Here is a 144179-nt window from a genome sequence, read left to right as displayed (position 1 = left end):
TTGAGACATGTCCTGATCTTAACATGGAAGAAAAGGAGTATCATAATCTCCTACAGGAACATCAGAAATCCATACCAGGTAATGAAAAACTTAAAATAGACTAGGCCTTTCTGACCTTAACCTAAACTATCATAACAGCTTCCTAACCTTTTTTTGTTTTTATCATACTCATATTACAGTCTAATCTTCCTTCTTCCTAACTGATCCTGTCACTATGTTAACATTATCACTGCTGACTAAAACTCAAAATCTGTAGTCTTTCACAAAAATTTTCAAGAATCTACCCCTATCCTATCATTTTAGCATTCTTTCTTAATGCTTCCCTACATAAACTTTCTGGTTCAGAAAATTTCTCTATTCACTCTCTATATAAGGTGACAGTTCTGGTTGCATAGTGGTAGAGCATGGGGCCTGAATTCAAATCCAGGCTATGAGATTTACTAGCTGTGTGACCCTGGGATAAGTCATTTATCCTCTATGGCTAAGTTTTCTCAACTATAATATGGGGATAAAAACAGTACCTACTTTCCAAGGTTTTTTTTTTTTTTGAGGATTCAATGAGGTAAAGATCTTAGCACAGTGCTAATTGATATTTTTAATAAATGCTCATTTAATAAATGTTCCTTGTTAGAGACTAGATGGAGGGATGTAGCCAGGAAGATCCTGGAGCTTTTCCTGAAACAACTTTAAATAAAGGCTCTAAACAGACCTTTAAAGAGACAGAAACCACAAAAAAAAAAAAGTGAAACAGCTTTTCAACTCAAGATATCTTAAAGGAACTTCAAAAAAGATCAATCTCATGGAGATGTAGAGGAAATGCAACTGAGTGTAGGCCATGAGAACTGGAAAGACCAGTGGGAAACTCTTAGCTCCAGCACAGTTGGAGGGCCCCAACTCTAGCTCAGAAGAAAAAATGAGAACTCTGGAAAATTGATACAGCATCAGGCAAGACTGAGTTGGGCTACCCCTAACACCAGGAACAAATCTGAAGCAACTGAGATGTTACAGTGGAAAGCCAGGAACTAGATCCCCAGCCACAGCACAAAAAGTTGAAACCATACCACCTGCGCCCCAGGAGCAGAGCTCAACTTTCAAAATAAGAAAAAAAAAATCACAAAGAACATTAACCATTAAACTGATAGGGAAGGGAAAAAGTCATCTTAGAAGAGGAAAACAATGACAAAATGCTTAATGAGAAGCTTCAAAGGAGTTTATGAATTGGTCTCAAATCTAAGAGCTCAAGAAGGATTTTTTAAAAAGCCAAAGAAGAGAAGAAGAAAAATGCAGAAAAGAAATAAGTCCTCTGTGTAATGATACAGGAACAGGAAAAAGCTATTATAACTGTAAATAGAATAGTGTTGCTGGTAGCTGCTTTACAGCCTGGCTTAGGGACAGTTTTATAAAAGTGGGAATAGCTAAGCTCTCCCCCAATAATTCTTTCTTTATCTTCACAGTGTTCACTTTCCCTCCATCTTTTTTGGCACTGTTTTCAAATCCTCAGGTATATGCTGCTTTGAAGGCTACTAGCTGTGGTCATCAGTGTATCATAGATATGGGTACAAGCCTTGGTCCAAAGTGAATGCTTAGGAGGCAAGACTTCTCTTTTATGCTTTATCATCAAGGAATGTGGGTTCATCAACTAGGATGAGGGCACAGAACTAATATAGACATGGTCACTCCATTTGCTCACACCAGAGATGGTAGTAGCGTAGCAAACTATTATGCCTTGATGTGAATCTGAGAGAATCAGATTATTTCTTTTTCTGAATTTTTTATACATTCAACATCTATTTCCAGAAGAAGCCCCACAAACAAAGGCAGATGTGACTTCCTCACTATCCTTTTCTGATCCTTTAAAAAATGAACAATTAGATCTGGAGAGATGGCACAACATGTTCCTGGGACCAAATGGACCAGTGCAGTCTGTATTAATAGACAAGAGCAGAAACAGATACAGGTGAGAGCCAGTGGTCTCTTCACTTTCCTCTTTCTTAAGGGGAATCATGCATTGGTGTATGTGACCCACAAAAAGCATTTGCAATACCCTTCTCTCAGTCTAGATGGAACTACCTTTTTTTTTCCTTCCCTCTGCTTCCCTCTATTCTCTTCTCCTTCTTCTTCCTTCCACTCCTTTTTCCTTTCATAAATATTTAGTGATGGTATAACTTAGTGATGTTCCTTTTTGTCATAAATATTTAGCAATGTTTCATTATCAGATTAGACTCAGGTTTTTGTACCATTTCACTGTTTTGCAAATAAAAGGATCAATCTCTCCTCAGTTGCTCCTTTTTAATAAGGGATAAAGGAGGCGATTGATATGTATGGAAATTGTACTGCATATGGCCTATTATGCAAATTGAGAATCCTTTAAAGCTTCTTCTCTTCTACTGACATAATCTCTTTGTGCTTCCCAGAGTTCATTTTCCTATGGCTGGTTTCTACCTCTGGACTGATACTGGACTTGGTTTTTCTGTGAGAAGTGAAGTGACTATTGACATTGAATTTGATACCTGGAATCAGCACCTGGATTGGATTCAGAAGCAAAGCTGGATGATTGCTAGCCCTCTATTTAATATCAGAGTTGATCCTGGGGTTGTGACTTCTGTGCACCTCCCTCATTTTGTGTGCCTTCAAGGTAAAGAGATATGAGGTGAAAAAATCTTACTGTGATAGCAAGGCCCACAACATACACAGCTACACTTTTACTAGGAAGCTAAATGAATGATTAGTGATTTAAAACTATATCTAGTTGAAAATATGGGTAGATTTTAAGAGAAACAAAAACTGAGAGAAGAATGTCCAGATTAGGATAAGAAGTCTCACTATATCACTTCATAGTTTGTTTTTCATATTTGATACTAATCATGTTGGAGATAGTGGTGGTAATGATTGGAGTGATGATGATTGATGAGGATGAGGATGATGATGATGATAGCCAATGAGAAAAGTCAATGAAGAAGAAAATAATGGGGATAGTTATGCTGGAAGATGGAGTGATGGTCATGATAATAATAACAATGATAATTGTTTTGGTTTCATATTAGCATATGTATCCAAATGGATGATAAAAGATACATCAGTGATCATAGACAAGACCGTTTTTTATGAGATTTATCTTCTTGAACTGTTTAAATGAGTTATTGCTGTCATCATCATTATCATCATCATCATTATTCTAATAATATTCCACTTGACTGAATCTAAGATAATAATGAAGAGAAGTATAAAGCCCTTGACTCAGATCTAAAAAAAAAAAATAACTGCTCAGTGCAGGAGAAAGAAATGTGGACACATAATTTACTTTGAAAAAGACTGGCTCTTATTAGATTTGAAGTTCAGTATTAGAATTCAAGATAAAATCATTTCTTTGCAACATTTGACACTGTGAACTAAAATATTTTTCTGGATAACATTTCCTTACTTAGCTTGTTACATGGTATTTTCAAGATTGTCCTCATATCTAAGTCCATTCATCAGCAACATGACCAGAGATTATGGTTAAACTAACTCAATAATTTGGCAGGGTATTATACTAACTTGTTAGCATGTGAATGATATTTCATTACTGAAGTATGCAGGGATGCAGGTCTGTGGTATCAAGGCTTCCATCCCATCATTCAAAGGATTTATTTGGAAAGGCATATATAAAAGTTCTATTGTCAAAACAGGGACACTGCTTCTACTAGAGGAACTAGAAATGGTTTCACAGGCTTACCAAACAAGTTTAGTAAATGATAGAAGTAGAGTAATAGCACTAATATGGCAAATTTTTATTATTCACCATATAATTGCCACCTATTCTTTTTTGATATAAATTGGCATTTATGACTTATCCTCATTGGTAAAATAAAGGCTTTTTTATTAAGATTTCAAGAAGTTCAGTTATACAGTTTAACACGAACATTATGCTATGATCAACTATGACAGATAAGACTTGGCTCTTCTCAACAATACAGTGATCAAAGACAATTCTAAATGGAAAATGCCATCCACATCTAGAAAAAGAACATGAATGCAAAATGAAGCTCACTATTTTCACTTTTTTTATTTGTTTTTTTTGTTTTTTTGTCTTTTGTTCTGATTGTCCTTTCATAGTTTAGCATATGAAAACTTGTTTAACATAATTGTGTATGTATAACCTATATCAGACTGCTGTCTTGGATAGGGGAGGGAAAGAAAAAACTTTACTGAAAAGAATGTTGAAAACCACCTCAATATGTAATAATGGGAAAATAAACAATTGTTCAAAGAATAGAAAAGAAAGAAAAAATGAAAATATCTTATAATTTTATTTGATAAGTCACCATGGTTAAAAAATTTATCAGCAATTAATTGGTCAGCTTACTGGTAATCAGTCTCTCCATAATTAACTATACTAATTATCAAAAGGAGGCCACACTTGTTCAGTATGATATAAAGTAACCAAGCTTCCCCTCTTCTAGCATAACCTTTAAAAACCCAGAGTCAACTTTTCTTAAGGAAACATTAACTTCAAACATTTATTTAGGAGTGATTTTACAAAACATGCAAGATTTTTAATTGTACCATGGTTAATCATTAATCAAGTATTTATTAATACATACACTTTTCATTTTTAGCTACCCTGTGACATTGTCTTGATTTCTCTTTCTACTCAGTTTCCTTAATTTGATCTCAAAAACTGAGGAATTTACTTTTAATTTATAGTTTTAGTTAATTTCCTCTTTTTAAAGAGGAAACTGACTCTACATCCATAGTACAGACCCTCAGCTCCACTGAAGTCACACAAAAAAGTGGTTCTTAACTATCAGAAAAAATGAAAGGAAAGAAAAAATAGAAAGTAATTTTTATTGAAATTCTCTGACAGGAGAAAAATTGGATGTATCCTTGTTCAAAATTGCCCACTTTAAAGAGGAAGGCATGGTCCTGGAGAATCCAACAAGAGTGGAGTCATCTCATGCCATCTTGGAAAATCCTAGTTTCTCTCCCTTAGGAATTCTGCTGAAAATTATGCATTCCTTTACATTCATTCGCTTTTATGCCACTATTCTGATATACTACTCTCTCAGGACTGAGGACATCACACTCCACCTATATCTGATCCCCAATGACTCAACAATAAGAAAGGTAAGCTTATATTGTCCTAAGTATGAATCAGTAAAAAAAAAAAATATACTTAGAGCTTAAAGAAGCTGACAATCCCATCCTCAACTTACAACCTCCAGTTTGACAGCAGTTCTATGGTGAAAGTTATTGACATATATATAGCAAGCAATTTTTGCCTTCTTGTTTGGTCTCCTGGGACAAATGGATTTTTTATATGTTGAATTTTTCCCCCATTCATTAGGCTATAGATGAAGATGAAGCTATATGCCACTTTACACGCTTGCAAAAGCCATCTCCAGTAGACCCACTCTTCATTGGTTCTCGTTTCTTATTGTCTGGATCAAATCATTTAGAAATAATGCCTACAGTAAGTGATATTCTTTTTCATTCAAATCATTCCAACAAATTCAACAAATGTTGGTAAAATCCTTTGGCTCAGTATACATTCCTGTCATGATTCCTAAGTCCCCCCCCCCCCAGATGTTTTCTTTACTTTAAAATTAAAGTTTTATTTGATTCTTGACTCTCTTCTCTCTGACCTGCTTTGTTTGGCTCTGGCCATGCAGATTAGAGACTGGTTCTGGTCAGGTTGACATTTAAATTGCCACCAATTCAAGTGACAAAAGAATTTTAAATGTAACCTAGAGTAGAACAGTGTCTAACCTGTGAATAGTCAGACCCAAACAAATCAGTGCACAAAAAGGTGTGTCAGGAATCAGAGTAGTTTAATTAATTTCAGAATGACAAAAGGAGGATTGCAAATCCAAGTCCCAGTGAGGATTTGTGGCTTATGATGGGGTGGGTTTGGTTCATATAACACTTGCTGTTGCTATTCTTATCTAAATCCTATATCTAATTTAAGAATCTTTTTTGAAAAATTTGAGTCACTTTTCAATTTCTTAGCCAGCACCACATATTTTTGATAATTAATGATAAAGATCCAATACTGCTAAATCTCCTTCCTTAATATTTTTATTAGTTCCTTTGATATTCTACTCCCCCCCTACATTTTTATTATGTTGGCCCTATCTATGAATAATTTATATTTCTCCAGTTATTTAGATCTGATATAGTTTCTAGGTTTGTTTTGGTGAATGTGCTTTCAGATATTTTATTTGATCTTATTTTAAATGGATTATCTCTTACTATCTCTTCTTACAGGGTTTTGTCTACAATATATAGGAGTGCTGACACATAAAAAGAGAGTTTTATTATTTTATTTCTCTATTTTGATTCTTTTATTTTTTATCTCCTATTGCTATTGCTAGGACTTCCAATACAATATTGAATAATATTTATGACAGTGGTCATCCCTATTTTTCACCTGATCAACTTAAGAAAAAACAAATTTATATCTATATTTTCAAATATTTTTAATAGAAATGAATGCTCTTTCTCAGTTTTTCTGCATCTATTAAAATAATCAAATGATTTTTTATTGTCATTTATAAAATCAATTATGTTAATAATATTCTTTATATTATACCATCCCTGCATTCCTGGTATAAATCCCATTTGGTTATGATATTTAATTTTGTAATTATCCTGCATTTTTGTAAATATCTTACTTTTGTTAAGTAATTTAACATGAGTATTTGAGTTATTTTAAAATGACTATGAGGTAAATAACTACTTTCAATTTTTTTTTCTTAATACACTCCCTTATTTTAAGGATATGTCTTGCCCTCACATGCTGGGTTTGACTTGGTTCTGTTCTGAGAACCTGTAATATACACATAATATTGGTGTTTGTCCCTCTAGGAACTAGAATTCTGCTACAGGAGTGCTGGGGAGTGTCAGTATTTCTCTGAAATTTACTCTAGCAATCTGAATGAGAATATCAGTTTGAATTTGAAAGACCAAAATGGGACAAAGATCTGGGAGACACTGGTGAGATCAGGTAAAATCCTCAATGGTGAATGGGAAAACAATAAAGCTTTCAGGCATGTTTGTGTGTGTGTGTATGTGTGTGTGTGTGTGTGTGTGTGTGTCTGCACACATAGATATCTGTGAATTATTATTTTACTTGGGAGTATCCCACAGACTTAATTATCATCCCTATATTGATGATTTTAGAATCTATTTTTCCTATTCTGACCTCTCTGTTGACTTCCTCTCTTGTCCCACTGCCTTTCAGAAATCTCAAACTGAATAAATATCTTAAATGCTGCATTCCCAAAACTGAACTGATTATCTTTTCCCCCTAACATTTCCCACTTCCAAATTTCCCTTTTGTTATAAGAGGCTTTCCTCAGGCCCACCATCCAGAGGTCCTCACTTCTTCATTATCTTTCACCCCTCCCCCTCCCACATTAGATCTGTTGCCAAGGCTTCTTGATTTCACCTTTGCAACTGCTCCCAAACAGATCCTCTTCTCTCCTCTGATACTGACCTCTAGTGCAGGTCCTCACCAGCTCACACTTGGGCTACTGAAAAAAGTCAGCTGGTGAGTCTACTTGCCTCACCTCTTACCTCCAATCCATCCTCCATTCAATCACCAGTGATTTTCCTAAATGCTTAATAAACGTTTACCGACTAACTAAAGGAAAGCAGAGGAAGTGTGCAGTCACTGTAGGTAAATGGTCCTATTATTACTGATCATTAACTTGGGAATGAATTTTACTACCTGAATAATGGTTCTTATGTTTTTAATTCAGCATGTTCTAATGATTTTAAAGTAAGCAGAAATAACTAGCAGAAAAATAACTTCATCTTAATTTTAATATGACTAATATATATATGCATTATGTTGCTTCCCTGAGTCTTGATGAAAGCACCGACCATGAGGTAAAGGCTTTCATTCTAGAAATGTTTTCTTCCTTTCTTAAGCCCAAGGAAAAATCAAAGTTCAGGGAACTTGGGGTCCTAGTTACCATGGCCTTTACTTTTTATTTAGTCTTTAGTATTATTTGCTACACGGGGAGAATGACAAAAGGTTTCAATCCCACCCTGTGGTGACAACTGACTATTTTTATTTGGCCTTTGCTCCTTTTCCCATTCCTCCAGACCCACTGACATCAGAACACCTTACCATGCCAAGAGTAGGGGTCCTGAAAGCAGCAGACATAAATCAAAATTTTGATTTATATCTCATTACCTTTTTCTCTCTCCCAGGAGATATTAAACTTCCTTGTGTCCAAGTTTCTTCAGCTCCCTCAGGTTAGTAATATCCTCTTTCTTATAGACGTCCAGATTTGGATCTTCTTAGGCAACAATTTGAATATCAGGGAGATGAGGGAAGATCACTTATGTAAAAGGCATAATGTGTGATCAATGGCAGAGTCAAAGACAGTGTGTCAAAAAAAAAATCTTAGGGCAGATTTAAGCTTCTGTAGTTTAAAATTGCAGTCAGACTTTTGTGATGCCCTATATATCCCAAGTATCCATGAAATGATTTAGTAATGCCTAGTGCCTGGGTCAAAAGTGATGCAGAAGGGAATGTACTGATAGACCAAGTCTCTCTAGCTAGGTTGACTGGGGCTGGAGAAGAATTAAAAATTCAGGAATATCATGTGAAAAGATCTGGTGGTCTTCACAAATTGTATAGATGTTTAAATTCTAAGTTCACTTACTACAAAAACTTCCCTAGGCCTGAATAAGCATAAACTTTAAGGATAGATAGTGGTTGCTCCAGATGGCAAGTAAGATAGTTGAAGAGACAGGAGATGGGGAGCCAAGGTTCTAAAGTTAATGGAAAAAAGAAAAGGTAAATCATGGTAATTCCTGGAAATTTTTCTTACTATTTTAAGATATTTCTACCTCTCTGCCAGTACCATTATTCTCTTTCTCTAGGACTTCACTTTGTTGACCAACACAGAGATCAGATAATTTCTCGGGTGACGTTGATGGACATGATTCTCGACAGACTTTACAACCAGCTCATCAATAATGAGGAGTATGAGCAGATACGGGCAGAGAGAACCAATCCTGATAAAATGAGAAAACTCTTTAGTTTTAGCATGTCTTGGAATGGGAATGACAAGGACTTCTTCTATGAGATCCTAAAAGAGATACATCCTCAACTAATGAATGAAATTCTTAATACCCAACATTATAAGTGATAAAGCCATTGGAGGCTAATGACATTGCCACTTCTTGAAAAACACTTAACAGCATCAGTGATAAAACCATTGGGGGTTGACCTCAGATAATAATGACCTTGTGCAAGTCACTTAACCCCATTGCCTAAAAAAAAAGCAACACCTCAAAATCATTGGAGGCTAATGACATTGCCACTTTTGCAAGATAAATTAGGCTAATGTTCAGTCAAACAAAGTTAAAAAATTGACTAAAACAATGTAAAGTATGAGACTGTGGTTAAGTTCAAATTAAATTAGAAATAGCAATATTTTTACATTTTAAATAATCTTTTAAATTTTTCAGTGTTTGTAGCATTTATACTTCTGAAGTTTTTAAATCTTCAAACTACACTAGAATTTTGGGAACATTCTGTATATAAAGCAGAGATAAGAGAGATGGAAAGGAATGCACTAGTATATGGGAAACCATGAAAATCCTATATAGAAGGAGGTTAATGAATTGAGACAGCAAATTAGGCATGGGGTGGGAAGTAGCCAGTACAAAAGCAAGTAGACCAAAGGTGACATGTAAGGGAACAGCAAATATACCAGTATAAACTGACCTTCAATATGGAGGGGAGCAATACATAAGAAGGTTGAAAAGAGAAGATATAGTAAGGTTGTGAAGACCTTTAAATGCCAAATTGAAGATTTTATATGTTATAGTAGAGGTATAGGGATCTAGTAGAGTTTGAATAGAATGGCTATATGGCCAAACCTACATTTTATGAAAATCATTTTGGCTGATACACAAAAAAATGAATTTCATTGAGGAGAGACATAAAACAGGACTAATAGGAGACTATTTCAAAAATCAAGTGAGAGGTGATAAGGTTTTTAACTAGGATAATAGTGGTGTGAATGGAGTGAAAGTAACATATGTGAGAGATTTTATAGGGACAAAAGTGAGTTTTGTCAAATTTTTGGATATATGCAGTGAGAGAGTAAGGATACAAGAATGAAATGGATTAAGGAACTGGATAAATGGAGGATGGCCATGCCCTCGATAGTAACAATAAGTTTATTAGAAACTTGAATTTGAGATGGGGAGGGGATAGATAATGAATTCTCTTTGGATGTGTTGAGTTTGAAATGTCTACAGGACAGCACACACACACACACACACACACAAAGCCCTTTTGAATGATGAACATTTTATAAAAATTATTTCTTATGTATCTCTTTTCCTTAATCCTAGTTCCTCATACCAAAAATTACTAATCTGTAAACATGTGTATCAAAATATTTCTGTACAATGCTAACTTGACTGTTCGTCACTGAGGGGAGGGGGTGGAAAGGGAGGGTATAAGGAAATTTTGTAACTTAAAAATATACGTGTATATGGATGAAGATATAAATAAATTTAAAAAAAAAGAAATGCCTACAGGACAGCTAATTCAAAATGCAAAATAAAGAGCAGTTGATTCAGGAATTCAGCTCCATTGTAAATGATGATTATGTTTGTCCTTTGTTCTCAAAGAAGACCATGACATCAGGGAAAATGATGCCATGACAAGCACATAAAATGGATTTGAGTGAGGGGGTGCTAAGTCACCAGTCTTAGTTTCTCCTCCACAGTCATTGGGTTCAGTGGCCAGAGATGAGTCAGAAGAAGACTCTGGTTGTGAGGCAAGCAGGGTTAAGTGACTTGCCAAAGGACACACAGCTAGTAAGAGTCAAATGTCTGAGTCTGAGTTCAAATTCCTGTGCTCTGGCTTCAAGGACAATGCTCTATTCACTGTGCCACCTGCCCTTCCATTATAAATGATGTCTAATAGAATGCTTGGTCATGTGAAGAACAAGATAGAGAATTAGATAAGAAGTCAAGAGAAAAAGAAATTAAACTTTTCCAAAAGAGAATGTATGGAATTAAGCTTTTCGAAAAGAGAATGTATGTGCCAAATTTCAGCAGCCTCTGTGGTCTAGGACACCCAAAACCTAAAAGCAGGTTAAAAAAATAACAACAAAAAAAACCATGAACTGATGTCTACTGAGAACTCAAGAAGCAGCCTTTTCTCTATTACCCACAGCACTACTGGCAGTGAAGCTGCACTAGTTAATCCAAAGACCTGACCCAAGTTTGTGAACTTGCAACAAAACTCAATCCTACCCCACTACCATCCTCCATTTTTCACATGCCATGGAAAATTTTTGCTACAGTCTTACTAATCACTGCCTTGATAGGATTCTATGCTGAAAATAATTCCTGCCAAAGAGTGAAGAAACAGGATAAGGAACAAGACCCATCTCTAGACTTGAAAAAATGCTCAACTCCTTCTTCCTAGAATCCCAAGTACCCAAATTCCAAATGTGGCTACAGTGATGCCAATCTGGCAGTGCTCAGTTGCCAAGCTGGAGAAATGAAGAATACTGGATGGAGTGGTGTTGTTTAAGGCACTTTTTTAAATCCTATTCACTCAAAAGTTACTCAGGGTCAAAACCTAGATTGGTGAACTATGACTGTTCAATGTGGGAGTAGGTTGAAATGCTTTGAAATATCCTTAAGGGAAATCACCATCAGAAGAAGGGAGTCAGAAAATAAACATGGGGAGGGAGTGGGGGGAGAGGGGGAAGTAATAATACTAAAGTGCTCAAGAAGGAGGGGGAAAAAAACCTCAAAGCCTTGACTATAAACATAAATCAACAAGAAAAATATTATTAGAAGGAAATAAGGACTACAGATCTAGCAAACAAGTTTAAGTACCTATGAATAAATATTTAAAACAAACGAAACTAATATAAGATGTGATGAAGCAGAGAAGCCTGAGAAATTTTGGGGAATATAGAACTACAACACATTGCTCCAAGATGGCTTAAAAGAAACTTGAGAACTCTGAGAGCAGAAATTTATGACTTGCATAGCAAAAATAATTGGAAGAACAGAAAAATTGAAATCTATAATGGCAAATCATAAAGAAACAAAAGATAGAATAATATATTGCTAATTAAAATACACAAAGGTTAAGCACAATCTCAAAAAAGAGAAGCAAAAAACAATAAACAAAAATACTCAACATAAGAGAGAGAATATGGTCTCTATCCAAGCAAAATTTAATGATTTCAAAGCAAAGAAACAACCTAAGGTTGATAAGACTATTAGAAGAAGCTAAGTCAAAAAAACCTAAACCTCATCATGGGAGAAATAAAAAAAAACTGTCCAGGTCTTCTTAATACAGAAAACAAAATTACAAATGGAAAGAATTCATAAATTGCCTCTAGAAATAAAACAAAACAAACAAAAACCTTATGCCTGAAAAATTCAAGATACAATGGTTAATTTTAACAATTCAATTCAGAAGCTAGGTCTGCAAGTAACCCAGAGAAAGATCTTCAAATTCAAAAGAAAGGAAATTCAAATAAAGAAGATTACATTGCACCCACTAGAAAATAAAGAAGGGAATGGAATAATGTATTCTGAAGAGCAGTTTGCAAATCTAAATTTAACTACAAATGAATTAGAGAAGTGTTTAAAACATTCCTAGAAAGAAAATGAGAATTGCATATGAAACCTAAAATTTGAAAATGCATAACTTATGTGTAAAGTCCAATTAAGATTTAAACTTCCTCCCCTTAATGCATAATTAGAGTATGTCCATAAAAGACCATCAGAATTATGGAAATTTGGGCAGCTAGGTGGTGCAGTGGCCCTGGAGTCAGAAGAACCTGAATTAAAATCTAACCTCAGTCATGTAATAATTAACCTAGCTGTGTGATCTTGGGCAAATCACTTAACCCCATTGCCTTGCAAAAACTAAAATACATATATATATATATATATATATATATATATATATATATATATATATATATATGTATGTATATATACAAATTTGAGAGTGGTAAAGGATTTCAGAGATCACAATCCAAGCTTCTACTCAGTGAGGAATTCGACTTGTAGCACTTGGGGCACCTTCTCAGAAGAAGTTAGAACAAGTTTCACTGTGAGTTAACATCCATTAAAAAAAAACTATACTCACAAACTCTAAATGAGACATTTCTTTTATTTTTTTTTATCAGATGTCACAAGACGTTCAAAACAAAGGCACATATTAAAAAGTAAGATAAAACTCAAAATAGAACATTTCCCCTTAAATAAACAGGAATACATTCTCCCACATGCCATCAGTGGGAAATTGGAAATTCATAAGAATCATATATTAGGTACATACACATAGGGAAGAAAAATTAATAGGACAAAAGAATATGAAAGGATGTCAAATAAGCAATATAGTACCATCTATGTCTTCTGCATTTTTCTCTACATTAACATGGCTACCATGTGTACTAGAAATAGCACACAGGTTGCTTTGGCTAAAACAAAGTATATATAAAGAACTATAACATACAATGTCATGAAAAGAGGGATAGACATTTTCATGGATTTATTTTATATTCTTCTTTACTGAAGTTAATGTTTCAATTATTTTACCATTAAATCTCCAGGTTTATAAATGTTTGTATCATTTGTAGACAGATATTTTTTGTCTATTTATTCTTCTAAATAATTTTTTTATAATATTGCTATTGCTAAAATTTCTAATGTTTCCTTCATTTTTCGAAGAAGACCAAGATATCAGGGAAGTGATGCCATGGCAAGCACATGGATTGGATTTGAGTGAGTGAGTGCTGTGCTAGGTCACCAGCCTCACTTCCTCCTACAGTCATCCAGATCCAATAACTAGATATAAATCAGTGGAACTGGCCCTGGATGTGAGACAGTAAGGGTTAAGTGGCTTGCCCAGGGTCATGCAGCTGGTGAGTCAAGTGTCTGAGATTAGATTTAAACTCCTGTCCTCCTGACTATATGAATTCAGTATTCTATCCAATGTATCACCAACATTTCTAGAACCATATTAATAGCAAGGATAGTGGGTCCTTATTCAAGATGTCTCTATTGTTTCTCATTATAGAAGTTAACTTTTATTTTTTGATTGATGTCAATCGTGTTAAAGAAAAAAAGTTATATCTATGTTTTTAGTGGTTTTATAAGTGTTGTCCTATGTGAAAACAGATTAGTCATACATTCCTATAAAACTGAACATTTGGGAGTTTCCCCACGTACACATACTTAGAGTACAGCAAACCAAAAGCAAAGAGAAAAGTAACAGTGCACACAATCTATGACTGACAGAACCATACAAGTGTGCTGCAAACCATAGCAACTGTGAGATCAAAAGAAGTGAATTCTGTCAGTTCCCCCCTCCTGCTTGTTCTCTCAGAGTACTTACTTTAAAAAACCTGTGGCAAGTTTCAAATTTATTACTTTTTCCTTCCCCACCTTACAGCTAGAGATGTGGGAGGGAAAAAAAGCCAAATATCAAAAAAATCATGTAGTTTGCTATTAAAATATTTTTTTAAAGTTTTTGTTGTCTTGTTATGATAACAATTTTGGTTATCTTATAATGTTTCAATAAATCACATGGATGTTGAGGAGAAAAAAATGTGAATCTTAAGAAATGTATAGGAAAGGAAGAGTTCAGTGGTAAATGGAGGCTCAGTGTAGAGATGAAATGGGTCTTCTATTTTGGTATATTTTGAATTGGATTTGAATGCAGGAGGTGTTGTGCTAAGTCACCAGCTTCACTTTCTCCTCCAGAAATATCTAGGTCCAGTGGTCAGATATGAAACAGATAACTGAAGAAGACCTTGGATGAGAGGTAATCAGGGTTAAGTGACTTGAAACACAAGTGTCAAGTGTCTGACTACAAGCTGTCCCAAGACCAGTGCTCTATCACTTCACCACCTAGCTGCCCCAGAAATTAAGGGTCATATAGCCAAGTAAATGACTAGAGAAGAATTTGAACTCAGCTCCTCCTGACTCCAGGGCCAGTGCTCTGTCCATATATCACCTAATTGCCTTCTCTATTCAACTTATTTTTCCAACCACATGCAAAGATAGTTTTTTTTTTTTGGGGGGGGGGTGTTGTTGAGGGGTAATGAGGCCAAGTGACTTGCCCAGAGTCACACAGTATCAAGTGTGAGACTGGACTTGAATTCAAGACCTCTTGATTTCAGGGCTGGTGCTCTATCTACAGTGCCACTTCACTGCCCCTCTAAGGAATGTATAAAAGAGCAAGAAACAGTCTCTGCCCTCCAGGGGCACAGAATTTAATAGAGGATGATAAGTCAACTATTCTAGACAAAAACATGTTTGTCTTTCATTTTTGAAGACAAAAACATCAAGGAGGTGATATCATGTCAAGAACATGAACGGGATTTGAACAAAGGGTGGACTGTGCTAAGTCACTAGCTTCACTTTCTCCTCCAGAGCCATCTGAGTTTAGTGGTCAGATATGGATCAGGCAACTAGAGATGGCCCTGGATGCAAGACAGTCAAGGTAAGTGACTTGCCCAAGGTTGCACAGCTACTACATATCAGAGGCGGATTTGAACTCTTCATCCTCCTGATTCCAAGGCCAGTGCTCTATCCACTGTGCCACCTAGCTGCCCAGATAAACACATTTTACATAATTTAAGTCATAATTATTATAAAATAGAAGGAATCCAAATTAACAGGAGATGCAAAATTTTCTTTTAAAAAATAGGAATTTAGTTGGGACTTAAATATTAAGGAAGGAGGAGAGTAGAGAGACAGAGTGTCTTATTTTTGGACTGCAAGGAAGCCAGTATCCCTGGATCAAAGATTATGTGGCAGAGAGGAACAATGATGTTCATTTTTAATCAAGTAGGAGAAGGCCAGTCTATCAAGGGCTTTGAATGCCAGAGGCTACTGTATATGAAACAGAGGGAGCCACTGGAGTTTATATGTTGTGTGTATGTGCTGTTGTTGTTTCTGTATATGAAAGAGAAAGAGATCACTTTGGTGATTTGAAGGATGGTTTGTGGTAGAGAGAGGTGGCAATTTAAGAGATATTGCTGGGACTTCTGGCCAAGATGGCGGAGAGAAGACAGGCACTATAATAGGTGCTCTTTCTTTCCCCTCAGAAATAACACGAGAGAAACCTCTTAATAGAAATTTGATCAACAAAACCCAGAAAGAGAAGCTAGGAGAAGAATACCTACCAAGAAGGTCTGTCTCAGGGGTCCGTGGGTGAACCAGGAGCCAAGAGCGGAGGATCAGCGCAGGGACTGGAGCTTGGGGAAGCTAGAGGGTCAGCCTCAGTCATAGAGACTTCAGTGAGTGACAGCAGGAGATCTAACTTTAGCTGTGGGGGGAGCTACAAGAAGGTGAGTTCTAGCACAGAGTCTCAGAACACATCTGTAGAACAACCAGCTGAGTCAGGGACCTGAGCTCCACACTTTCAGCTGAGCTCTTTGCCCAGAACAAACAATAAACAAGCCCACCCCCACCCCCTCAGGGCAACTCAACAGAAAGAGATTGACTCCCTTCCCCCAGGATCCAGCCCAGAGTTCAAGGTCAACTCAGACCCTGCTGCTGAAGACCTCACTCCAGAGAATGCAAAGAGCACCCCCTACTGTTAGGCACTTGGAATTACTAAGACGAGTGAACATCTGAGAGCCAAGTCCCCAAGCCCCAACACAAGATGAAAAGAGGCCAGAGAAAAGGGGGGGGGGGGGGGGGGGTTGTGAAGAAATACTTAGAAGAGACAGATTCTAATCTAGAGAGATCTAGCACTACTGAGGTGAATATGAATTGGTCTCCAGCCCAGAAAGACTTCCTTGAAGAAATCAGGAAGGAATTGAAAAATCAATTAGAAAAATTGGGGAAAGAAACTCAAGAGAAAAATAACACGTTGCAAGAGAAAATTAAGATCATACAACAAGAAAGCAAATCCTTGGGGTGGCTAGATGGTGTAGTGGATAAAGCACCGGCCTTGGAATCAGGAGTTTCTAGGTTCAAATCCGGTCTCAGACACTTAATAATTACCTAGCTGTGTGGCCTTGGGCAAGACATGTAACTCCATTTGCCTTGCAAAAACCTAAGAAAGAAAGAAAGAAAGAAAGAAAGAAAGAAAGAAAGAAAGAAAGACAGAAGGAAGGAAGGAAGGAAGGAAGGAAGGAAGGAAGGAAGGAAGGAAGGAAGGAAGGAAGGAAGGAAGGAAGGAAGAGAAAGAAAGAAAATCCTTGGAAAATACAATTGGACAAATACAAAATGAGAATTACTCTCTCAGATCTTCAATTGGGCAAACAGGAAAAGAAAATTATTCTCTCAAATGCTTAAATGGGCAAATGCAAAAAGTAAATAATTCTCTCAAAACTACATTTGGGCAAATAGAAAAGTCCTTCAAAAGTGGAATTGGACCAATTGGAAAAGGAGTTGCAAAAGATAAATGAAGAAAAATCTTGTTCTCTAAAAAAAAAAGAATGGAATAAGCAGAAACTAATGACCTCATGAGACAACAAGATTGTGTTAAACAATATCAAAAGATTGAAAAAAATAGGAAAAAAATGTAAAATACCTCATCAGCAAAACCACTGACCTTGAGAATAGATCAAGATGGGAGAATCTGAGAATTATTTGGCCTTCCTGAAAGCACTGAAGAGAGGAAAAAAAAGCCTGGACTTAATATTACAGGATTTAGTGATGGAAAATTACCCTGATTTTATGGAACCAGGGGGCAAAATAGCTATTGAAAGAATATATCGATGCCCTCTGGAAAAAGTCTAAAATGAAAACACCAAGGAATGATGTGGCCAAATTCCAGGACTATCAGGTAAAAGAAAAAAGTCCTACAAGCAGCCAGAAAGAAAAAAAAATTAAATGCCAAGGAGCCACAGTAAGGATTATGCAGGACCTGGCCCCAGCAACATTAAGGGATCAAAGGGCCTGGAATGAGATATTCTGAAGAGCAAGGGAGTTTGGGATGCAGCCAAGAATCCACTACCCAGAAAAGCTGAGCCTTCTCTTCCAGGGAAAAAGATGGACATTTAATGAAATGGGAGACTTCCAAGATTTCATGATGAAAAGACCAGAGCTAAACAGAAAATTTGGACATCAAAAAGGAGGCTCAAGACACACATGAAAAGGTAAAAAACAAAACTTCTATACAATAAGATGAAACTTGGAGAAAGAGTCTCATAACTCTTGAGAATTATAACTCTATTAGAGAGAATATACTTAGCCAGAAGTGATGGACACTGATAACTTTACTGTGACTCAGATAGAATGATTTTTTAAAAATACCTTCTTAAAGGGGGGGGCAGTAAGGAGAAGGGAGGTCTAAGGGAGACTGAATGGGGTAAATCTTATTACATCAAAAGGTACAAAAGACCTATTGTAATTGAGGAGAAAAAGGGAGGAGGTGAGAACCACTTGAATCTTCATCTCATCAGACTTGGCTTAAAGTTAACTTAGACATACTTAATCAAGTTAAGAAACTTATCTTACCTTTCCAGCATTAAAAGGGGAAAGGGGGAGGGGGATGGGGAGGAGGTCCATTTCCTTAAAAGAGATCCAGAAGGAAACTACATTGTTCTAAAAGGTACCATAGACAATAAAGTAATTTCAATACTAAATATGTATGCACCCAATGGGACAATATCCAGATTCTTAGATAAGTTGAAAGAGCTACAGAAAGACATAGACAGCAAAAACTCTACTAGTGGGAGCCCTCAAACTCCTACTCTCAGATTTAGATAAATTTAATCATAAAATAAACAAGAAGGAAGTTAAGGAGGTAAATAGATGGTTAGCAAACCTAGATATGATAGACCTATGGAGGAAATTGAATGGGGATAGAAAGTAATAATTTTTTTTTCTGCAGTACATGGCACTTACACAAAAATTGACCTAGGACATAAAAACCTATTGATCAATTGTAAAAAGGCAGAAATAGTGAATACATCTTTCTCAGATCATAATGCAATAAAAATCATACGCAATACTGGGCCAGGGAACTATAGACTCAGAACTAATTGGAAACTAAATAACCTCATTTTAAAGAATGAGTGGATCAAGCAACAAATTAGAGAAAGAATTAATTATTTCATCTTAGATAATGAAACAACATACAAAACCCATGGGATTCACTCAAGGAGACTATCGGGGATATGTTATATCTTTAAATGCTTACATGAATAAATTAGAGAAAGAAGAAATCAATGAACTAAATATGCAAGTAAAAAAAAATTACATTTGAACTCCCTAAGAAAAAAATTTGAGGGTCAAATGGATTCACAAGTGTATTCTATCAAACATTCAAGGAACAATTGGTGCCAATTCTATATAAACTCTCTGGAAAAATAGGTGAAGACGGAACTCTGCCTAACTCTTTCTATGACACCAATATGGTGCTGATACCTAAACCAGGAAGAGTTAAAATAGGGAAAGAAAATTATAGACCTAACTCCTTGATGAAGATAGATGCAAAAATCTTAAATAAAATCTTAGCAAAATGATTACAACACGTTATCACTAGGATAATACATTGTGATCAAGTAGGGTTTATCCCAGGAATGCAGGGTTGGTTCAATATTAGGAAAACTGTTAGTATAATTAATTATATCAATAACATACCTATCAGAAACCATATGATCATATCAATGGATGCTGAAAAAGCTTTTGACAAAATGCAGCTCCCATTCCTAATAAAAACACTAGAGAGTGTAGGAATAAATGTTTTCTTGCTTAATAATAATAAGCAGTATCTATCTGAAACCATCAACAAGCATTATATGTAACAGGGATAGGCTTCAGGCATTCCCAGTAAAATTAGGGGTGAAACAAGGATGCCCATTATCACCACTACTATTCAATATATGGTATGAGAAATGTTAGCCTCAGCAATAAGAGAAGAAAAAGAAACTGAAGGCATTAGAATAGGGAAGGAGACAAAACTCTCTTTCTTTGCAGATGACATGATGGTATACCTAGAGAATTCCCAAAAGTCATCTAGAAGACTACTAGAAATAATTAGCAACTTTAGTAAAGTAGCAGAATATAAAACAAGCCCTCATAAATCCTCAACATTTCTATATATGACTAGCAAGATACAGCAGAAAGAGCTGGAAAGAGAAATCCCATCCAAAGTACCCTCAGACAAAATAAAAAACCTGGGAGTCTACTTGCCAAGGCAGACTCAAAAACTTGTTGAAAACAATTACAAAACTCTTCTCACGCAAATAAAATCAGATTTAAATACCTGGGAAAACATCAACTGTTCATGGATAGGCCAAGCTAATATAATAAAAATTACAATTCTACTAAAACTAAACTACTTTAGTGCCCTACCAAACAAAATTCCAAAAAATTATGTTAATAAGTCAGAGAAAGTTGTAAGTAAATTTATATGGAGAAATAAAAAGTCAAGAATTTCCAGGGATTCAATGAAAAAAAGTGTAAATAAAGTGGCTTAGCCTTAACAGATCTAAAATTATATTATAAAACATCAATCCTCAAAACTGTCTGGTATTGGCTAAAAAATAGTGTCATGAATCAGTGGAATAGACTAGGTGCAATAGTAGGAAATGTTTATAGTAATCTGCTGTTTGATAAATGCAAAGAGTCCAGCTATTGGGATAAAAACTCTCTCTTCAATAAAAACTGTTATTAAAATTGGAAGTTAGTATGGAAGAAACTTAGATTAGACCAACACCTCACACTCTACACCAAGATAAGATCCAAATGGATACAGGATTTAGACATAAAAAACAGCTAAGGACTTGTGAACGTAGAAAGAGTAAGGTAACCATTTTATGTGGGACAAGGGTGAAGGAAGAAGCAATGGCATAAAGTAGATGAAGAGGAAAGAAGAGAAAACACATAGGGAATATGAAAAAAGGAAAGGGTTAGAGACATTATACGATGAAGGTCTGTCTCTTTGGGGATAAAGGGGATGTATAACCAAGCTAGATGGGAGAGTGAAAGACTTCTAGTCACAGCCCAGCCCAGATCCCAACAGCTACACAGTGCCCAGGTCCTGGTTCAGCTACACAATAGGTCAGCAAGGAGAGTCCCAACTCCAGACAAAAATCTGAAGCCTGAGAACACTGGGGCATTAGACAGAACTGAGAAGGGAACAAACTACCACATAGGCAAAACCTGGGGATAAAGGAGGAAGCAAATCTCTACATAGACAACACCTTGGCAAGCAGTCAGGGACCAGATCCTGATCCCAGCACAAAAAGAAAAGGGATGAAAAGGCTGATAAAAGGGAAGGCAAAAGTAAAACTAAAAGTCAAATTTAAATTTAAATTTAAAAAGAAATGTTAAAGGGGGAAGGGAGCAAAACATTGGTGAGGAGGAATAAGAAGAAAGGAAAGAGAAAAGTATAAATGGAGAAAGAGAGCATGAAGGGAAATCCAGATTTAATAATATTAACAAAATGGAAGATTTTGACTATATTAAAATCAATGTAGCCAAGATTAGAAGGAAAATAGAAAGTTGGGAACCAATTTTCATAGCTAATGGTTCTGATTAAGAGTTTTCTTTCTAAAATATATAGAGAATTGTATCAAAATAATAAGGTTACAAGTCATTCCCTTGATAGAAGATCAAAGGTAATTTTCAAATGAAGAAATTAAAGTTTTATTTAGACATGTGAAAAAAGTTCCAAATCATTATTGATTAGAGAAATGTTAATTATCAACTATGAGGTACCATTTTACACCCATCAGACTGGCCAAGATGACAAAAAAGGAGAATAATCAAGAGAGGAGAGGGGCAGATTGAGACATTGTTGTACTGTTGATAGAGTTATGAACTGATCCAATATTTTGGAGAGCAATCTGGAACTATGCCCAATGAGCAATAAAACTGATCACACCCTTTGACCATGAAATACCAATACTAATCTTATAACCAAAAGAAATTTTTAAATGTGGGAAAAGTCCCGTGTGTTCAAAAATATTTATAGCAGTTCTTTTGTAATGCCAAAGAATTGGAAATTGAGGGGATGCCCTTCAATTGGGGAATAATTGAACAAGTTACAGTATATGAATGTAATGGAGTACTATTGTTTTATAAGAAAACTGAGTAGTCAGGCTTTAGAGAAGCATGGAAATAATTACATGAACTAATGTTGAGTGAAGGGAGCAGAAACCTAAAGCACATTGTATACATTACCAACATATTGTGTGTTGTCCAACTATGAGGGATGCAGCTCCTCTCAGCAGTTTCAAGATCAAGGACTACCCTGCAAGACTGCTATGGACAATGCCATCCACATAAAAAGGAAAAAAACCAACAGAATTTGAATGTATACTACCTTCACTTATTAAAATTTCTCATGTTTTTTTCCTTTCTATCTCATGGTTTTCTTTCTTTCCCTTAAGTTATAATTCCCCTTACCCCAAATGACTAATATGTAAGCATGTTAAACACAAAGATACATATACAATTTGTTCCAGACTGTTTGCCACCTTGGGGAGGGGGTAAGGAAGAGAGGTACATAGGAAATGTGTAGCTCATAAAATTACAAATGGAGGAAATGTTGAAAAACCACCACAGCATGTAATTGCAATAATAAAATAAAATGTCAATTTTAAAAAAGATTTTCAAAATAGTAACAATATGAAAGAATGCCTCAAATTGCTAGTAAGAAACATGCAATTATCTCCCGTTCAACAAATATACAAAAGGCAGAAATATTGATTTCCACCACACCAAGAATTTTTGAGCTCTTTGGGGTCTCAAGATTAGAGATTCAGAGGCCATCCTGAGACCCCAAAATCTGTTTCCAGATCAGGAAACATCTATAAAATAAACAATTAGAAGATTATGAAATACAGATACACTAAGATATTGTTGGTGGAGGTAGGAATTGTTGCAAATTCTGGAAATCAATTTGGAATTATGTAAATGCTCATATTCTTTAATTCAATGATTGCAACCCAGTAAAAAACCCAGTTAGAAAAAAAGGATGGGGGGGGATCCATATTCACCAAAATCAGCAGCATTTTTCAAAGCAGAAAAGATTTGATGTCCATCCATTTAGAAAATGGCTAAACAAATTGTGGATCATGCATGTATTAAAAGGTTATTAAGCTTTAAAAAAAGTATGAACATAATGAACAGAAAGAAGCATTAAAAAATGTACATGAACTGCGGCTCCAAAGTGAAGTCATTAGAGCTAGGAAAGCAATATAAATTATTTCTTCAACAATGTAAATGAATGCTACCACAAAATAAATGAATGCTGTAAAATTATAAAAAACCAGACGACTCAAATAATGTAAGGACATCTCATCTACTTCCCCATTTTACAGAGATTGATTTGAACAGATGTAGAACACTTCACATAAGTTTTCTTCTATGTGTTTACTGAATGCTTAATCTTTTTTTCTTTTTTCCAATAATGTTACAAGCATGGTTCTCAAATAAGAGAACTTGAGTGGAATCTAGGCAAAAAAGAAAATTCTAATAAAATATTTTGAAAATTCATGAATTCTTTCTCCTTTCACAGTTTTATCTTCTGAATACTCTGCTCTTTCCCATGACAAGAGCATAGGTGTCTAAAAGAGAATGATTTCTGGCTAGTATACAGGTTCCTAGTAAGATAAGGGTGACTCTGCTGAAACAGCATTTTATTTTTTTTGATGGCTTTGACTCACCCAAGTCCTGCTTGGGACCTGAGTCAGTTCTACAAGTCTTCCTTAGAAGACTTTGATTATTTTGATAGATAAAGAATTCATAGATTACAGAATGATAGATTTCTGAACTGGAAATGTTTCCTAGGGTATTTAGACCAATCACAGCAAAAGAGAATTCCATCTACATCATAACCAAGAGGTCAATTCTTGATATTACAAAAGAGTTCATACATACTCATCAGTTATCCCATGTTCTATTTTTTTTTTACAAATTACCACCTGCTTTTTCTTTCTTATTATTGTACCCTAAGGCTCTATTCAAAATAGAAAATAAATCAAGGGTGCCAAATTGCTAAAGGTCTTTCTACATTCATTAGATATTTTCTCGGGGATGAATTTTCTTATGTTTTATTAAAATTTTATGAAGTTAAGGGCTTTTCTGCATTCATCAAAATTAAAAGTATCTTTCTCATATGAATTCTCTCATGTCAAACAAGATTTCCCTTCTCAAAGGAAACTCCCACAGATTTAATACAAAGGGTTTCTCTACACTATAGTTTTTCTCATGGTTCTTTAAAATTCCTCTCTCACCAGAGACTTTTTCACATATATTATTTTCAAAAGGTTTCACTCCAGTATGACTTCAATGTATGAAAACTCTTGTGATCAGTAAGAAATACCTTCCAGCTGAAGCTTTCCTACATTTATTATATTCAAAGGGTTTCATTCCTGTGTATATTCTCTAATAAGGAATCCCTTTTCACTGAAGGCTTTTCCACATTCTTTACATTTCAGTACAGTACTCTTTCTAAAACTTTTCCACATTCTTTCTAAAATTTTTCCACATTAATTACATAAGGTTTCTCGCCAGTATTAGTTCTACTGTGTATTGCCAAATTTCCTAAAAAGGTTTTTCCACATTCAGTACCTTCAGTGGCTTTCACTCCAGTATGTTTGTTCTGGTGATCATTAAGAAGTACTTTCTGGGTGAAGCTTCTCTGACATTCTCTATATTCAAAAGATTATTCTTCAGTATGAATTCTTTGATGATTAGTGAGGTTTCCCTTATTTCCTAAGATTTTCCTGAATTGATTACCCTCAAAGAGTTTCACTACAGAATGTCTTCTCCAGTGTATAAAAAGTTTTTCTTTCTCAAAGAAAGCTTTCCTACATTCAAAGTTTCACTACACTGAAAATCTCTAGTAATCAAGAAGTACCTTCCAGCTAAAGTTTTTCCTTCATTCACTACATTCAAAGGGATTCACTCCACTATGAGTTTTCTGATGTCTAATAAGAGTTCACTAATTACTAAAAAATCCTCCAACTTTGAATACATAAAGTTTTTTCTCCAGTATGAATTATCTTATGTGTTGTCAAGCTTCCACAGTGACTGGACACTTTCTTGTATTCATCACATTTAAATGGTTTCATTCCAGTATGAATTATTTGATGTCCAATAAGATTTCCTCTCTCAAAGAAGGCTTTCTTACATCAATCACATTCAACAGCTTTCTCTCCAAATTCTCTCATGTTTAGTTAAAAAGGCAAGCCCTGTGTCTAAAGGCTTTTCCCCATTTATTACACTCAAACAATTTTTCTCCAGGAGGAAACTTCTCACATTAATGCAACTTTCTCCTTTCAGCAAAGGCTTGTCCATATCTATTACATTCAAAGGATTTCACTCTAGCATAATCTCATGGAAAATAAAGGTTTCGCACTGCTACTAAAGGCATTCCTATATTCTTTACCTTCAAAGTATTTCACTCCAACAAGAGTTCTTTGCTGTCTAAAAAGGAGGCTTCCCAAAGTTACCATATTCATTACATATAAAGGATTTATCTTCAATACAAATCTCTCATAAAGAATAAAACTGGATTTTCCTGTTTTTTTTTTATTTTGTTTTGTTTTTTTAGGTTTTTGCTAGGCAAACGGGGTTAAGTGGCTTGCCCAAGGTCACACAGCTAGGTAATTATTGAGTGTCTGAGACTGGATTTGAACCCAAGTACTCCTGACTCCAAGGCCAGTGCTTTATCCACTACACCACCTAGCCACCCCATAAAACTGGATTTTCTTTCAGAGATTTCATCACATTCATTGTGTTCACATAATTTTCTTCTAGAATATATTCTGCGAAGTTTGTTTCATGGATAGGGTCACTTAATAAGAACAAAATCTGACCTGGTACTGAAACTACTCCCTAATAAATTCTATTGAGATACATTAACTTTATTTAAGAATTGTTCTGTGAAAGATGGTTACATTTCTAGATTGTCTCTTCTGGTTGCCCAGCTATTTCTATAAAATTACATCATATGCCATAGATTCTCCCATTTTGGCCTTCTAGGGAATATCCACTGATTGACTTTTCTTAGGTGATATTATGAGGCAATTCTCTGTACCAAAATCCAGTTTTTATTATCATTTCAACTGTTCAGATTAAGGGTAAAAAGGAAGAAGAGGTTAGATTCAAGTAATATTGTAGAGGTAGAAAACATAAAGATTTGATAACTGATTGGATAGTTGGTTTGAAGGAGAATAAAAAGTCAAGGATGCTGCTACTATTATAAACCTGAGAAATTGGAAAAATGGTAGTCTTTTTTTAAAAAAATTAATATTTTGTTTTCCAGTTATATACAATAGTACTTTCTACCCATCATTTTCCGTAAGCTTTTGAATTTTACAATCTTTCTTCCACCCTTCCTTCCTTCCCTCCCCATCCCCCCACAGAAGGCAGTCTACTAATCTTTACATTGTTTCCATGCTATACATTGATCGAAACTGAATGTCTTCAGAGAGAAATCATAGCCTTGAGGAGAAAATTAAATGTTACAGATAGCAAAATTATGTAGTACATAAGATACTTTTATTAATAAAGTATCTTAATTAATAAAATATTGAAGTTAATAGACTTTGGTCTTTGTTTAAACTCCACATTCTTTTTCTTGGTATAGATGGTATTCTCTGTCACAAGCACTCCAAAATTTTCCCTGATTATTGCATTGATGGAATGAGCAAGTCCAATAAGATTGATTATCACTGGTGCAGCTAGGTGGTGCAGTGGATAGAGCACTGGCCCTGGAATTTAAATCCATCATCAGACACCTAATAATAATGGCCTAGCTGTGTGACCTTGGGCAAGTCACCTAACCACATTGCCTTAAATAAATAAACAAACAAGCAAATAAATAAATAGATAGATAGATAAACAAACAAACAAATAAATGAATGAATGAATGAATAAATAAATAAATGAATGAATGAATGAATGAATAAATGAATAAATGAATAAATAAATAAATAAGTGAACTTGATCAGCAGTCCCATGTTGCCATTAGAGTGTATAATGTTCTTCTGGTTCTGCTCATTTCTCTCAGCCTCAGTTCATGCACATCTTTCCAGACTTCTCTAAATTCCCTTTCCTCTTAGTTTCTAATGGAAAAATAGTGTTCCATAACATACATATACCACAATTTGGTTAGCCATTTCTCAATTGATTGACATTCACTTGATTTCCAATTCCTTGCTACCGCAAAAAGGGCTGCTAGGATTATTTTTGTACAAGTGATGTTTTTACCCTTTTGCATGATCTCTTCAGGGTACAGACCCATTAGTGGTATTACTGGATCAAAGGATATGCACATTTTTTGTGAATAATTCCAGATTGCTCTCAAGGTTGGATGAGTTCACAGCTCTACCAACAATGCATTAGTGTTCCAGATTTCCCACATCCCTTCCAACATTGAACATTTTCCTTTCTGGTCATATTGACCAATCTTATAGGTGTGAGATGGTACCTCAGAGCTATTTTAATTTGCATTTCTCTAATCAGTAATGATTTAGAGCAATTTTTTTTGGTTTTGTTTTTTTTAGTTTTTGCAAGGCAAAGGGGTTAAGTGGCTTGCCCAAGGCCACAAGGCTAGGTAATTATTGTCTGAGGCCGGATTTGAACTCAGGTACTCCTGACTCCAAGGCCAGTGCTCTATCCACCGCACCACCTAGCCGCCCCTAGAGCAATTTTTCATATGACTATAGATAACTTTGATTTCCTCATCTGTAAATTGCCTTTGAATAACCTTTGACCATTTGTCAATTGAGGAATGGTTTGTTTTTTTCACAAATTTGACTCAGTTCTCCATATATTTTAGAAATGAGTTGTCAGAAATACTAGTTGTAAAAATTGTTTTCCAATTTACTTTTGATCTTGGTTACAGTGATTTTTTTTTTGCAAAAGCTTTTAAATTCAATGTAGTCAAAATTATGTAATTTGTTTTTAATGATATTCTCCATCTCTTCCTTGGTCATAAACTGCTTCCCTTTCCATAGATCTGACAAATAAACTATTCCTTGATCTCTTTGCTTATAATATTGTCTTTTATGTCTAAATCACATACCCATTTTGATCTTATCTTGGTATAGGGTGTGAGATGTTGGTCTAATCTAAGTTTCTTCCCTACTAACTTCAAATTTTCCTAACAGTTTTTAATCAAAGAGAGAATTCTTATCCTAGAAACTAGGCTCTTTGGGTTTATCAAATGGCAGATTACTATAATTGTTTCCTGCTGTCTTTTTTGCACCTAATCTATTCCACTGATCTATCACTCTTATTTATTAGCCAATACAAGACAGTTTTGATGACTGATACTTTACAGTATAATTTTAGATATGGTAAGGGTAAGCCTCTTCTGCACTTTTTTTTTCATTAAATCCCTGGATATTCTTAACTTTTTGTTTCTCCATATAAATTAAGTTACAATTTCTTTTAGCTCATTAAAGTAATTTTTCAAAAGTTTGATTGGTAAGGCACTAAATAAGTAGAATTGTCATTTTTATTATATTAGCTCAGCCTAGCAGTTGATATTTAGCCAGTTACTTAAATCTGATTTTATAGTTATAGAGTTTCTGAAAGTGCCTTGGCAGGTAGACTCCCAAGTATTTTATATTGTCTGAAGTTACTTTAAATGCAATTTCTCTTTCTAACTCTTGCTGCCATATCTTGCTATTAATATATAGAAATGCTGAGAAATTATGAGGGTTTATTTTATATCCTGTAATTTTGATAAATTGCTAATTGTTTCTAGTAGTTTTTTTTATTTTTAAGCAAGATTTTGAGTTTTAAAACTTTTCCCCCTATTCTTGCTTCCTTCCCCTATCCCCCACAGAAGGTAGTCTGTTAGTCTTTACATTGTTTCCATGGTATACATTGATCTCAGCTGAATGTGATGAGAGAGAAATCATATCCTTAAGGACAAGAAATAAAGAATAAGAAATAGCAAGATTACATAATGAGATAATGGTTTGGGTTTTTTTCCCCCCCCTTAAATTGAAGGTAATAGTCTTTGGTCCTTGTTCAAACTCCACATTTCTTTCTCTGGATGCAGATGGTATTCTACATTGCAGATAGCCCAAAATTGTCCCTGATTGTTGCACTGATGGAATGATCAAGTCCATCAAAGTTGATCATCACCCCCATGTTGTACAGTGTTTTTCCAGTGCTGCTCATCTCACTCAGCATCAGTTTATGTAAATCCTTCCATGCTTCCCTGAATTCCCATCCCTCTTGTTTCTAATGGAACAGTGTTCCAAGACACACACACACACACACACACACACACACACACACACACATATATATATATATATATATATATATATATATATATATATATATATATATATATGTACACACACACCACAGTTTGGTAAGTCATTATCCAACTGAAGGACATTCACTTAATTTCCAATTCTTTGTTACTACAAACAGGGTTACTATGAATATTTTTGCACAAGTGATGTTTTTACCCTTTTCATAATCTCTTAAGGGTATAGATCCAGTAGTGGTATTGCTGGATCAAAGGGTATATATACATTTTTGTTGCCCTTTGGTCGTAATTCCAAATTGCTCTCCAGAAAGGTTAGATGAGTTCACAGCTCCACCAACAATGTATTAGTGTCCCAAATTTCTTGCTTCCCTTCCAACATGGATCATTTTCCTTTGGCCAGTTTGAGAGGTGTGAGGTGATACCTGAGAGATGCTTTAATTTGTATTTCTCTAATAAGTAGTGATTTAGAGAAATATTTCATATGACTGGATAACTTTAACTTCCTCATCTGTAAATTGCCTTTGCATAACCTTTACCCATTTGTCAATTGGGGAATGGCTTGTTTTTTTGGAATTTTACTCAGTTCTCTGTATATTTTAGAAATGAGTCCTTTGTCAGAAATACTAGTTGTAAAAACTGTTTCCCAATTTACTACATTTCTTTTAATCTTGGTTACAGTGGTTTTGTCTGTGCAAAAGCTTTTTAATGTAATCAAAAGATGTTCTCTATCTCTTCCTTGAGATCATAAACTCCTTCCCTTTCCATAGATCTGTCAGGTATACTACTCCTTGATCATCTAGTTTTCTTATATTGTGGTTTTTATGTCTAAATCCTGTATCCATTTTTGATCTTGTCTTGGTATGGGGTGTGAGGTGTTGGTCTAATCCAAATTTCTTCCATACTAACTTCCAATTTTCCCAACAGGTTTTAATTGAAGAGAATTTTTATCCCAATAGCTGGAATCTAAGTTTATCAAACAGATTACTATAATCATTTCCTGTAACTGAACCTACTCGATTCCACTGATCCACCACTCTATTTCTTAGCCAATACCAGACAGTTTTGATGACTGATGGTTTATAATTTTAGTTCTGGTAAGGCTAAAGCACCTTTTTTTTTGCACTTTTTTCATTGAATCCCTGGAAATTCTTGACTTTTTATTTCTCCATATGAATTTATTTACAATTTCTTCTAACTCACTAATTTTTTGGAATTTTGATTGGAAGAGCACTAAACAAGTAGTTTAGTTTTGGTAGAATTGTAATTTTTTATTATATATTAGCTCGACCTATGCATGAGCAGTTGATGTTTGCCCAATTATTGAAATCTGACTTTATTTGTTTGAGAAGTGTTTTGTAATTGCTTTTACCTTAATTCACAGCTCAAAGAGAACCATCCTTTCCCCTTGGCATACCCTTTTACTCCCAACAGTTTCAAACCCTGATTGCCATTGATCAAACCCCCTCCTGTGTTCCTCTTATAACCAGGGAAAGCTCTTATTAATACCCACTTTAACCTAAGTCGTCCAGGTTTCAAGTCTGTGTGATTGGGAAAACAGTGACTTCAATAGTTATAGCTGAGTTTGACAGAGGCGATAACTTAGGGATAAAAATCTGTTCTGGACATGTTATGTTTGAGATACACAGAGGAAATCCAGTTCAATACATCTAGGAGTCTCGTGGTACTGGACACCTAAATTCAGAAGAAAGTTAAACCCTACTGGAGCAAATTAAACAAGCAGTCATTCACCCTTCTCTTGGAAAACTTGAGTGAAAGGAAACCAGCTACCAACTGAGGCAACCCATTCCAATTGGATATAGACTGTGAGGGAGATTTCCCTAAAAGTTCCATACTGTATTCATTGCCACTTCTGCTTTTACAAAGTTCTCTTTCCTAGGCCGATCCAACTCATTTTATTTACAATTATTCAGTCCCCTCAAGTCAGTTCTCCAGAGGAAACATCACTGGTTTCTTGAACCGGTACTAGTACTGCATTGTGTTCAATCATTTCAGCTTCCGGGTTTATCTCTTTATCCCTTCCGGGTGCTATTCAAATTAGTGTCCACCTCGCAAGCCATAGCAGCCGCTGGCCTGGGCGGCCTCGGCCTAGGAAGGGATGCGCCCCGAAGTCATCCCGGGGATGCATTGTACTTAGGGAGGTGACGGCCCTGGGCAGGCTCAGGGAAGGCCCGGGATGCTCCCCAACAATTCACCCCCGTGCCTGTCCTCACCCCACCCCATCAACCCGAGGCCCTCAGTCTTCCATCACGAATACCTGAGCTTCCGGAAATTAAGACCAATCCGGTCTGCTAGGGGTGTCAGGCTCCGCCTTTTCCGTCGCTGCGCTATTGCGCCTGCGCGGTCTCCCCCTTCCCCCTCCCGTGCCATCCCCAGGACCCGCTGCGGCTTGGGGGCGGGGCCGGAGGTCACAGCGGTGGGGCTGACCCCGAGGGGCGGAAGTGACGTCTTCCACGCAAAGCTGAATCTGAGCACCGGAAGTCGCGGTCGTTGAGGTGGAGGTAGGAAAGGAGAGGCCCGGGGGCGGCCAGGGCCTTCGGGATGGAGCAGGGTGGCCCCTGAGTGACTGCTGGGATCCTTCAGCCTCTTCCTTCTCCGACGAGCGCACCCCACTACCCCCCAAGATCTTGTTCTCGTCTTCACTGGGGGGGGGGGGTTGTTGCCCGTAATAGAGCCGCCCTCTAAAGGTAACCAACATCTAAATAGGGGCTGGGGTGCCCCTGAGGTCTGAGCTGCTCCTACTTAGGAGATAATTTTAATATTTGTTCCCCCAAAAGTTCGATTCACAAATTCACCATCTTTAAACGTATTCAGCGTCTGGTACATGAACCTGGGTAGTCCAGGAGAGAGAGTCCTAGGCCAGAATCAGAATGATTCCTCTTCCTAGCTGTGTGACCCTGGACCCCTTAACCCCCTGTGCCTCTGTTTTCTCATCTGTATAAAGATCTGGACAAAGAAATAGCAAAATACTCCAGTATCTCCGCCAAGAAAACCCCAGGGGTCAAGGAGAGTTGGAAACGACTGATTTGCCATCTGTGGTATCTTTTACTTTCCAGTTCTAATCCTGTGATGATTTATTGTTTGGAAATTGGGAGAATTCTTTTTTATTTTATTTTACTTTGTTGCAAGGCAATAGGGTTAAGTAGCTCGCTCAAGGCCACACAGCTAGGTAATCATTAAGTGTCTGAGGCCAGGGGAGAATTCTTGATGGGATGAATCTTTTATGTTTACTATCTTCTGTTCAAGAACTATTCCCTTTAATTTAGAAAAAACAGATATCTTATTGTTTGATCTTGTTACCTCTTAGACTTCTCTTTAAGGATATGATTTCTCTCTCATCACACCCAATTTGGATCAAGGTACAACATGGAAACAAAGTAAAGACTGACAGAGTGCTTTGGGGGTGGGGGGTGGAGGGAAGCAAGATTGGGGGAAAAATTGTAAAACTCAAATAATATATTTAATAAAAATAAATTTTAAAAAAAGTCAATTCAGACAATGTTTAAATGGTGGAAAATGATGGCTTGTAACAGTTATTAAGAAATTAATGTCTGTTGTATGCTTCCTAATTGTAGTTGTAAGATATGCTTCCTAATCTAATTGTAACATGTACTGATTATATTGTGTGATTTGGTGCCTTAGCGTTCAAGCACATGAATTTATTGGGGCTTAGTTAATAGACTTTGTCAGAGTGAACTTGAGCAGTAAAACTAACTACAGGCTACTGAGTCTGGAACCCAGTGAGGCTCATGATATCTAAGCAGTTAAATCTGTAACTATTTAACACAAAGTATTCAAAATACTGAATTCTGTGAGAACATTTACCTTTATCATCCTGCCAGCTCTCTGACTCACGAGAGTAGTGGTCCTTAGCTAAGCAGGAATGTGTTTGATTAAGGAATTCATGACATTGAGAGGAGTGGAAGCTGTTGGACCCTGCACAGAGGACATATGGACCCTGTGCACAGGGATAGGAATACCCTGAGATTTTTGTCCCATGTGGGGTTCATTTTCACTTCTTCACTGTCCACTCTATAACTTTTGTGTATCTGAAGTACTTCCTTAAGTCTTGGCTTTATTGGGCAATAATATTTAAGACTTCCTAACATAAGAGATTCAAATATTGTTAATGTTGAGTGGAATTTTCACAATAAAACTTTATTAGGGTTAATATTCCAATTGAAGTACTCTCAGGGTTAAGAAACATTAAGACCAGAACAAACTATTATTCTTAGACTATTCTTAGAAGAAAGACCTTGCATTCCAAGCAAGGCTCCTGCCTTCTGATAAAGGTCTTTTTTACTAACTAGGAGGACAGTAGACTACTAGAAAGACCTTGCATTCCAAAAAGAATTTATGAGCCACCTGTTTTATGATAAAACTATTTTTACTAACTAGGAGGACAGTAGACTATTCCAAGAAAGCATGGTTCATTAAAATATGTGTATATATATATATATATATATATATATATACATATATATTGATATTGATATTCACACCAATTGGATGGTAAGGTAATATTTTATGAAAACATTTCATTCTTTTCTTTGGTCCTGGGTAGATTTTCACATAGAGATTGTAACTCTGGAGACCTAACCAGTGGGTTGAAGGCGGGGGAGGGACTTTGTTAGGCCACACAATCTTGCTTAGTTTGGATGTTGGTTGCAGCTCCTTGATCTCCACTACCTTTGTGAGACTTGGAGTGTGTCTTTCTCTCAAGAAAAGTAGGTTAACTTTTTTTTTTCTTTTTGCTCAGAGGAGTCTTAATATTTTTTAAAGTAGATTTTATCCCAAACAGTAGGCAGTAGGCAGAATATTTGTTGTCTTTTCCCTGATAAAGTTCTTTGATAGTAGAAAAGAAATCCTCTAATAGCTTTTTACATTTTCAAATCAAAAAATCTTCAAATCAAAGATTCTTGCTAAAGTCCCAGTGAAATTATGAAACTATTTCCTTCTGAAAGTCTTATCTCCCCTCTGAAGTATATTTCTCCCTCTCAAAATTTCTCAAGATTCTAATGCATCATACACTGGAAGCCCTGAGGAGACAAAGAAGGGACTATATCTTAGCCAAAATTATTTCTTTCCCAGCATAATTTTCTGTATACAGTGAGCACTTAAATGCTAAATGAATTGGGACAAAAGGGAAGATTAAAGGTCATAATTCTGATCATGTCATTCCCTTGTTCTAGGAGCCAAAGGGACTCCCTACTTCTGTATCATAAGTTCAACACCTTGCTTACTTTATTCTTCTCCTTCCCTAGCTTTATTTCTGAGAATTTCAACATCTGTATTTCTACTTTTTAAAATTTCTCTTACTTTTGAATTTCTCAGTCTTTTTGAATGGTAAAAACTACTTTTCTCTGCTTCATGCACATATGGGGGTGGCACTATTCTGAATTTTTCCATTACCCACAAATATTATACTAACCAAATCAAAACTTGACCCTCCTCTAATTAATAGTAACATTCTATTTTTCCACATTTCTCTAAGCCTCACCTCTTCTAAACCAATTTTCTTCCTTATTGAGTGTTCTGCAGTCCTTTTTTAGGCTATTATTCTTATTATGGTGTTTTCCTTTCTTTTCAGTTCTGACTTTGTATTTAGCTAATTCAGTACCCACTCTTTACTAATTCCTTCCAGCCTTCAAATATGTCTATCTCCCTAGTCTTTAAAAATCTTTACTGGTCCCTGCCATACACTCAGACTTTCATTCTATCTCTCTTTCCTAGCCAAACTCCTGGAAAAAGCTGTCCGATATCCATTCCTTTCACTTCTCTCATTGATTAACTCTTTACTGCCTGATTTGTGACCTTTATCATTCAATTCAATCAAATCTGGTATTTTTTGGTTTTTTTAAACTTCTTATTCTTGACCTACTATTGACCACCTTTTCCAACTGGATATTTTCTTTTCTTGTTTCTTTTTTTTTTGTGACACTCCCCTCCTAATTATCTTCAGAATTTTTTTGTAGCACATCATTCCTAGCAAGCTCAATGATAGGTGTTCCCTAAGCCTCTGTTCTGTACTCTTTTTCTTTCCCTCTTTTCCTCTACATTTTCTTTCATGACTTCATCTTCCATGGTTTAAGTTATCACCTTTTAACAGATGACTCACAGATCTACATATATGTGTGTGTGTGTGTGTGTGTGTGTGTGTATACATATTTGTATGTACACAGCCCTACCCTCTCTTGAGTTTTTCAGTCCTGTGTCACTGTTTACCTGTTGAACATTTCAAGCTAGATGTCTTGGAAACTTCAACTGAACCTACTGGAAACTGAACTCTTGCCCCACCAACTCACTCTGATTGTAAACTTACCTATTTCTGTTAAAATTTAACCTTTCTTCCAGTTTCTCAGATTGTAATCTCAGCATCATCCTTGACTCTTTATTTTTCTTCACCCTACTTATTGAAACAGTTGTCAAATCTTTCTGTTTTTCTACATAGACAACATCTCTTGAATTTCATTTTTCCTTTCTTTTCTACATACAGATATAAGGTAATTTAAAAGGTCATCATCACTCTAGCTAAGATGATTGAAGTGGTCTCTTAATTGTTCTTCTTGCTTCCAGTCTGTTTTCACTCTGGTACATTATTCACATTGCTGCCAAAGTGATTTTGCTGAACATATCACTCTCTTGCTGAGACAACTCCAGTACCTCTCTGTTACCTCTAAGATTAAAAATAATCATAATGATAAATTCCTCTATTTAGCTCTTAAAATCTTTCACAGACTAGCCCCAACCAGTTTTTTTAGCATCACTGAACATAGCATTATACATTATCACTTGGCTAATGAAGTTTCCTCTCTCAAAAAAGACTTTCCCATGTTTATTGTATCATAAAGGGTTTCTTTCCAGTTTGAATTATCTTTATTTACTCACACTTTGTATCTATGTTCAATCTCTTCAAAGCTCACAGTTTTTGATCTAATCTAAGTGGCCATCTCTTTATTCCTTTCCCAATACTGTCTCTATGCTTCTTGTATACCGGAAGGTTCTACCTATTTATCTCCACCTCATAAAATTCCTCTCTTCATCCAAAATGTAATTTAAACTGCCACTCTTTCTGCATAAAGACTTTCTTGATTGCTCCAACTGCTGGTGCCTCCCAAACTAGTATGTGTTTATATTCTCTGCATATTTATTCTGTACTTATATATGTATCTGTTTTCTTCTAATTAAAGTTAAACTCCCTGAAAGTCTTAAACTAGTATGTATTTGATTATATTCTTTGTATATTTATTCTGCATACACTAATCTATGTACCTTTTTTTATCATTTAAGTCTAAGTTCCTTGATAGTTAAGTCTTAGGTGTTCTCTGATAAAACTTGAAACTAAGGACTCTAACTAAACTTTCGAGAGACAGAACCCACAAAGGGACCCAGTGAGACAGTTCTCCTACTCAAGGTAACCTGGAAAAGAGCAGAAAGGCTCTGCTCCCTCGGTTGGAGGGGCAGCCCGCCACAGGGGTAGCCCATCAGAGCGAAAGAATTTCAGCCTCCCCAAGGCAGCTGCAGGGAGCTGGGAGCCACGGCGACTCACAGCAGCTGGAAAGTCTCCTGAGCTGCACCCTGGGGAGCACAGGCACAAAGTGGGGGAACAGCGGGGGACCTCTGCCAGAACAAGCACATGGAACCCAGCCCTCAGGGCACACAGCAAGCAGCTTAGTCTTTCAGCAGCCCAGATCCCAAAACGGAAGCAGGCGGAGCCCGTAAGCAGGAGCCCCCAGGGCATGAGCCCATTAAGCTGAGGGAGGAGAGTGAAGAGAGAGAGACTGTGGAGCTCTGTCCTCTGCCCCTGGAACAGGACTCTGGGGCTCTGACCACATTCAGATCCTGATCTCAGTCTAGCCCCCCCCCCCCCAATAGAACAGCAGGGTCCCCCCACCTCAGCCCCGTGGCAGAGCAGGGCACTTATGGTCATTCACAGACCAGGAGGATGGACAGAGCCTCACACACTGAGACCCTTGTGGGAGTGCCCCAAAAGCTCAGGAAGCACCCCAAACCCAGGCCCAGTCTGGGAAAATGAGCAAGCAGAGAACTAAGAGGAAGACCATTGAGAAATACTTTGCATATGAGCCCAAGAATGACCAAAATTCTCAGTCTGAAGATGAGGAAGCACAAGCTCCTGCATCTAAAGACTCCAAGAAAAACAGAAATTGGGCTCAGGCTATGACAGCTCAAAAAAGACTTTGAAAATCAAATGAGGGAGTTGGAAGAAAAACTGGGAAAAGAAAGGAGAGAGATGCATGGAAAAACATGAAAATGAAGTCAGCAGCTTAGTCAAGGAAATCCAAAAAAATGCTGAAGAGAATAGCATGCTAAAAACCAGCTTAGGTCAAATGGATAAAATAGTTCAAAAAAGTTATTGAGGAGAAGAATGCTTTAAAAAGCAAAATTGGCCAGATGGAAAAAGAGATAAGAAAACTCTCTGAGGAGAACAAATCCTTCAGACAAAGAATAGAATTCAGGGAGATTGATGAATTTACCAGAAATCAGGAATCAATACTTCAAAACCAAAAAAATGAAAAATTAGAAGAAAATGTGAAATATCTTATTGAAAAAACAACTGATATGGAAAACAGACTTAGGAAAGATAATTTTAAAATTATTGGAATACCTGAAAGTTATGATCAGGAAAAGAGCCTTGACATCATTTTCAAAGAACTACAGGAAAATTGCCCTGATATTCTAGAAGCAGAGGGCAAAATAGAAATGGAGAGAATCCACCAAACCCCCCCCCCCAAGAAAGAGATCCCAAAAAACCAACCCCTAGGAATATTATAGCCAAGTTCCAGAACTCCCAAGTCAAAGAGAAAATATTACAAGCAGCCAGAAGGACAGTTCAAATATCGTGGAACTGCAGTCAGGATCACACAGGACTTAGCAGCAACTACATTGGAAGCTCGTAGGGCTTGGAATATAATATACCAGAAGGCAAAAGAGCTTGGAATGCAGCCAAGAATGAACTACCCAGCAAGGCTGAATGTTCTCTTCCAAGGAAAAAGATGGACTTTCAATGAACCAGGGGAATTTCAAATGTTCCTTTTGGAATGGCCAGAGGTGAACAGAAGGTTTGATCTCCAGATACAGGACTCAGGTGAAGCATGGAGATTGGAGGAGAGGGGGAAAATATGAGGGACTTAATGATGATGAACTGCATGTATTCCTGCATAGAAAAATGACACTGATAATACTCATATGAACCTTCTCAGTTAATAGAGCAGGTAGAGGGAGCTTTTATGGTTGAAGCACAAGAGAAAGCTGAATTTGAAGATAAAATATGGTGTAAAAATGGGGTCAGTAGAAAAAGGAAATTTAATGGGAGAAAGAAAAAGGAGAGAGGGAATAGGCCAAGATATTTCATGTAATAAGATTTTTTTTTATTACAATGAGCTATTGCAATGATATGGAAGGGGCGAGGCAAGGGGGAATGAGGGAACCTTTGCTCTCATCAGAGGTGACTAGGAGAGGAAACAGCTTATATATTCAATGGGGTATAGGCTCTGGAGTAAGAAGGAGGGGGAGCAGGGGGAAGGGGTGGGGATGTGAATAAAGGAGGAGAGGATGGACCATGGTGGGGAGAGTGGTCAGATATAACACATTTTCTTTTTTACTTCTTGCAAGGGGCTGGGATTGGAAGGCCTGCCCAGGACCATAGGGCCAGGTGGATTCTGGGCCTAAGGGGTGGTATGGGGGCTCAGGGCTTCTTGGCCCCAGGACCAGGGATCTGTCTGCTGCGCCACTCAGCGACCCTACAGCAGAGTCAGAGTGAAAGGAGAAAGAAAATAGAGTACATGGTAGTGGAGAAATAAGAAAGGAGGGAGTTGTGATCAGCAATGGCAATGTTGGAAAAATATGGAAGCAACTTTTGCGATGGACTTACCATAAAGAATGTGATCCACCCATGACAGAGTTGTTGGTGTTGGAACAAAGACTGAAGCACATTTATTATTATTTGGGGGAGGGGGCAGGGCAAATGGGACTGGGTGGCCTGCCTGGGGCCACATAGCAGGGTGTTCTTTGGGTGTCTGAGGCCAGATTTGGACCCGGGTGCTCCTGGCTCAAGGGCCAATGCTCTGTCTGCCACCCAGCCACCCCTACTAATGATTACTATTTTATTTTATTTTGGGTCTTTTTTTTTTCTTCTTTTTGGTTTTTGCAGGGCAGTGGGGATTGGGTCTATGGGGCTGGATGTGGGCTCAGGTGCTCGTGGCTCCAGGGCTGGTGCTTCGTCCATTGTGCCACCTGGCCATACCTACAAGTATTACTATTATTTTTTTATTTTAATTTTTTTCTCTCCCCTTTACTTTATCACCCAAGTAAGTCTATATTCATGGGAGGAGGGGTATTTTGTTTACTCTTAAACAAGAATATTTTATTAATGTAAAAAAAATTTGTACAAAATGAGAATTATAACATAAAGTGTTCATCAGAAAAAAAAATTTAAAAAATGATTGTTTCATTCTTTGTATTTGAAAGTCCTGTTTAGTGTTTTGCCTGTATAATATAAAATGCTTACTGACTAATTTTTTTTTAATGCTTACTGACTGATACTGGATACTCAAAGATGTAACCATAGCATAAACTGGAGTCAAATTGACTGATTTTCTTTATTATTCTAAATTACATTTTTCACTATTCTCCCTTGAAATAAAGCATATCAGGTGTCAAGCATGTGACTCACAGCATGAGGTAAAACATTAAAAAATAAAATGCAGGAAGCAGCTAGGTGGCACAGTGAATAGAGCACTGGCCCTGGAGTCAGGAGAACCTGAGTTCAAATCCAGCCTCAGATACTTAATAATACCTAGCTGTGTGACCTTGGGCAAGTCACTTAACACCATTGACTCAAATAAATTTTTTAAAAATAAAAGAAGATAAAATAGAATATAGATAATGTTAGTAAGTGATTTTCTAAATAGCCCACAATGTTATATGTGGTTTAATGGTCTCATCTCCATTCTATTTGAGTTTGACAACATTGTAGTAGAATATGACTGTCATATCATCTTCTACATGATTTCTTAACTGCTCTTTTTTTTTTGGTGGGGGAGAAAAGAATTTAGTTCTAAAAATGGATTTTTATCACCAGGGATTTATGGTTTCAACTCTTTGTGAATTCCATATTGAAAAGAGGAAAAGCCTCAGCGATATCAGAGGGGAAAGTGTCAAGAAGCACCTGTCCAGGTTAGTAAAGAAAAAGCAAGCAAATGAAATTCTTTACAAGCAGTAGCTCAATGAAATTTATTTGTCAGATCCTTCTTTCACAATTTGGGGGAAGTCCAAAAATTCTTCCATTTTCTTTAATAGCTTAATTTTCTGGGGCTGTCACTATCATTTGCTTAGATACAAAGTTATGCGCCAGTTAAGTAATTTTATAGGGTTTTTTTTCCTTCGTCTGACTTCCACTATTCTGTTTTCTAGAAGGAATTCTTGTTTGTCATTGTGTGTCATTTAATGACTATTTCATGACCTGAGACACAATTTGTTTTGTCTTGGACAATTGAATGCACCTTTGACTTCAATTCTGATGAAATTACTCTCTTCAAATTAAGTATCATTCTGCTTTATGGAATAAATAAAAGATAAAACTTGTTATAAAGCAGTTTCTTTTGACCTAGAACAGAGCATAGATGTTAGTGACATTTTATAAAATTTCTTTCAGATTCTCTTAATCTGGTCAGTTGGAATGAAACCAAAAATTATAACCAGTAGATATTCCCTAGAATTCCAAAGTGGGAGAATCTGTGGTCTATGATATCATTTTATAGAAATATCTAAGCAACTAGGATAGATAATTTAGAAATGTAATCATCATTAACAGAATACCTTTTAATAAAGGGAATTTATCTTAACAGAATTCATTTGGGAATAATTTTAGTCCAGAGTCAGTCTTTGTTCCAGTCAGTCTTTGTTCCAGTGAAGTCCTTCAGAAACTTTTCAAGACACAAACTTAATAAAATATATTCTGGAAGAAAATTACATGAACACAATGAGTGTGTCAAAGCCTCTGAGAGAAAATCCAATTTTATTTTATGAGAGAATTTGTAAGAGAGAAATGCTTATAAGTAATGAATGAATGTGGTAATATCTTGAATTCCATGGGAATTATTAGACAGAAGAATTCATGCTACAGTGAAATCCTTTGAATGTAATGAATATGGAAAAGCCTTAACAGCAAGGGGGATTCATTGCCCTGAGATGACATGCTGCAGTGAAATCCTTTGAGTGAAATATACGTGGAAAAGCTTTCAGTCACCAGGCAAGTTTGAGAGAATTCATGCTAGACAGAGATCCGTTGAGTTTTATGGATGTGAGAAAGCATTCAATCAGAGAGGAAACCTTATTAGACATCTGAGAGTTCATTCTGGAATGAAACCCTTTGAATGTGATGAATGTGGGAAAACCTTTACTAATATAGGAACTCATTAGCCGTCAGAAAACTCATACTGGAGTGAAGCCTTTTGACTAGTGAATGTGGAAGGTACTTCTTGATGATCACCAGATAATTTACACTGGAATGAAACCTTTTGAATGTAGTGAATATGAGAAATTATTTAAGAGGGGAAACCTAAGTATAAACTGGAGAAGACATACTGGAGTGAAACCCTTTGAATGTAGTCAATTCAGGAAAACCTTAGGAAATAAGGGAAATCTCACTAATTTTCAAAGAATTAGCTAAGTGAAACCCTTTGAATGTAGAGAATGTGGGAAAACCTTCCAAACCAGAGAAAATTTGACAACACATAGGAGAACTCATACTCTGATGTATAATGAATGTGGAAAAGATTTTAGAGGGAATGGAACTTTGCTTACATACTGGAGAACTCATACTGGAGAGAAACCTTTTGAATATAATAAATGTGGAAAAACCGTTGATGAGAGAGGAATCTTAAAAGAACATGAAAAAGTTCATAGAGGAGAGAAATTTTTTGTAATGTGTGAGAGCTTTCTTTGAGAGGGGAAATCTTAATTGACATGAGAATTCATGTGAGAAAAACACCTTTAATTGTAATGAATGCAGAAAAGATTTTGACCTCAATGAAAGTCTGATTAAACATAAGAATTCATACCAGAGAGAAAACCTGCATAGTGAACATGGAAAGGCCTTTAGCAATTAATTATCATCCCTGATTTATCATTAGCAATCTCATAATTGAAGAAAATTATGTAAAAGGAAGGAACATAAAGTTTTAGTCACTTCAGTCCCACTCAGAGTAGGTTATATGCTCCTTGAAGATAGGGATACTTTACTTTTCTTTTTATTCTTTTCACTGACCATAATATTTAGCATGTAAGAATACTAAGGGTAGAAAAGCAGCAAGGTGGCACAGTGGATAGGACCCTGGCTCAAGTCAGGAGGAAATGAGTTCAAATTTGACCGCAGACAACAACACTTACTAGCTGTGTGACTGGACAAATCACTTTACCCTGATTGCCTCCCATCTAGGCCATCTTCAGTTGTCCTGATTTATATCAGACCATTGGACCCAGATGGTTCCAGGGGAGAAAGTGAGACTCACTTAAATTCAATTCACTTACATGGCATCTCATCCCTGCTGTCATGGTCTTCTTCAAAAATGAAGGACAAACATCAATAAATGTTGAGTATAGTTAGTAAGTAAGACTATACATTTTATATGAGAAATGCCAGCAAAATAATAGGAAGAAAAAAATTCTGAATTACATTTACCTTGGGAACAATTTTGCTATAAATGTTATGTTTAACAATTTCATGTAAAAATGTGGGGAAAACTTCACAAAAAATTATCTTGTATTAAATACTGGAAGGTCAAGATTACAAGATTTATTAATAGTTACTATTTTCTTCTTTTATCAAACTTTATTGTAAAATAGAAGAATAAATCCATAGCAAGAGTGCCTGGTATGTTTTCTTTTTTTAAATTGATCATTTTAGCAAAGACTCAGAATTTTTAAATCGCAGAGTAAATTCACATTTCATTTTTATTCTTAATTTAATAACTTCAAAAAAATGAACATTCTGATTCCAAAAAAGATAAAAATTGCCTACATTTAAAAAATAATCCTTATTTACATTTTGCTAAAGTGTGAATATTTACTTTGATAATATGACAGCAAAGAAAAGTTTGCTTTTTTCAACTGTTTTTTTTTTCCTGTGCATTTTTTCCTGGGTGATATTTATTAATGTATATATTATGTCTTCATGTCATATAAACCTTCTAATTTAAAAAGAATTCACATATTGCTAGTTGTACATCTACATTCCACCACTTTGAAAGATCAGTTTGTTATTCTCCTATCATAGAACATGTAAACTGTTTTTAGTTTTAGTTTTTGGTTTTCTATTTTGAAATGCACCACATGATACATTAGCAGAAAGGAAAAAGCAGATGGTAATTTGTATGAAACTAGTAAGGACATGGGATAATTGATGGATAGGTATGAGCTCTCTTGGTATACATGTAATATCAATAAATGACCATTGAGTATGGTCTAGATGGGATTCTCTTCTGCTGTCAGTCTAAATAGCATGTAAAGGGGTTTTCCAACTCAGAAAACTGTTATTCTGTATTATTTGAATTCTTTATCAGAAATACATGCTCTCAATTCTTTGAATTCTTTATCAGAAGAGCCAAAGTTTAGGGAAGACTTTAACTAACTCAGGTCCCAAGTGGGACTTGGGTGAGCCAAGACCATCAGAAAAATAAAATGCTATTTAAGCTGCAGTGGGAATTCACTGGGAATCTGTCTAGTTCTAGCCAGAAATCATCCCCTTCTAGTCATCTATGTCCTGTCTTTGGGAGAGGGCAGAGTATGCAGAAGGGAAAGCTGTGAAAGGAGGGGAAAATTTCAAGAATTAAAAAAAATATTTAGTTAGTCTTTCCTTTTTTAGGGCCTTAATTCCCAAGTTTCCCCCAACACCACACACACACACACTCTTAAGAGCTATCACTTATAACATTTTTTTAAAGCAAGAGAAAATTATTAAGCAATTAGTAACCTATAAGAAAAACTTATGTGCAGAGCTCCACATCTGTTTGTTTCAACCTCTACAAAGTGAATAGGAAGAGATGTCCTCATAAGGGTCAACCTGGTATTTTGTAATTTCAGTCCTTAGTGTCAGTTATTTTGTGGTAAAGGTGCTTTACATTTACACTGTTGTAGACGTTATTTATATTTTCCTTGCTTTACTGACTTTACTTTGTAGTAACAGTTCATCTTTTAATGCTTCTTTTAAAATTATTTTAAAAACGATATAACCCTCTATTACATGTACCACAATTTATTTAGCCACTCTCTACCTTGAAGGACATCACATTTTGAAAAATGTTGCTCTTTTGTTGTATATGGATTCTTCTTTTTTTAAAGCTCTAAAGTTTATGCTTCCTAAGCAATTGCTAAGTCAAACAGTATGAGCATTTTACATAAATTCAAATTGGTTTCCAGAATGACTATCACTTTACATCTCTTTCACTCTTGTCTCACACAAAAAGGTGGCCTTTCTCCCTTCCTATATAAATGATTTGATTGCATGTCATTTGTTCTTAAGAGTGCCACCTCTGTCATTTTCCCTTTCTCACTTATTTTCATTCTTTTTTTATCTATTGGTTCTTTTCCTACTGCCTACAAATATGCCTGTCTCCTCTGTCCTGAACCCTTGCTTGATCCTTCTAAGTCCACCTTCATCCTCTGTCTCTTTTGTCTCTTTGAGTGCATAAGCAGTTAGAGTAGTGTGATAACATTACCAGAAGATGAAGGTGGTACTGGATTGGATGTACAACTATCCTTTCGTGTCCTTTTGTCCTGTTAATTTTTCTTCCATACATTCATATATGTCCCTAACATATGATCTTCATGAATTCCCAATTTCTCACTAATTGTATATGCTAGTGTCCCTGTATATTTATAGGGGAAATGTTGTGTAATGAATTTTAGTATTTTACTTTTATATTATTTCTCTTTTCTTTGAACCAGCTGTGACTTCTGACCAAAAAAAAGTGCAAATGCATCATTTGGGGCTCATAGTGAAACTTACTTTAAAATAAATAGTCTAGGGTCCCTACTTATAAAAAGAGGGTGCCCCAAGGGCTATCAGAAGATTCCTTACTGAGTAGAAGTTTGAACTAAATTATCTCTGAAATCCTTTATCACTCTCAAATTCTGAGAATTTTCATAATTCTGATAGTCTTTTATAGCCATACCCTAAATTCTCAGGAAGGGAAGGAATTTTAAACCTTAGGAAATGCATTTTCAAACTTCGTTAGAGTTCTAAAGAAGGGCTCACTTTTCCCCCTAAGGATGTTTCAGACACCTCATTATGATGGATGCAAATTCTCACAATAGTTCAGGGATCAAGGACAACCCCTGGGAGACCTGATATAGACAATACCATCCACATCCAAAGGAGAAAAAAAAATGTGGAATTTGAAATGTATATGATGTTCACTTTTTATCATACTTTTCCTTCCTCTTTAATGGTTTTTCTCTCTTTCCCCTTAATCCTAATTCCTCTTATTCAAAATGACTAATATGGGTAAATGTTATATGGATATATTATTATTGAACATCTATCTTTTTTCGTGATTAAGCTTTGATTGCAAATTGTTCTTCAGAATACATTATTCCATTCATTTCTACATTTTCTAGTGTGTGCAGCATAGACTTATGTATTTTAATTACTCTTCAGTTTGACAAAAATTGTTTTTAGCACAGAATGCTAAGAAGGCAGTGGTCCATCAAGGTTCTAGCAAACTTCTGCCACCTGGAATTTGTTTTTTTTTCCCCCATGGCACATGAAGTAGGTATGTGAGGTTGGATTCTGTTGCAAGTTTGTGGGTCAGGCCTTTGGATTGACTAGTGTGGCCTTGCTGGTGGTGTAGTGGGTAATGATAATGGAGGTGTTTCCTAAGCACTAGGTAGACATTAGTTTGTTGTTGGGTTTTTTTTTTTTGCTTTTTTTTCCTTTAACTTCTTTTTGAGTTTTAGGTGTCCCTGACCATGGAGACTGGTGAAGTTGCTTTTTTGGGGTATACACCTTCTCTTTGGAAAAGTTAAGAAATCGAGGGAATTTGAGAATTAGAAGATTCCCTCATTTATCTTATTGGTCATATGACCAGATATTTTATTAGACGGTATTTGCAATGAAGCTGAATTCTTGCATCAACTACTCTTTATTTTGAACTGTGAATTGGCTGTCCTGAAGACATTTCAAACTCACCATGTCCAAAGAGAACTCATTATCTTTCCCTTCCCACCTCAACTTCAAGCTTCTGATAAACTTATTATTGCTGTTAAGGGTACAACCATCCTTCCAGTTACTGAATTTCTTAACCTGAGTTTCATTTTTAGCTTTCTACTCTTACTGCACATGTTCAGTAAATTGCCAAATCTCATTTCTGTCCTTATGAAATCTCCCACATAGATCACTTTTATTGTTCATACCTGTAATACTCTAATTAAAACCCTTTTCACCTCTCACCTGGCTTATTGAAATGGTCTCCATATAGTCCTTCTCCTTCATACTTCTCCCCAGTACAATACATTCTCCATGTAGCAGCCAAAATGATTTTCAAAAGGTAGGTTTGACTATACATAGTCACTCTACTTAAATTCCAGTAGAGCCCAAGTACTTCTAGAATCAAATATAAAATCCTCAGTTTTGGTATTCAAATGTCTTCACAACTTGGCTACATCTTACCTTTCCAGCCTTCTTATATATTGTTCCTCTATACACTGTTCCACTATGCTGGCCTATTTATTGTTCCTACCCAACACAATTACCTCTGGCTTCTTATCTCTACACTGGCTGTCCCCCATCCCATGCCTGAATTGCCATCTCTTCTCAACTTTAAGATTGAGCTCATTAGCCATCTTTTATACAGTATTTCCCAACTGTTAGTGCACTGCTCTCCAAAGTTTCTATATCTCTGCTTTAGATATAGAATGTCCCCAAGGTTTTAAATGCAGTTTTAAGTCTTAAATTCCAGAAGTCTAAATGCAACAAACTTACTGAAAACTTTGAAAGATTATTTACAATGTGAAAATATTGGTGTTTCCAATTAAATTTCATCATAACCACAGTCTTGTGCTCTATATTGCTTTAGTGAGTTTTTGAACTTTGTAAAATATTTTATCAGCTGCTGCTCAGTGATTACATATTAGCCTAAATTATCTTGCAAGGAAAAGTGACAATGTCATCTGCCCATAGTAGCTTTCTTACTACTGCTTTTCATTATTCTGTATTTCATCCACTAGGTGAGGATGTATCTCTTTTAGGACCTTATAGAAGTAGTCTTTGGAGTTCTTGTCCCAAGATATGCTCAAACTAAACAGTTGTCTCATTTTATCAAGGTTAGTTTTCTCTGCCCGTATCTGTACATATTCCTCATTACTGAGGAAATGACTGTAAAGTTTGTTGAGGATCATGTCCACTGATGTTACTCGAGAAATTAATTGATCCCTGTGTTGATCAACAAAGTGATGTCCTGGAGAGACTAGTGGAGCTTCTGGTGCTGGCAGAAAGTTAGAAATCTCTTAATGCAGTAATAAATAGTTCCATGGCTTCCTGTCTCTTATTTCTACCATGAGCATTCAACTCCCCATCTTCTGTCTCTTCCTCCATCCTAACTAAACATCTGAAGCAACCACTATCTGTCCTTAAGGTTTATGCTCATTCAGGCCCTAGGGCAGTTTTTGTAGTGAGTATAATCAACTTAAAATGGAATATCTACACAATCTATGAAGACCACCAGGTCTTTTCATTGTAATGTGCGTGAATCTGAATTCTTCTACAACCCCAGTCAATCTAGCTATAGAGACGTGAACAGTCAGTATATTCCCTTCTGCATCACTCTGGACTCAGGCTTTAGGCATTATTAAACCATTTTTTGTCTTTCTGGATGCTTGGAATATACAGGGTGACACAAAAGTCTGGCTGCAATTTTAAGGTACTGAAGTTTTTGTCCTAAACAGATTTGTCCTAAACCTTGTTTTGTCACCCTGACTGTGTCTGTGCCTTTGGTCACACATTATGCCCTCTCTATATAAGCCATCTTTCCCCCAGTTCTCTGATAATTAAATCATTGCCCAAGAAGATCCACATCTGAGTGTCTGTAAGAATGAGGATATTACTAACCTGAGAGAGCTGAAGAGACTGGGTCACAAGCAAGTTCAAGATCTCCTGGGAGAGAGAAAAGAGTAATGAGATATTAATCAAACTGTTGACTCATGTCTGATGCTCCCAGGACTCCTTGGGTCCTTGGCGTGGTGAGGTGATGTCTGATTCTGCAATGGGTCTAGAAGGTGTGGGGAAAGAAGAAAAGGCCCAAATTAAAGTAGTCAGAGATTCCTATAGGGTGGGAATGAAACATTCTGTCATTCTTACCTTACAGTGAATAATACACTGAAGACTAAATAATAAGAAAAGACTTATTCGGATCCCAATTTCCATGAAATGTGCTTTTTGTCATGGACCTCATACAACAGGAAAACATTTCTTTTCCTCTTGGTTGGTGCTTTAATTAATACTTAGGGAAGAACCAAGTTGCATATATATTAGTCATATTAAAATTAATTTATTTACTTTTTCACTTTTTTGCAACTTTGATTCTTTGTTTTTATTTTTTTTGCAAGGCAGCAGGGTTAAGTGACTTGCCCAAGGTCACATAGCTAGGTAATTTATAAGTGTCAGAGGCTGGATTCGAACTTGTATCCTCCTGATTTCAAGTCTAGAGCTCTATCCACTGTGTCACCTAGCTGCCTTAAAAACATTAGAATGGGCTGAATAAAAACACAGAACCATTCTTGAGATAGTAAAATCCATTCCCAAGTTACTGATCAGCAAGGATTGACCCACTAGCAGACTTTAGCAATTGTCCAAGTGTGAGGTGGACCTGCACTAGAGAGGGGGAAGTATCAGAGGAGAGAAGAGGATTTATTTGGGAGAAATTAAAGAGATAAAATCAACAGGCCTTGACAACATATCAGATGGGGAGGAGTGAAAGATAATGAAGAAATAAAGAGGACCTCTGGATGTTGAGCCTGAGGGACTGGGAAGATGGTGTTTTCCTTTAGTAATAGGAAAGTTTCCTAGTAGGGAATGTTTAGAGGAAAGGTAATCATTTCAATTTAAGGCATGTTTAAGTTTAAAATGTTTATCAGACATAAAGTTTGAGATTTCTAAAAGACATTTGGACATATGTGATTGAAGGTCAACAGAGGAGTTAAGATAGAAAAGTGAGTTCTAAAATCATTGACATAGAATAAGTCAGAGGGAGCTGATGAGATTCCCAAATAAAGTAATAATGCAAATATATCTATGCTTTGCAGACATCTACACACACACACACACACACACACACACACACACACACACATACACACACACACACACACACAGAAAGCTTCCCATTCCTTGCTGAGTGTCTTACCTGATCTTACAAGTGTTTCCCAGATCAGTTTTCCATTTTGATCATTCAAATTCAAGCTGATTTCCTTCTTCACATTTCTAGAGTGAATCTCAGAGAATCTCTGACACTCTTCAGCACTCTGATAACAGAGTTTTAGTTCCTGGAGAGAGAAATACGAATAGTATGTATAGATTACAGGTTCTCAGAACAGAACCAAATCAAACCAAGTATGGCCATGCCCTTAAAAAAGTAGTGTATTGGGGGCAGTTAGGTGGTACAGTGGATAGAACACCAGCCCTGGAGTCAGGAATACCTGAGTTCAAATCCGGCCTCAGAAGCTTAATAATTGCCTAGCTGGGTGGCCTTGGGCAAGCCACTTAACCCCATTGCCTAGCCAAAAAACCTCAAAAAAAAAAAGTAGTGTATTAAACTAATTCAAATTTGAAATTTACTTCATTGTTAGTTTAATGTAATCCAGATCTTTATCTGATGGTATTTCAAAAAACTAAGATACATATGACTAAAAAGCTTAAGAATTATGACAGGGACACATACTGAATCAGAGGATTTTGCTGAGATTTGCTGAATTTACTGAGATGCTTTGAATGAAAAAAAGAGATGCTTTTACCACAGGAGGTGATCCACCAGTATCACTTACTGTAGGCATTATTTTCAAGTGTTTTGATCCAGATACTAAGAAAAGAGAGCCGATATAGAGTGGAGTTACTGGAGGTGGTTTATGCAAGCGTAAAAAGTGGAACTTTTCTTCTTCTTCATCTATAGCCTGAAGAAAGAGAAAGAAAAATTTTCAACATGAGAAATCTCTATTTGTCCCAGGAGAGCATACAGGAAAGCAACAGTTACTTTCTTTTTTTTCTTTCTTTTTTTTAAAGACTTTTCAAGGCAATGGGGTTAAGTGGCTTGCCCAAGGCCACGTGGCTATGTAATTATTAAGTGTCTGAGGTTGCATTTGAACCCAGGTACTCCTGACTCCAAGGCCAGTGCTCTATTCACTGCGCCACCTAGCCGCCCCACAACAGTTACTTGCTATATATGTCAACAGCCTTCACTATAGAACCGATATCAAACTGGGGACTATAAATTAGTTGTCTGCATCTTTAGACAACCCCTAAGTACTTTTTGTTGATTGATACTTAGGACAATTTTAGCTTACCTTCTTTATTGTACAGTCACTGGGGATCAGATATAAGTGGAGTGTGATATCCTTATCCCTGAGACGGTGGTATATCAGAGTTGTGGCATAAATGGGAAGGAATTTAATGGTAGAATGTAGAATTCTCAGCAGAACTCCCATGGGAGAGAAGCTTGGGTTTTCCAGGATCACATGGGATGGCTCCACTCTTATTGGGTTCTCCAGAACCATACCCTCCTCTTTAAAATGGGCAATTTTGAACAAAGAGATATCAACTTTTCCTCCTGTAAGAGAATTTCAATAAAAATTTCTTCCTATTCTTTCCTTTTTTGATTTCTTCTAGTAGTCAAGGGAACTTTTTTTGTGTGACCTTAATGGAATGGAGAGTCTGTACTATATAGTTACAGAGTCAGTCTCTCATTTAAAAAAGAGGAATTTAACTAAAGCTTTAAGTTAAAAAGAAATTCTTTGGACAATTTTTAAAATCAAATTAAGGAAAATGAGTAGAAAAAATTAAGATAGAAAATCATGACTAAGAAAGAAAAGTATGTATTAACTTTTTATTAAGTTCATTTGTTTTTCTAACTACATGCAAAGATGGTTTACAAATATAATTTTGGTAAGGTTTTGAGTTTCATGTTTTTCTCCCTCCCTGCCTCCCTTCCCTCCCCTTCCCTCTCCCCTGACAGAGAGCAATTTAATCTACATTCTACAAATATAACTGTGTTAAATATTTTTCCACATTAATCATGTTATAAAAGAAGAACCTAAAGAAAATGGGAAAATCCATGAGAGTGGAAAAAAACATGAAACAATATAAATTTTAAAAATTGAAAATAGTAAGCTTTGGTCTGTATTCAGACTACATAACTGGATGTAGATGGTATTTTCCATCACAGGTCCTCTGATATCACTGATTATAATACTACTAAGATGAGTAAAACCATTCTATTTCATCAGTGTGTATATTAATACTTGACTAATGATTAACCATAACATTACTAAGAACCCTACATATTTTATAAAATTACTCCTAAGTTAAAATGCTTGAATTTAATGTTTCCTTAGATTCGATTATTTTTCCGTGGAATTAACGATTATGACAAGCTCTGTCCGTTTCCATCAGAACAATAAAGTGTGATCTCAGCAATAGACTATCTACTTTCTGACAATTAGCATAGTTGAAAAAGGAGAGTAATCATCAGTTAGCTGGCCAATTAGCAATGAATGCTTTGGTCATAGTAACTTATTAAATAAAATCATAAAATGCCCTTTCATTTCTATGCAGTTTCCTTTTTGTCTTCAATATTTGTGGTAGATTAGTGAAAAAGCAGGTGGTTTTAAGAATTATAGTGCTATGAGGAGAGATTGAGTTTAGTGGATCCAATATGTGAGCCCCAATAGAAGGCAAAGAGGCTACCTAAAGAGAGAAAAACTGGCCCAGATTGGAAAAGCCCAGAAGGATGAGTTTTGTGCCAGTGAGGGAAACTATGAGTGACTGTTATACTTCTTATTTGGATAAGATAGAGAGATCCATTCTCAAAAACAAAACAATAAGCCAACAAATGTATGATTCTTGAAAGATATAACAATGGTATACCATTGTGCTGACTAACATTATTGAGTGAGGCATAAACAGGAAGGAGCATGTTCTACTCTCAGAGGCAATCCAGAATAAGAATCTTTGCCAAATAAGAATTTCCTAAATATTATTAGATTGTCCAGATATTTCTCTTGGCAAATGATACTGTTTGATTTCAGCAATGCCAACTCCTAAATAAAATCCATGAGTGCTTAAAAGTTTAAGAATTATTACTTGAAGGATAAAAATAAAGTTTAAAAAATGAATTCACTTCTCAGTTATGTTTTGTGAAAAATGCCTGATCTTATTCTCATCTAATTTTTCTATAGTGTGACCTTTTCTATTCAACTGGCATATCCATTCTTAATTTTCTATAATATATGGGATAAGAGTTGTTTAAATCCCTTTTCTACCAAATGTAATTTCAGTTTTCCCAATATTTCTTATCAAATAGGATTTATAACCCAAATAATTTATGTTCTTAGAATTACTGAACAATTGTGTTTATGGAATGAGTTAAATATTTATTTTTTCTTCTATATCTTCTTCCCAATATGCTCTTTTTGTTTTAAAATAGCACAAAATAGATTAGATGATTATTCCTTACAAAGGAGTACAATAATTATAATTTGACCCTTGAAATTGCTGTTTCCCCTAGTCATTCCTACTTCTTGAAAATTAGTGTTGCCTTTAATATTATGTTCTTCCAAGTAAAATTTTTTCCTAACTCTAACAAATCAACTTGGTGCTTTTATTGGCATAAAACTAATCTGTAAATGAACTTAGATAACCATGATTTTTATTGTTAAAACAAATAAACAAACAAACAAATAAATAAATGCCAGTCATGAGCATTCTCATCTCTCCAGATGTTGTTACTATCAACAAATGCTATTGATTTTGGAGGTTTATTTTATGTCATGTTACTTTATGAAAACTATCATCTCAAATAGCTATTCCTTTGATTCTTTTGGAATTTGCTAAATCATCATGTCATCAACAGATTGAAATAGTTTGTCTCCTATTTGGAACACATGCTACTTTGTTCTTTTGTCTTTAGGGATATTCTGTTCCAAGCTCTTCTCCAGATCTCAGAACTATGGAATAATAATGTCTTATTCAAATTGATTTTCATGCACATTTCATGCATATTTGAAGGTCATTTTGTTTGTCCTTAAAATCATTAAATTTGACCACGAAATGTTTTGGAGTTTGAAGTGCATGCAAGTTCCATCTCTACCCATTTCTCAATGTGTGTCCCCTAAAATAATCTAATAAAATAACTTTATCATTGTTTTTTTGTTGGTATTCAAAAACATTGACAGTTTGAGTTATTTCCTATAAGTAACATTCAGATTTTTTTTTTGGCTTCTTATGCTCTTTGGGGAAGCCTATCATATTTAAGTTACTTCTGATCATAGTGACAATTTGAATTTGTAGAAAACCAGTTGCTTTGGCTATAGAGAAAACTCATGTGTTTCCTTAACATTATTGCTTTTTTCTCTTCCTCTACTGTTTTCCTTTACTCCTATATTTTTACATTATAGATCTTTTATTCTTTCTCATAGCTTCTATTTCTTTAGACAGATTTCTCATCATGTGTTCAGTTTTTCCTTTTTTTCTAGTAGCTTTTAAATTTAGTATTGATCCTCAAAGAGCTTTCATCATTTTATTTTTCATAAGGCAGTACTGTCTCATCTTCCTTTATATTCTATACTTCTTAAAATAGTTTGATTTCTTAATTTTTTTTTAATTTAAGGCAGTGGGGTTAAGTGACTTGCCCAAAGTCACACAACTGGGCAATTATTGTCTGATGTCACATTTGAACTCAGGTCCTCCTGACTCTATGGCGAGTGCTCTATCCACTGCACTACCTAGCTGCCCCTAAAATAGTTTGATTTCTCTGTCATTTTACTCATTCTTTCTGTATTCAAGATCTTTTCTTGAGCTAGTGAATTGAATTGAAAAGAATAGGTTGAGGGGTGGCTAGGTGGCATAGTGGATAAAGCACTGGCCTTGGAGTCAGGAGTACCTGGGTTTAAATCTGGTCTCAGACACTTAATAATTACCTAGCTGTGTGGCCTTGGGCAAGCCACTTAACCCCGTTTGCCTTGCAAAAAACCTAAAAAAAAAAGAAAAGAATAGGTTGCAGTAATACAGAATATTGAAAGAATGGGTGGCAGTAACATAGAATATATTCATAATTTACTACAATAGAGGGATATCCACTATGATATTTAATAGACTAAAACTATAACTATAGTTGTTTAACTTGCTCTCTACGTCTGTGGAATGATTTCTAGGATGAGCCTTGCCCCGATCAGAGAAATAAGAGGCAGTATCCCTCTTTTGATAATAAAACTTTTACATATGACCTTTCACAATTGGCCCTTTGCATGATAGAATGGAAGCCTTGGTATATTAGCCCTTCAGCCCCTCATGGTTTGGTAATGAAATATTACTCATATGCTGATAGCTCAGTACCATTCACTGCCAAAGTATTGAGTTAACTATAACTATTTTTAGCTTCACCATAATCTCTAGTCATTTGCTGAAAAATGGTTTTAGAGATACTATGTAACAGAAGTTACACATGTAAAAATTAAATAGAGGTTCCAGCCAAGATAGAGGAGAGAAGGCAGGTACTATGTTAAAGTCTTCTGATCTTCCCTCATAAATAATATGAGACAAACCACTTAACATGAATCCGATTGACAAAACCCAGAAAGAGAAGCTATGAGAAGATCATCTATGACTTTGCTGTGACTCAAATAGAAAGATTTAAAAACAATACCTCCTTCAAAAGGGGGACAGTAAGGAGACAGGAGGATGGAGGAGATTGAATGGGGATAAATCTCATTACATTAAAGAAGGACAAAAGACCTTTTGTAATAGAGGGGGAAGAAGGGAGGAGGTGAGAAACACCTGAATCTTCCTCTCATCAGACTTGGCTTAAAAGTTAACTTACACACACACACACACACACACACACACACACACACACAGTTAAGTTAAGAAACTTATCTTTTCAAATATTAAAAGGGGAGGGGGAAGGGGAGAAAAGGGGGAACAGTAGAAAAGGAAGAAAGAAAGAAAAAGGGAAAGGGGAGGAGGGTTGATAAGGAAGGGCAAACACACTGAAGGGGGTGGTATTCAGAAACAAAATACTAGGGAATAGGGATAAAGTGAAAAAGGGAAAATACAGAGGAAAGATAGCATGGAGGGCAATAGAGAGTTAGTAATTATAACTTTGAATGTGAATGGGATGAATTCTCCCTTTAAGTGAATAGCAGAGTGGATTAAAAACCAGAATCCTACAATATGCTGCTTACAAGAATCTCATTTGAAGCAGAGAGATACATATAGAGTAAAAGTAAAAGGATAGAGCAAAATATATTTTGCTTCAGCTGAAGTGAAAAAAGCAGGGGTAGCAATCTTTATCTCAAAGCAGCTGCAAAAATAGATAGCATTAAGAGACAAGGAAGGTAAATATATCCTTCTGAAAAGTACCATAGACAATAAAGTCATTTCAATACTAAATATGCAGGCACCCAATGGTATAGCATGCAAATTCTTAGAGAAGTTGTAAGCGCTGCAGAAAGACATAGACAGCAAATTCTACTAGTGGGTGACCTCAACCTCCCACTCTCAGATTTAGATGAATTGAATCATAAAATAAACAAGAAGGAAGTTAAGGGGCTAAACAGATTGTTAGAAAACCTAGATATGATAGACTTATAGAGGAAATTGAATGGGGATAGAAAGGAATATACTTTTTTCTGTAGTACATGGCACTTACACAAAAATTGACCATGTACTAGAGCATAAAAATCTAATAATTGTAGAAAGGTAGAAATACATCTATCTCAGATCATAATGCAATAAAAATCATATGCAATATTGGGCCAGGGAGATAGAAACCCAAGACCAATTGGAAATTAAATAACCTCATTTTTAAAAATGAGTGGATCAAACAACAAATTATAGAAAGAATTAATTATTTCATCTTAGATAATGACAATAATGAAACAACATACAAAACCTATGGGATTCATTCAAGGAGTCTATTGGGGGCTATATTATATCTTTAGATGGTTATATAAATAAATTACAGAAAGAGGAAATCAATGAACTAAATATGCAACTAAAAAAATTGGAGAAAGAACAAATTAAAAACCCCCAATTAAATATCAAATTAGAAATTCTAAAAATTAAAGAAGAAATTGATAAAATCAAAAGCAAGAAAACTATTGAACTAACAAATAAAACCAAAAATAGGTTTTATGAAAGAACTAACAAAATTGATAAACCTCTGTTCAATTTAATTAAAAAAATGAAAGAACCAAATTAGAAGGGATATGGGAAATCTGGGACACTAATACATTGTTGATAGAGCTGTGAACTCATTTCACCCTTTCTAGAGAGCAGTTTGGAATTTTGCCCAAGGAGCAACAAAAATGTGCATACCCTTTGATCCAGCAATACCACTCCTGGGTCTATACCCTAAAGAGATTATGAAAAAAAGGGTAAAACCATCAGCTGTACAAAAGTATTCATAGAAGCCCTGCTTGTGGTGGCAAAGAATTGGAAATTAAGTAGATGTCTTTCAACTGGGGAATGGCTTAGCAAACTGTGGTGTGTGTGTGTGTGTGTGTGTGTGTGTATGTATGTCATGGAACCCTATTGTTCTATTAGAACCCAGGAGGGAAGGGAATTCAGGGAAGCCTGGAAGGATTTGCATCAAGTGATGCTGAGTGAGATAAGCAGAACCAGAAAAACACTGTGCACCCTAACAGCAACATGGGGGTGATGATCAATCCTGATGGATTTGCTCATTCCATCAGTGCAACAGTCAGGAACAATTTGGGGCTATCTTCAATGGAGAATACCATCTGTATCCAGAGAAAGAACTGTGGAGTTTGAACAAAGACCAAGGACTATTACCTTTAATTTAGAAATAAACAAACTGATATCTTATTGTCTGATCTTTCTATCTCTTTAACTTTATGTTTCTTCCTTAAGGATATGATTTCTCTCTCAGCACACTGAACTTATATTAATTTATACCATGGAAACAATGTAAAGACTAACAGTCTGTCTCCTGGGGTCGGGGTGGGGGGGGGGTGGGGGGTGAAGCAAGAAGAGGGGAAAAATTGTAAAACTCAAAATAAATAAAATATTTTTAAAACAAAGAAAAATTACATGGAAAAATAGGATAATCCAAAGGGTTAAATGCTGCAAAGACCTGATATTGACCTTGAACTCTACTAATACTGAACTTTCATTCTACTAAGGCCCCATATCTTTTTTTTTTAGGTTTTTGCAAGGCAAATGGGGTTAAGTGGCTTACCCAAGGCCACACAGCTAAGTAATTATTAAGTGCTGAGACTGGATTTGAACCCAGGTACTCCTGACTCCAGGGCCCGTGCTTTATCCACTGCGCCACCTAGCCGCCCCGATATCTTTTTGATAGGAAATCCAATGGGTTCATATTTTCTACATCTTGTCTGTCAGCAGTTAATTTTTTTTAAACCTGAATAAAGGATTTTGTACTTATTACTATTTATTATCATCTTATTGTATTCATTCAAGGTAAAGATGTTAAAATGATGATGATGATGATGTAGATGACAATAACTCATTTAAACAGTTTAAGAAAATCTCATAAAAGGGTCTTTTGATGGTCACTGAAATTAGTGTCAATTATCAATCATTTGGATATACACATTTTCTATGAAATGATTATCATCTTTACCACCCCATCTTCCACCATTATTGTCTTCAACATCACCATCATTATCATCACCATCACCATCACCATCATTTCTGTTTTTACCACTGCCATCTCCATCACAATTAGAACCAAATATTTAGAACAACTGTAGAGTGAAATAGTGAGGCTTTATATTTTGTGATCTAAATGGTTCTTATCTCAGTTTTTTGTTTCTCTTAAAATCCAGACATATTCTCAACTACATAGAGTTTTAAATCACTTAAATATATTCATTTACCAACACATTAAGACTTTAACTGCACATGGTCTTGTGCCTTTCTATCACAATAAGATTTTTCACCTATCTTTTTACCTTGTAGATATATAAAATGAGGGAGATGCAAAGAAGTCACAATTCAGGGTCAACTCTGATATTAAATAGAGGGCCAGCAATCATCCAGCTTTGCTTCTGATTCCCCTCCAGGTGCTGATTCCAGGTGCTAAATTCAATGTCAAGAATCACTTCACTTTTCACCGAAAAACCAAGCCCAGTATCAGGCCACTGGTAGAAGCCAGCCATAGGAAAATGAACTCTGGGAAGCACAAAGAGACACTATCATGGTAGAAGAGAAGAAACTTCAAAGGATTCACAATTTGACAACAAGGTCATATGCTATAAAATTTCTATACACATTAATTATGTCCTTTATTCCTCATCAGACAGTGCAACTGGAGAGAGAGATTTTCTCATATTTGCATTAACAGTGAGTTAGAACAAAAACCTGATAATGAAACATTACTAAATGTTTATGCCAAACAGGGACATTATTAAATGAAAATCATCAAATAATTAGGAAAAGAAAGAAAGGACAAAGAAAGGAAACAACAAAGGAGTGTAAGAAAATGGAGGGGAGCAGATGGAAGAAAAAAAAGGAGCTCCATTGAGATTGAGAGAAAGCTATGATAGACTCTGTGAGTCACATACATTAATGCCTGACTCTCCTAGGGACAGAAGGAAATGAAGAGATACTGACACTCACCTATAGCTGTTGCTGTTCTTGTCTGTTGATTCAAGCTGCACTGGGCCATTTGGTCCCAGGAAGATATTGTGGCATCTCTCCAGATCTAACTCTTTATTTTTTAAAGAGTCAAAAGAGGATAGTGAGGAAGTCACTTCTGGATTTGTTTGTGGAACATCTTCTAGAAATAAATGTTGAATATGTAAAAAATTTCAGAAAAAGAAATTTCCTGATTTTCTCAGATTCACATCAAGGAATATTAGTTTGCTACATTGCTTCTATCTCTGATCACCATGTAAAACTCATTAGAGGCTCAATGTTCTCTTAGATAATGTGAGCAAATGGTGTGATCCAGACAACATTAGTTTTATGCCCTCATCCTAGTTGGGGAACCCACATTCTGGATCAAGAAGAAGCCTTGAATTGATGCATTCGCTTTGTATCAGGGCTTAGAATCATCTCCATGACATTGATGATCATAGGAAGAAATCTTTATGACAACTTATTCCTAAGAACTTGAAAAAAGTGCAAAAAAACAAAGATGTATTAGAGGAGAAAGGAAGGGAAGAGTTATTGGGAGAGAAGTTTAACCACCCTCATTCTTTTATAACATTGTCCCCCAGTTGGGCTTTAAAGCATCTACCAGCAACACTTCTATTTATAGCAAAATTACTAGAGAGAGATGAACTTAAATATCTGGAAGATTCTTTCCTCTAAACTTTCCTTATAATTTGGAGAATATGTAAATATGTTAAACAAGAATGTACATATAGAAATTTTGTCAGAATGTTGGCCACCATGGGGAGGTGGGAGGGAAAGAAGTGTGGTAGAAAAATGTAGAATTTTTAAATTTGCAAATGAATGAATGCTGAAAAATTACCATTACATGTAAATGGAAAGATAAAAATGTTTTGACCACATTAATTGTATTTCATCTAGTCATTTAGATCACCCACAAATTCCTAAGGAATTTGGGTTATTTTGAGTTAAGACAATGACTGACATATCTTTCCATCCAAATCTATAATGTTTTTGGTAATTGGAATAGTTGTCAAGTAGCCCTGAAAATAAAGAGACAAGGGAGATTATCCTGATGAATGCATTTGGACCACCCTATCTATTCAAAGAGATGAATAAGGGGTAGCTAAGTGGCATAGTGGATAAAGCACTGACCCTGGAGTCAGGTGGGCCTCAGGTCAAATACAGCCTTGGATACTAGATACTTACTAGCTATGAGACCTTGGACGAATCACTCCCGCTGCCCCACAAATACAAAGAAATAAAAACCTATAATCCTCAAAAGATATGAATACAAAAAAAAAGTAACAATGGAAAAAGAAGAAACAGAGAACTTGTTTTTTTCCATCCTATTAAAATCTTGGTGATTCCATTAAAGGTTTCTTTAGCAAAGATACTGGAATGCTTTGCTAATTTCTTCTCTAGAACATTTTACACATGAGGACACTCAGCCAAACAGGAAGATGAATCTTCCTGACTTACTGACTCCAGCTACCTAGCTAGCCCTAAACAGGTTTTGGTGAATATTTCCTTTTTGAAAATAGTGATTCATAAACAAAGAAAGGGTCTTTGCTTATATGAATTATTCAAAATTGGATATAATAAAAACCACATGTCCTAAGTAGTTTAATCTAAATCCTGCTTACCATAAAACAGAGTAGAACAGTAGTCTATTTGGGAGGGAGGCGGGGATCCATGGCTTCCAAGACTGGAATATTTGTCTTTTTCTATAGTTATTAGAATTGTGAAGATTCGCTAGAAATCCTGGAGAATTAAACAGATGAGTTGAGACTGTGGAGAAACAGAGATATGGGGAAAGATTACTTAGGAACATTGCTTATTATTGCTTAGGCCACAGGTTTTTATATTGAGAAGGAAAAAAGAGGGAACAATGAGATATGTAGGTGGAAAAAAGGGAAATCATAGGATCAAAGGATACTCTGTTGCTCTTTTGCAAAAACCAGGAGGTACAAAATTCTCCTGTAATCACAACATAAGGTTTTATTAGAGTCTCTATCTTCTCCCCCTACTATGCCACCCCAAAGAAATCATGGAACAGGTTTTTTTACTTAATATTCTCATGAATTTCCCACTCTTATAGAGAAATGATAATTCTGATATGGATTAGTTTTTCTTATCAAAATTATATCTTTTATCTTTGGTATATACCCTTCCTAATTCCTTCCATATGCAAAATTCCCGTAGATTTTTACCACTGTTTAATGAACTTTGCTAATCTTTTTAATTGAGGACTTTAGTTCACTTCCAATTTTGGAGGGTCTTTCGGTTCTCCCCAGTCTATCATCTTCTTTCATGCAAGTAACTTTTACTAATTGCCTATCATAGCTACTTCAATATGTATTGGGCATAGGCATGAGAAAGGAAATAAATATAAATAAGAAACATTCCCTGCTCTTGAGGATTTATTAACTAGTAGGAATCATTATAGACATCAAGATAAATACGACACATATTCAAATACAGGGAGTGCATAAGAGAAGTATAAAGTAGGAGGAGGCATTTGAAGTATACCTTGGAAGATGGGCGTAGGAGAGTAGGAGAAATGACAAAGGCCTTTCAAGCATAGGTGGGTGGACTTGGGAGAATACAGACTGTTATAAGAGGATGTCAAACAGTTCAGTTTTTCTAAAGTAGAGAAGACCTTATACAGAGTTGAATGAGATAAGACTAGAAAGGTGAGATGGAAACAAATGTCCGCACCTTGAATACCAAATTGAAGAGTTTGGAGCCATTAGAGATTTTGAAAAGTGGAACAACTTGACTATACTTACATATATGAGGAAGATAAATTAAGGAGCAGGATATTGAATAGACTGAAAAGAGGAAGAGGGGAGATCAGTAACATATTGTAGGAGTTCACATTTTTATATAATGAGAACTCAAACCAAAGTGATGAGTGAGAAAGTGATAACTGGAATAAATATGAGTTTTTGTGGAAAAATAAATAAGATGTTAGAACTTTTTAATCTGCTTCTTGTGTAGGGCCATGCAGAGGGAGGAATTGAAGATAGTTCTGCTTTTATGAACATGAGTGATTGAGAAAAGTGCTACTATTGGCAGATAAAGGACAAAAGGGAAAAGTAGGTTTATGAAGAAATATGATGTTGATGTATCATCACCATCCTTATCACTGTCACTTACATAATCCTGTAAGGATTGCAGAATGCTTTACTTGCATTTTTTATTTGATCTTTGCAACAATTCTGTGAAGTATGTAATAATAATAAATAATTGAAATTATATAGGGAATTGAAGTTTACAAAGGTTTTGAGACTTTACACATAACTAATTTTATTCTCAAAACACTGTGAGATAGGTGTCTCATTTTACAGATGAGGAAATTGAAGTAGACAAAAGTTTAATGACTTGCCCAGAGTCACATAGCTCGCAAGTATCTGACCCAGAATTTGAACTAAGTCCTTCTGTCTCAGGTCCAGCCCTTCATCCTCTTTGTGAGCTGGCAGGTCACCAAGGTAGAAACAATTCTAAAGAGTTAGAAATGGAAATCTGAAGCTTAGGAGATAGTTCAGGAATAAGAATGTAAACTTGGGTGTTTTCTGTAACAAGAAAAGAGTCAGCCAATCAACAAGCATTAAAGAAGTTGATTCATTAAGTTCAGACAATGTGAAACTAAACTACAACAGCAGCCATATAAGAGAAAGACAAGAGAGATGTGGACATAAAATCAACAAGATTTTGCCACTGACAGTAAATTAGTTTTTATGAAACCCCAAGTATGTGTGAAATTCTGTATCAAGTACAGGGGGATACAAAGAAAAGAAAAATAATCCCTGCTGTCAAGGAGGAAGGAAGGAAGGAAAGAAAAAAGGAAAAAAGTATTTATTAAAAACTTATTATAGGGGGCAGCTAGGTGGCACAGTTGATAGAGCACTGGCCCTGGAGGCAGGAGTACCTGAGTTCAAATCCAGCCTCAGACACTTAATAATTACCTAGCTGTGTGGCCTTGGGCAAGCCACTTAACCCCATTGTCTTGCAAAAACTTAAAAAAAAACCCTTATTATAATAATGCAAGACCCAGTGCTAAGACCTTTACAGATATTATCTCATTGGATCCTCATAAAAACCTTGGTCCTGTTATTCCATCATTTTATAAATGAGAAAACTTAGACAAACTCAGGTTAAGTGACTTGCCCAGGGTCACATAGAAAGTAAATAGCTTAGGATGGATTTGAATTCGGACCCAGTGTTCTACAACTGTGCCACCAGAACTGTCACCATATAAACAGTAAATAGAGAAATATCTGAACCAGGAAATTTAGGTAGGGAGACATTAAGAAATAATGCTGAAAAGAGGGTTGGAACAGATTGTTGAAGATCTTTTGTGAAAGGCGAAGAATTTTAAGATTTATTATGCAGTGATAATAGCAAGATAGTGACAGAATTAGACTTGGGAATAAGGAAGATTAATCTGGAAGTGTAAGTATGATAAGGATATAATAGGAAAAAAAGGTAAGGAAACTGTTTCAAAAGTTTAGGATAAGGGGAGGTCAAGGTGTCTGGGTGAGGTCTTTCATCACCTGATCCAGACTTCTGCTCCTGTGGAGGATTATAATGTTGTTCTTGTTCTTCTTTTATGTCAGGATCAAGAAATTGTATATTTTTCCTATAAAGAAAATAGGTAATCAAAGTTGTCGTGTTGATGGAGGTTAAAACAGAATATCCTCATGATTGAACATATAAGTGACCCTGGAGCTCTTGTATACTCTCTCATGTCAAGAACTAGTGAAATGAATAAAAGGAAAAAGCATTTATTAAGCACTTACAGTTTACTAGGCACTGTGTTAAATTCTTGACAGATATTCTCATTGATCCTCACAACAATATTAGGAAGCAGGCACTATTTTTATCCCCATTTTGCAGTTGAAGAAACTGAGGCAGTCAGACATTAAATGACTTGCCCAGATCATCCATCTACTAAGTGTCAAAGGCTGGATTTGCACTCTAATCTTCTAGATGCTAAATTCAGTTCTTTATCAACTTCTCAAAGCCAAATTTTGAGACACATAGTTTGAACCCCAAAAGCCTGAATGCTCTATGTCCAGAAATGGAGCCATCAGGGTTAGGTCTGTTGCTTCTAAAGGATCTTTCCTGGAAATTAAATATCACTTTAAAACAGGGACTTTTCTTTTTCTCCTGCTAGATTTTCTTTCTCTCTCTCCCAAACAAAACCTTTTTGATTGCACCTTTTTTTCCAACAATAAGCCACAACAACAATATATTAAATATTTTACTATGTGTAATGCCCTATACTCAGTGTAAGATGTAAAAGTGAAAAATAAAGCACTCCTTTCAAGGGGATTAGGACACAGAAAATAAAGACAAGGAAGAATGTGACAGAAGAAAGGAATCATCCAGAGGTCTCTGTGGATATTTGAACAAGTAATGGTTTTGTTTTGTTTTTGGTTGAGGATCACTCAAGACTTTATGAAGTAAATAAATGGAACCTTGATTCTGAAGGGAGAGAAGAAGTTTTAAAATCATTTAACATGAGGAAGGAATGTATTTAGGCAAGGGACATAGGATATGCAAATGATCAGAGATGGGAGATGACAGAATGAGATTGGAGAACAGTTACTTGCTGTTTTGGAAAATACAAAGGACACAAGAGGCAGTAATATGACAAAAGGTATAAATCTAGTTTGGAGTCAAATTGTATGAGACTTTGAACTTTAGGCTAAGAAGTTTATATTTTATCATAAGGTCAGTGAGGAATATTGAAGATTTTGAAGTATGGCATGACCATTATTTTGACAGCTCTTAAAGTTGGACAATTTGGAGAGGAGTCATTGGTTGAAGAGAAATTATCAGGAAAGTTGTTTCAGTTTTCAAACTAAGAAATGTCTTGAGCTAGGACAAGTTGCATTTTGGAAATGAAAGGCACTAATCAGAGGGATTATGAAAGAAAAAGAATGAATGAAACACAGCAATTGATTGATGGAAGGGACCTGAGAATGGAGTTGAGAGTCAAAAATGTCTTATTAGTTGACAATAGTTGATGGCGTTACTATTGGAAATATGAAAGTCGAAGGAAGTCTGGTGGTGAAGATATCATATCTTGAATGTCCCTATCTTTCTCTCCTTGAGTTTCCAGACTGATTTTCCCTTAAATTTTATTTTCCCTTTTTATAGTGGCAAAGAATTGAAAATTGAGGAAATGCCCATCAATTGTGGAAGGGAATTAATTGTGGTATATGAATTTTATAGTGTACTATTGCTCAGGCTTCAGAGAAACATGAAAAGAATTACACAATCTGATGCTGAGAAAAGTAACAGAACCAAAAGAACATTGTACAAATTAACCACAACATTGTGAGTTCACCAACTATGGTGGTTGCTGCTCCGTTCATCAGTTTAGAGATCTAGCACAACCCTAGGAGACCTGTTATGGACAATGACATCCACATCCACAGAAAATAAAAAACAAAGAAACGAACAAAAAAAAACCTCACAGAATCTGAAAAGATAATATTTCACTTTTTATTGTTTGTTCTTGATTTTTTTTGTTTTGCTTTCTTTTGTTTTTGAGTGGGGTTTTTTTGCAAGGCAATGGGGTTAAGTGACTTGACCAAGGTCACACAGCTATGTAATTATTAAGTGTCAAAGGCTGGATTTGAACTCAGGTTCTCCTGATTCCAGGGTCAGTGCTTTATCCACTGTGCCACCTAGCTGCCCCAACATATGTTCACTTTTTAAAAGAGTATTTTTATCATTTTAAGGAAAACACCATTTATTTCTATTCTCTCTAGTGTTTCTAATAGGAATAGATCTATATTTTTCAAAGTTTTTTTCAGCATCTATTGAGATAATCATGATTCCTGCTGATTTTGTTATTGATATACTCAATATACTGATTATTTTCCTAATATTGAACCAATTTTGCACAGCTGGTATAAATCCAACCTGATCATATTATATTATTCTAGTGATAACTTGCTGTAATCTAATCACTCTTTGCTATTTTTTTTGTTTTTTGTTTTTTGCAAGGCAATAGAGTTAAGTAACTTGTCCGAGGTCACACAGCTAGGTAATTATCAAGTGTCTGAGGCAGGATTTGAACTCAGGTCCTCTTGACTCCAGGGCCAGTGCTCTATCCACTGAGTCAACTAACTGCCACTGCCAAATCCTTTGCATAAAAATTCATTAGGAATATTGGTCTATATTTTGCTTTCTCTGTTTTGGTTCTTCCTGGTTTAAATAGTTTATGTAGAACTAGAATTAATTTTTCCTTAAATGTTTAGTAGAATTCACTTGTAAATCCATGTGACCCTGAAGATTTTTTTAGGGAGTTCATTGATGACATGTTCAATTTCTTTTTCTGAAATAGGGATTATTTTATTACTGTATTTCCTATTTTGTTAATCTGGGCATTTTGTATTTTTGTAAATATTCATCTATTTCAGTTAGACTGTCAAATTTTGTAGCATACAGTTAGACAAAATAGTTCCAAATTATTACTTAATTTTCTCCTCATTGGTGGTGAGTTCACTCTTTTCATTTTTGCTACTCATAATTTGGCTTTTTTTCTTTTTTATAAAATCAGATTAACCAAAAGTTTATCAATTTTATTGCTTTTTAAAATAAAAAACAATTATTAGTTTCATTTATTAGTTTGATAGTTTTCTTATTTTCAGTTTCATTAATTTCTCCTTTGATTTTTAGAATTTTAAATTATTTAATTGAGAATTTTAAATTTTTTTCTTGCTTGATTAGTTGCATGCCAAATTCACAGATCTCTTCTTTCTTTATTTTATTCATGTAAGCATCCAGTGATATAAAATTTCCCCTACTAACTGCTTCAGCTGCATCTCACAGGTTTTGGTATGACGTCACATCATTCTCTTGAAGAAATTGTTGATTATTTCTATTATTTGCTGTTTGGCCCACTCATTCTTTAATATTAGGTTATTTAGTTTCCAATTATTTTTAGCTTATCTTTCCATTACTTTTAATTACATATAATTTTTAGAGCATCATGCTATATTTAATATTTGTGCCTTTCTGCATTTCATTGTGAGGTTTTTAATGCCCTAAACACAGTCAATTTGGTGTTGGTGTCATGTACTGCAAAGAAGAAGGTATATTCTTTTCTATCCCTATTCAATTTTCTTCAGATGTCTATCATGTCTAACTTTTCTAAAATTCTACATATGTCCTTAATTTCCTTCTTGTTTATTTTATGATTAGTTATATCTAATTCTGAGAGGAGTTTGAATTGTGCTATTTGATAAAACCCAAAGGCTCTAGCTTCTGGGATAGGAACCCACTATTTGACAAAAAAAAATGTTGAGGACACTGGAAAATAGTATGGTAAAAATTAGCATAGATCAACATCTCACCCATTTAGACATAAAGGGTCATTCTGTAAGTCAATGAAGAGAACAATCTGTCTATCTGTCAGATCCATGGAATGGGGAGAAGTATATGACTAACGAAGAGAGATAGAGATAGAGAAGATAAAAGTTTGCAAAATGGATAATTTTGATTACACTAAATTAAAAGATTTTGCACAAGTAATAGCAATGCAACCAAGAGTAGTAGTATTAGTAGTAATACGGAAAGATGGAATCCAATTTTCACAACTAGTATTTCTGATAAAGTATTTCTAAATATATAAAGAACTGAGTCAAATTTGCAAGAATATAAATTATTCTCCAATTGATAACTGGTCTAAGGATATGAACAGTTGTCAGATGAAAAGACTAAAACTATTTACAGTCATATGAAAAAGTGCTCTGAGTAATTATTGGTTAGAGAATACAAATTAAATTAACTCTGAGGTACCTTCAGATCGACTAAAATGACAGAAATGGAAAATGATCAATGATGGAGAGCATGTGGCAAAACTGGAACACTAATGCACTGCTGAATGAGTTGTGACCTGATCCAACCCTTCTGGAGAGCAATTTGAAACTATACCTAAGGGGCAGTAAAACTATGCATAACCCTTTGATCCAGCAATACCACTATTAGGTCTATCTCCCAAAGAAATTATAAGGGGAAAAAGACCTACATCTATAAAAATATTTATAGCAGCTCTTTTTGTAGTAGAAAAGAACTGGAAATTGAAGAGAATGCCCATCAATTGGGGAATGACTGAACAAGTTATGGTATATGAATGTGATGGGATACTATTGTTCTGTAAGAAATCATGAATGGGGCCTTCCAGTCATGGAGCAGGATGGAGCTGGAGGCCATGAGCAGGTACACCAGCCCGGTGAACCCCGCCGTGTTCCCGCACCTCACCTTGGTGCTGCTGGCCATCGGCATGTTCTTCACCACCTGGTTCTTCGTCTACGAGGTCGTCCACCAAGTACACGCGCGACATCTACAAGGAGCTGCTCATCTCGCTCGTGGCCTCGCTCTTCATGGGGTTCGGGGTGCTCTTCCTGCTGCTCTGGGTGGGCATCTACATGTGACCACCGCGGCCCTGAGTGCCCGCCACCACCCCCCGGTGCCCAGCACCTGCTCCCGCCTGTGCCCAGCGCCTGCTCCCGCCCCCTCCGTTTTTCTATTCTTGTCAGACGCAGCTTTCCACTGATTTCTAATAAATGGAGGTGCCTTGGCCTCAGTGTATGAAAAAAAAAAATCATGAATGGTCTGACTTAAGAAAAGAATGGAAAAACTTGCATGAACTGATGCTGAGTGAAGTAGGCAGAACTAGGAGAACATTGTATATACCAACAGTGACATTGTGAGATGATCAACTGTGATGGACTCAGTTCCTCTCAGCAATTGAGTGATCGAGAGAGATCCTAAGAGACCAGGTAAGGAAAATGTCATCCTCATCCAGAAAAAAATAAAACAAAACTATGGATCCTGAATGCAGACCAAAGCATTCTATGTTTGATTTTTAAAACTTCTTTTATGTTCTCATTTTTTTCTCTATTTTAATTTTTACCTTAGTTCTAATTCAAAGTCCAATACTCCATCCACTATATCACTTTTCACAAACAGCGAAGCAGAGCAAGAGAGAGTGTATTAGTATATTTGTTTGTGTGAATGTGTGTATGAGTGAGTGTATATGTGTGTGTATATGCTCACTGCTTATCTTTGCATTTGCAATCATCAATGAATACCTATTAACCTGTAACAGCAATTTAGAGCAGTGATTAGGTTAAAAATTATTTGTTGAATTGAACTGTGACTGCATGCATGTGTATGAAGTATGTCCATACAGTTAAATGTGCTTGTGTAACCATAAATGATGAGATATTTGCAGCACACATGAGGAACATACCTGGAATACTTTATCTTCAGGAGGTCTGAAAGCTCTTTTTTAGTGTCTTTGCTAAATTTAGCATGGCGGAGCCTGTGGAAATAGGAAAGAAATCATATTCTCTCTGCTCTGATTCTAGTAGGATTCTCTCACTCATCAATTTTTGTGGCTGCTAAACCAGCCCAGTCCCTGAGAGGAAGATGAAGGGAACATTTCAGATATATATATGAACCAACACACATTTATTTCCCCCACTCTTCCTCTCTTGGGTCTCTATGTCTTTCACATCCCATTCTCCATCCTCTCTATCTAGGAAACTGATAAAAATGTCTATTGGGGCAGGAACTATAACATCCCTCTCTTACCAAGCCTCATTTTTTACCTAGCCTTAATTGTTGAATGGTTGCTGCCTCAGTGAAACTGAGACCTGGGAAAGAGCTTAAAAAGACAAGGTTTCTCAGTGCATCCAGGGCCATCTCCAGACATCTATATCTTGCCAATGAACTGATTTGGAGAAAGTGAAATTGGTGACTTTGCATAGCCCTCCCTGATTTAAATTCAATTCACCTGCATGTTATGGCATCACCTTCCTTTAGCAGAAAAAAGGTCAAACAACAAGACAATTAAATGTATAGCATTTATATAGTACTTTAAGATTCACAAAGCATTTCAAGAATATTATCTCATTTATGCTCACAAGTCTGTAAGATAGATATTGTTATCCCCATTTTACAGATGAGGAAACTTCAATAAGCCTTAAGTGATTTGTCCAGAGTCACAAGACAATTGAGTGTGTGAGGACAGATTTATTTTCATATCTTCCTACCTCCTGGGCCAGCAGTCTGAGAAAAATTGCCGTTAATTACTAATTAATATGGGGAAGGGGGAGAGTCAGGGTTTTTCCTCTTGCCATTTGTCATTTGAAGACTAATCCTTATGAGGAGTGATGAGATTGAGTTGACATTCTCCTCAACCTTGGGCAGGACCCCATCCAACTAGGAAAGTTTTGTTCAGATTAAATGACAAAGAGAATATGATTTAGGTAATTTCTGGTCCAGTTCATCTCCATGCCAAATAGGTAATTAGTCCCCCAGCCTTTTGTCTAGATTCCCTGAGGCAGGTTTGGTCTAGGTATAGATGAGTCTCTTTTGTTCAAGAATGAAGTGATCAGACATATTCCCAACCCCTCATTAGAATAAATCCACTTCTAAATATAATATTCAGTAATCTAATTAATTTTTAACCATTCATTAAATTAGAAAGATAGTTGCATGCACAAACATATGAAACAGATAAAGGAGATTTTTTTTTTGGAAGAAGAAATCACAAAATTTTCACCTGATTATTGTATATGAAACTTGGCCGTGATTATACTACAGTGAAACTGCAAACCTGAGTGATAAAAGATTTATACTCCCTCCAAAGAACTACAGAAATTAGGAAGAGATGAGGGTTTTGTTAAAAAGAGAATCAGTTCTGTTTAAACATGTTGAGTTTGACTTGCTTACAGGATCTCCAAAGACTAGGATTGATAATATAGATTTGGAAACCATTCTGTTACAGAGAAAAGCTGAATTCCCTTGGCAAACAAATATTTACCTGTCATATTATTCCTTAGGGTGTAGTAAGATGGAGAAAAGGTGTAAGAATATGAAAATTGAACCTGAATTAGGCAGAGTTTCCATTCTCCTTTCCATGCTCTATGTTACTCTTTCTTCCTTATGCACACTTGTCCCTGATGTCAAACAGAATATCTATAAAGGTAACATGTAGAAACTCACCCCACTTTCTCTAACTTGCAGTTTTTGTTTGTACACAGAAGTTTTATTTCCTTCTCAAAGGAATTTCCATTCAGGTATAGGTTTTTCAGGCTTTCAGTGCTGCTAAGAGCAGAGAAGAGATTCTGGGAACATGTAGGGGTAAGATGACAAAAGGCCAAACTGTAGGAGGAAAACATAATCAGAGGGAAAATAGTCAATTCATTTTTCCATGATTAATTGACTTCCTGTTTATCTCTGGCCAATGCTAAACACACATGCATTTTTATAATCACCATTCTTTGTCATCTCTTTCATGTGTCCCTTTACTCTATTCCAATCAGTATCAAGCAATTTTACAAGTTGCAAATTGTAAGATCACTTACTTGATCATAGTAAATTAGCTAGAGGCCCTCCACCCTTGTTTTTCCTTGCCATAGTAACCAAGTCTAGTGTGGGACAGCCAACTCATTTATTTGCTTTTGTGTCACTGGACCATTCTCTTTTGTTCAACATAAGCAAGTGACCATCTTGTGACCACCTAGTCAATGGGAATATTCCTAATTTTACCCAACTTGTAATACTGCTGACATATTTTTTGCCTATTTTAGTGCATGTGACATATCTCAACAAAAGGAATTATTCTTTATTTTGTATATCTGCTCTAGAAGGGCCAGGTAATACAGGGTATCAGACTATATTAATACAAAATCCTGGAAGAAGAGGACATCTCAGATCAAGAAGATCTCCGGTCTACTCCATTTTATGTGACAATGGACCCTTTAATAAATTGTCATGGACTAAGACTTCTGCCTTAGTGTCTTTTATTGAAGGTGGAACAATAACTAATTCTGATTAGACGTGTTGAGTTTGGCTTCTTAAAGTATATAAAAATTAGAACTGATAAAATAGATTTGGGAGTCATGCACATAAATGTAATAATTGACTGTTTGAGAGAAATGCAGTATTTCCTTTACAAATTAATCTTTCCCTGTCATGTTACACCTTAGGGCACAATGAGAGGAAGAAGACTATGAACCCTAAACTTGGATTAGGCAGACAATTTCCACTCTCCGTTCCCTGATTGGTGCTGTTCTCTCTTCCTAATACATTGCTGTCTCTGAACATCTGTAGATGTAACATGTGGGAACTTAACCTCAGTGTTTCTAATTTGCTGCTTGGGTTTCCCAAGGCCTTACACAGAACTTTTATTCCCTCATTCTCAAAGGAATTTCCAGTCAGATCTAGGTTTTTCAGGCTCTCATTGCTATTGAGAGCAGAGAAAAGATTCTGGGAACATGCAGGGGAAAGTTTACAAGATGTCAAACTGTAGGAGAAAACATAAGCAGAGGGAAAGTGGTCAGTTCAGTTTTCCATAATTAATTCAGTTCCTATCTTTCTCTGGGAAATACTGTAAATATCCATTTTATGATCACCGTCCTTTGTCATCTCTTTCATTTGGTCCCCTACACTATTCCAATCAGTATCAAGCAGTTGGCTATGATTCTATAGTGGTAATGATTATAAGTTCTATATATTAGGTCCTAATGAGCTATAAAATGTAAGATCATTTGCTTAATCACAGAAAGTTAGCTAGAGGTCCTCCACTCTTGTTTTTTCTTGCCATAGCAACCAAGTTCAGTGTGGGGCAGATGACTCAGTTATATGGAAAGTCTACCAATTTGTTATTGTACCTCCAGACCATTCTCTCTTGTCTAATAAAAGCAAGTGACCATCTTGTGATCATCTAATCAATGCAAATATTCCTAGCTTCACCCAGCTTGTCACGTTGCTGATATTTTTTTGCATGTTTTAGTGTACATTTCATATGTCGACCAATGGAATTATTTTGTATCTTAATATTCAGGTAACACATGGTTTCAAATATATGATGCAGAAAATTATGAACATAAAAAATTTACAGTCAGAAACAGATTCTGTAATCTTTTAGGTTAAAGTCTGTTAATTGTGCTCTATCTCCCATTTTCTCCTTCTCCTAATCTTGGCTGTATCCAATAGTGTGACAGGAAATAATATATTGAACTTAGAAATCATGAACCTTGGGACAGGAAGGACCTATATATAGTTTACCATTGGAAGGTACCTGGCCCAAGGTGCAAGACCACTCCCTAAGTGCCACCCCTTGTCCAACCTACTACAGAAGAATATTTAACAGGAATTGCCATGGCTTCTTTCTTCTTCTTCAACTCTAGCGGGATGGGTTTTTCTCAAGCTCTTTCTTAGACCACAGCCCTCCCCCCATGCCATGTGGAGAGATTAAGCCAAGCATCATGGCTACCTGCCCTTCTCTCTCTCTCTCTCTCTCTCTCTCTCTCTCTCTCTCTCTCTCTCTCTCTCTCTCAAACTTTGCCTAGCCTGTCCTTGAAGTACTTACTGCTTTTCCTATGTACTTTGTTTTGGGTTTTTTTTTAACATGGCGATGGGGTTAAGTGACTTGCCTAAGGTCCCACAGCTAAGTAATTAAGTATCTGAGGTTGAATTTGAACTCAGGTCCTCCTGACTTAAGGGCTGGTACTCTATCCACTGTGCCACCTAACTGCCCCCTCCTGTATAATTTGTAACAAAGCTTATCAAATAAAATCCTTAGCAGTTTAAAATCCTAGGGAGCATGTTAATTCTTTCCTTTCTCAGTGGCCTTAAATCTTCTATCTCTATATCTCATCAGCAACACATATAAACAAGATATATCCACAAGAAGTGGATATATCAGATTGTGTAGAACTGAGGTACACTTCATACGACATGACAATGGACCCTTTAATAAATGGTCATTGATTCAGAGCTCTGCCTCAGCATCTTTTATTGAAGGTGGGACAATTTCAATCCCCACAATAAGCAGTCTTGTTTAGAAATCTTGTTAACAAGATATTTCACATAAGATTTTTTTTATTACAATGAGCTATTGCAATGATATGGAAGTGGGGAGGCAACAGGGAATGAGGGAACCTTTGCTCTCATCAGAGATGGCTAGAAGAGGAAACAGCAAATATACTCAATGGGGTATAGACATCTGGAGTAAGAAGGAGGGGGAGCAGGGGGAAGGGGTGGGGATGTGAATAAAGGAGGAGAGGATGGACCATGGGGGGAGAGTGACCAGATATAACACATTTTCCTTCTTACTTCTTGCAAGGGGCTGAGATTGGAAGGCCTGCCCAGGACCACAGGGCCAGGTGGATTCTGGGCCTAAGGGGTGGTATGGGGGCTCAAGGGCTTCTTGGCCCCAGGACCAGGGATCTGTCTGTTGAGCCACTCAGCCCTACAGCAGAGTCAGAGTGAAAGGAGAGAGAAAATAGAGTACATGGTAGTGGAGAAATAAGAAAGGAGGGAGTTGTGATCAGCAATGGCAATGTTGGAAAAATATGGAAATAACTTTTGTGATGGACTTATCATAAAGAATGAGATCCACCCATGACAGAGTTGTTGGTGTTGGAGCAAAGACTCAAGCACATTTTTTGTTATTATTATTTGGGGGAGGGTGCAGGGCAAGTGGGGCTGGATGGCCTGCCTGGGGCCACATAGCAGGGTGATCTTTGGGTGTCTGGGGCTGGATTTGGACCCGGGTGCTCCTGGCTCAAGGGCCAATGCTCTGTCTGCCACCCAGCCACCCCTACTATTATTACTATTTTATTTTATTTTGGGTCTTTTTTTTCCTTTCTTTTTTTTTTTGGTTTTTGCAGGGCAGTGGGGATCGGGTGGCTTGCATGTCACACGGCTGGGTGATTGTTGGGTTTATGAGGCTGGATATGGACTCGGGTGCTCGTGGCTCCAGGGCTGGTGCTTTGTCCATTGCGCCACCTGGCCATACCTACAATTATTACGATTATTTTTTTATTTTAATTTTTTTCTCTCCCCTTTACTTTTTTCCCAAGCAAGTCTATCTATATTCATGGGGGAGAAGGGGTATTTTGTTTACTTATAAACAAGAATATTTTATTAATGTAAAAAAACATTTGTACAAAATGAGAATAAAAAATAAATTACAAAAAAAAAAAGAAAGCTTGTTAACAGGCTATTCAGAGACTGGGATTGATTATATAAATTTGGGATCCAAGCACATAGATATAATAATTGGCTGTTGTAAAGGCAGTATTCCATTAGCAAACCAATCTTTTCTTGTCCTGTTACTCCTTTAGAGCAGTTTTTGTCATTTGCTACTGAAAAAGACCAGAACATCAAAGAGGTAAGAAAGGAAAAAAAGAAGAGTCTCTTGTGCATAGTCCAAAAAAAAAAATCAAAAATGTGGGAGGGGAAGAGACCCTCAGGGTTTTTGCCCAAAACAGGTACAATTTTTATTTACATTCACTCTGAACCAAACAGGGCCAAAACAGTGACAAATGGGCTTAGTCTGAGACCACTGTTGACCAATCAAGTAGAACCAGAGTGATTTGGGAACAGCCACAAGAAATCTTACCAGGCAATCTTACCAGATAGAGCTTGCACAAGTAAAGTGAGGAGGGAGGAAGGAAAGAAAAGAAAGAAAAGAAGATAGGAACTGCATCTCATAAGTTGTTTTTTCTTCTTTGTTCTCAAAGAAGAACAAGACATCAGAGAGGTGATGCCATTGTTGGGGTTCACATCCTCAAAATATTGGGTCAGCACCCTCAAAATATTGGAGTTCTGTGAAAAATGTCTGAGAAAGAATTCACAATGTGAGCTCTCTCCCAGGCAAGTTGGCATTTTATTGGAACTGTGATGGCACAGTGGGCTAAGAATTGGGGAGACACTCAAGCAAAGAGGGATCTGACATTCTCATTTACATAGAGAGAAGTAAGAAGAAGAAGGGAGAAAAAATTATCTCAGGTAAATAACTACTTCTGTTTGAAGTAGATCTGGATGTCAGAAATTGGCACCACCAAGGGACAGTTAGAAGGGATAGAATTTATAATTATTACAAACCTGTTTGTTAATGAGGACTTTTAGATAACAAACAAGATCTCAGGTACAGATAATAAGTAATTAAGTCTCTTGGCAGACCAGATCCCAATCTTCACATAAAAGATAAAGGACAAGGATGGCCTCCAGCAGGTTCAGAGCACTGGGCACTGATAACATGCAAGAAAGAGGTAGAAAGGTCTTGGGCAAAAATAGAGGCAACCATGTCAGTAAATAAGTCATAGTTAGAAGAGCAGTTCTTGCAAGGACATAGGTGGGACACTGAGAGCAGCTCTGAATATTGGGGAGGGGACTCACTGAGACTCCTCATCCCTATGACATGCAAGTCAATTGAATTTAAGTGTCACAGGGTCACTGTATAAAGTCAGCAGCCTCACTTTCTCCTCCCTCCTTAGGGCATCGGTAGAGGAAGAAGGGAAAAACACTGTGAACCCCGAATCTTGATTAGGCTGACAATTTCCTTCCTCCATTCCATGGTCTTTGTTGCTTTCCCTTCCTAATGCACTCCTGTCCCTGATGCCAAGCAGAGTATTTACAAAAGTACCATATGGAAACTTACCTCAGAGTCTCTAACTTGCAATTTGGGTTTCCCAAGGACTTACACAGATATTTTATTCCTCTTTCCTCAAAGGAATTTCCACTCAGATATAGGTTTTCCAGGCTCTCATTGCTCCTGAGAGCAGAGAAGAGATTCTGGGAACATGTAGAAGTAAGATAACAGTACGTCAAACTGTAGGAAAAAACATAATCAGAGGAAAAGTGGTCAATTCAATTTTCCATGATTAATTCACTTCTGATCTTTCTCTGGACAATGCTTAACACACATCCATTTTATGGTTAATATCCTTTATCATCTTTTCAGTGGAATTAATGTGGCTTTTTAAATGATCATCTCTTTCAAAGAAAAGCATTTTTAGAACTCATTATTCTAAAAATCAAGACTCATCAAAACTATTTAGTTTTAGTTTTAACAAAATTAAAAATTATACCAATACCTAAAATAAGAATCAAAAACAACTAAACACAATAATGAGGCTTTTGTTTTGGGGGGGTTGCAAGGCAGTGGGGTTAAGTGACTTACCCAAGGTCACATAGGTAATTATTAAGTATCTGAGGTCACATTTGAACCCAGGTCTTCCTGACTCTAGGACCAGTGTCTATCCACTACTCCACCTAGCTGCCCCCACAATAATGAGTTTTTGATAGACATGAGAATCCAAATTACTCACCAAAGAAATTCCTACATGTAAAAAAATTGCTGGAAAAACTCAAAATTATATTTAGATCAGCATTTATAATATATATAAATAGCTCAAAATGTATAAGTGGTCTGAATGTTAATAGGTCATAATATTAATAAGAATGACAGACAAGACAATCATATCAGAAATCTTAGACAACTATGAGAAGGGAAGAATCTTTAGATGGTGGCAACAGCAAAAGACAAAATAGCTCATATCCATTACATGAAATTGAAATGTTTTTGCATGAATAGAATTAATAGTATGAAAAGAAAGATACTGAGAAAATGTTTTGTTTCATTTTTGGTTTTTTGGTAGCAAATCTCTGATATGGGACTAAAGAATTATGTGATCTAAGTCATTACTCAATGAATAAGTAGTCAGAAGAGATGGATAAAACAGTCTAGCAAATCTCTCATAACCACATGAAAGATTCCTACAAATTTCTACAAAGAAGAGAAATGAAGACCAACAGAGTAAGTGAGACAAATTAGGAAAAATGACAAGAGAAAGGAAAAGTTATGTTGGAGAGTTGTGGAAAGACTGACTCACTAATTCTCTATGAAGTGAAGTTTATAACTGTTATGGTAAGACAATTTGGCTTATGTTTACAAATGACTAATATATCTATATCCTTTGGGCCAAAGATCCACTGCTAGTTATAGATAACATCAAAGGATATCAAAGACAGAAATGAAGATCATAGAAGCATTTTTTAAATGCAGAGAAGTTCATAAGAAAACATACAAGCAAGACAATTTGAAAGTAACATGTTGAATTTATTGCAGATTTTAAAGTATAAAAGGAAATTGTATATTATAACTATTTGAAACATTCTAATTTTTGTCTGTTTTATTTTGTACATTTTCTCTATTATTTGGTGCTCACTAAAGTTAGAATAACAAAGTAAAATTAATTAAATATGATGATTCTATGAGAGGGCAAAGGAGAGTTTATAGGAACAAGTTGGGAAATGTAGTGCTAAAAGGCAAAAATGAAAAATAAACCATATGAATCAAATAAAACATTATACAAATAAAATCCAGTTTAAGTAACTAGAAAAATATTCATTATTCAAGGGTAGGAAAAGTCAGTATTTTTAAAAAATAACAATTTTACCCAACTAATCTATTTATTCAACACCATCCCAATTAAATTATTAAAAAATAACTTTACTGAGATAGAAAAAACCCACAAAATTACCTTGGATGAACAAATTGAACAAAAGGTCAAGAATTTAAAAAAAAACTTTTAAAAAAAGGAGATTCAGCAATACTAGACCTTAAATTAAATAATAAGGTGAGGGTATTATTGAAGTGTAAAATAGAAATTTTCAATTATTTTAAATTAAATTTTTGTATAAATAAAAATAATATATCCAAGATTCAAAAGAAAAGAGAAATATGGGGGGGGGGGGAACTTTCATAGACAATTTCTCAGAGATGATATGATTGTGATGGAATACTGCTATAATATAAGAAATGATCTGGTTAATTTAGAAAAACATGGAAAGAATTGGATTTATGAAAAAAAGATACTATGTACCTCCAGACAAAGAACTGACAAATAGAAATATGCATATTATAGTTTTACATATATGTATATGTGTATGGTTATATATGAACGCATATGTATGCTTGTATGTGTGTGAAAGAATTTGGATTACAACCAAGAAACAACTACCCAGCAAAATCTAACATACTCTTTCAAGGAAAAGATGGACATTTGATGAAACAGGGGACTTTCAAACTTTCCTGATGGAAAGACCAGGGTGGAACAGAAAATTTAATCTTCAAATACAAGGCTTAACTAATGTATAAAATGTAAACATGAAAGAAAATAATATTGTACAATAAGACCAAACTTTTTACATCTCTCTATGGGAAGAAGATACTTTTAATTCTCAAGAACTGTCTTTATTAGAAGGAATATACATGGGGGTGTGGGCATAAGTTAATTCCGATGTGAGGATAATGAAAAATTAATTAAGGCATGAGATAACAGATTGTTCTGGGAAAAGAAGAAAAGGAGGGGGGCATGATAGGGCAAATCATGTCACATGAAGAGGTGCAAAGGACCTATTACAGAAAAGGGAAAGAAGGGAGAGTGAGAATTGTTTGAATCTTACTCTCATTAGATTTGGATCAAAGAGTGAATGACATATATATACTCAGTTGAGTTTAGAAATTTATCATAACCACAAGAAAAATGGAAGGAAAGGGGGACCAATAAGGGAAGGAGGCACTGATAGAAGAGAATGATGAAGGAAAGATAGATAGGTAAAGGAAAAAGAAAAGGAAAGAGGATTGATAGAAGGAAAAGACAGATTAAGAGAAGTGTGGTGGTCAGAAGCAAAATACAGATGAAAAGGGATAGGGTGAAAGGAGAGTGAAAAGTACAAATGAGGGGGAAATATGATGGAGAGTGATTCTAAGTAATCATTAACTGTGAATATAAATGGGATGAACTTTCCCATAAAGGATAAGTGGATAGCAGAGTGGATAAAAACCAGAATGCAACAATAGCTTTTCCACTAGAAACATTTAAAGCAGAGATACACACAGTGTAAAAGTAAAAGGCTGGAGCAGAATATATTAAGCTTTAGCTGAAGTTTAAAAGAAAAACGGGTAGGAATCCTGATCTGAGATAAAGTAAAAACAAATATAGATCTCATTAAAAGGGATAAGAAAGGAAACTACATCTTTCTAAAAGATATCAAAGACAATGAAGTAATATCAATCTAAACATACATGCACCAAATGGCAGAGCATCCAGATTCTTAGAGAAGCTAAATGAGTTATAGGAAGATATAGACAGCAAAATTATATGAATGGGGGACATTAACTAATTCTCTCAGAATTAAGATAAATCTCACCACATAATAAACAGGAAGGAAACTAAGGAAGTGAATAGAATTTTAGAAAAGTTAGATATGATACACTTCTGGAAAAAATAGAATGGGACTAGAAAGGCATATACCTTTATCTCATTGGTACCTGGCAGCCACACAAAAATTGACCAAGTATTAGGGCATAAAAACCTCTCAATATAATGCAGGAAGTGAGAAATAGTAAATGCATTGCTTTCAGATCATGATGCAATACATGAATAAAGGGTCATGCAAAGAGAAAATAAAAATTAATTGGAATATAAATAATTTAATTTTAAAGAACAAGTGGATCAAACAACAAATCATAAAAATAACCAATAATTTCATCCAAGACAATGACAATTATGAAACAACCTACCAAAACTTGTGGGATGCAGTCAAATCAGTTAATAGGGGAAATTTTATGTCTCTAAATGCTTACATGAATAAAGTAGAGAAAGAGGAGATAAGCAGGCAAATAGCTAAAAGAGCTAGAAAAAGAACAAATCAAAAATCCCCAATTGAAAACCAAATGAGAAATTTTGAGAATCAAAGGAGAGTAATAAAGCTGAAAGTAATAAAAGGAAGAGTTTTTGTTTTTATGAAAAAAATCAATAAAATAGATAAACCTTTGATTAATTTGATTAAAACAAAATAAAGACATCAAATTACCAGCATCAAAAATCAAAAGGGTAACCTCATCACCACTGAGGAATAATTAAGAGCTAGTTTACCCAACTGTATGTCAATCAATATGATAATATATATGAAATGGATGAATATCTACAAACATATAAATTGCCCAGATTAACAGAAGAGAAAATAAATTATTTTAATAACACCATTTAGAAAAAAAGAAATTAAACAAGCCATCAATGAACTATCTAAGGAAACAATCTCCAGAACCAGATGGATTCACAAACAAATTCTACCAGATATTTAAAAAAGAATTCATTACAATTCTATATAAACTATTTGAAAATAATTAGGTGAAGGAGTTCTACCAAATTCCTTTTATGACACCAATATGGTGCTGTTGCCTAAACCAGGAAGAGCCAAAATAGGCAAAGAAAATTACAGACCAATTACCCTAATGGATATTTATGCAAAAATTTTAAACAAAATATTAGCAAAGAGATTTCAAGTTATCACTAGGATAATACACTATTTTATACCAAGAACACACAGTTGATTCAATATTAGGAAAACAATCAGTGTAATTGACAAATCAATAGCAAAACAATACAAATCATGATTATCTCAATAGATGCTGAAAAAGTTTTTCACAAAATTCTGCTCCTATTCCTATTAAAAACATTAAAGAACACAGGAATAAGAGTTTTCCATAAAATGATAAGCAGTATCTTATCAGCAAGCATTAACTGTAATGAGAGTCATCACCCTGATAAGACTGGGGTAAAAAAATTTCACCAATTATCTACAGTTTTCTTTTTTAATTGGTATTTTATTTTATTTTTCTAATCAGGTTAATGAAAGTTTTCCAAAGTTCACCCACTTGCATATATTTATAAGTTACACATTTTTCTACCACTCTCCCTTCTTATCCCCCTCACCTCAATAATGACAGTCTAGTAAAAATAGTATATTTACTGTGTTTGTGTTTAATATGTTTACATTAGTCATTTTATACATGAAGAATTAGGATGAGAGAAAAGAAAGAAAATCATGGGATAAGAAGGAAAAATAATTATCATTTCTATTATTTAATATTGTATTGGAAATGTTAGCTTTGGCAATGATAAAAAAAAGAAATTAAAGTAATTAGAATAGGCAAGGAGGAAACAAAATTCTCACTCTTTGCACATGATATAATGGTATACAAATATCCTGGAAAATCAACTAAAAACAACTTGAAATAAGTAACAATTTTAGCAAAGTTGCAGAATATAAAATAAACTCACATAAATCATTGGAATTTCTATATATATTAACAACAAAGCCCAGAAGTAAGCAATAGAAAGGAAATTTCCATTTAAAGTAACTGTAGACAGCATAAAATACTTGGGAGTCTATCTGACAAAACAAACCCAGAAACAATGTGGACACAAATACAAAACACTTTTCACACAAATAAAGTCAGATCAGAACAACTGGAAAATTATCAATTGCTCATAGGTCGGCCAAGCTAATATAATAAAAATGACAGTCCTACCTAACTTAACCTACTTAACCAAACTAATTAAACTACCAAAAAATTTATTTTATAGAATCAGAAAAAAATTAACAAAATTCATCTTGAGGAACAAAAGGGCAAACATATCAAAGAATTAATGAAAAGGAAAATGCTAAGGATGGTGGCCTAGGTATACCAGATCTAACACTGTATTATGAAGCAACAATCAGCAAAATTATCTGATATTGTCTAAAAAACAGAGTAGTGGATCAGTGAAATAGATTAGGGACAAATGAAACAGTAGTCAATGACAATAGTAATCTACTGTGTGATTTTAAAAGGTTTTTTTTAACAAAATACCGTTCCCATTCCAATTAAAAACATTATAGAATGTAGGAATAAGAGTTTTCCATAAAATGATAAGCAGTAGCTTATCAGCAAGCATTATCTGTAATGGGGATCATCGTCCCAATAAAATTGAGGTGAAAAAATTTTTACCAATTATCCCCAGTTTTCGTCTTTACTGATATTTTATTTTATTTTTCTATTCACATTATGAAAGTTTTCGAACACTCAAATACTCCAATTTCTAAGGTAAGTATTCTTTATTTGACACATATTGCTGGAAAAACTGGAAAATAGTATGGCAGAAATTAGGTATAGACCAACATCTCATACCCTATATTTATCTAAGTTCAAAGTGGGGACAGGATTTAATCATAAAGGGTACTACCATAAGCCAGTTAGAAGAGCAAGGGATAGTTTATGTGTCTGATCTATGGAGAGGGGGAAAATTTTTGACCAAAGAAGAGAGAGAAATGCAAAATGGATAATTTTGATTACAATTATTTAAAAAGATTTTACACAACCAAAATTAATGTAACTAAGATTAGAAGGAATGCAAAAACTTTTTATAACCAGGGTTTCTGATAAAGGTCTCATTTTTAAATTATTTAGAGAACTGAGTCAAATTTATAAGAATACAAGTTATTGGGGCAGCTAGGTGGCATAGTGGATAAAGCACCAGCCTTGGAGTCAGGAGTACCTGGGTTCAAATCCGGTCTCAGACAATAATTTCCTAGCTGTGTGGCCTTGGGCAAGCCACTTAACCCCATTTGCCTTGCAAAAACCTAAAAAAAAAAGAATACAAGTTATTCCCCATTTAATAAATGATCAAATGATACAAAGAGGCGATTTCTTTTTATTTATATTTTATTTTATATTTCTAGTCACATATAATGAAAGTTTCCTAACATTCATCCACATGCATATATTTATAAGTTACACAGTTTTCTATGACTCTTCCTTCCCTATCCCTTCCCCTTAGCAGTGAACAGTCTGGGAAAAGTTACATGTACATTTGTACATGTTTACATATTAGTCGTTTTGTGCATGAGGAATTAGGATAAGGGAAAAGAAAGAAAACCATAGGATAGGAAGGAAAAACATAAGAATTAAGTGTTTTTAAAAAATGAATTTAGTATCCATTTGGATTCTGTGGTATTTTTTTCTTTTCTGGATGTGAACAGTGTTGTCCTTAACAGGTCTCCCAGGATTGTCCTAGATAAGATATGTCCTAGATAATGAAGATATTAAAGCTATCTATAGTCACATGAAAAAGTGCTCTAAATCACTACTGATTAAGAAATTCAAATTAAAACATCTCCAAGGTACAATTTCACAGCTATCAGATTAAGTAATATGTTAGAAAAGAAAATTGATAAGTATGGAAGAGATGTGGGAAAACTAGAAAACTAATACACTACTGATGACATTGTGAACTTATTCAAATATTTTGGAGAGTTGTTTAGATTTAAACCCAAAGAGCTATAAAACTGCATACCCTTTTATCTCTACTAGTAGATCTGTATTCCAAAGTAATCATAAAACAGGAAAAGGACTCACAAGTCAAAAGTATTATAGGAACTCTTTTTTGTGGTGGCAAAGAATTGGAAATTGAAGGGGTATCCAACAGTTGGGGAAATGGTTGAAAAAGTTGTGATATATGAATATGATGGAATACTGTTGTTCCGTAAGAAATCACAAGCAGGTAGATTTCAAAAAAACCTGGAAAGGCTTAATATGAACTGATGTTGAGTGAACTGAGAACCAAACAACACTACACCTTAAAAAAATTGTATGAGAGAAGTGAGCAGAACCAGGATAACATTATAGACATTAACAGCAACATTATATTAACTACTTAGCTTTTCTCGACAATAGAGTGATCAAAGACAATTCCATAAGACTGGTGATAAAAAAATATCATCCACATCTTGGTAAAGAACAATGGAATTTGAATCCAGATCAATGCATACTTCTTTCATCTTTTTAAATTTGTTCTTTTATTTCTTTCTCCTGGTTATTTTTACCCCCTTTGTTCTGATTCTTCTTTTACAACATGACTAATGTAGAAATATATTTAAGATGACTGTAGATATATAACCTATATCGTATTACTTGCTATTTGAGGAGGGGGAGAAATGATGGAAAAAGAAAAATTTGGAATTCAAAATCTTACAAAAATTGACTCCTGAAAACCGTCTTTTCATGTAATTGGAAAAAATAAAATAAATCAAAAATATTTTTTAAAAAAAGAATTCCTACAGCAATGACAATGTGTGAGACTTTGATTCCTCAACTTATCTCAAGAAAGGAGCATCCAACTTATTCTCCTTTTCCCTTCCTCACATCCCCCTTTGACCACCAAACCTAAGATTTTCATCTCAAAGAAAACTTATAGGGGCTCACCTGAGTTTTTGTAATTTGCAATCCTGTTGTGCCAAGAAACGACACAGAATCTTCATAGCTCTCTCTTTAAAGTTATTATCATTCAGGTTCAAGGTTGTCAGGCTCTTTTTCACAAAAGCAAAGAAAATATCCAGAAGAAGCATTTCAGAATGATTTATTCTAAAGGAGACAGAAAACCAGAGAGGACATGATCAATTGATTCTCTGGGACTTAATCGCTCCTCATTTGTCAATGGGAAATAGTTCAATTCCCCAAATTATTAAGAATTCCCATATTCAATAAATCTAATTCTATCCTCATTATATTGAGTTTCTTTGAAAATGCCCTGCCTAATAAACTACTCATCCTGTCCCACTCAGATCCTTATATGTCCCTACATCTGTTTTAGGGATAGGGGATGGGGACAGAGATAAGGGTTGGGCCTTTGTATTCTCTAATATAAACACTCTCCTGATGAGGAAACCCCTAAAATAATAAATTAATGGATAGATTGATTTTTTTGGTAAATTTAGACATATGTGAATGAATTGAAAAATTGCCAAAAGAATGAAAAGGAACAAATGTCTCAGAATCCAAAAAGTGGAGAATTATTTTTCTTCAAGTAAGAAACCAAGAAGTTTCATTTGGACTCCAAACAATATTTTAGAATGCATTAATAAACAATGCTAAAAAATAAACTCTAAGTATAGAATGTGTTGACAAGACAAGCATTTGTTTAAAAAGGTCTGTGTGTGTGTGTGTGTCTGTCTGTCTGTCTGCAATAAACTCAGTACAATCCAACTTTGTATCAAAGAACTCAAGGAAGTATTGAGAGAGTTTCCACAATGGTGGACATGAAGTCGTTCTCTATTTTACCCTTGTTCACTCACAGTCTCTTTCTAACCAAAGGAGATTACTAACTTCTCCCTGATGTTGTCATCCTTATCTTTTACACATTAGTACCAATGCCATGCTACCTCAACACCACCCTCTCCTCAACCAACTCTTCAACAGAGAGAACAATATTATCAATAGTGATGACAGCTCTGCTTCTGTTCTCACAGACATTGAACCAAACGGATCAGAGGGTTATGAAACTAGTGAGCTGAGTAAGCAATGATTTGGGAAGGAATATGAAGTAGACCTTTCCTCCACCAAAAAGTGACACTTTCAATAATATTATTGATATGGTGGTTATTTCCCCCTTATATTGTCTTTCGGTACATTTCACCCTTCTAATACCAGAACTAAATTCATCTAGATCAAAAAAAAAAAAGATAGGAGTAAGACAACATAAGGGAAACTTTTATCAATCCATGGGGAAGGTCAGAGAAGTTTCAGTAGATATCAAAGGAAGGGGACTCTTCCCTGAATAAATTGACCCCAAAAGTCTGATGAAGAAAAGGTTTTATTGTGCAAAATTCCCCAGAGGAATAAAAATGGGTAAAGCCTTCTCCTGATCTCTGTCTGGACACCCTCCCCAAATTCTGTTGTTTTTCCTGCATTTAACATTCTGTGCCTAATGTTCAGGAGGCTCTGAAAAAAAAAACATTTATGGGGGGGGTTACCTTAGTGTCTGAAGCTGACAATTCTTTTTTTCCAGTGTTTCCCATGGCAACCTCATGCCATCATTCACAAAGAAAATACGCCTCAAGTGCAGGCTTTTCAGACTGGGAGCAGAGCAGAGATACTGACAACATGTATGTGTTATCTTGATGTTTTCCAGCCTATAGGAAATAAACAACCACAGATAAAATGAATTGTTTCTTTCTCCAGGATTTACTTCATTCTTCTCTTTCTGGAATACAGTTCAGTGCTACTATTCCTTTCTATCCTGACATCTCCATTCCATTCTAAACAGTTCAATATTCTTAAACACTTCCCCTTCCTAATCTCCTAATTTACCAACTCATCCTTCCCTTTCTGATAATCCTGATTATGGTACATTAGGTCAACCACATTATATATGAATGGAAAGAAAATGAGAAAGAAAGTAATGCTGATCAAGAATTATCAGGAATAATGCTTGTTATAGACTTCTGAATAATATTTTACCCATCATTTTTATATCCATGATCATTAGGGTTAATAGATTTTTGGATTGCTTTCTTGCTTTGTTATTATGTTATTATTGTTATTATGTTAGTTATTATGATATTATTTATATCATAGAAAGATTAGAAGGTTGCTTTTTCTTATTATTGCAAATATTTTGTATATTATTGGAATTAATTTTTTTTATAAAATTCACTCATGTATCCATCTAGTTCTGAAGTTAAGTTTTACTTTGGAAGCTCACTTATGGCTCATAGAATTTACTGCAAGTGGGCTATAGAAATAGTTTGATTATTTTTTGATTCCTTTGAAGATTTTATACTGTTGCAAATATTTCTATCATATCTTAATTATCAATTTGTTAGCTTAGAATTGGGCAAAATGGTTACTAATAGAGATGGACTATTTCTAGAACTGTCACAGTTCTACCAGAATACCAAGAGTGGTTGGACCAATTCAACACCCAGTCAAAAGGACCAATATTTCTGTACTCGTATAGTATCTTCTATTATTTTTTGTCATCTTCACCAATTTGTATCTTTACCTGCTTGATTTTAATTTATATTTCTTTTAGTATTAGAGTTTTAACATATTTTCATCTGACCTTTTATTCTTTATCATTCTTTTGTTCCTATTTATTGATCCATTTACCTCTTGTATTTATTATATAATACATATAAGATAAAGATATTTATCATGGAAATTTGATTAAATATTTTCTTCCTTTTATTTTGGTAGACTGGTAGACAGATAGATAAAATATTTAAGGACTTACTAGATTTCTGCAACTGTGTTGTTTTAGGATAAAAAAATTAACAAAACTTCCTTCAAATATTTTACATTTTAATAGGGGGAAAAACACAGAAAGGAGAGGTAAAAAGGGGATAATGATAGTTATACAATTGTCTAGGGGCTAGGAAGACAGTTGGCATAGGTGGGGGATGTGCAAGAAGTATTCAATAGGCCTGGGACAATGCAAAATAAAGGTAAACTGGTCCATCAAAATCAAGGACAGTTTCATAAATAGAAATCAATTTTCCAGAAGCTTGGGAAAGGAGGAAGAAGAAATGAATTAAATGTTAAATATTTTCTGTTTTAGATTTTATTATCTTTTACCACTCATTTAAGAAATGCCTCTGGGGGGGTGGCTAGGTGGTGCAGTGGATAGAGCACTGGCCCTGGAGTCAGGAGTACCTGAGTTCAAATCCGGCCTCAGACACTTAATAATTACCTAGCTGTGTGGCCTTGGGCAAGCCACTTAACCCCCATTGCCTTGCAAAAACTTTAAAAAAAAAAAAGAAAGAAAGAAATGTCTCCTACTCATAATTATGAAATTTAACTGATCTGGTTCTGACTTAAATATTTTCATGAGGTGATTTTTTTTTATATTTAGTTCACCCAATCTATTTCGAGTTTACTATGGTAATTGTATGAGAATAAAAACTGAATTTCTACTGAACTACTTTCTAGTTCTCATGACTGTGTCAAAACAGAATCCCCTTTGTGAATTATATACTTAGGCTTATCCAAGAGTGGAATACTGTTTTCAAAGGTTTCTGTTTATTCTTTATCTTGAGTCTTTTCCTTATTTATTCTTCTGTTTTAACCACTACCAAATAGATGTGATGTCTTTGGCTTTATAATAAAGTTTTTTTTATAATAAAGTTTTGAGGTCTACTAATACCCTTTATTTTCTTTGAGATTGGACCTTTCGATTATTCAAATGAATTTTGTTATTATTTTAGTTGATTTTATGAAATCAACTTCCATGTTTTTATAAAAAAAAAAAAAACTTCCATGGTACCTTGATTGACAGAAGACTAAACCCTTAAAAAGTTATATTTACTTAAATCATGTGTGTGTCTCTTGTTGGTCAACTCCCAAATGTATTCTGCTTTTTGTCATTTTGAATGAATTTTCATCAGTTACCAAGCATTCATTGATTACCAGACAGTGGGGGGCTAGATACTAGGGATACAAAAATGAAAATGAAACAGTCCCTGTTCTTAAAGGTCTTATATAGTAACTATAATTATAGATAGTCCAAAAATAAGGTCTTCAAGGGCATAGATTCTTCCATTCTTATCACTTTATCACTAGTACTTTGCATAGTGCCTGATACAAAAAAGGTGTTTAATAAATGTTTATAGACTGATTAAAATTTCATTCAAAGAAGAAAATATTTAAAGTAAGCATTATTTATGTTTAGATAGATATTCATGCAAGCAAATATATACTGATGTGTATATGTGTGGGTATATATACTTTAGAAATAAAATTCTATGATATGCTCATGTTCATACATACCCAAATATATTCAATAAACATATATATATACATATATATATATATGTGTGTGTATATATATATATATATAGGCATATAAATATATACAAATGCATGGACTCATACATCCAAGAGGCAGTGAGACCAACTTGGTCAGTAATTGAAGTGAGTGGTGATAAGGGCTTGAATTAGTAAAATAGATATATGGATGGAAAAAAGAGGAGAGAGATATGAGAGCTAGTGGAAGAGGAATCAATAAGACCCAGTAATTCACTGTTTATGGATGATGAGGAAGGAAGATGAACCAAGGATAGCCCCAATATTGCACACCTTTATACCTAGAAGAATCATGTTTTCCTTAACGGAAAAAAGGTCTATGTGAAGAAGAGTACTGGGAGAGACAGTTAATAAATTCTGCAAATGTAATGGAGGAACATATCTTGGAGTCCATCCCCTTCACTTTATAGATTAGGATACTGAGGCACAGACAGGTTAAATGACTTGCACAGGGTCTGTTTGAGGCAAAAATTGAACCCAGATTTTCCTGACTCCAAGTTCAGTGATGTATCTATACATGTTGAATCTGAGATAACTAAGGGATCACTAATTTGAATTGACCAACAACTAATAGGTGATACAGGGAAGAGCTCAAGAGAACCCAAAGTTGGATATATAGATTTTTTATCATCATTTCTTCCTGAGTTTTATTTGTACTTTACATGATTTATTCCATTAGATGTTCGACTATACATTTTGTGTATAGTAATACACATCTTATTGATGCTGCAGGAGAAAGTGCTATAGGAGTCAGAAGTTCTTAGTTTAAATTCTACCTGTATGACTTTGGGCAAGTCACTTAAAGTCAGCAAGTCTGACTTTTTTAATCTGTAACATCGATGTTGTACTGGATGGTCTCCAAAGTTCTTTCCAGCTATAAATTTGTGATCATATTATCAATTAGTTTCTTCACTGACTGGAGTTTTATCTGAAAATGGAGAAAATTTTGTCTTCTCTGTGATAATATGTTCATCTTTAATTTCCTTTCCTTTCCCAATTATTATAACTAGTATTTCTAGATTAGCAGATAGTGGTGAGAAGGATCACATGTTCCTTTTCCCTTTATTCTTCTTCTTCCTCACTCTTCTTTTCATCATCCTACTATTCCACTCATTTAGATTCTGAACAATCTTTTCTTTTTCTCCTAAACCCTTATTTTCCTCAACTCTTTCCCTCTTTCCCCACTCCCACATAGCCACCCTAACTAAGGGACCAGCTTAGACTTACATCAGTTCTTCCAGGTAACAGTTTGGATTTCTTAGTTCCACACAAAGGTTTCCCAAACAGGAATCCAAGCATTGAAATCCAGACAATTCAAGGTCTTTCAGGTTCTGATTCTTGTTAACCATTGAGAAAAGATCTTTCCAGATATAATCAGGCAAATCAGAAGCATAAGAACTAGAGAAAGAAATGAGAGAATTTTATTGTGAATATCAGTGGCACTCAAGCTGTCTCCCAGTATTACCATATCTACCTATTTGTCTATCTGGAAAAAAAAAAAAAGAAAAGATCCCATGGCAAATTACAGCATTTCTTAGGAAGAGAACAGTTGAGATTAGATGCTTGGGACTCAGAAGGTCAGAACATCTGAGACAAATCCAAGTCCTGGCCACTGTCAGTTCCATAAGCCTCCATACCACCCCCTTCTTCCTTACCATCTTTCCTCCTTTACCTTCCTACTTCAACTTCCATAAGCTCAGTGGCAAGGCTGAAATCACTGTCTAAATCAGTTAGGCCGATTGAAAAGGAAGAAGAAACTTGACCAAAGGAAGAAGATCCCTAAAAATCTGATATGTACCAAAACCCAAATTTATAGTGATAGACTCAGCTCTGAGGATGGACTCTCTTTAGGAAAAGAGTCCTATTGGGAAATTGCTATGGGAATAAGAGGATGGACAGCAACTCCCAGAGGGTCCCTGCAAGAGAGAAGATGGATGGCACCCACAGCAGATACTAAGAGGTTAATTAGATTCCCAAGATTCATGTGAAAATAATTCATCCTATAATTTTCCCAACCTTTACCATATAAAAGGGTAAGATTTTTTTCTACACTTCTGCAACCACTCCTCAGGTTTCATTTCTTTGTCATTTTTCCCTTCTAAGGCACCCTCAGTTTTTATTTTATTCTGATTCCATTGGAAGCATGGTGTTACACAGGGTCTCCCACTTTCCTAGATAAGTCCCTTAGGAAATTACCTAGGATTTTAACAACATAAGAAGAGTAATGTATAAGGAGCCAAAGGACACCAAAAGTATAGAACTCAACCTCCTTGTGAATCTTATCTTTTGTAACTCCAAAGTCTAAACTAATGCTGCACATACAGCAGTGTTAATAAATGAAATCTACCAGCAAAGATAAAAGTGATAGGTGAATATTGGGGAAAAACTGAATCCAAAGAGTTTAAGAAAACTCAAAAATGTTGAACATAAGTGCACCTTAGCTGCCTCTAATGAAGCTGTCAAGCAAGCTAAGGACAACTTCCCCCCACACCTCCAAAAAAAGAGCCTCAATGCACTGCAATATGACTAACTGTAAGGTCTCTTTCTAGCATGAAAACAAATTCCACCTAACCCATCTCATAAGTCTAAGAGATTTCAACTGGAACAAAAGCCCCTGAATGAAGAATGGCCTGTTCCCTCCACCTCTAGGGTTGGCTTTAGATTTGGAAGTCTGGCTGAAAAGGTTGAAGGTGAATCTGAAATTCTGACATGAACAAGCATGGGTATCTTTGTCCTTTATCAGCCCAGGGACTGTGCCATGGAGAGTATCTCAGAATTTAGCCAAAGATATGAAAAGCAGCCTCCTAGCACAGATGTAGGTCTATTCTCCCTTCCTTCTCTTCTTCCTGCTTTGTCCCCTCAATCAGGGACATTCTTAAAGATTACAAATCAGAGAACTAGTGCCACAATACCATTTACTCCCCCTACCAATCACTACCTAAGAGCTCTTAAAAGAGAGGAAACATCTACAGCACACCTCAGAGATCAGATTTTCTCCTGTATTAAAAGGAAAAGTTGCAGGACACAGATCTGGAAACTTGTATGATCCCCTCCCACTGCCCCCTCTCCAGTCTCTGTCTTTCTCCCCACTTTATAGGACTTCAGACGCCTGGAAAAAAGATAACTTCAATTAATCTTAGTTGGATCTGGAACTTCTGTGTGCAGGTGCCATGCATGAAAAAATAATATAATTCATGCAGAGATCTCTTTGCTTGCACACACAATTTAAATAGTACTGATTCAAACTTCTATGCCTTTAATAGGGTTAACACATAAAATATTGGAAAAAAAACATATCACTTTAGTTTTCTACACAGGCATAAAAAAATGGTCAAATCTGGCAGGACCTTTTATTTCACAATTCTGTGTCCCCTAACAAAAAGAAATAAAAAACCTGAAAGGAGGATACTGGGCTCCCTCATAAGAAAGGTCCACAGTTCAACCTGTCTACAAAGAACCAAGTAAAAACTTCAAGACCTAAGAAATGAAAATACTCACAAGAAAAGTTTTCTTGCCCCAGAACAGTGCTTAATACAGAAAACTGCAGGCAGGGCTTCATTCTATTTGTGAATATTTACTGCAATTTCTTGGATGTTATCTAGCGCCTGTGTTACAAACTCAGCATCTTGAGTCTCATATAAATGAGAATACCATTCTGGGAAATGAGAATAACTACGATGGTAATATTTATTACTTCTATTGATTTCTACCTCAACCCACTGCAATAATTGGTACTTGATTTCTGGGGACATTTTACATCTGAACTTCCTCTCCAGGTCCTTTGCTGTCTCTGCATTTAGGAAGCCAAACAGGAAGCACACCACCAGGACCACAAAGCTGGCATCATTTCCACTACACTCCTCCAGAAGTTTTTTGGCATCTGGAATGGAGGAGTCAGGGCTTTTCACCCTTTCTTTGTCTGTGCTCATCACATAGAACAAGGCAGCAAAAAACTCTTGGAAACTCAAGTGAATGAAGCTGTAGCAGTTTTCATAGTCACTATCTTTCTGGAAAATGTTCACATCCAAGAAGACTGAGAGATCAGCTGCCTCTAAGTCATGTCTCCTTAGATCTTTCTCCTCAAATAGCAGTTTCCTCTCCCAGATCCCCTCAGCAGCCAAGCTACAAAGACCCTTCAAGTGCTGAGGTATAAAATTCTTGTCATCAGGTGTGATTAAACTGATATAACACATGTATAGAGCAGTGGTAGTTTTCAAAACCTGGATGGGATCTCATCCTCTCTCCATTTGTTGTTTCAGGCAAGTGCAAGCAATCCAGTTCACCAGGGGAACAGAACACATGGTAAACAGTGTAGAATTGTCTTTTACTAAACTAAAGGCTTTTTCACCTAAATCCTCATTTCTGAAAAATTTGCAGAAATACTCCTTCCTTTGCTCCACAGAGAAGCCCAGGATCTTCAGAAGACATGATTTCTCTAACAAATGAATAAATTTCCCCAGAGCAGTGGGTCTTGTAGTGAGTAGTAAGCAGGCTTCAGGGAGCAAGGTTTTCCTTAGTAAACTGCTCAGCAGGAGGTGCAATGGTTTCTGCTGTTTCCAATCTTTACACAGATCATATCCAGACTCATTACAAGGGAATTTCAGTTCATTTAAACCATCAGTCTCTGGCTGGGACATGATCTCTTCAATGGAAGCCTGTGGACCAGGCCAATCTTTGGCAATGAAGTCAGCAAAACTCATTTCTCTATCTTCTAATGAGTTTATTTCTCTGCAAGTGAGATAGAAAATATAGTTGAACCTCTTCTGGTAAAGTTTTCCCTCTGCCCAGTCCAACATCACTTTGATGGTCAGAGTGGTCTTTCCAATACCAGCAGCCCCCTGAAGCACAACAGTGTGGGGCTGGATGCCTATGTTTTGATCAGGATCAAATAAAGCCGACACCTCTATAAGTTTTTCCATGATATTAGTATGTTCCCATCCTTGGACTAGAAGCTCATGTTGTTTCTCCTCCTTGTAATGGTATTCTGGAAGCAGCAGCATCAATGGGTGGTGAAAAAGTTCATGCTCCCCAGGAAGAGAGTTCTTTCTCCTCAAAGACTGGAATTTCTCTCTCATTTGTTCTTGGTATTTACTTCTTTCATCTAAAATTGTAAGAAACAGAGTATAGAGATGTTCAGTATTAAGTCTGCTGGAATATCTTTGGGAAAAATCTCTGAGATAATGGTTTGGGTCTCATTTTTCTAAGATCTGTAATGGAGTTCATGAAGGGCTATATCTGGCTCTGCCCTAACCTATTATCTGCTGATGTCCAGGGTAAGCCCCCAAACCTTGCATGCTCCTCAACTTGAATGATCTTTCTGAAACACAGCCTTGACAAGGCCTGATCAGAAGTCTTCAATGTCTCTATCTTGTTCATATGATAAAATCTAAACTCCTTCCATAACTCAAGACCATCCCACTTGTCCATTCTTACTTCCCCAAATATACCAAGGAGCTTCCTACCCTCCACTGTATACTTAATGTTAAATCATTTAAGTCAGAATTCTCTTCCACAAACATTAAGTGCCTACTATAGGCCAGATAGTCTGCTAAGAATATGAAATATGAATATGAAAAAAGACAAAAGTCCCCATCCTCAAGAAGCTCACAACTTAATGACACGTAAAACAGTTGTGTACAAATAAGATATAGACAGAATAAACTGAAGACAATCTCAGTAGGAATGCACTAACATAGGTGACACTAGGGAAGTCTTGCAGAAAGGGGGATTTTAATTGTGACTTTCAGGAATACAGGGAAGTCCGGTGATGGTGATGACGAGGAAGAGAATTTCAGGCATAAGAAACAGTCAGTGACAGGGCAGTCATCAAATGGAATATCTTGTCCTCACCACAAAATACCTCCTCTTTTCTATTAATATTTTGCCAATTCCTCAAGATACAAATTCCACCATCTCTGAGACTTTCTTTCCAGTTGCATGGGATTTCTCAACTCTTACAGACTTCTTTCTGTCATACCCATTTTGATCTCACTACTCTATATCAGTCCTTACTCTTTGGTGGCAAGGACCCTAGGCTAAAATCACAGAGTATCTGCATTTATGAAGTCCCCTAGAGATGATCAAATCAAGACTTTATTTTTGTTTCAAAGAACAATGATTAAATAATTAGGATATGCAACTCACTATGGGAAGTTTCTATAATATCTCCAACAAGAGCTTGTCCAGGTTCTTCATAGCAGCCACCAGTGATAGGAACTCACCACATCCTGAGTCTGCTTCTCACTTTTTGGACGGCCCTAAACCATTTTATGAGTTTTAACTTGCCTTTTTGAACTTTTATTTTCTGATCCTTCATTTCTCTCCAGTCTACACTCTGATTTTACTCCACCATGTCTCAAGAACTGCTTCGTCCTGGGGCTCTCACTCCAATGAAGGAATTAATACAAATGGAAGAACCCTCCATCCCCAAGTTCTATTCAACTCAGATTGGATGACTCCTCCAAGAACTTCCATTCAAGGAAGGCGCTCAGACTAGTCATTTCTTCATTCTCCTCTGGGCTACGTTCTCTAATAGGCCCCAAGGTGAATATCTTCCCCTAAACCCAACTTTTCAGTTTCTTTTTCTGTGCCTTGAACCCCTTTTAAAGTATAAGTTCTTAGAGGGCAGAGACTGTCTTTCTACTTTTATTTGTATTCCCACCTCAAGCACAGTTGTATACAGTAAATATTTAATAAGTGCTTATAGGGTAACTGAAACATGATAAGAAAAGTTTTCCCAAAGGGTTCAAATATTCTACCTCACAAGACACACCCAAATATACACACATATATGCATTTACACTCATATATGTGTGTGTGTGTGCATGTGTGTGTATATACACACATACATATACTATGCTTATATACAAATCAACAGGATAAGTTTGGACTATGTATATGATTATAAGTAAAATGTTATTTGAAAAAATCCAACTATTTTGTGTAGATTGCACAAGAGCAAGTTGCTGTTGGGGCAGCAGTGACAATGTATAAATATAACTGGGCTAGGTATCAGAAAGATTCACCTTCCTGAGTTTAAACAGACCTCAGACATTTACTATATATGGTACTCTTGGCAAGTCATTTGACCCTGTCTGCCTCAGTTTCTGATTTTTAAAATGAGCTTGAGAAGGACATTGCAAGTTACTTCAGTATCTTTACCAAGAAAACTCCAAATGGGATCACAGAGAGTTAGACACAACTCAAGAAATAACTAAACAAAAATGTTACTACTTTTATTCCTGTGCCCTAACTTGCTCTTATTCTGTATAATCAGCACTCATTTTAAAAAAAGAGGACCTCCATTCCCGCTTGTAACTCACCATAGATTCCAGGAATTCTCTTACATTCAGCAATCGAATCATTCTCTTCCTGAGAATGTGTGCTGAGATAAAATCTCTGATCAAAGATTGATTTTTCATTTCTTTTCCTCCTTTCTCTACTAGTCCTTCCATTTCACTCTCTTCAACCATGGCTAAAATTTCTCTCTTATCCCCATTTTCCCCAGATACACCACCTCCCTTTCTCTTCAATTCCTTTCCCCAGCTCCTAGATATTCTCTTGCCTCTGAAAACTCTCCTCATGACCCAAATGTTCTTTTTCTCCAATAGTAGAGAACAGTGATTGAACTCCATGCCCCCCCATATTGATTATTAGATTGTTAGGCCCTCCATCTCTATGAAATGACTCTCAACAAATGGGATTTTCTCATCCAAAAATCAAAAAGGCAGAAATCAATCAATAAGAATTGATCAAGTATCTTTCACATGCCAAGCACATTAGTGCTTCTAGAATGGTGATTTTTAAGAAATAACAGGCAAGGGTGAACTCCAATAAGAAGAGTTGCACCCCCAGATTTACTCAATAGAGGATTCAAAGCTCTTTTATTCCCCAGATCTCCAGAAATGAGGATTTGGGGGGGAGCAGTCTGCTTAGATAGAGGAAGTCTCAAGACTTTAAATCAAGGAGTTTCATAATAATTCAGAGATCAATAAGGAAGCTCATTCCTATATAATGTTTGGATACATCTGTGGAGTCAGTACTTTAGCTTTTATATTCCTTCCTCGACACTGGATGGGATAACATTGAAACTTTCCTTTCTCCTCCTAGGACTGGTTTAGGATTTGATTTTTTCCTTTGATCACTGTTTTTTCCTTCCTATCCCTTTTCTCTAGGGAGATTTAAACATTCACCCCTTGTCATGACAGTTCTAATTGATTTTTAGCATTGAGGTGAAATGTTGCTCTTCCCTCTTTCCCCAAGCCCTCACAGACAAACTAACTATTTCAGACAAATTCTTATCATTCCACCACAGTTTTGACATTTGCTTTAAGTTCCTTACAACTTCCTTTGCACCACTATTAATATACAGACCCAACCAATATTGTGGTGCAGAAGAAGCTGGGTAAGGAGCAGCCATCAAACGTAAAGTGCCTAGAGACTGGCTAAAATGCCTTATATTAAAAACCTATAATATTTTAAATTAGTTTCTTCTATCCTGATTTTGATTTGTATTGTTTTTTTCTCCTCAAAGAGAAAGTGACCAGGCTTTAGTTAAAAAATGTACAATAATTTAAATTAGCGGACAGTATAAGAAGTCTTATAAATCACCCTCCTAGTAGTTTAACCTTACCTACTGATTCCTAGAGAAGGGATTATGGGAAGTCAGTATCAAAAGACAAAGAAAAATGTCACATTTTAAACATTACCCCTCCTCCCAGGGAGCAGAGAAACAAAACCTGGAAAGCTAGAAGAGAGCAGAAAAAAAATTAAGGTCTATATGACCAATTTTGCAGTCTCTATTGACACTCAAAGATGTTACAAGTGAGTACAAATATAAAGAGAGAAGTGATCAAAGAATTCCTGTGGCAGTGAAAAATAGAATAGAATGTGAAGATCCATCTGTTGTTTAAGGAAATATTTGGATGCTGAGAGGAATGAAGCTAAAGCATAGCATTAGAGAGCTGATTTCATTTGGGGCCCTGAGGAGTCTGAATGAAACATGCCAAGTCTCAACACCATAAACTCCACAAATAAAGGCTTGTTGACTGACACAAAAACAATATTATAATTTGTAGCTTCATATTTTCTTCTGTGCTTTGGGGTTACCCAACTTAGGAAGAGATTGTGTTTCTCTGGTCTTACTCAGGAAATGCAAACTTTTCACAGTTTCTAGTCTGGGTCTAGTGGCATATAAATATGGTTCCACAGACTCGTCTGGTCAGTATTCAGGAAAATAGACTGTGAATACATGCATGCATGTCTTTATGCAAATATGTTTATATACATATATATCATATGCATGTATGAATGCATAAGGAAAAGTATGTGAAAGCAGAACTGCATTTAAATCTATATCAAATAAGATTGTAAGAGACAGATGAGGGAGAGCTTATGTAGATCTCTGTTCACATGTGAACATGTGGATATATTTTCATTTTGCACTACATATTAATAGTAGAGGGTCAGAAGGGTCAGAAACAGCCTCATGACCTGGGGACCAGAAGCAAATGATACTATAGGAATCAGAAGCAGCATTAGTGCTGAGTGGAATATTCCTTCTTAAGAGTTAATACTCTTAGTGAAGTCCTCTCGGTGTTAAAAAAAATCATTAAAACAAAGATGGACTATTACCCTTAGACTATTCTTAGGAGAGAGAGAGAGGCCTTGCATTTCCAGTCAGACACCCTCCTGATTCTGCTAGGGAGTGAAACAGTGGACTGTTTCCAGAAAGACCTTGCATTTTTTCTGTTAGAGGGAAATAGTAGAATACTTCCAAAGAGACCTTGCAGTCTTGCTTAGCCACCTGTTTGATAATGGACTATGAGAACAGTAGCCTATCTTTTCTTATTTGATAAGTGCTAGTAGAGTCCCTTAGAAGGCCTTGCATACTTATTAATTCATTTAACAGAAGGTCATTAGAAATCTTCTTCTGATACCCTCACCATCTGGATGGTAAGGTAATATTTTATGAAAACCTTTTATTTTTCTCTTTGTTGCTGGACAGATTTTTCATGTAAAGACTGTAGCTCTAAAAACCTTAACCAATCAAGTTGGAAGAGAGGGGACTAGGGAGGGGGAAATCGCACTAGGCCATATAATCTTGTTTGACTGTCACCTCGGGGCAGCTTCTTGATCTTCACTACCTTTGTGAGACTTAAGGGGTGCCCTTTTCTTGAGAAAAGCCAAAATAAACTTTCCTTTTTTGCTCAGAGGAGTCTATATTTTTTAAGTGGATTTTTATCCCACACAGTGCCACTACCAAAAAATGGTCTTGGGGGGGGGGGGGTAGGGGAAAGGATTAGCCTGGAAGACAAAGATTGTTTTCCTTTTGTCTTTTTATATCTTAGTCCCCAACCCAGAATAGGTATATCATAAGTATTTGGAAAGTTGAGATGTATAAATAATAAGGCTTCAGTTTTTTACAGTGTCTTCACTTTAGAATAGTCAGATCTTTGGGAATATTTATTTTTATGTTGGGCTTTGTGAGATCCAACCCCTTTTCAAAGTCCCACTAAATCTATATTGGATTCTCCTATAACTACTATTATTACAATGTTTATTAGTGATGATAAGCATCATTCCTTTCCTCATAGGACTCTGGCCCATCTCAGACCCACAGCACTTAGAGTTGTGATGGACCTAGGGTCAATCTAGCAACAAGCATACATTAAACAGCTATTATTTGTTAGGCTCTGTACCAGTTACTAATTTTAAAAATACAGAGCCTAAAACAATCCCTACTGTCAAGACTACACTCAGTCAAATATAGATATAAAGTCATAGTGAAGAAATCATGTGTTTCCAGCATGAATAAAAAAGAAATTTGTTTTTCATTAATTGGAGCAACAATTATTCAACTATTAAAGCAATGTTCTTTGAGACTGGTCAAGAATTCAGCTAGGCTAATTCCTTCCTTAAGTGTATTAAGAAACTGAGGCCCAGAGAAAATAAATAGCAGTTAGGCAGTAATAGTGAAACCTTATAACTATAATTCCAATGTTCTTTCTACCACATTTTGCCAGTTTTTAGCTCAGTGAAATGTTATTGATAGAAAACCTCCTCTACTTGATCCAAAGGCATAGAGGTCATATTAGGAAAAGTATCAGTGTGTGAAAGTATGAGGATGGAATGTTTGATTGCATATACAACTATGCATACATGTACAGAGACATGAACACAATATACATATATATGTGTATTTATACACACATATATGTGTGTGTTCAAACCTAAATTCCAGCTACAGGATCCTAACATTTCCATTACTAATACTACACTACACTTCACTACATAGTATTTGAAAGTTACAAGGTGCACTAGGTCCTGGAGTCACCCTAATATCTTCAGTAACCCAGTATGTCTTCAATGGGAGTAGATGGAGATATAGCATCCACAGATTTGGACTATTTTGTGGAGAAAATGACTAGAATAGAAGTTGCTCTCGTTGCATTATTGCTATTATCTTATGAACAATTAGAAGGACCCATAAAGTTTACATCACTAATTTCTATAAGGACTTCTCTTCATGGAGATTCCAGATGTTCAACCATCACTTGGCTTTTGTGACAGGGACCCCATGGGACTTCATTTATTTATCCACTATGGAAAGGGTTTTCTGCCTACTGTGTGTCTTATTGTTCAAACAATGTCATATCTACTACTGAAATGGAATTTTAGGGGACAGATGCAGAATGTTAAAGTGAAAACAATATTTTGTATGGAAGTGTTTAAAATGAAGGAATGAATATTACATAGAACTCTTATAGCACTTAGGAGAGTAGAACCAAGTACTCTGGTGACAGGGGATGCCATAATTTAAACATCAAATTATTCCTATCTGAAGTGTCCTTGAATTGCCAGTGATAGAGAGTGCCATGATAAATCTTAATTTGGAGATGATTGAACAGGATAGAACAAAACTCTGATGACAAGCAACAACAGCTGAAAGATTCCCATGTTTCATGGGAACCAACATTACTTGCAGAGAATAGGCTTGGAGGAACCAGGACAGAAACCAAAGGGTCTTTGTGAGAGTGGCTAGGATAAATTACAACCAACCAGGATCACTGAAGAACTTCTTAAAGTAATGAAAGTCCTGGGAGGGGACCAGCCTTGAGCACATATGACATATGAAAGATCCTGCAGATAGAGATCCTAGCATCCATAGATCTGGATTCCCATGTGAAGAAAATTTACTATCTAGATGAGAAGTTGCTCTTTGAAATCTCTTTGAAACAACCACAGCACCCAATAGACCTCTCTGGGAGACAATCAAACCCCAAGACAGATTTTCCTACAGTGACCCTTGTGTTTGTGTGTGTGTGTGTGTGTATTTGCCCATCTTCTTTGGATGGTATGAAGTTAGGTTTGTGTATGTACAAGCTATGCCTGTTGATGTGGTAATCTTTTTCTAAGTTCTAAATCCATTTGATTTCCCCAAAGCTACTAAACACTTCCAACTATCATTTCCCTTCTAGATAATCCCTCTTCCCTCACTTCTGAAACATTGCTTTCTCTTGGTTTTCCTTCCTACTCCTCAGTCTCTAATGGATAACTATACTTCTTCCTCCCATTAAATCTAAGTGTGCCCTCAACTTCTCTCTCAAAGAGCTCAACAACTGTTATGCATTTAATAAAGTTTATACTGATTTCTCCTATTTGTGTATATCTATCTATCATCTAAGTATATCTATATTTATATCCAGATTGGGGGGGAAGTAAGTTTTTAGGGTTTGTGAAAAGATGGAAATTAGTACATATGTTACAAAGGGGACTTACTGAATCCATCTCCAGGGTACCTCAAATTCTTACATGGAAGAATTTACCTTTCAGGTGATGAAGTGAATTGCACTCTGCATTCTTCTGGAAGATTTTTGATGGGTCTACAAATTACATTCCCTATCCATAGGGCTTCGAATGAGAATCAAGGCATAGTTGAGCTTAAAAACTAACTACTGTGCGGTTTCTTCTCCTATTCTCCTGCCCTTTGTCTCCACACCCCAACTTCCCAGGGTGTTTCAGAATCTAGATTCATTATAAAGGCTTCTAGGTCACATAGAAGGGTGACATAAACTTATCCTCACCATAGTGACAATTTTGCATAATAGATAAAAAGTAGATTCTGTGTATTGCCTCATGTTCTTGTTAATAATTTTGCATTTACTATTTCATTGGGTATGTTTTCTGTTGTATCTTATTTTTTAGTTTTTTTTGAGAGGAAAACAAGGTAAAAACATGAATGGAGAAAAGGTAAATGGTAAAAAAATGTAAAAGGTTAAAAAAAACATGAAAACATGAATGGTGAAAAGGTAAAGCAGTAATGGAAAAGGAGCACCAGAAAGGCAGTACTGGACATGGAGTCAGGAAAGGTCTGACCTCAGTTCTACCTTTGACACTATTAGGAGTGGTACAGGGAAAAGAAGAATGGGAGTCAGAGGATCTTTTCCACCTAATGACTTTATCCCTGGCAACCTATCCACTGCCCTACACTGAGGTTGTATTAGCTTAGCAAAGTAGAGATATGGCACCCAACAGAGAAAAGATTTGGCAGAGAGTAGTCTTAGATCTATCAATGACAACTTGAGAAGACATCAACAGGTCTCAGCATTGGTAATGTTAACTATCCCTGAATACATGTGCTCTAACCAATGTTTTCCCATGTGTATATATCCTGCATATAATTCTGAGGCATTTCTACTCTTCTGACTGAAACAATGGATTTGTAGGAGAATGAGTTCTTCTCCATTAGTGGTGTTAAATTCAAATAGAAATGGGGGCTACTAATCTGTACATAAGGGTTTCTATGACATAGTTTTTTTAAAAAATATTATCTATGTTATTATATTTTCATTTACTTACTTAAATATTTTCTAATATAATCTTAATATGTTTCAAACCATAATAAGTAGTCTTGTGGTCTGCATGCAGCCTGAGAGTCACATTTTTGAAACATCTGATCTACTTTGAGTGACTTTGATTTAAACTAAGTATATTAAATTTTGCTGATTAGTAAAAGTAAATGCACTACTGATGAAGTCAAGAACTATAGTTTGCAAAATAGTACAAACCATAAAGTACATAGGTCTTGGATAGTTTTCTGGAAACCCATGAGAGAATTTGTATACATGTTGTAAACATATATTTTCATAAATATCAGGGTTTAAATATATATATATATATATATGTATATGTGTGTGAGTATTGCATATCCCTGCTTGAGTATATATATATATATATATATATATATATGAATATTTATAAATTGGACAATAAACATTTACTGTCTTGAATATATCAGGTGTTATGCTGAGCACTGAGGACACAAAAAGGGACAAAAAAACAGTCCTTTCACAAAACTCACAATCCAGGATGAAAATTAGCAATTGAACAAATTAGTGACATAAGCTAAATAGAAAAATAATGAAGAGAGGGAAGGCATTAACTAGCATTAAGAAGGGTCAGGAAACCTTTGTGTAAAGATGGTGTTTTAGAAGGAACTTATAGCAAGTCAAGGCAACCAAGAGGAGGAGATGATGAGGGAAGAGTATCCCAGGCCTGGGGACAGCCAGAGAAAAATATTAAGAGCATGGAGATGGAGCATCTGATACATGAAGAAAACAGGTTAATGTCACTAGATAGAAGAGTATATTATCTCCCTCCTGTACTGTTTCATTATCTTCCCAATTAGTCATCATCATGTCTCAAATGCCCCCCCTCTCCATCTACCAAAATACTAAAGTGACATTATTAAAGGTCTGATCATGTTTTTCTATTTAATAAATAACAGAAGTTCTCTATTATCTCTGTTATCAAAATAAGTCTGACCATTACATCCTATTACTAAAGAAGGGCTAAAATGCAGAAGACTTTAAATCACTTAATGAATGGGGAAGTGACTCAGGTTCCTAAAGTCCCTCCCCTTAAACTTTCCTGAAAGATCCCATTCTTAGACAATCTGAGAGCTAGGACCTCAAATTTCTCAGATGGAGAAAAGTAACTGAGGTTGGACTTCTACATTGACAATGGTTACTGACCTGAGGAGACCCCATTTCATGTCATCTCCTCCTTTCTCTACTAGTTCCCAGTCCCCAAATCTGGAAGAAATGAAGTAGAAACCGATACAATATCCTCTGTAGGAAAAAAAATAAAAGCAGAAATTAATGAGACCCATTTTTGTTTAAGTGGACAGCTAGTAGCTGAAAGTAGGAATGGAGCCAGAAGATAGCATTAGGGAACAGCTTCCAGTTGGAGCTCTCAGAAGATACAATGAAATGTAGAGCACCACAAACTCTACAAATAAAGGCTTATGGACTGACAGAAATATAATAATGATTGGCAAACTTTGAAAAGGTAACAATGAGATAATGAATCAATTAATCAACAAATATTTTTTAAAAATTTTTTCTTTCTTTAAGGCAATGGGATTAAGTGACTTGCCCAAGATCACACAGCTAGGCAATTATTAAGTGTCTGAGGCTGGACTTGAACTCAAGTCCTCCTGACTCCAGGACCAGTGCTCTATCCACTGTGCCACCTAGCTGCCCCTTAAGAATTCGTGAAACATTATATGCCAGTACTCCTATACTAAAGGCAGGTGAATAAGAAGTCAGAAAGTGGGGGAAATCTCAGCAGACTGATGAGCTACAGAAGATTTGAAGGAAGTGAGACTTGATCTGGATCTCAAAGGAGTCATAGAATCTTCTGCACTGCCCAGGTAGAATAAAAGAGAAGATCTTGGACCCACTTCTCTGTAGCTGAGTCAAAGTTTGGCTTAATGAGGTTATCCTGTTGGTTCTTGTCTTTGAATTCTAAGTGAATGGATAGGGAGTTTTAACTTTTTTAATGATGTTCAAATTGGAGACTCAAAATATTGGGGAAAATCATTCAACACACAGCAAGGCTCTTACAGCAAGATTTAAGAGCATAGAGAGCTGTTGGTTTAGAGTTTAGTGTTTCCTGGTAAGGCAGAACATGTTTGAGAAACCCAGGAAGAAATGGTATAGGGAAGGTCACAAATATTACAGTTTTTTCCAAAGAACCTACTTCATTGTCTCCCCTTTATAACTTTTGTTTATAGAAACTTCCACATTTTTCAGTATTGAGTTGTTGGTTTGTTTTTGGTTTTTTTGCAAGGCAAACGGGGTTAAGTGGCTTGCCCAAGGCCACACAGCTAGGTAATTATTAAGTGTCTGAGATCGGATTTGAACCCAGGTACTCCTGACTCCAGGGCCAGTGCTTTATCCACTACGCCACCTAGCTGCCCCATCCCCTTTATAACTTTAACTGAGAATTATTGCTTTTTCCTGTTTCTTCTCTTCTCCTTGATAAAGAGTACATGAATATCAAGTCCCAGGGAGTGAGCATAAGCCTGGAGAGGCCATGGACCACAATGACTTATTGAGGTTTTGAGTACCTAAGTGATACAGTGGATAAAAAGCCAGGTCTGAAATCAGGAAGACTCATCTTCCTGAGTTCAAATCTGATCTTAGATATTGATTAACTGTTTGACCCCGTTTGCCTCAGTTACTCATCTGTAAAATGAGTTGGGGGGAATGGCAAGCTACAATTATCTTTGACCAAAAAAAAAAATCCCCCCAAATTTGGGGAATGACTGAATAGCTCAAAAATGAAAAGATATTTATTGAAACCAAATTCTTTTTCATTTTTGCTGTTGCACATGTGGTCTGATCAGCTTCTTGCTACTTAGGACTCATTTTACCAAAAAGAAAAGAAATTCTACCCTTGCTTCTGACTTAGCACAGACTCCAGGGGAATTGTCCTAAATTCAGCAGTCTAATCATTCTCTTCCTGGGACATTTTCCTTGTACTGAGATACAATCCTTGATCAAAACCTGACCCCATTTCATGTCATCTCCTCCTTTCTCTACTAGTTCCCAGTCCCCAAATCTTTTCTCCCTTCCTCAGCTGAAACCACAGCTAAAATCTCCATAGCTCTATCTCCCAGACACACCATCTCCCCTTCTCTTCAATTCCTCCCCTCACCTACTGGAGCTTCCTCAAAATTCTTTTGCCTCCAGCAAACTATCCTCCTAGTCCAGATGTTTTTCCTCTCCAGTAGCTGGGAACAGTGACTCCTCCCAACTTTATTGATAGGAAAAGCATAGAGGTGACCCTCCCTGCCTCCCTAGCACAGCCCTAAATCTTATATTCCAATAGGATGCGCCCATTTCTCCTATTCTAAAGTCAAAAGTTAATTATCAGCCAACAAGCGTTAATAAACCCTATCACACACAGGCTAGCTCATGTATTAGATGCTGGTGAATGCCAACATAAAAATGAAATAGTCTGCCAGAAGAACCTTACTTTCTTTGAGGGAAACTACCTTTAAATAAAAAATTTATACATGATGAATAAAGGGTAATCTGGTGTGGGAGAAGCCTTAGAAGCGTATATACCGGCAGGAAGGAGGGAAGGAGTGAAGGAGGAGAATGTACAGGTGGAAGAGAAAAGCCCCAGTCCTCAGGCGGACCCTTACCCTTCCTGGCTCGCTCCCACAGCTCCCTGAGGCCCATCTTCTCCCAGATTCTCAGAGCCAGGTCCCAGGCCTCCAGTTGCCCCAGGGAGGTGACCAGGAGATGGGCCACTTTGATGCGATCCGTCCCTTCCAGGGGAGAATGTCCACCAGGTACAACTTGAATCTCTCCAGCTCATTTGAGGTCAGATGCTCCAAGTACTGAAGCAGCCTGCAGCGGACGCCTTCGGCCATTGCTGCCCCTTCCTCACATTAAGAGGGACTAGAAAGAGAAAGTGAAAGTCTCGAAATCTGGAAAGGCCAGCTCTCTTCCTGGGCCACAACCCCTAGAAACCGGAGAATCAGAAAGATTGGGGTACAGCCTGAGGACATCCTGATTTACCAGAGCATTGGCCAAAACGGAGGGAGGGGGAGTCTGATTTTTTTTTCTTTTTTGGATTGTTAACACTTAATAGCCTGGTTAAAGGAGTCCCTAGGGATGCGAGTGGGAAGTGGAGCCTGAACGACCCCCCAACCCAGTTATTTATATGTTCCCTTCTTCTAGCCCATTCTACAAGCTACTCCAACAACGTGACTTGGCATCAGAGGGTCTGAACTCAAATCCCACCAGAACTGACTTTATTGCCTGAGGCAAGTCACTTATCCTCCACAGGTTTCCCTTTCCTCTTCTGTGGGATAGCAATTAAGAAAGACTAAACGGCCTCTGAGATCCCTACCTTTTCACAATATTTACAAACTTTTGGCCTAAGGACTGCCCTACAGTAGGGGCCTAACAAATGTTTATTGATTTGAATTGAATTTCAAGATGCTTAATAACAGCTAGTCTCTCCACTCCCCCCCTCCTTTCCTTTTAGTTTAGCATCTGAGATTCAAAGACAGTTCCTTGCCTGCAGCACAGATCAACATTGCGGGTGACTTGTGCAGGGGGTGGTAGGTAGGTAGGTAGGTAGGTAGGTAGCCCCTGGGTTAGGGGGCCTAAGCTACTCTGCACAGAACGCTGCCGTGCCTCCTGGTCTGCAGACTTGTAGCCAACTTTGCTGGTGAATTGCCCCAAGGCTTGGAACCTACCCTTGAGGAACCCTGTCACTGAGACTTTCCCTCCTGACTCCTCTCCTATCTCAGTGAAAGACATTTTCCCACTAAATTAGCAAAGTACTTCCCCGACCCCACTCCTATACTCCCAGTCCCTGCAGCAGTTAAGATTTTTTTCAATTTATTTAGAAGGGAATTCAAGAAGGCTCCAGGGAGTTCCTCCCTCCCTCTGCTATCTTAGCACCATTAGTACCTTCAAGAAGGGAAAAGCAAGAAGAATTATAAGTCTCTCCATAATCCTGGGTCACCTTCTCCTAGCTATGAAAACAGGCTCTGTGTTAGAATCCTAGCAGTAGGGAAATCCTTATGTATACAGTAATTCATAACTCTGGACTGCAGTTCTTGCTGTCCTCCAAAAACAATCTAGACCAAACACCGCTTTCTGGATAGGGCTACTTCTCTTTTGGATTCCTGTATTCCCCTGCAGGGAAGAGCCACTTCTTAGACACTCATAGACTATGAAGAAGTGTTAGATTTGTTTTAGTGAAAGAAGAGACTATAGTTATGCCTGGGATCTTAAGATTTATTCATGTCTTTTCCCTAGCCTGGGTTCCTAAGAATCACTAACTTTCTTAGCAAAACAATTTACTGGGAAATTTGAGTATCTAAATCTTATAATTCTGATTAAAAACTGGTCTTTGATTAAGGATTACAAATCTGAATGGTGTCTCTGTGTATAAAAATGTCTGTCATGTCAAAGTTTGCTCTACATTTCAATGTTGACTTGGCCTGCCTGTGTCAATACTATCTGGTTAGCCTTGTGATAACACCAATAAATTCCTTTCTCTTGGATCAAAAAATCATAAGAGATATCTTTGATAAAGAGAGAGAAATCCTATTTGTGAATTTTCTCTCTCCAGCCTAAGTGGGATGCTTATCAGTAGGAATTTGAAGCAAAAATAACTGTGAGGATCATAATGTATAATTATGTCATCTATATGAAATCTCATTGCTTGCCTAACTCAGTTTTATGGCTATTTTTCCTTTCTGTATAAATATACTCCCCTAATCCTATATTAGGATTGATACCTTTAATGATAGCTTCCATCTATAGGTTATTTGGCAAATCTTAGAAAATAAAACTTCATGTAAAATTTTCCTTTGCAAGGTTCACATTATCCAAGTCTATCCAAATTATTCTGGTTAGTTTATTGGGTCCCATTGAAAACATAAGTGGCACTAAAAAAAATGAGGAAAACCTGAGGCACTTTAGCAGCAAAAGGATTAGGCCACCAAGTCTTTTCCCCTGAGAGCTTTTCAAGCCAGAAAAGTCTTCTTTGCTTTAATAAGCTTTTCTTTGAAGGGGTTGGGGTTTTCTTCAATAAGATCACTCCTAGAAGTCAGTCTTCCTCCACTCAACTAATCTGGACTAGAATCAGTTTGAAGTAGCTTCTCCTCTTCTCTCCTCCCTTCTCCATTTCACTTCAGGTTGCACTGTGCTCTGTTTCTATTTCTAAGCTATGCACTTGACTTCAGTGTCATTGGTAATTAGCTTCCTCAATCATCAACTGACCTCTTCATCTTTGCTTTCAGTGGGTCTTTTTCTTCTGAGGGACAACTTTCTCAGGCAGTCACAAAGCTATGTTTCTTCCAGATACTTTTCTCTGAGAGTGGACCTTTTTCCCTGCCAATAAATATTTAAATAAATAATGTTCAAATAAGACAAGTATACATTATATGCCTCCCCCCACTGAAAAAATTTGCAGACTCATCTTTCAGAATCAATCTCCCATCTCTAAATCTAAAAAGAATTCAGTGGCTCAGAAAAGTTTTCATGGGAAGAGAAATATAAATAAGAGAGTTGGTACTTTTTATTGGAGTCTTTCTAAGTTATGTATGTATCTCTTGGTTCTTCCTTTGCCACATATTTACTTAGGAAAAGTCCTCTATTAAAAACCTCTTTGGATGTCTCCTCTTGGCATGAAGTAATCTGTTGTTTCCAGAGCGGTAAACTCCACTGAGGTGGTCGACTCAGGTTAATGGGGGCCTCCTTACCCCAACCTTAGTCCCCTCTCAAAATGACTATTTCATCCCCACTTTTTTCCCTGCATACTGGCATTGCTGAAGTCCTTGAAGTTCTGGCTCTCCATAACCTCTGACTCCATGAATTGAGTAGTTGTGGTGGGGAACATAAGCGTCTTGACAGTGGTGAAAATTGAAAACAGCATGCACCAACCTATGTACCTCTTGCTCTTCATGTTGGCTGTCATTGACTGAGTCCTATCTGCTTCCACCTCATCCAAGCTGTTGAGGATCTTCTATTTTGATGCCTGTGACATTCCTCCCTGACCCAGATATTTTCCATTTACTGCTTTACCACAGTCAAGTAGGCATCTTTCTGGTCATGGTTTTTGACTATTATGTGGTCATCAGTGTTCTGTTGTGCCATATTACAGTGATTTCCAAAGTCATGGTGGGCCACATGAGACTGAATGCCCTTGCAGAGTGTACTCTGTATCAACCCCTTGCCTCTGATGATCCATTGAGTCTACCTCATTACTAAAACTTACATTAATACCATTTCCATTGTCAGCATATGGTAGTAGTGACCCTGGCATGTGATGACACAGAATTCATCCACTTTTATGGCTTGAGCATTGACTTCTTTGTCTTTACCTTGTACTCACTGATCACTGCAGCCTCCTCTGTGTTGATCTTCTGATTTGTGCTAGACCTGGCCTCCACAGAGGGCAAGCTCAAGACCCTGAGGACCTGAAAGTCCTATATCTAAGTCCTTTTGATCTTCTATATCCCTAATACAGTGTCTTGCCTCATCCATAGCTTTAGTCCTCTTGTGCCTCCCCCCAGTATTCATATCCTGCTGGACATTTTCTATCTCCCCATCCCACTCATATTCAACCCCATTGTTTATACTGACCTTTCCAAGCAAATCCATGAGAGGATTCATCAACTGCTGAAGGGAAGAACTCATTGCAGACAATTATTCTGATAATAGAATGCATGGGAATAAGACCATATTTTGAATGCAGTCTCCATATGTACCAGGAACTGAGCCCAGAGACAAAACAGTCCCTGTCTTCAAGAACCTTGTTTTCTTTTTTGTCTTCTTGCAATAGGGTTAAGTAACTTGCCCAAGGTCACATAGCTAGGTAATTATTAAATGTCTGAGGCCATATTTGAACTTAGGACCTCCAAACTCCAAGACTAGTGCTCTATCTACTGCGATTGTTTTCTAAAGAAGGGAGAAAACACACATGTGCAGGTATACATAAGATAGATGTATTTTAAAAAAAAGTAATTTCAGGTCAGAGGGCATTAGTAGTCTGTAGGTTCATGAAGGAATCATGATCTTGGAGGTCATTTAGTCCCACACTTCAGAGGTTGAATGACTTGACCAATCTGGCAAAGATAGTAAATGATGGAACTGGGATTTGAACTAAAGTCCTCTGACTTCAAACAACAAAAACAACAACAAAATCAAATATTGTGGAGAATTATCCAAGATCTATCAGGGGCTTCATCAAAAGACCATACATCTTAAAGTGCTAAATATCAACAAGCAAAAGAACTGGAGTTGGAGCTGAAAATATCAAACCCAGCAAAATTAAGCATAATCCTAAATAATGAAGATGATGATGATGATGATGATGATGATGGTGATGATGATGAATGAACATTTGATAAATTGCCAGAATTTCAGGATTTTTTGGCAAAAAAACTTACATAAATATTTGACACACAATCCAAGAGAAATATAAGGTGAAGCCTTCTAAATTCAGAAAGAAATAAGAAACTAAGGGAGGGACATTGAGTTAGAGTGTGAGTGAATGGAAAAGGGGGGGATTATATAAAGGTGTGTAGATTAACAGGAATGGGAGGATATAGTAGGATGTTTAAAGGAGGGATTCTTTAAGGGCAGGTTAAGGAATAGGAGGATAGTTACAGGCAGAAGTAAAGAAAAGGAGTGAAAAGGGATTATTGCTTTCAGATGTTAGGATGAAAAACTAGAGAAACAGTATAATAAAGATCAAGAGTATAACTTATATAAAAATGAAAGAACAATAATCATGATTTCAGATAAAATTAGAGCTAAAATCAATTTAATCAAAACAGAAAAATAGGGAAACTATACCATATGTCAGCCATATTAATCAATATTGTTTTAGGATATTTAAAATAACTAGCTAATAAAAGGTAGAAATATTGCTGAGGTAGAGGAAATGATGACTTGTGGACTGCTAAGGATAGAGAGTAGTATGGTAAATCATAAAATGGAGATCAGTGAACAAGGTAGAACAAACATCTAAAGAAAAAGAAACAAAAACAATAGATGTTTTATGGGAGCCTCATTGACTAGGGGAGAATAGGTTTGGTGTAGCAGGAGCAATGGGGAATTAGGACAGAAACCAAAGTGAATTATCTTTGTAAAAGTGACTTAAAGATTTCTCACAGGGATGAAATTACACTGTCAACTAGAACCACTTATGGGCATCTAAAAGCAACAAAAGACATGGAAGGGGATGAGGTTCTTTGATGATCCAGTATATGGGCACAGATCTCATATCTGACATAAAACAAAATTTCTAAGTGACAAGTGGCAGCTTGAATTTTCTTTGCCAATGGTACAACCAAAGCATCTAGTGGACTTAACTAGGGAGCAACCAGACATAGAACAGCTTTTCATGCACTCATCCTCCTGGCATGTATGTATGTATGCATGGATGTATGCATTGATACATGTGTGTATATATACCCTTTTTCTTCATATAGTATGAAGCTTGATTGGGTATATGCAACCTATGCCTATTTTTCTCAGTGCTATTTATTTTTGACTTCTCTGAAGCTTTTTCAACTACCATTTCCCTTTTACATAATCTTTCTTTCCCTTACTTCTGAGACATGGTTTTCTCTTGGTTTTTACTTTGGTCCCTCAGACTCCTTCACTCTAATGAATAAATATCCTTCTGCCTCCTGACTCTCTCACTTGCCTTCTTTGTTTCTCAACAATCTCAACAACTGCCATGTATTTAATAATCTTTATACTGATTTCTCCCATATTAATATGTGTGCATGTATCTATCATATAAATATATCCATAATTTATAATCAGATTGAGAAAAAAAGAAGTTGCAAGTTGTCAGAACATTTAGAAAGTTGAGAATTAGTGCATATGTTTAATATGGGACTGATTTTTTTTTTTTAGTTTTTGCAAGGCAATGGAGTTAAGTGGCTTGCCCAAAGCCACAAGGCTAGGTAATTAAGTGTCTGAGGGCGGATTTGAAACTCAGGTACTCCTGACTCCAAGACCAGTGCTCTATCCACTGCGCCACCTAGCTGCCCCAATATGGGACTGAATAACAGACTCCTGTGTATTTCAGGTTTTGGCAAGGAAGAAATCTTCCTTCCAATGAAAAAATGGGGTGCAGTGGGATGCACTCTGCATACTCCTGGAAGAGTCTTAGTGGCCTCTTCCCTCTAGGGAGTTAGAATATTGGCTTTATACAATCTCTATCATACACAGGGTTTTGAATAAGAACCGAGTCATAACTAACCTTATGACCTACCTACAGTCTATTTACTCTTCCTACTTCTCTACCCCTTCACCTCCCCAGGGAGTTCCAGAACCTTATTTTATTATAATAGTTGCTAGGTCAGAGGGAAGAAGAATACACTTTGAGACTAATCATAGTGAAAATTTTTTTACAAGATAAAGTGCAGTTACTGTCTATTGACTCGTCCTCAATATTTTTGTGTTTACTATTTTACTGGGTATGCTTTCAGATTTACTCCATTCACTTTGTTTATTTGTCTGCTTTTGGGGGGAGTGAACACAATAAAGGTGAAGGGTTAAAGGCATACTAGAAAAGTAGCAATAGAAAGGCTCATAGAGTCAGGAGAGATCTGGGTTCAATCCTGACTTTAACACTATCAGGGATGGTATAAGAAAGTGACTGCTAGGGCAGCTAGGTGGCACAGTGGATTAGAGCACAGGCCCTGAAGTCAGGAGTACTTGAGTTCAAATCTGGCCTCAGACACTTAATAATTACCTAGCTGTGTGGTCTTGAGAAAGCCATTTAACCCCATTTGCCTTGCAAATACTTAAAAAAAAAAAAAAGCAATTTTTCATTAAAAAAAAAAGGAAATGACTGCTAGGAGTCAGAAGATATCTTCCATCTAGTGTCTTTCATCTCCTTAATGTCCCTAGAACATGTCACTCCATTTCCCAGTTCTAGTCAGGTTCACTGGCAGTCCTCCAAGTCTGGAATGTTCCCATCTGCATCAGAAAGCCTTTCTTGATTCCTTTTAATTCCAGTGCCTTCCCTCTGCTAATTATCTGCAGTTTATTTTGTATGTAGCTTTTTTGGCTGTAGTTATTCAGCATGTTGTCTCCTCCATGAGATTGTAAACTCCTTGAGAGCAGAAACTGACTTGTACCTTTCTATTCCCAGTCATAACCACAGTGCCTGTTCCATTGTAGAGCCTCAATAAATGTTTATCAATTTAATGACTATATCTATATCTATAGATATCTATGTCCATAGATAATCACTATATAAATATATCTATATATGTATATGTCTTTGTAGATATATCTGTATGGATAGATAAACATAGCTATATACTTAAATAGCTATACCCACAAATATATACATATTTTTTATCTCCCCCTCACGTCATGCTCATATTCTATATCAATCCCAAGGACTGAAATAATAGGAGAAGACTAAGTAGGTTGGTAACTTTTATTTTTTCTTCTTTTTCAACCAACTCCTCCCCCCCAAAAAAAATTCTAGTTTGATAATCTCTTACCTATGTACATAGATATCTATCTATAGGAATATGTCCACATCTATTTTTACTCATGTCTCTGTTGCTGTTGTTAAATTATTTCAGTCAAATTTGCCTCTTTGTGAACCCATTTGGAATTTTCTTCAAAAGACACAATATGCCATTTCCTTCACCAGTTTATTTTACTGAGGAGGACACTGAGGCAAACAAGTTCAGGATCTTGCCTCTCAGTTTTATTCCTGAGGCTAGCATTTTGTCTCCAGGGGCTATTAGGTTTACTGGACTTGACACCGAGGAAGCACTCCTTGGAGCCCCTCTGGGAGGGATCTTTCCCGGGTTTGCTCACCATCACTGCCTCTAAGCTCCAGGGAAGAGATATGTGTGTGTATATATATATATATATATATATATATATATACATACACACACACACACACACACACATATATATATATATATATATATATATATATATAAAACATTTGTCACATTTGAAAACTGCCCATTACTAACCCCGAGGAGAGGACATTGGAACTATTGGAGACCCTGCCCTGCAGCTCTGCAGAGGCCAAAAAAGACAATATCAAAGATAGACAGTTTTCCCAAGAGTCCACACTAGGCCTGTAAAGAAGAAAGTGACCCTTATTACTTAAACTTCTTTTCATACTTTACATTGTCATCTTCTATTCTATGGAAGTTTTAGAGTTGTTCTTGTGTATTTAACTTTTCCTCTCTATTTAATTTCTTTCCATATTTTATATTTTGTCCACAGGCTCAGTAACCTTAGTCCTACTCTGCTCTTCAGTTTGCTTTTCATTTCAGTTCCTCTTCCCTGCTCAGCTGGGTCCCTCTGTTGGGTCGTAATTACTTTTCAATAGCTATCCTTGAGTGAGGGCTCATCATTTTGGAAAGAAGATTACCTAAGCCAGAAGACAGCAAAGCCAAAAACATCACTTGTACAAAAATATTCATAGCAGCCCTGTTTGTGGTGGCAAAGAATTGGAAATCAAGTAAATGTGCTTCAATAAGGGAATGACTTAGCAAACTGTGGTATATGTATGTCATGGGACACTATTGTTCTATTAGAAACCAGGAGGGAAGAGAATTCAGAGAAGCCTGGAAGGATTTGCATGAACTGATGCTGAGTGAGATGAGCAGAACCAGAAAAACACTGTATAACCTAACAACAACATGGGGGTGATGTTCAACCCTGAAGGGCTCGTTCATTCCATCAGTGCAACAATCGGGAACAATTTTGAGCTGTCTGCAAAGGAGAGTTCCAGCTGTATTCAGATAAAGAGATGTGGAGTTTGAACAAAGTTCAGGGACTATTCCCTTTCATTTAGAAAAAAAAACATATCTTATTGTCTGATCTTGGTATCTTTTGGACTTCTTGTCTATTCCTTAAGGATATGATTTCTCTCTCATCACACTCATTTAGGATCAATGTACAACATGGAAACAAAGTAAAGACTGACAGATTGCTTTCCATGGCAGGGGAGTAAGATTGGGGGGGGAAATTGTAAAACTCAAATAATATCTTTAATAAAAATAAATTTAAAATAAAGAAGACAGCAAAGCCAACTAGGTATTTGTTGGTGTGATAACCCATTAGGAATCACTTCAGGATATTTTATTTCTGCCACTGCTTTGGGACCTATTGAATTGGTAGCACAGGCCCACCCTTGCAAGGACATAAAGTTGAATGAATATATACAATCTGACTGACAAATAAAAGTTCAAAGACTGAATGAGAATGGGGTTAATCGTCAGTATGACATTCTCCTCAGGACCTGTCTGTCCAAAAGCCATTAAAGGAAACTCTCATCTGTCTAGATTTTAATAGCATTTTGGGTACAGTTTTCTTTGAGGTCACATAGACCTCATCAGGATACTCTATCACTGTGTGTTATTTTGCAAATTGCACTTCTGAAAACCCTGTAAGGAACCTGATCCAGCCCTTGGTAATTATAAAACATAACTCAGGAAAGTTTCTCTGCCTCTAGGTATTGTAATGGTTGACCTGCAGGGATCAGCCACACTCTTCATGACAGTAAATTCTTCCTTACCAATGCTACTTTTACTCCCAGGTGTGGGTACACAGGCTGTTCTAACAGCCATGACACAAATCATCTCCAAGTAAACCACCACCTGGACAGTCTCAGGAGCTGGCATGCCACCCTGAGAGATAAGGTGAGCCAGAGTCCTTGGGAGCTGGACATTCCGCCCCACTGACCAAGGGCACTAGACATGGCTGTGCCTTATCATCTCCTCCCTAATGTACCCCTCTATCCTGTAATGCAAGACACTACACGTACATAATGCTTGCACCCCCATTATTCTTTGTTCTACCCCAGAAGACCTAACAGTATATATGTAATAGCTAAGCAGTAATAAAATTGAGCTGGAGGCATAAGGCAGTAGTGGCTTGACTCCTTATTCTCAGCTCCCCTCCTGGAGGGAGGTCGCTGCTGTGGGGCCCAATGAAGCAAGCCACAACACCCAGAACTTGCCAAAAACTCTGGCCTGGCAAGACAAGGAGCCAAGTTATTTATTGGGACCACTATGGAGAATATATCTGGGTAGGAAAAGGGGATGGATCTGTTTCCAATAGTTTAATCGATAATCTTTTCCTAAACCCTTACTTGGGGATAATTCTGTTTTAAAGCTGGTTTCTATAAAGTGATATCTCTAGGGGTCCAACTACAGGTGGCTTTGTCAAAATGAGGAAGATCCCTGAATTCAACAAACCCCCAGGTCCTATTTCATAATCTCCCACCCTACATTCAACCTTGAGATGTCTTTTTAATGTGTGGCACATCTCTCTTATCAGTCCTTCCTTCTTGGTGGTCAGGATTATGTACTATTGTCAGAGCTGTGCCCAAGCTGCACTATATTTCTGGGAATACTCCTCTGCCTTTGCCATTACAAGACCTCATAGATATGAAACTTTGTGCCTTAGTCATGCCAGTCCACTCTTGATGTGCAATGTCACTCTTGCCCCTCATCATGGGGAAACTGTCTTGATTGCTGTGGGAGTAGGAGTGGTAGGTCTTGTTTGTTCAAAGGCAGTTTATAGAATCTTATTTCTGGAGGTGACTGATATGTGTAATGAGAAAGCAGCTATGGAATCAAGTTGATCCCTTGGTTGTAAAGGTTTTGCAAAACTGATGGGCACTGGATACACACTTGGCAAAAAAAAGAGTAGTCTACATTTTCCTCAATAAGAAATGTTTTTATGTTAATTTGTCCCAACAGATACAGGATGGAAAGGTTATGTTCCAAAGTATATGTTCATGCCACTTGATAATAATGGGAGTTAATCTCAGACTACACGTTGGTCTGATATTTTTAGTGCCCTTTCCTCAGGTAAGGGTAGTTTGATCATATTTCTCCTTTACTTTGGGGGTAATATTTAGCTTTGTTCTTATCCTACTTGGATTAAGAGTAAGCCCAAAAATGTTACATTGTGGGAACACAGGCTATTCTAATGGATCTCCACCTGAACAGTCTCAGGAGTTGGCACACCACCCTAAGAGATAAGGTGCGCCACAGTCCTTGGGAGCTGGACATTCTACCCCACAGACCAAGGGGACTAGAGACAGCTGTGTTTCACCACATCCTCCCTAACGTACCCCCCTTATCCTGTAATGCAAGATGCTGCACATACACACTGCTTGTTAACCCCATTCCCTCAATTATTGTTTGTCCTACCCCGGAAGACCTAACAGTATATATGTAATAGCTAAGCAGTAATAAAATTGAGCTGGAGGCATAAGGCAGTAGTGGCTTGACTCCTTATTCTCAGCTCACCTCCAGGAGGGAGGTTGTCGCTGTGAGCCCCAAGGTGAAGCAAGCCACAACATTACATTACCCTGGTGAATAAGGTACTGTTTGTTGTCTATGGTCATTTTCCATCAGTTGGCAGAAACAGGGATACGTTGGTCTAACAAAGAGGAAAAGTATGGATATTTTTCATCAGGCAACCTTTTCACTCACAGGGAAGATTGATAAAATATTTGTAGCAATAGTTTTTGTATTTTAAAATATTAGAGCAGGAGCTTTGTAATAACTAACAGGTTTTACTATATGACAGTGTTTTATAAAAATTGGTTTCAATATTCAAGTTGGAATTATTATATTAACATATCCTAAAACATTTTGTTGAGATTATTATATTAACATATATGTATATAGATATATATAAATCTAAACAATATGGAAAAATGAGATGATATGTCAAAACAAAAAGGAACGAAGTATAATAAATATAATAAAAGTCAAAACTCTACTTTGTTTCTTGTATTTTAAAGCATAATCATTTCTGCAACATTGATAAAAATAATTTGTGATTCTTTTTCTGTGATATATCTTATTGTTACAACTGTGAGATGATAGTTAATATTTGATCTTTATGAATTGAACTTACCCGAAGCTCTGATTATTGGAACTTACTATTGAAAACTCTATGGGTCTGTTAACATATTTGTTCTGAGTCTGACTTTAGATATAAGCATCAATGGAAATGCTGTTGAGACAATACTCTATGATAACAGCAACCCTATGGGATTTTGACATGCCTAAATTTCAGATGATGTTCTCATGGGAGACTGGGAGAATGACTATTTGGCATGCTCTAAGATAATATTCTCCTGACTCAGTTTCTCCAACACGACATTTGCATTGTCTCACCTGGCTCAATGCAGTTAGCCATCTATATAACTTTACTTGGAAATTGACATCTAAAATAAAAAGTAAATTTTCCCCTTATAAATGTTCCATGTTTTTAAGGCAAATTACCATAATCATCAGGTGATATTATTAAAAGGATGATGAATAATGTATAAAATTTGAGCAATTTTGCCTTCACTTACCTAAAATCTATCAGACAGCTAAGCAGGGGCTTATCTTTGTATCATTACCAGCTACATGTTCCTCTATTAATTAAGCATCTTTAATTTTTCAAAATGTTAAGGAGATGTTTAAGTGAAATGATAAATATTTTATGACATCAGGATGTGATTTTCTATCATAATAGTCTCAATTACTGTTTTAAAGAAAGGAATATTAGCCCATGACCTATGATGACCTATGATCTTTCTAAAAAATATCTTAAAGAGAGATCTGGGGCAGCTAGGTGGCACAGTGAATAGAGCACCAGTCCTGGAATCAGGAGGATCTGAGTTCAAATATGACCTCAGACATTTAGTAATTACCTAACTTTGTGACCTTGGGCAAGTCACTTAACCCCATTGCCTTGCAAAAACCTAAAAAAAAAAAAGAGATCCATTTTCAGTTTCATTTTAAAACACGAGCTTTAATTTTATCTGAGATGACTACTGTTCCTCTTTTTTTACATTATAAATTCTACTTGATCTTTATTATACTACTTCTCTTGTTTTTCATTATAATATTTCATGAAAGCAAAAACCCTTCTTCACTCTTTTGCTTTATTTCTGCCTACTATTTGCCCTCCTATCCCTTAACCTTCCCTCCAAGAATCTCTTGCAAACACACTCTTCTATAAACTCCCATTCCTGTTAGTCTATATACTCCTAAATAACCTTTCTGTTCCCTCACCTTCTACTCAGTATCCTCCCTATGCCCTTAGTTTCTTATTTATTTATTTCTGAATTTAGCAGGCTTTTGCCATCCTTCTGGATATACATACAGATTATTATATATATATATATATATATATATATATATATATATATATATATATATATATATATATATTAAAGCCATTTCTGATGAAAGTTTTGGGAACTACCAACTCTTCTTCCCTATCTAATTCCTCTGAATTAGTTCTTCCTTTTGCACATCATTTGTTTAGATGATTACTCTTATCATCTTTTCCTACAACATTTAACTTTTTAAAATCACATCATACTTAGCTCTACCTCATTTTTTCTTTGTTACACATATGGTTTACATTTCTATGTATAAATAGTAAACAATTTGTCTTTTCTGAGTTCTTTATAATTAGTCTTGATGTTTACATTATATTTCTCTTGGATCTTAAAATGCCAAACTTTCAAATTCAAGTCTTTTTTGCAAAAAAAAAATCCTGAAAGTCTGTCAATTCATCATTTTTGTTATTTAGAATTATGCTTTTTATTATTTAGAACTATGCTTAATTTTGCTGGGTTTGATATTTTGTCACAATTCCACTTCTTTTGCTTGTCAATATATAGTATTTCAAGATGTATGGTCTTTTAATGTAATCACTGATCTATCTTGTATAATTCTCATTGTGGTTCCATCATATTTGATTTTTATTTCCCTTGTTTTTAAGTCAGAGATCCTTAGTTCAAATCCTAACTTTCTCATTTACTGTCTTTGCAATATTGGTCAAGTCACTTTACCTTTCTAGTGTGGGATTAGATAACCTCCAAGACTATGATTCCTTCCTGATCCCTCAGACTACTATAATGCCCTCTGAACTCAAATTGTTTTTTTTAAAATCTATCTTGTGTATACCTACACATCTATGTATTTTCTCCCTTTTAAAAAATGCCAGCTTCTCAAAGTCAAGGACTGTTACTATTTTGTCTCTGGGATCTCTGCTTTCAATCTACGTTCATTAACTACTTATTTGTCTATTTTCAGACATGATTCCATGAGAGAAGGCTTGAAATTTGAATTAGGGAAGGGTATACTCACATTGATAAAATACTGAATACTAGATGTGATGGAATAGAAAAATGTAAATAGTCTTGATGTTATGACTTTATATATGATTCATTTCTTGAATGGTTCATGTATTGTTTCTTTTTGTGTGGTTTAATAATTAAAAGTTGATAAATGAAGGCGATCATTTCTTTTTCTAGGAGACGGAATATGAAAGGGAAAAAAGCAAGGATGGATCATCTAAGGAGAATATAGAGACATGGTTTCAAATTTTTTAAAAAAATGATATGGAAAAATGAGACAAAAAGGAACAAATCCCTTTTGAATTGCTTTAAAATGTGTGAAGGACATCTAAGTGGAGCAGTAGATAGATCACTAGGCCTGAAGTCAGAAAGACTCACCTTCTTGAATTCAAATATGGCTCCAGACTTTCACTTGCTATATGACCCTGGGTAAATCACTTTACCATTTGCCTCAGTTCCTCATTTGTAAAATGAGTTGGCAAAGGAAATGGCAAACCAATCTTGGTCAAGAAAAGCATCAAATGATTATTTTGAATAGTCAGACATGACTGATCAACAAAAAGGTCCTAGTTTTTATTCACTATCCAGATGATTCAGGACCCCCAATTATCATTTATCAAACCACATTTTCCATCCCCCACTAGCAATGGATTGCTTCTTTAACAACCAATAACACTAGGAATTAGTGTTTCTGTTATTTGTTTTACAATTAGAGAAGTGAGGGAGATAGAGGTAAAGAGACTAAGCCAATGTTATGTAGCTAGTTAATATCTGAGGCCTTGAATAGGTTTCTTTCTCCTTCTGAGGCCTGCACTCCAAATTATATATGTGACTACAACTGCCAAATCCAAAATGGGCTTATGAAAATTCACACTTTAAATGCTCTTTCTTTCTAGACATAGCTTCACTTTATTCCCAGTTTTACACTAGTATTCAAGTCAGCAGAACTGGTACAGATTTGAATGATCACTCAGATTTTAGAATATTATTTTTACAGACAATTACAGAGAAAATGAAAAATTTCAAACAGTAGTCATCATTTTAAAGTAAATTTTTATTGATATCTTTTGGGGAAGGGGAGAAAGGAAGAAAAGCAAGGAACTCAAAATCCTACAAAAAAATGAATATTGAAAATTTTTTCACATATTAGAAAAAGGGGGGTTACCCTTTCCTTTTTCTTTTTTTCAACTACATATAAAGAAAATTTTCAATCTTCATTTTAGTTGCATGCTTGTTCATATGAAATTCATCCTCTAGGAAGAGGGCTAAGTGAAGAAAGGAGTAACCATATTATCACAATTAAGAGCACAAAGACAGCCATGATAACACGGGGAAAAAAAGACATACAAATGAAATGGCAAAAACTGGGTTGTGTTTCTGGTAGTGATGGGGTTGAATTTACCACCACAGAGTATGTCAGTGGCTGGTTTTCTTCATATACCAATGTCAGAGCCCATGAGTTTTCAGTTTCTAGTTGAAGAGTCTCCATTGAGATAACCAGATTTAGGCTCTTCTCAAATTGATATTTCTGGTCCCAGGAAAATGTCTTTTATTTCACCTCTTGTACCTATAAAGAGAAGAGTTGATGTCAAAGTAGTTTTGATTAGCCAAAATACCAATATGGACCTAGTCAGTTGCTGCTAACCCCAGATTCTTTTGGCTGTTGGACTTAACTTTGTCCTAACAGAGGGTCCCATCTTAATGGTTTTCCTTTATCTGGCAACCAGATTCTTTTCTTCACCTTCACCCTTGATGTTCAGTTAGGGGGGATTAGTTTTTCTTCATTTTTTCTGTGAGTTAGCTCAAATGTTGCTGAAAGATAAGAAAAAGGAGTAAAGCACTGTATCTTCTTTTTTCTAGGAGCTGGACTTTGAAAGAGAAGAATTCAAGGAGAGGGTAAAATCAATTGTTCCCAAAATTTGAATAAAATTATGTGGGAAATGTCATTGTGAAAATAATTATCAGTAATTTTTTATAAGTTTTTGAAACATTAAAAAATGGATCATAATATTTTCCTTATATTTTGCTTTTGTAACCCGTCTTCTAACCCAACTGGCATGGGATTCACTTAATTGATGAAGATGAATATTCGGTTGTGTGTGTCAGGACAGTGTGAGGTTGGCAAGATTAAAGAGAATTTCAGATTCTTTTGAACTCTTTTTTGAAACTTTTGAGTCCCTTCAGGAACTTCTGACTTCCAGCTTCAAAAGATAAATGATGCCAACTCTGCTTCAAGTTGCTGAAGGAAAAGATTTTAGGAAGACAAGGAGAGGAATTCATAGGGCTGCTAGTGATGCAGTGGAAAGATCTTGGGATCTAGGGTCAGGAAGACTTGAATTCTAATCCTGTCTTACATACTTATCCTGGGAAAATCATTTAATATTGTTTCAGTTTTTTCCAGATATAAAATGAGCTAGAGAAGGAAAGAAACCACTCCTGAATAGCCACAGTAGTCTCAGTCATGTCCCTATCCCCAGCATGCTATACTAGAGACTTGGAGAATTTCCCCTTAGGTGAGATCTAAAACTTTCTCTCGAGTTGTAACCTCACTGCCAGTTGGAGGTGATTTTCTATATATATTCCTATACATAGATATATGGTATTTATATACTCCTTGGATTTCGATTTGGAAAAGTAATCTGCATAAATGGGTTTTCTTATTCTATGTTTGTCCATTTTGAAACTGCTAGTTGATGAGGAAAGGGCTAAATTTTGGTTATAATGCTTGGTTTCCTTTTCCTGCTTCTAATGAGACAAGCATCAAAATGTAGAAGGAATATTTACATTCCTAACACTTAATTCACTGGCAGATAGGAAGTGCTTCATAGATGCTTCCTGCCTACCTGTCTACTGAGTCTATAGGTAGGACCTGATAAGCAAAGCAATTGGTGCTGGATCACTCCAGTTCCTTTAGATACTGGTTTAGGACTCCCCAAGAATTCAACTACACCCAATCTCCCAGTCAAGACCATTCAGACCAATATATGATTGAATGAGAAACAGAACATTCCTCCCTTCTGATCTAATCTTATCAGGTCAACCTAAAGATATGGTGCCAGTCTTCATATAGGATCATATTTGATCTTGACAGCCTGCCTGAGTTAGGATCTTACAGGTATTAAAATGTCTGTAACTTTACAGATGAGACAATTGAAGTTTAGGTAGAGTAAGAAACTTGACCATCATCATCATCATGGAGTTATGACTAAGTCACAGGTACAGATAAAAACCCCATGTGAAGTGACTCCAAGTTCCCTCAAAAGGAGGGCTCTCAATTTTCACAGATCTATAAGAAAAAGGGTATTTTCCCCAAATACCTTGATTGTCCTGCTGAGAGGCTTTTATTTCAGGAACACAGGTCCAGCTGGAGTCTAGGATCTGAGCAGAAACTTTTCAAGTCTCAAGTCTTAAGACCTATCAGTCTTGGCCTTTTATATTCTGTTCCCTCTCAGGGTTCTCCTCCCTTTTTCTATTTACATAAAGGTGTGAATCCCAATCTCAGCAAGTGTGGCAAAGAAGGTAAAAATTCCTGTTTCCCTTCATCAATCTTCACTCTCCAATACTTAGTCATTTCAGATCTCCACTTAGCCCCTCATTAATTAACATTTAAAAACCCTTTATCACTCCACTTCATTCGCAGAAACAAAGTAGGAGTGTAAACTCTTGATGAATTAACCACACTAGTTTCCTTAGTACCTATTTACTGTAGGTACTAAGGACTGTAGGGAGGCTCCAGTCTTCTTAGCAGTGAAGAAAGTTTAATAGCAGGGGTCCTGCTCAAGGCACTAAGCTTTTGTTTGCCTCTGATTCCTCAATATTCTTTTCCATTTTCTTTAAAAGTATTTTATTTATTTAATTTTCAAGCTACATGCAAAGATAGCCTTCAACAATTATTTTTGTAAAGTTGAGTTTTGCAGTTTTCTCCTTCCCTCTTCCCAGCAGAAAACAATCTAATATATGGCTTATACACCTATAATTATATTACACATAATCCATATTAATCATGTTGTGAAAGAAGAATCAAATAAAAAAGGTAAAAAATATAAGAAAAACCATAATATATAAACAAATGCTAAAAATTGAAAATAGTAAGCTTTGGTCAAGTTTCAGACTTCATTGTTCCTCCCTTGGATGTGGATGATATTTTTCATCACATGTTTTTTTAGAATTTTCTTTGATTGGAGAGTAGATGATCTAGTGGATAGAGCATCAGTCCTGGAATCATGAGTTCAAATATGACTTCAAATCTGATATCAGACATTTGATACTAACTGTGGGATCTTGGGCAAGTCACTTTATTGAAACACAAAAATCAAAAAAGGCAAGTAAAAAATTGTCTTTGATTATTGTAATGCTGGGAACAAGTCCATAATAGTTGATCATCAAACAATATTGTTGTTAATGTGTACAATTTCCTGTTTCTGTACACTTCATGCAGCATCAGTGCCTGCAACTCTTTCCAGGTTTATGTGAAGTTCATCCTTTATGATTTGTTTTTTTTAATTTAATTTGATTTTTCCAAATATATGCAAAAGTGACTTTTAATAGCATTGCTTAGATTTGAAAGGCTTTGAATGTTAGAGGATTTGTTATTTGATCCTAAGCACAATAAGGACACAAAGAAGTTTATTGATTTAAGAAGGTGACAGGAGCAGGCATCTACTTTAGGAAAATCACTTTGGTGGCTTATGGAGGGTGGATTGGAAGAGGGAAGAGATGAGGCAGGCAAACACACCATCAGGCTTTTGCAGTAGCCCAAGTGTGAGATGATGAGGACCTGCACTGGAGAAGAGAAAGTATCAGAGGATAGAAGAGGATCTCTTTAGGAGAGGTTGCAGAAGCAAAATCAACCACCCTGGCAACAAATCAGATGTGGGGGGAGAGGAATAAAAGATAATGAAGAAGTGAGGATAACATCTAGGTAGTGGAGCCTGAGGGACTGGGAGGATGGTATTGTCCCTTAGTAATAGGGAAGTTTAGAAGAGAGGAATGTTTAAGGGAGAGATAATCAGTGCAGTTTAGGACACGCTGAGCTAAAATGTCTATCAGACATACATTCTGAGATTTCTGAAAGTCATTTGACATATGAGATTGAAAGTCAACAGAGAGGGGCGGCTAGGTGGCGTAGTGGATAAAGCACCAGCCTTGGAGTCAGGAGTACCTGGGTTCAAATCTGGTCTCAGACACTTAACAATTACCTAGCTGTGTGGCCTTGGGCAAGCCACTTAACCCCAGTTGCCTTGCAAAAAAACCTAAAAAAAAAAGTCAACAGAGGAGTTAAGATAGGAAAATGAGTTCTAAAATCAACATAGAAATGATAATTAAGTCAGTGGGAGCTGATAAGATTCCCAAATAAAGTAATAATGCACAGATAGCTATGCTTATGCAGACATCTACACACACACACAGACATACACACAGACACACACACACACACAGATACTAGAAAGCTTATCTTCCCATTCATCATTGAGTGTCTTACCTGATCTCACCAGTGTCTCCCAGATCACTTTCCCATTTTGATCATTCAAATTCAAACTGATTTCCTTCTTCACATTTCAGGTGTGGATCTCAGAGAACTGCTGACAGGCCTCAGCACTCTGATAAGAGTTTTAGTTCCTGAAGAAAGAAAAACCAATAGTATTTATAGATTACAAGTTCTCAGAACAGAACCAAGTCAAACCAAGTATGGTCATGCCCTTAAAATGAGGAAATGCATTAAAAATTCGAATTAGATAATTACTTCAACTTTAGTTTAAAGTATCTCAAATCTTCATATCAAGATATTTCAAAAACCTAAGATACATATCAGTAAAAAGCTTAGGAATCATGATAGAGAGACACATACTGAACCAGAGGATTTTGCTGAGATTAGTTGAGATGCTTTGAATGAAAAAGAGGTGCTTTTACCACAGGTATTACTTACCACTAGTATTACTTACTGTGGGCATTATTTTCAAGTGTTTTGAGCCAGATACTAAGAAAAGAGAGTCAATATAGAGTGGAGTTACTGGAGGTGGCTTATGCAAGCGCAAAAAATGGAACTTTGCTTCTTCTTCATCTATAGCCTGAAGAAAGGGAAAGAAAAATTTTCAACATGAGAAATCTCTGTTTGTCCCAAGAGAGCACACAGGAAGGCAGCAATTACTTGCTTTATGTCAGTGGCCTTCACCATAAGACTGATGTCAAACTAGGGGCTCTAAAGGGAAGATGGAGTTGTCTACATTTAAGCTCTATGTATTTTTTGCTGATTCATATTTAGGACAATTTAAATTTGCCTTCTTTATTGTACAGTCACTGGGGATCAAATACAAGTGGAGGGTGATGTCCTTATCCCTGAGACGGTGGTATATCAGAGTAGTGGCATAAATAGGAATAAATTTCATGGTAGATATGTAGAATTCTCAACAGAACTCCCATGGGAGAGAAGCTAGGGTTTTCCAAAATAGCATGGGATGTTTCCATTCTCATTGGATTCTCCAGGACCATAACCTCCTCTTTAAAGTGGGCAATTTTGAACAAGGAGACATCAATTTTTCTTTCTGTAGAAGAATTTCAAAAAATTACTTTTTTTTTCTTCTTTCCATATTTCTTCTAGTTGTCAAAGGTTCTCTATTTATATGACCTCAAAGAAGTTGAGATTTTGCACTGAGAATATAAAATCAGCCTCTTGTTTAAAAAGAGGAAATTAACTAAAGCTATAAGTAAAAAGCAAATTTCTTGGATAGCTCTTGAAATCAAATTAAGAAAAATGGGTATGGAGCAACTTGGTGGCACAGTGGATAGAGCACCAACCCTGGAGTCAAGAGGACCTGAGTTCAAATATGGGCTGAGAAACTTAATACTTATATAAATCAAACAAACAAAAAAGAAAAATGAGTAAAAAAGAGAAATTACAATTCTTTTACTAAGAAATAAAATATGTATTAAATTTTTTTATTACATTTATTTTTCTAACTACATATAAAGATAGTTTACAACAATCATTTTTTTGGTATGGTTTTGAGTTTCACCTTTTCCTATCTCTGTCCCTCTCTACCCTCCCCCCTCACCTGACAAAGAGCAATCTAACATAGGTTGTACACATGTATAACTTTGTTAGGCATATTTCCACATTAATCAAGTTGTAAAATAAGAATCTGAACAAAAAGGGGGGAAAACTAAAACATTATATAAACTTTAAAAATTGAAAATAGCTAGCTTTGGCCTAAATTCAGATTGCTTAGTTCCTTCTCTGGTTGTAGATGCTATTTTCTATCACAAGTTGTCTACAGTTGTCTGATTATTATACTGCAGAGATAAGGAAAACCATTATATTTGATCAGCGTATGTATAAATACTATACTGACTGACCATAATTCTACTAAGAACCCTACATTTTTACAAATTTCTACTATTAATATGTTTGAATTTAATGCTTCCTTAAATATTGACTTTTGTTTGTGTGGAGTTGAATCTAGGTTATGGTAAGCTCTGTCTATTTCTATCATATCAATCAAGTGTGATCTAAGCAATAGAATGTATCTGCTTTTTGACAATCAGTGTAGTTGAGTTTAGAGAGTCTAAAGGCCAGTTAGCAGGTCAGTTGGTAATGAATTCTTTGACTATAACAACATATTAAATAAAATTAAAAAATGCCTTTCATTCCTATGCAACTTCCTTTATTTCTTCAATATTTATGGGATGGTGTTGAGAATCTGCAGCACTACTAGGTGAAATTAAGCTTACATTTGAGTTTGAGAGCTCTGATATGCAGTGGAGCTAAAGATGATTTGGTAGAATACCAGCAATAAGTCTGACACCAATATGCTGATCCATAGGAATAAAGGGCAATGAGATCATCTGAGGAGAAACAAAATGGCCCAGATTGGAAAAACCCATTAAGTTGACTGAACTGATATAACACGTGTATAGAGCAGGGGTAGTTTTCAAAGCCTGCATGAGATCTTGTCCTTTCTCCTTTTGTTGTTTCAGGCAAGTGCAGACAATCCAGTTGATCAGGGGAACAGAGCACAAAGTGAGCAATGTGGCATTGCCTTCTACTAAACTAAAGGCCTTTTCACCTAATTCTGTCTTTCTGAAAAATTTGAAAAAATATTTCCGCCTTTGCACTACAGAGAAGCCCAAGATCTTCACATGGATTCTCTAACAAAAGTCTAAATTTCCCCAGAGCAGTGGGTCTTGTAGTGATCAGCAAGGAGGTTTCAGGGAGCAAAGTTTTTCTTAGTAAACTGCTCAGCAGGAGAGACACTGGCCTCTGCTTCTTCCAGTTTTTACACAGATCATATCTGTGCTCATTACAAGGGAATTTCAGTTCATCTAAACCATCAATGATGAACAGAAGTCTCTCTGGTTGGGACAGGATCTCTGCAATGGGCAGCTGTGGGCCAGGCCAGTCTTTGGCAATGAAATCAGCAAAACTGATTTCTCTCTCTCCTAATAAATTCATTGCTCTGCAAGTGAGAAAGAAAACATGGTCGAATCTCTTTTGAAAGTTTTCCTTCTGCCCAGTCCAACATCACTTTGATGGCCAGGGTGGTCTTCCCAATACCAGCAGTCCCCTGAAGCACAACAGTGTGGGGTGGGATGCCTGTCTCCTGATCTAGGGAAAATAAATCTGACACCTCTATAAGCTGGCCTTCCTTCTTCATGACTTCAATTTGTTCCCATCCTTGGACTAGGAGCTCATTTTGTTTCTCTTCCTCATGTCGGTATTCCGGAAGCAGCAGCAGCAGCTGTTGATGGTAAAAGGTCTCATCCTCACCAGGAAGACAATTCTTTTCCCTCATGGTACTTATTTCTTTCATCTAAAGCCATAACAAAACAGAAATATTCAGGATTAAATCTGCTGAAATATCTTTGGGAAGTGTCCCTAAGATAACAATTTGGGCATCACTGCTCCCAGAATCCACAAGGAGCCTGTGGTTCTGCCCCCACCTCACATCTTCTAGTGTCCAAGATAAGCCTCCAGACCCTGCCTGTACCTCAACTTAAGTGATCTTTCTGAAATACAACCCTGACAATAACAGGCCTTCAATGTCTCTGTCTTGTTCATCCCACAACTAAAGACCTTCCTATTCATTCATCCTTTTTCCCTCACAATTTTCCCTTAGAGAACAATAAGCTTCCTAACCTCCATGGTTTAGTTAATATTAATTCACTCAAGTCAAAATTCAACTCCAAAAACACTTATTAAGTGCCTACTGCATGCTAGGTAGTGTGCTATTGGCTGGGAATATTAAAAAAGACTTCTTCTAGTTTAATGAATTTATAGCAAATGAAAATTATTAGTGTAATCATCATAGTTTAAAGCCATTAACCAGGCAAATTCTTATCAACTTATCACAGGTTTGACTATTTGACTTATTTTAAATTTCTTTCATTTTTAGCAAGTCCCCGTTTACTTTATGTTCAGTCCTTACCCAACTTCCTGTGCACTTCTATATTAATTATGCTTGTATATTAATAACCAGTAATATTGGTAATTGGTTTTTTAGATTCTGATTCTTTCTTGTATTGTTCCCCCCTAAACATAAAGAGGTCAGGCATTAGCTACAAATGTATAGGAATTTAAATAAGGGATAAGAATGATTAGGGAGTATAACTCAACCTCCTATTATTTCCTAGAGAAGGAGATGGGAAGAGCCAGTGCCAGGAGTCAAAGAAACTATTACACCTTAAATTTTTTATACTTCCTTCAAGGAAACAGATAAATAGGATCTGGGAAGCAGAAAAAGATTAAATACTACATGGCTAATTTTACACAATAAAGTGATGCTCAAGGACATTAAAAGTTAATGCAACTACACAAAAACCTGGATTCTGCTCCTTTGTAAATGTTCAATATTTCAGAGTACTTATGATTCAGGGTAGTAGATTCTTAGAACCACTTTTTCCTCTCTTTTTCCTTTTTGCCATTGCTGCTGCTGTGATATTCCCATTTTCTCTGGACTATTGCTGAGAAAACATTTCTGTCTCCCTGTGCCCCCAAGTTCCTAATACATTAGGCTACAACCATGAAGGACTAGATTACCTACTCTCTGCTATCCCCCAAAGAATTTTGGAACCATCTAATGTCAAATTCCTATTGCTCCATTAACTCAAGAGCACAATTTAATGATCCCCAACATCATATGGAACCATGGGCATGTTCTCCTGCCTTTTTACTACCTTTATTGATTGCTAGGATGTTCTTTACCCTCAAAGTTTTCAAGAGACAAGGTTTCTCCCCTCCTGGATCTCAAAACTGAGCCATTATTGGTCACTAAATTCTGAAAGGCATCACAGAGCTATGGCTTTGATGACTGTTACTGCCCCAGGAGGGCTAAAAGAGCTGGGGGGGGGGGGGGGGGGGGGGGAGGAAGGGATCAAAGAAGTCCTGTGGGAAAGAAAAACAGAAGACAGTGAGAAGCTCCATTTGTTGCACAAGGAGATATTTGGGTGCTGAGAGTAGGAATGAAGCTGAAAGTCAGAATTAGGGAGCTGATGTCAGATGGGCCCCTGAAATGTTTGAATGTAATGTGCTGAGGTTCAGCATCACAAATTTCACAAATAAAGGCTTATTAAATGACACATACACAATTATATACTTTGTAGCTTTGTATTTTCTTCTGTATCTTGGATTTAATCAGCTTGGAAAGAGGGGGATTTTTCTACTCTTTACTGTTCCCTCTGCCCAGGAAACTCAAGCCTTCCACACCTCTTAGCCTAGGGCTAAAGACATATAAATATGGCCCCATACATTGATCTGGTCAGAATTCAGGAAAATGTTTGGGTGTAATAAGTGGTATTTATGAATACATTCATGCAAATTGTACACACACACATACAGATTTACATTGTTCTTATATGTGAATGTGTGAGGAAAAGCGTGAAAAGGTAAGAGTGCATTTAAGTGCATATCAGACTGTAAGACAGCTAGACAGATGAGGGAGATGTATACTCTGTACATGTATAGATTTCTGTACACATGTGAACATATGAATATATTTTCATGTTGTATTAGATATGAATAGAAAAGAGTCAGAAACATAAAAGTCATTGTTGAGAACTAGGAAACAGCTTTGTGAACCAGGGGACCAGGATGATCATGATGATCACATTGGAATGAGAAGCAGAGTTAATGCCAGTATCAAAAAAAATGATCTAAGGGATAAGTGCAAAGACTTGGCCTGAAAGACAGTGATTGTTTTCCTTTTGTTTTTGTATCTTAATGCCTATCACCTAGTAGGTAAATCATAACTATTTGTAGAATTGAGACAGGTAAATAACAGGGCTTCAGGTTTTACAGTTTCTTCAATTTTGATCAGTCAGATTGGGGGGGGGGGTCCTATGTGAAGCTGGTCTATGTGAAGCCCATATACTTTTCAAGTTCCCTCTAAATCTGGTAACTACTACTATGACAGTATCTATAGAGATGGTAGATACTATTCCTTTCCCCAAGGGGTTCTACCCATAGCATTTAGAGCTGTGATGAACCTGGGATCAATCTATCAATGAACATTTATTAAGCAACTGCTATTTGCCAGGTTCTATGCAAGGTGCTGGTTATGTAAATACAGAGCCTAATGTAATACCTACTCACAAGATTAAGCCATATATGGACAGAGGGTCACAGCAAGAAAATCATGTGTTCCCAGCATGAAAAATTAGGGATTTTTTTCTTAATTGGAGCAACAATTATCCCTCTAGTCAAGCAATATTTTCAATGGCAGCATATAAAGTGAAGGTATGAAAATTATATAGTACTCCTTCTACTTAGAAGAGCAGAACCAATTGTCCTAGTGGCCGTGGTTGGCACTATTTAAACATCCAATCTTTCTTTCTGAAGTGACCCTGATCAGTAACACTGATAGAGAATATCATGGTAAATCTTATATAGAGAATAGGGTACAACAAAACTCTGATGAAAAATAGACAAAGCAGCCAAAAGAATTTATCATGGGAGCCAACATTACCTAGGGGAGAATAGGCTTGTGTAACAGATGCAATAGGGAATCCAGGACAGAAACTCAAGGGAACTGTCTTTGTGAGACTGGCTGGGAAATACTGACATCCTTGTCACAAAAATAAAATTCCATTGTCATCCAGGATCACAGTAGGGATTCCAAGAGGAAATAAAAGTCAAGGGGGGGTCCAGTATTTGAGTAGAGATTTAATGGCTTACATTCAACAGATCCTGAGTAACAAGGGGCAGGTTGAATTCTCTTAGTTAAGTACAACCCCAGCACCCAGTAGACAAGGATCTAGGGTCAATCAGACCTAGATAGGCTTTCCCACATTGGCCCTCCTTGTATGTATGTTTGCATGATGTGTGTGTGTGAAGTATGTGTGGATCCTTGTTTTGTGTATTTGCATGTATTTGTGTATATCCCTCTTCTGTGGGTGGTATAAATGATAGACTTGAGTATGCACAAGCTATGCCTGTTGTTGTAATAACTTTTTCTTAGGGTTCTTTAACCTCCCTGTACATTTTAACACTTCCAACCACTATTCTCTTCCCTTAACTTCTGAAACAGTGCTTTCTCTTGGTTTTTCTTCCTGGTCCTGGATTCTCATCAGGGTAGGTTAATCAGTCACTCTACTGCCCCTATTAAATGTAAGGTGCCCTCAATTTCTCTCAATAAACATTCTCTCAAATAGACTCCCGTGCATTTCACAAATTGATGGCGATTTCTCATTTTTGTGTTGTATCTATTTATCTTTCACCTAAGGAAATATATATTTATATCCAGATTGAGGGAAAAAGTCTAAGGTTTAAGGGTTTGTGAAAAGATAGAATTTAGTGCCTGTGTTCCACATGGGATTGATTGAATCTTTCTCCAGGATATCTCAGGTTTTTACATGGTAAAATACTTTCTTGCAGTGATGAAGTGAGAGGCACTCTGCAACTTCCTGGTAGAATCTGGGTGGCCTCCTCCTTTCAGGGAGTTAGAGTAGTGGACTATTAGCTCCAAGTCTCTATTATCCACAGGTCTTTGAATGAGTACCAATTTATAGCTGGTTTTGAAATCTGTCTAGTTACTCATCCTCTTCTGCTGACTCTTCTCACACCCTACTCCCCAGTTTCAGAATTCGACTTCATTATAAAGATTGCTAGATCCAAGGGAACGCTTGACAAAAACTGATCCTAACCACATTGACAATATTTTTGCATTATGGGAGAATAGATTCTGTACCTCATGTTCTTGAAGATAATTTTGCATTTCCTGTTTCACTGAGTAGATTTCAGTTTTATCCTGTTGTGGTTTTGTTTGAGTGGCAAGGGAAACACAATGAGTAGTGAAAAAATAAAGCAGTAATAGAAAAAGAGCACCAGGAAGGCAGCACTGGACATGGAGTCAAGAGAGATCTAGATTCACTTCTGCCTTTGACACTATCAGGGGCAATACAGGGAAAAGATGAATGGGAGTCAGAGGATTTCTTCCATCTAGTGACTCTCTCTTGGTCCAGCACTCTATCCACTGCTCCACCTAGAAGCTATCTTAGGTGCACATATGGTATTAAGGAATCAGAAAGATAGTTTTTGAAGACTAGCTAAAATGGAACTAAACTAAATCACTGGCATCCAACAGGGAAAAAAAAAAGACTTGGCAGAGACTAGTCCTAGATCTATCAATGACATCTTGAGAAGACACTAGAAGGTCTCAGCATTGGTAATGTTAACTCTGCCTCAATTCATGTGTTTTGACAAAATGTTTCCATATATATATATATATATATATATATATATATATATATATGTATATATATATATACATATATATATATACACATCTCAAATACAGTTCTAGGCATTTCTTATCTTCTGACTGAAGCATGCATTTGTTAGAGATTGAGTACAAATCTGCATATATGGTTCTCTATGACTTAACTTTTTAATATATTACCTACATTACATTTTAATTTATTTACTTAAATAAAACTGTTATCAGGAGTTTTGTGGGATGTATGCAGCCTGAAGGTCACATTTTTAAGAAACCTAATTTATTTCTTTCACTGACTTTGATTTAAACTAAGTATAAATGATTGTGATGATTAGTAAAAGCACACTAACTGATGGAATACTCATGAGCTATAGTTTACAAAATAATATGAATCACAAGGTGCCCAAAACCTGGAATGGTTTTCTGGGTTTAAATGAATATTTTAATGTATGTTGTTTTATGAATATATGTATATGTACTACATGTTCATGTTTAAATAAAAACACGCATAAGAATATTTACTAATTGATCAATAAACATTTACTGAGTGTCTAGTATGTGTCAAACACTATGCTAAGCACTAAGGACAATTCTTTTCCTCACAGAACTCACAATTTAGTTGGAGAAATTAGCAAACCAATATTTACAAATGAGCTACACATAAGCTAAATAGTAAATAATGAAGAGAGTATTAAGAGGCATGAATAAAAGCTTATTGTAAAAGATGCTATTTAATTGGGACTTAAATCAAGCCAGGGGAACCAGAAGGAAGAAATGATGAGGGAGGAGTATTTCAGGCATTGGGGAACAGTCAAAGAAAATGGTAAGAGGCTAGAGACAGTGTTTTACTCATGGAAAAAAAAAACAGGTCAGTTTCACTGGATTAAAAAAATACACTACCTCTTTCCTGGATTGTTACATTAGTTTCCTAATTATTCAGCATCTAGTCACAAATCTCCCTCCTTTCCATTATACTATTACAATATCAGCATTATTAAAGACAGGTCTCATCATGATATTTCCCTCATCAATAAACTCCAGCACTTCTCTTGTTACTTCTAACATCAATGCAGTGTATATCTGAGCATTTTACCCTATTACTAAACAAGGGCAACACTAGTGTTGTTCAGTCTTGCCCTGTAGGAAGTGTATTATCTGCTATAACTCTTAAGATTTTAATTTTCTTAATGACTGGGTAAGTGGTCTAGGTTCTTGTAGCATATCTCCTTTTTTTTTTTTTGGATTTTGCAAGGCAATAGGGTTAAGTGACTTATCCAAGGTCATACAGCTAAGTAAGTATCAAGTGTCTGAGTTCAAATTTGAATTCAGAACCCCCTGACACCAGGGATGGTCCTCTATCTACTGTGCCATCTCACTACCCCAACATCCCCTTATAATCTGAGAGAATAACACATACACTCAGTTGTTTAGAAATTTATCTTACTCTTCAGGTTTGGGAGAGGAGGAAGGACTGATAGAAGGGAGGGAAAGAAGGGGTAAAAGGAAAGGGGGAAGAAATGAGAGAGTGGCTGATAGAAGGAGGGAGAGATCAAGTGAGGCAGTATTCAGAAGCAAAACATCAGTGAAGAGGTATAGAATGAAAGGAAGAAAAAAATACAATTGGGATGGAAATAAAATGAAGGATAGTAAGAAGTTAGTAATCATAACTGTGAATATGAATGGGATGAAAACTCCCATAAAATGGAAGTTAGAAGACCGAATTAAAAATCAGAATTGTAGGGGGCGGCCAGTAGTGGATAAAGCAGTGGCCCTGGAGTCAGGAGTACCTAGGTTCAAATCCGGTCTCAAGACACTTAATAATTACCTAGCTGTGTAGCCTTGAGCAAGCTACTTAAAAAAAAATATCAGAATTGTACAATATGCTATTTACAAGAAACACATTTGAAACAGATAGATACATAGAGTAAAGACTGGGGCAGAATATATTATGCTTCAAATGAAGTGGAAAAAGCACAGGTAGCAAAAGTCATGTCTAAATAATTGAACAAATGTCAGTTGTTCATGAGTAGGCTGAGCTAATACAATAAAAATGACAATTCTACCTAAAATAACCTCCTTATTCAGTGTCATACATATCAAATTTCCTAAAAAAGTGAGAAAATGTGAAACTCAAAACCTTGCAAAAATCATTTTTTTAAAAAACCCTCATTGTATATAGTTGGAAAAATAAATTAAAATTTTTTAAATGAAAAGAAATTAAATACATTATTTGTTTTTAACCAAAAAAAAAAAAAAATAAACTGAGCCAACACTTCTACATAGATAGTGGTTACTAACCTGAGAAGACTGGAAGAACTGGAGCAGAAACTGATCCAAGTAGATAGTTGGGAGCTGAAAGTAGGAATGGAGCAGGAGGAAAGTATTAAGGAGCAGATTTCAATGGAGACCCTGAGGAGATAGAACAATATACCACAATACACCAACATCACAAATATAAAGGTCTGTGGGCAGACAGAAATTCAGTAAAATGTTTGTAAGCTTTGAAAGGTTAACTCTAAGATAGTGAATCAACTAATCAATAAGTATTTATGCCAACACGCCTATACTAAAGACAGTTAGATAAGCAGAACTCAGGAGGAAAGAGATCTCTGCAAGCTGATGGACTTAAGACTTCTTGGAAGAAGTGGAAGTTGGTCTGGGTCTCAAGGGAGAGCACTACCCAGGTAGAGGAAAGAGGTTCTTGGGCCTCTTCTCTGCCCTGAATCAGTTTGCTTTAATGTTGTTATCCTTTTGACTTAAAAAAAAAAAAACCCAAACAAGCTAACAACAAACCAGCCCCAAAGGGGCAAAGAAGATGAAGCAGTGATTGAACAGACTCAAAAGCAAAAAGATATTTGATGGAATCAAAATCTTTTTCATCCTTGCTGTTGTAAATGAGATGTGATCAATTTCTTGCTGTATAGCATTCATTTAAAAAAAAGAATTGAACCCTTGTTCTTTGTTCCTTACTCAGCACAGATACCAGTGAATTGTCTTAAATTCACTATCTAATCATTCTCTTCATCTCCTTTTTTTTTTGAACTGGTTCCCATCCCCCAAATCTTTTCTCCTTTCCTCAGCAGAGACCACAGCTGAAATCTCCATTAGCTCCATTCTCCCAGATCCACCATCTCCCCTTCTCTTCAATTCCTTCCCTCACTTACTGGAGCCTCCGGAACATTCTCTTGCCTCCAGCAAACTCTCCTTGAGAACCACATGTTCTTCCTCTTTAATATCAGGGAACTGACTGAATTCTATTCCTCTCATCTTTATTGATGGGAATGTAGCTGTTGGCTACTTGGGTTCAGTTCTCCCTATGAGGAATCATTATTTAGACTGGGAAAGCATGGGTGAAAATAGACCTGGAGCCCAGCTCAGGTTTTTACGTCTTGCTTCTCATGCAGGGGACAAAAGGTGAACTCAACCCAGGATTAGGTAGAGGGTAAAGCCCCAAGGATATCAGGATACAAATTTTACATTAAACAATGACACTTCAAGAATGGGGAGGGTTCCACCCAAGATTACAATTATTTCTGTTACAATCAAAATTCTCTACCTCAAGTCAATTTACATCTCAAGAGTCAATTTACATCTCCACCCAATTCTTTCTGGTACATTCAAATTCTCTTCATCTTCCCCAGCATCAACCCAAAAACATCTCCACCCAAGTTCTACAGTCACAATTCTCTTTATCTCTCGCCCTGCATCAGGAATAATCATAGAGGTGACCTTCCCTCCCTATCTCAACTTGATGTCTACTATTCCAATGGGATCTTCCCATTCCTCCTATTCTAAAGTCAGAAGTCAACAACCAATCAGCAAGTATTTCTAAGTACCTATCACAGGTCAGGTACTACACTAGATTCTGAGGAGACCAACAAAAAAATTAAAAATGCCCTGAAGAACCTGACATTCTTTAGAGGAAAACAACCTGTAAATACAACATTTTTACAGAATGAATAAAGGTAATTTGGTGTGGGAGAAACCCTAGAAGAGTGTACTAGGGGAGAGGGAGAGAGAGAGAGGAGAGGAGAGAGAGAGAGAGGAGAGAGGGAGGGAGAGAGGGAGAGGGAGAGAGGGAGAGAGGGAGAGGGAGAGGGGGGAGGGGGAGGGGGAGAGAGGGAGAGAGGGAGAGAGGGAGAGAGAGAGAGGGGGAGAGGGGGAGAGGGAGAGAGCAAGAGAGGGAGAGAGGGAGAGAGGGAGAGGGAGAGGGAGAGGGAGAGGGAGAGAGAACAAGTAGGAGGGGGAAGCCCTTACCCATCCTGGCTCCTTCTGGCAGCTTTGGGCCATCCATCTTCGGCAGCTGTGTGCAGTCCATCCTCTTTAGCAACTCCACCCTCTGGCCACCCTTTTTGGTTCTCCCGAAAGCTATGAGTCAGCTTCCAGGCTTCTCATTCCCCCAGAGAACTGGCCAGGGCATTGGCCACTTTGGTGTGATCAGCCCCCTCCAGGAGGCCTGGGGGGGATATGGTCCTCCAGGTACACTTTGAATCTCTCCAGATCCTCATTAGTCAGGTGCTTCAAGTCATCAAGTAGGAGATGGTAGAAAAGCTGCTCCATTGCAGACCTCTCTGCTGCCCTGCCTCAGACTAAAGGGAACCGGAAGAAAGAGAAAGTGAAAGTCTGGAGGTCTGGGGCAGGCCAGCTTCCTTCTGACTGGACTACAACCCCTAGAAGTCGGAGCCAATGAGCAAGATCAGGGCACAGCCTTGGCATCTGATTTCCCAGAACACTGGCCAAAAGGGAGGGGGGAGCCTGATTGAGTTCCGACTTCTTTTGCTTTCTTCTTTTGGAGAGCTAATTCTTTTTTATTCCAGATTAATACTTCATTTTTTTTCTATTTACACATTAAGAAAGTTTTTCAACATTCATCCACTTGCAGATTTATGTTACACATTTTTCTAGCATTTTCCCTTCCTACCTCCCTCCTCCCCTCAGTGGTGAACAGTCTGGTAAAAGTTGTATATGTACATTTGTGTTTAACATGTTTACATACTTGTTTTGTGTGTGAGGAATTAGGAGACTGTTAACTTTTCATAGCCTGAACTACTCCCACACCTGATCAGAGGAACCAGACTCCCTGTGGATGGGACTGAATGACTCCCCTAAACCAAATATTTGAATGTTTCCTTCTAGCCCAGCCTCCAACTTACTTTGTCTTAGTGATTTGAATCAAGATTGGATTCAAATCCCACCTCTGACTGGTACTGCCTACATCACCTTAAGCAAGTCATTTAACCTGAGGCTTCAGCTTCCTTGGTGAAATACAGGACAAAGATGAGACTAAGTGGCCTCTAAGACCCCAATCTTTTCACAAATAATATTTAAAAAGCACTTAGCATAAGGACTATCCCATAATATGGGCTTAATAAATTGATTTGAATTTCAAGATGTCTAATAACTGCTAGTTCCCTCACCACCTTCTTTTTCCTTTTAGTTTAGTGTTCTCTATGATCCAATGAACAGTTGGTGGCCTGTGCTGGGGTTGGAGGTGGGGGCCAAACATATTGCACAGAATTCCACCTTACCTCCAGGGCTGCAGAATTGCAGGAGGGTGGGGCTTTGCTGGTAAATTGCTCCAGGGCTTGGAGCCTTGCCCTTAATGAACTCTACCTTTGAGGCTCTCCCACCTGGCTCCCCTCCCATCTCAAAGAGAGAGACCTTTGACCACTAAGCTAGTATAAACTACTTCCCTCTTCTCCTACTTTCTCCTCTCAGGAATTATTTATGCACCTGTTTTCTACCAGTTTGGAAGGGAATTCAGAAGGCTCCAGGGAGTTCCTACCTCACTCTGCCATCTTGGCACCATTAATGCCCAACCAAGAAACATGGATTCCACAAGGCAAAAGCAAGAACAATTAGAACAGTTCCCTCATAATCCTGAGTCACATTCTCCTAGCTATGCATACAGGCTCTGTGAAGAAGAGTGACTACCAACTTATGGATACCTAAAAGTATGGAAACCCTTTGTCTACAGTAATTCACAGCTTTGGACTGCAGTTCTCCAGGAACAAAATAGACCAAATAGACATCTCTTGCTAGACAGGGCTACTTCTCTTCTGAATCCCTCTATATTCCTGCAGGGAAGGAACCACTTCTTATCTACTCATAAGCTCTGAAGAACTGTTAAATTCTTTTGGTCAAAGAAAAGATTGTAAGTCTGGGATCTTAAAAGTTAATTCAGGGACAACTAGGTGGCCCAGTGGATAGAGCACCAGCCCTGGAGTCAGGAAGATTTGAGTTCAAATCCAGCCTTGGACACTTAATAATTATGTTGTATGACCTTAGGCAAGCCACTTAACCCCATTGCCTTACAAAAACAAAGAAAAAAGAAGTTAATTCATATCTGTTCCCATGACTGGGCTCTGAGGAAGCATTATTTTTCTTAGCAAAACAGTTTACCCAATTTTGAGGTTATGCAGAGTTATTCAAGTCAGCTTATTGGGTCCCAGCAGAAGTGTAGGTGATAGAAAAGAGCAACACTGAAATATTTGAACTTCGAAGCTTTAGGTAGAAGCAAAAGATCAAGACAGCCAAGTCTTTCTTTCCCTCTGACAACCTTTCAAATCTAAGATTCTTCTTTGCTCCACTAAGCCTTTTTGAAGGGGATGAGTTTCCTCCAATCAGATCAATTCCTAGAAACAGTATCACAGCCAGTCTTATACCACACCTGGATTCAATTTCAAGTAGCTACTCTTCTCTTCTCCCTTCTCCACTCTACTTCCTGCTGCTCTGTGCTCTGCTTCTGTGTCTCAACTGTGCACTTGGCTTTGGTGTGGTCCCAGGCTCGTCCTCAGTTACCAGATGACTCTCCTCTTAAAGCAATCTCCTAGTTTTAAGTGATTAAACTTTACCCTAAGGTGAAAAAAAAAATAAAAGAATCAAACCACTTCTTTGACAGACACACAACAGATTGACAAGATTAATTAGCAATCTAAATGACTTTTTCTTTAATCTCTTCTTAACTTTCCTATTACTTTCTTTTGTATTGAAACTTCTTTTAATAAATCTCTATTTTTCTTTTTACACCTACATTATCTAGGTCAAGAATGATTGGTCACAAGTGGAAAATGGAACACATGGAAACATTAGCACAGCAGAGTTTATTGCCACATGGGAGCAGAGATCCTGGTCACAGTTCCTGGGTTGAAAAGAGTGCTTGTGGTCACTCACAAACCACTACACACAAACCGGTAAACACACCTTCCCTATACAAACTTGATAGAGCCAAAAACTTAGGTCTCCAGATTTACCTCTGATAACAACTACACAAAAAAACTTGAAGCTTGGGACTATGACCCCTTCACATGGGAAGCAGAGACCATCATAGACGTTAAAGAAAAAATAAGTTGAAAAATGAGCAAAAACAGAAAAAAAAATTCTGATCATAGAAAGTTATTGTGGTGACAAGGAAGATCAAAATACATACTCAGAAAAAGACCAAAACAGCTAAAATTCTCATATCTAAAAATCTCAAAGAAAAATAGAATTTATCTCAGGTCATGAATTGCTATAAAAAAAGATTTTTAAAACTAAATGAGAGGTAGAGGGAAAATTAGGAAGAGAAAGGAGAGTGATGCAAAAACAAACATGAAAAAAGAGTCAACAGCTTGGAAGAGGCACAAAAAATTTTGAAAACTAACATCCTTAAAAAACAGAATAGCTTAAATGGTAAAAGAGGTACAAAATGCCAGTAAAGAAAAGAATGCCTTGAAAGACTGAATTGCTCAAATGGAAAAGCTCACTGAAGAAAATAATTCCTTAAAAACTGGACTGGGGCAAGTTAAAGTTAATGACTTTAATAAGTCATCAGGAAGCAAACTATGTCAGAAGAATAAAAAAAAATAAGACAATATGAAATATCTCATTGGAAAAACAACTGACTTGAAAAATAGATCCAGAAAAGGATAGTTTAATGATTATTGAACTCCTGAAAGTCACAATCAAAAAAAAGTCCAAACATTTCTTTTCAAGAAATTATCAGAGAAAACTCCCTGATATTCTAGAACCATATGTTACCTACTATTTAATCCCTCTCTACCATCCTTCTAATGCTTCACTTTCCACTTTTCCAGCACTGGTCTTATCCTTTTTTGATTTATAATTTTCTCTAATTTTGTTACTTTTAAGGAACTTCAAAAATTTCCCTAGGAAATCTAATGCAGTTGCTGCAGCTCTCTCTTTATGCTGCTTTATGCCCTACTGGCTGCTGTTATCAGCCCAAATGTAATGCCCTTGCAATTGTCCTAACTTTCTCTTAGTTTCAATACTTTCTGAAGCAACTCTAGTGATTTCCACAAGAAATCTAACCTAATTGCACCAATCTTGCAACTATCCCTAACTTCTCTACTTTACATTGCTATCTCCTGATGTCCCATATGCCCTGATGGCTGCTACTGCTCATCATCCAACTGTTTTCATTCTCATTCTCTCTCTCTCTCTCTCTCTCATTAAAATGTCCTTAAGAAAATCTAGCCATTTTACTGTTCAATTTCTTTATTACTTTAATATCTACATCAATGGGGGGTATAATCCTTTTTATAACTAATACTTCTGGATCAAGTGTTGTCTGTGAACTCATTCATACATTCTTGAAGCAAATGGTTAGTTTGTTGCTTTCTCTGCTGGCCTTGTATCTTGTGCTGACTCTCATCCTGTATATCTTGTTACTGAGACAAAAGCCACCTGGTAGGCACATCATCAAAAATATCTTATAAAAAGAGGACAATGAGACCAATAGTGTCCACTGAGATAATGGATCTAACTAGGAATATACCATTTAACCCCTTTATGTTAATCAAGCCTAATTTCCATGAAAACTGTATATGTAGATGACTCACACATACCCACCTTTGGCTTTTCCCAATGCCTATCTGGAAAGGTACAAATTCAGATGGTACCCAAACTGCATGTTCCTTCAAGAACTGGACACTCCTTAGTCCCTCAGTAAAGTCTTCCAAAATATCTCCCCCTTTTTTTTAAGTTTTTTGTTGTTTTTTTTTTTTGCAAGGCAGTGGGGTTAATTACTTTGCTCAAGGCCACACAGATAGGTAATTATTAAGT

The 144179-nt window shown here is 36.4% G+C and overlaps 3 protein-coding genes, 2 long non-coding RNA genes and 1 pseudogene across 8 annotated transcripts in view; 3 read left to right on the top strand and 3 right to left on the bottom strand.

The window, feature by feature from the left end:
- Positions 1–11685, top strand: part of LOC141508601 (NACHT, LRR and PYD domains-containing protein 1a-like) — a 275129-nt gene extending 263444 nt beyond the window's left edge. The window contains 9 exon segments of the mRNA XM_074217379.1: positions 1–78; positions 1798–1957; positions 2415–2635; positions 4847–5106; positions 5327–5452; positions 6847–6985; positions 8200–8244; positions 8878–9138; positions 9141–11685. The exon segment at positions 1–78 is cut by the window's left edge and continues 8 nt beyond it. Coding sequence (XP_074073480.1) covers positions 1–78; positions 1798–1957; positions 2415–2635; positions 4847–5106; positions 5327–5452; positions 6847–6985; positions 8200–8244; positions 8878–9138; positions 9141–9184 — 1334 coding nt within the window. The 3' untranslated portion in view covers positions 9185–11685.
- Positions 11686–31274: 19589 nt separating this feature from the next.
- On the top strand, positions 31275–123404 carry LOC141508598 (uncharacterized). Its single transcript, XR_012474463.1, has 3 exons — positions 31275–31920; positions 40335–40429; positions 123271–123404. It is a non-coding gene; the product is annotated as an uncharacterized LOC141508598 (long non-coding RNA).
- On the bottom strand, positions 43277–110202 carry LOC141510241 (NACHT, LRR and PYD domains-containing protein 1a-like). Its single transcript, XM_074220238.1, is given in 18 exon segments — positions 43277–47736; positions 48360–48404; positions 49654–49792; positions 50291–50416; positions 50807–51069; positions 58454–58498; positions 58501–58673; positions 59121–59280; positions 60764–60872; positions 61839–61951; positions 63677–63762; positions 68436–68723; positions 69397–69468; positions 71157–71315; positions 76606–76776; positions 92917–94519; positions 106916–107041; positions 110058–110202. Coding segments are annotated over 18 exon segments (4116 nt in total). The 3' UTR covers positions 43277–47443.
- Positions 66677–74163, top strand: LOC141508596 (dolichyl-diphosphooligosaccharide--protein glycosyltransferase subunit TMEM258 pseudogene; annotated as a pseudogene).
- Positions 84883–90878, bottom strand: LOC141508599 (uncharacterized). The gene is made up of 3 exons (XR_012474464.1): positions 90646–90878; positions 86589–86747; positions 84883–85200 (listed from the first exon to the last, which is right to left on the bottom strand). It is a non-coding gene; the product is annotated as an uncharacterized LOC141508599 (long non-coding RNA).
- Positions 122455–139753, bottom strand: LOC141508594 (caspase recruitment domain-containing protein 8-like). 4 transcript variants are annotated; one of them, XM_074217377.1, is made up of 4 exons: positions 139374–139753; positions 137415–137468; positions 127353–127478; positions 122455–127029 (listed from the first exon to the last, which is right to left on the bottom strand). In XM_074217377.1, the coding sequence occupies exons 1-4, from the start codon at positions 139404–139406 to the stop codon at positions 127003–127005; spliced, it is 240 nt and encodes a 79-aa protein (XP_074073478.1). In that variant the 5' UTR covers positions 139407–139753; the 3' UTR covers positions 122455–127002. The 4 variants fall into 4 exon arrangements, 2 of the variants coding, with proteins under 2 accessions (XP_074073478.1, XP_074073477.1); XR_012474462.1 differs by adding an exon at positions 129139–130217 and having other exon boundaries at positions 122456–127478; positions 137415–137525; positions 139374–139745; XR_012474461.1 differs by lacking the exon at positions 137415–137468 and adding an exon at positions 129139–130217 and having other exon boundaries at positions 122456–127478; positions 139374–139741.
- Between the last annotated feature and the right edge of the window lie 4426 nt (positions 139754–144179).

The sequence above is a fragment of the Macrotis lagotis genome, chromosome 1 (genome assembly GCF_037893015.1).
Source record: "Macrotis lagotis isolate mMagLag1 chromosome 1, bilby.v1.9.chrom.fasta, whole genome shotgun sequence".
Lineage (NCBI taxonomy): Eukaryota > Metazoa > Chordata > Mammalia > Peramelemorphia > Peramelidae > Macrotis > Macrotis lagotis.
This window is presented reverse-complemented; position numbering and strand designations above follow the sequence as displayed.

What these genes read in the sequence shown, in the direction of transcription:
- LOC141508594 (XM_074217376.1), bottom strand. Translation starts at nt 139,406, where the DNA reads ATGGCCCAAAGCTGCCAGAAGGAGCCAGGATGG. An exon ending in GCCAGAAGGAGCCAGGATGG is followed by an intron (nt 137,469 to 139,373) that starts GTAAGGGCTTCC and finishes TCCTACTTTCAG; the next exon opens with CTCCCAACTATCTACTTGGA. An exon ending in AGTTCTTCCAGTCTTCTCAG is followed by an intron (nt 130,218 to 137,414) that starts GTTAGTAACCAC and finishes TTATGGCTTTAG; the next exon opens with ATGAAAGAAATAAGTACCAT.